At 48.5% G+C, this 144,179-nt stretch overlaps 1 protein-coding gene and 1 long non-coding RNA gene across 2 annotated transcripts; both read right to left on the reverse strand.

The window, feature by feature from the left end:
- Positions 1-25,640: 25,640 nt before the first annotated feature.
- On the reverse strand, positions 25,641-41,927 carry RPS26 (ribosomal protein S26). The gene is made up of 4 exons (XM_069653772.1): positions 41,620-41,927; positions 34,746-34,923; positions 27,842-27,990; positions 25,641-25,799 (listed from the first exon to the last, which is right to left on the reverse strand). Exons 1-4 carry the CDS (start codon positions 41,620-41,622, stop codon positions 25,692-25,694), a joined length of 438 nt encoding a protein of 145 aa, XP_069509873.1. The 5' UTR covers positions 41,623-41,927; the 3' UTR covers positions 25,641-25,691.
- Positions 41,928-49,200: 7,273 nt separating this feature from the next.
- On the reverse strand, positions 49,201-95,167 carry LOC138582465 (uncharacterized). Its single transcript, XR_011305028.1, has 3 exons — positions 95,085-95,167; positions 94,943-94,995; positions 49,201-49,332 (listed from the first exon to the last, which is right to left on the reverse strand). It is a non-coding gene; the product is annotated as an uncharacterized lncRNA (long non-coding RNA).
- Positions 95,168-144,179: the final 49,012 nt, after the last annotated feature.

Here is a 144,179-nt window from a genome sequence, read left to right on the forward strand (position 1 = left end):
ACTGGGCTTTGCCAGGAGGTGCCAACACAACTACAGCAAAATCAAGGAGTGCAATGCTACAAGAAGTAGGCAGTGGCTAAATCAGGCAGATTCTGAACAAATTTACATTTGCTCTGGTCGCCAAAATATAACACAGCCCACAGACAAAGTATGTTAGCCTTAGAAAACCTTGGTCATTGCCTGATTTATGTGAACAGAGGTCCCTCCATTTTGATATATGTATAGCTTAATACAGGAGTTTAACGAGTAAAAAATGGTGGGACTTTTAATTAGTGAACGGTATGTAACTAACTTTTGCAGATGTTAACTTTTTAAAGTGACTACATTTGTAGTGATGGTTCGACTTCCAGATGTTCTTAGTGTATTTATTCTTACTATATCTCTTTTATAATTGTGTCAATGTAATCTGCTTTTTAAAAAATGTATGAATTATGTGATGAATTGTGATGTGTTTGTTTTTTTAAGATTTGAGCAAAAGCTCATATAATTGAGCTGAACGCCTAATAAATATTAAAGCACTGCAGCAGAAAACCAGCCAGGTTGGCAATTGGGTGTCCATGGACTTTGGCAGGTCCCCAACGATGTGTACATTATTTATTTATTTATTTATTTCTATATGGCGTCAAAGCCCGCAGGCATCAGGGCGAATTACATAAAGACGAGGACAACAGGAAGTGATGGGACAGCAGAGCAGGCTTACTGGTCCCGAGTAGATTAACTTTACATGGTCTTTAGTATTTAAGCAGGTCCTTTATTTGAACAACAGTGTTTTAAGTTTCTTCCTAAAGGATCGGTAGTTAGATTCTAGCCTTAAGCTGTTTGGGAGTTCATTCCACTTTGTTGTCGCTTTGGTAGGGAAGGCTCGCCCAAGTCCATTGGCTTTTTTGGAGTGAGTTACTTTCATGAACCCTTGCGCCTTAGATTTTAAGGTGTGGCAAGGTTTGTGTGTGGTTATTTGTTTTTTAGGGTAGACAGGGGTGGATCCAAATATACAGTGATGGATAATGGTCATTGCTTTAAGGTAATGCGGTCTTCCAGGGCTAACCAACGAAGAGTTAGTAGAGAGCATACAGTTGCATGCTGTGGGTAAATGGGCATCAGCAGGAGAGCATACAGCCTTTTCCTCCATTAGGTTTGTTTCACTAATGAGTTGCTGATGGGTGAAGTAAGGTAGAGGCAGATGCAAGATAAGGGGTGGGGTCGAGATGGTTTCAAAATGGGGTGAGAGGCAGAATTGCACAAACAGGTATAATCTCACCGTATTTTACACTTAGGCAATTGTGGATGGCGCTGTGTGGTTGGAGTGCCGGAACATGTGTGGAAGTGTTTGGGTGAATGGAATATGGCAATCTGTGAGGATGTAGATGAGAGGAGCAATGTGTGCAACTGTATGGGGACAGATATACCTAAACAAAAAGGCTATTTGAAATTTGTCCTATTTTGAATTCTGGCTTGCTAACCAAACCAAATGTCGGTATTGCAAACACCCTGTCTGGAGCTTTTGAGTTTTACCTGCAAGCCAATACCGCTTGGTCATTCTTAAGTAATTCCTGGGAATCCTCCATGGAGTCAGTATTACTCTGAGAAGTAGAGTTGCGTGTCATATTGGCCAAGGCAGTGCTTGCAATACAATGTTTGACACTTCCGCAAAAACAAATAAACTCAAACTGCCCTGAAACGTTAAGCCTTGCTTAGTGAACCCGTACTTTGTCTTAGTGGGAAATAATTCCAGTGCCCAAAAAATTCATGAGAAATATTTAGTTTGGTGCAAGATTTTGTAGGGCTATATATATGGAGGACCTCTGCATCTAACCCCACATTCAACCAGCAGTTACACCTAAATGTAGTCTCTCCCTCACACCAACTGGACTGTTGGATTGTTAATGCCCACTACATGTAAGAGGCACACGGGATCCAAAAACCAGAGTCCAGTTCTGCAATACGGACCTTATATAGCTTGTGGTCTACCAGCAACACAATGTTTGAGTGTGCCAGTTTGGCACCACTCCGACACCACGCCCTATACCTAGTAGTCAACATATAGGCAATTAGCCATGTCAGCATTCATACAAACATTGGCCTTTCTTCAACTTAATGTTGAACCAATTGCCCATTCAGATAATACGGCGCGCTGTAAAGTCATACTAATGACAGCTCTGTTACAAAACAATGGGCATTGAATAATGTGGTAGTTATGAGTTTTGCGTGGTCATTTCCTAGAACCACTAGGTCACTACAGAGACTGGTATACCTTGAATCAAAGTGCACAGGGATATGACCAGTAAAACAAATTATACAACTGCGTTTTTAAGACATGAACATGTTCCAGGGAGAACAACGCTCAATGTGTTTGGATGATGCACTGGACCCAATTGACCCAAAACACAACTCAATCAATTACCTTACACGGGATTACAGAAGAATATTGTTGTGTCTTCCCTCTTCTGTATGTCTGTCTCAGTGATGTCCCCGTGAGAATGTTGACTGCATGCTGCCAATGTTTGGTTGTCAATGAAGGTTCCACGCCCTGGCAGCTAGAAATGTAAGACTGGTTGGTGGGGGCCAGAGGGCTCCTGAACCGATTACCATGTTATCCTATATATGTACCTATACTGTTCCTGACCTGATGTATCCTGATGTATCCATGGTCCACCTGATCTCTACCTTCTCCTCTTACATAGAGTGTTATGCGGATGACACTCAGCTTTCCGTCAGGCTCCTCTCCTCTCTCGCTCATTCCTTACTGTCTATCCACTATTCAGGATTGGTGCGCCTCAAATGATCTGTGCCTTAATGCCAATAAGATGGAGATCCTTCTCATTGGGTCCCCTGTCCCTGCTTTCCCTCTCTCACTCTGGCCAGCCACCTTGGGCTCTCTTCCTTTGCCTTCCTGCGAGGAAAAAACCTTGGTGTCATCTTCGACTCCACTATCTCTTTCTCTCCTCACATCTCAGACATCAGCAAGAAGTCCCACAACCAGCTGCGCCTCCTTAAAGGGACTCTTCCCTTTATCACTTTACCCCAGAAGCTCACTGTCTCCAGAGCCCTCGTTCTTTCTAGGCTGGACTACTGCAACAGCCTCTTTCTCAATCTGCCTTCGTCAACTCTCCGCCCTCCGCAACTAATCCAGAGCAGGACTGCGAGACTTATCCTTGGCCTCAAGCCCAGGGACCGTATCCCTCCAGCCCTGAAATCTCTCCACTGGCTCCCGATTGCTGCAAGGATCAAGTTCAAGACCCTTTCCATTGTCCACGTGGTTTACTGGGGTCGAGCCCTTCGCTCAACTATCTCCAACTCTCTAAGGGTTAGACGCTCCTCCAGGCAGTGAGTGGGGGTAGATCTTTCTACTCTGCAGGTGCCTCCCTCTAGAATGGCCTCCCTAACCCTTTCAAACTTGAGCCGGACCACCTGAAGTTCCAGAAGCAGCTCAAAACTTTACTATTCTCCTATGCTTTCTCTCTCTCCCTCCCTCCTTCCATCCCTCCCTCCCCTGCTGACCTACCTGTCTGCTGTACCGACTGGTTGCTTGGATACCCTCAGAGTCTGACTGGGTACCAGGCTCTTCTTTATCAGTGACCCTTGCACTGCCTCTGGGCCTACCACGCACTTAGGGGCTGTAACTGTAACCCTTGTTCTCCTTGCACTACCCAGAGCCGCACTGACCTAGCTGCACTTACTCAGAGCATTGCTGCCCTGTTTTCCCTTTCCCCTTGCACTTCTCGTTCTCGCACTTGCACAAACTGAATGACACAAGGCTAGTCAGATTGTTTGTCTTGTCCTCTCTCCTGTCTTCCCTGCCTTGTCTTGTCACGCCAAGAAACACTTGTGTACAGATGCCTTATAAATGACTTATCAGATCATGTAACCTAATAAAGGAGCTTCCTCAGAAAATACATGCTGCCTCCAAAGTTATTTCAGATGGCAACAAGCTGGTCTTTTTGCTGCAGGCCCAGGCATGAAAGCTCATGGAACAACAAACTTAGGGTACTGGGGTTACCTGCTGCAGGGGTGCAGGTAGGGTTGGACAGGAGCCCCAGCCCTCCAAAAGGTCATTTTGCCACCACCCAGGGCTGAACATTGGTGGAATTCATCAGGCCTGTTTGAGGCAACAACCAGTCAGCACTGAAGGTTTAAACCTAGGGGTGATCTTTCCCTCCCAACAGGCTAAAGATGCGCCTTTAACTGTTTCACAAAGGCACTGGCAGGCTGAGCATGTGCCGGTGACAATCTTGACATGATTCACCCAAGGCAGTGAGGGGCCCTTCCCCACTCATTGAATGCTCTCTGGGCTCACTCCCTCCCGACCTCTGCAACATGAAGTACTCCAGAGCTGCATCTGGGAAAGCGACTTGCTGTGCAGCCTCACCCCCACCACGAGACAACTTTCTTTTTCATAACAGCCACCACGGCATCTACAGGTAAGCCCACTTGGGCTGCCTCTTGTGTGTGTGTTTGCAGTCGGCGGTATCGTGGCAGTAATTGTGTTACTGCAGTAATTCCTGTCAACATGAGGCCACAATATACTGAGTGTTGCATCTGCTCTTTGGGCATATCTACACATATGCATTGCCCGTGCCTCGACAACCGCTCCAAGAGGGCACCCGAGTGCTTTGCTGGGTTAACTTCTTCAGGGACTGCGATAGGCTCAGCCCAAGACAACAGGGCCAATCAGGGTTGCAGGCAGGCGCACACCGGCCCCCTTCCAGAGGCCCACTCCTAAGGCCGTGTCTGTGCCTGTAAAGGCCTGGGAGGGCTAAGAGGACCCCCACCTACTTCTCCATCACAAACTGCGAATCAGCCTCCTGATGGTCGGCACCTGCATGAGCTTAAGCCACTACACCTCCATACTCCCTTTTGATCAACAAGTGAGTGATGGCTGACCTTTCTACTGCTTCCTCCAATAACATTCTCTGAACCTGGACCAAACTGTACTCATCTCACTCTGCCTTCCTTGACTCAACCATCCCATCCCATCCCATCCCATCCAACCTCTCCACCCACCCCAGACTCTACCTCTGATTCTGTTCTCAGCAACCTCCATCTGGTTATTACTAACACTCTGGACATTCTTACCCCAATCATGAGGATCCGCCTGAAACCTGCCTCTAAGCGTAACCTCTGGTATGACTCTGAACTTGCAGCCCGGAAGCGCAGCCGCAGAATGGAAGTGGCAGTCCTCTGGCTCAGTCTCTGACAAACTGGCCTGTTGCCTGCTCTGAAGACAATACAGACTTTCCATTCACACCAAGAAAACGTCCTACATTCAGGTGTGGGTTTCTGGTGCACCCAACAACTTCGCTGAACTCTTTAAAATCTTCATGTAACTAGCCAACCCATTTGCAGTCTCTTCCTCACCCCTCCCAAGCCTTCTGCAATGCATTGGCCACAAAATCCACTACTAAACCTCAAGACATCCCTTTCCCCCGACCCCTCATCCACTCCCTTGCCTTCTATGGCCTCCCACCATCCTTCCTCCTCTCTCTCCTCCTTCTCCATCATCACACCCAATGAGGTCACCAGAGTTGTCTGCGCCATGAATGTCTCCTCCAAACAGGTTTCTCCCTGCTCCTCCAGAACCATTAGGGACATTGGCTCTCTTGCCTCTGCACTTGCTGATTTCTGCAACCACTCCTTTGCCACTGGATCTTTCCCCTCCTCCCTCAAGCACTCCCTTTTGCGTCCTCGCCTGAAAAATCCTTTGGCAGACCCCACTGGACCAGCCAACTACCGCCCTATTTCGATCACCCCCCTCCTTGGCAAACTCTAGGAGAAACTGGCCTTCCCTCCAACTTCTCATACTGAACTTGTCAGCGGTCTCCATGACCATCAATCTGTATTCTGAGCATCCAGAGGCACAGAAACCGCTCTTCTGAACACCCGTGAAGAACTGCTTGCATCTCTGGACTCTAACTCTCCAGATGTCCTCATTCTACTTGATCTCTCCTCTGCTTTTGACAGTCAACATTCCATCCTCATAAAACAGCTGCACAATACCCTGGGTACCTCAGAGCAGCACTGGACTGGCTGACCTCCTGCGTAAGTGACCATCCATCCCAGGTTATTCTGGGCACCTTTTGCTCCCCTACCTCTTTCTCCACCTGTGGTGTCCCCCAGGGCTCCAACCTCTCCCCTTGGCTGAAAACAATTACCTTGCATCACTGGTATGCCTAATTTCCACCATCTCTCCTAACTTCCAGTGCTGTGCAGATGACAACTTTTCTTCAAACTCCTGCTAACCTGCTTACTTCCTCCATCACCCTGGACTGCCCATCTGCCATCCAGTCCTGGTGCACTTCCAATGATCTCTGCCTCAATGCCAGCAAGAGTGAGATCCTTCCTATTGAGACCCCTGCTCCTTCTTTCTTCCCCTCACTTTGGCCATCCTCTATTGACTCCGCCCTTCTTCTTCTGAAGATAGAAACCTTGGAGTCATCTTTTACTCCTCTCTCGCCTTCCTCCCTCACATTCAGGACATTGCCAAGAAGCCCCCCTTTCAACTCTTTCTTCTCAAAGGAATTCTGTTTTCTCACTTTCCCCCAGAAGCTCAAGGTTACCCAAGCCCTGTTTCTCTCTAGGCTGGACTACTGCAATAGCCTTCTGTTGAATCTACCTTCTTCCTCTCTACGACGCCTCCAGCTAATCCAGAATAGGGCAGCAAGACTTATCCTTGGCCTCAAGCCCAGGGTCTGCATCTCTCCTGCCCTAAAAAGTCTTTGCTGGCTCCCGGTTGCTGCATGGATTAAATTCAAATCCCTCTGCATCATCCATAAGGCTGTCTGGGGCCGGGGACCACGCTATCTGCAACTTGCTCTTACTAAATCCATTCCTACTAGACATCTACATTCCTCTATTACCAACTCTCTGTGTGTAAAGTGTTTCGCTCAACAGAGGGCCTGAGGCCGATCTCTTCCCTCTTATGAAACAGCCTCCCCCTTCCCCTTCATCTTAAGCCGGACCACCTCAAATTCCAGACGCTCCTCAAGACTTTCCTTTTCACCTCTTCCTTCCCTTCTTTGCTAACCTCACAGTCGCTGGATTGGTGACCAGGATCCTTATGCGTCCTTCGGGGCGCTGGCCTCCCACACCCAGTCGCCTCAACCTCTGCCCACACACAGCACTTGCCTTGGCACCCACTGGCCTACGCCACTGTAGGCCTGCACTTACCTATTTATTGCAGCTCATCATTCCATAGTACTTACTACACTGAACACTTATATCTGCTGCTCACCTGAATTGTAGTTAGGAAAACAGAGATAGGCTCGAGGGAAATCCCTGCACGCCCGGAAACAGAGGAGTTCGGAAATGTGACAAATTGCTGCTTTATTTAGTCCAAGCAGGATTACACACACAGATCCCACAGCTCCAAATGTACTCTCAGCTCAATACAGGCGGACAGTGAGTTTTTAAGCTGCCATGACCAAAAGATACATTTCTTGCTCTTAGGTGAAATGGGATTGGGTGAACAGCATAGGCATAATTAGAGTCTATAGGGGACAGGTCATTTGATTAGTCTGGATAGATCTGGTAGCTCCACCTGGCACCACCCCCCAGGTCAGTACAAGTCAAGTCAGTTTAGGTAGTTTACCAGCAAATGAACAAAAATGTTGGGTGGGGAAGGTGAGTTCAGAGAACCGCCTGCTTCCCACTATTGTTTCACCCCTCTGACTTCCCAGGCCTTGAGCAAGGACAATCCATTCTCCATCTTCATGTTGTGTTGCATCTTTTACATCTTCTGTCTTCAATTTGATGGGAACAACATTATCTCATCTGAATGGGCTTTGTTCCCCAGCTCCAGGTCGCGTGTTCAGGGACCGTAAAAAATATTTTCTCTGCTGGCATTTATGGAGGGAGTTCAGCCTTTTTGTCCTTGCAGGTGATGTATGTTTTCAGCTGACTCAAGTCCTCTTCCCCAGTGTCCTTGGCAGGGCTGGACATGCTGCCAGGCCTGATTCACATCTCTCAGAAAAGTCAGTGTATCAGGCCTCAGTCTTGAGATTGCAGTTCATGTGTGCCGTTTTGCACCTGGTTAATGTCTCTGCAGGTGTGTTCAGCCATGTTAACTTTTCATGATTACTTATGTGATGTCATCCGGGTATGGTCTGTGGGGCTGCTTGAGTGGGTGGCATCCATCATCTTGGGGGTATGCTGGGGGGGAGTTTGAGATCCCGTCAACAGTCCCCTCCCTCTGGTCCAGTCACCCAGCCTGGGCCACAATCACAAAGCCCCTGCCCATTGATGGGTGTCTTGCTTTCTCACACCTTCATCACCCTCCTCAGGTTGCTTCAGCGCCTTCTTGGTTGGTTTGTGTACCAGGTCATTTCCTCGTCTTCACCGTGCTCAGCTTCAGCATATTTTTCTTCCTCCGCTGGGTGTCCAGTTTGGGGCATCCAGTCACTTCTGTGTCTTCCTGGGGCACCACAAAGGCTGGTGTGCTCGATGGCATTACGGTACATTTTCTTTTTCATTTGGGTGGCACCAGCATGTGAGCTTCAGCCCCAGTGTTGGTCTTCGGATATTGTCTCTACTTCTCTTGCCATGTACTCTTGGGATGCGTCTGCGGCCTTTTCTCTCTCCACTCTTTACTTAATCTTCGTTCTGGCAACATGATGGTGTTATTCTTTATGGCATTCTGGACAGAGGTCTGCCTTCTTTTCTACCCGTGTAAGCAGCTCGAACTTCCTGCCACTTCTTGATGCATTCATCCTTTTCTCTGTGCGCAATCTCCAGTGGAACTGCCAGGAGCACTTGTGCTATGCATCCCTGCAGCCTTCCACCTATTCTTCTATTGCAAACTCCTGTCCATATATGGGTAGCTGGTGTTTCTTGCAACATGCAGGCAGTCCTCACATTTCTGTTCTTGCACCCTTGGGTTACTGCAGACTTGTGTTGTACTTCCTTTGTTTGGGGATCTCAGTATGTGTTGTCAAGTCATCTGCATTCCAGTAATCCTCTATCATTGTCCATGTTTTCATGTAATTGTCCTCATGGGGTAATTTCTCCTGTGTCTTTCATCGTCTGGAATCACCATAGAAACCGTGTATTTGCTCATGGCCTGGGAAGTGGAAGAGTATGCATGGCAGCCATCCCTGAAACCTCCCTCCACACATTGTTCACGTGCTGGTACTATATATTAGTGGTGTGTGCCAAATTGGTCATACAAGTACTGATATATGTTTTTTCTTTCTCCTCTTAAGAATCAACAATAATCTATTAAAGCTACTTAATTTCTTCATGTTGCTAGTAAGGGGTAAAGTCACTATTTGCCAAAAAATCAGTATGTTTATGTTTCCCTGTTAGTATCTTAAGAAGGCACAGAAGTAAAGACTGCAGAGTACAAAACAATCAGAGCCAGAATCTTTTCCAGCAGTGCAATTCCACAGGTTGCAAATGTGTATTCTTCCAGTCACCCAAAACTTTACTTATTTGATGTACAATGGGTGACCCTTGCCACCACGAGCAGGGGAGGCCACTTAGGCGACGCTCCAGCATTCCCAGTGAGACCCATCAATCCATGTGTATTAAAAGAAATCCCTCTTTTCCGGTTAACAGTTGCCACCCCAGGTTACCCTTCCCATAGTTCCTTGTCATTCTCCCATACACCTTGCCCTTTGCTTGGGCACCATGTTTACTACAAATTGCTCCATGTCTAAGAACCTTCAGTCCAACTATGATGCAATAAGACAGTCACTGCATGAGGAGAGTGTTAATGGTAGAGGAAACATCATGTTTGGGGAGCAAACAATCAGAGGGCTTCTCCTTTGTCCCAGTTTGTGTCATCTGGGCATTAGGCTGGGTCCCATAGGCCCTCCTGGCAATAGGCCTTACTTGTCTGCTCATGGGCTCAGTTGCCTGAGTCACCCATTGGACATCACCCTGGTATGCAGTTGAAAGTCCCTTCCCACCTAAAACACAGAGAAGACCTGTTTCTCAAAATGTATATACATTTTCTTTATTACATCCTATCATTGCTTAAATGCCAACTACTAATACCTTTTATCATTTCCTTTCATCTACTTCACATCTTCCATGCCTACAACCCACTCCATTTCTATTCCACATTTCATTTATAATGTTGGTGCTCTCCTAATTTCTCTGAAGCAGTAATGGTCCCATTTTATCTTCTTGACCACATGAAAGAGCCAAAACAATAAAATAGTCCTTTTCCAACACTTGGCACTTCTCTTCTTCTCATGGGTACATCCTTGAGTTTAATTAAGCTGTTCTATTAGAAACCAGATGGGAACAAAGGTCACAATACAGTAATGGACAGAACAGTACTCCCTTTTGATGAGCTCTACCGTGGTCTTGCTGCTGTACAATTTCTTCTTGTGATGAGCTTGCAATGTCTGTGCTTTGGGACAATATGATGTTGATTTCCTTTCTTTTTCTCCGAAATGTCCACAATGCTTTCCTTTTCTCCTTAACGCTGAACTTGTCTTTAGGGTTGTTGGCAGGCCTGCATGAGCTGCCTTTCCTTGGTATTTTCTCCTTGTCCATCTTTTTTGTGTTGTGGCGTTCCTGCAGATTAATGCTGCTGCATCCCTAACCTTGCTTGACGCTGAGACAAGCGCAGGTGATGTGTTAGTGCGTGAAAGTGTGTAATGTGTCCCCAGGTTTCTCTCGCATCACTTTCACATGCAAGTATGCTTGATTCAATGAAAGGTTAACCATCTCTATAAAAATTACATTTCCAATCGTTAAAAGAGTTACACATAAACATTACACTTCAAATAACCAGAGCCCTGGGTACATCTCATTGAAAAAGGACACCTTTCTTGCTGAGGGCCGTCTTCCCAGTGCCATGCTTCATCTGTGCCTCTTGTCCAGTACAAAAAGATACTCTTCCCTTACTTAAACCCTTTCTTCATCTCCCTCTCCTTCTACTTGTTACTTACCTGCTTCTCCTCTTCACCTATATATCCATATTTTACCTCACCCAGTACTTACCTGCCATCTCTATTCACCAAGTCTTCCCCTCTACAAGTACCTACCGCTTCAATGTTGCTCATTCTCTTTGCATTGCTAAATCCATCAGAACATTGAAACTTTCATTAATAATATGCAAAATGTGCTACTTTAATACGCTCATTCGTTACTTGCTGGTCATTTCTGTTTTGCACATTGTGCTTCCCTCTGTAGCTCTTCCTTCCTTGCCGTTATCTTATGTCCAGTTAAACGCCTTATTTATTTTACTTGGTCTGCTATTATTCTCTTGTTGCAATAATATCAGCTGCCATGGTTGCCCTTTTCCCTCAGAGCCAAAAAGAAAGCATTACAAAAAACAAATCCTGTTAAAACACAGCATTGGTCCCTTGAAGCAATATACTATGTGCTCTCCTACTATTCTCCCACCCTCGTTCCCTTCAATGTGGAACTATCGTGTCTGCTGCAAGCTTGCTGCATAATTCTTTTTAATGTCAAATTGTCCCTTCCCTTGAACAAAACTGCTGTTAGTATCGTGACAATATGCCTTTCATTTCTGCCGGTCATGCCTGCTGTGAGTGCGTTCACTGTGAAAAACCTTGCCATCCTACTGATCCGCCCCCCTTTTTCCTACATGTGTATCTATGGCCTTATTTGGCTGCGATGTGTGTTAAATTTGAGGCGCATGCGCATGGCACTGATCTGGTGCCTACCATTCATATGGTTATGCACTGTACTGTGAAGGGTTCCCCCCCCCCCCACAACCTCCCTGTCATTTCCCCTTGTCTTTTGTGGTCTCTTCATTCCACCTGTCGCTCCTGTGAGCAGCTAAACTATGTCCTTTTTATATGTGTGGCTTCGTAACTCCCTTAATGTTCCCTTTGTGTCATCGCAGTCCTGTCTTTACTATGGGGAAACACGCCTTTGCCAGCCCATGATCGTGAAATGCATTTGAACCTTCCCGTGCTATCTTTCTCCATAAATCAGAAAGCAGCACTCCCCTTTGCTTCGTAGGTCTGCCCTGTGTATACTTTAAAGTTTTCAACTCATTGCTAGTAACAAATAGTTGTGGAAAAGCCAAATGTTTTCTACGCAGTGCTCGAGAGAGAAATAAAAATGCTCTTTAAAACAGTCTGACACAGTGCAACCTTAAAACAGCAAAGCTGCTCTAGCAGCCCAAATAAATAGTTGGTTAACACAAACGAGGCCTACACATCAATTTACGCCATCACCCTTAAAACATTCTCCATTCTCCTTTCCCTTCCTCATTACAAAATGTCCTCATGTTAAAATTCCTTCTAATAAACCATCCACCCTCCTTCCAGCCAAACCATTCCAATTGATTCTTACCTATATATTGTATAAACTTTTGAATACAAGTAACCAACCAAATACAGCCTTACTCTAGGGTAGCATTAAAATGCCTTTAAGGCAACTCGGGGCCTACATTAATATCTATATTTTCCATAACATTTCCTTACCCTGTTCCATTGCCACTACCTACCAAATGTTACTTTACTCCTTATATAAAAAATGTTGGCTATCCACAAATCATTTGTATTCCCCCACCCATTCCTATACTGTCTTAAATACAAACAAAACTGATGTTCATCATTAAGCGGGCCAAAAAAAACAGTGCAGAAAAGCAAATGTTTAAACATTCAACACAAAAAGGTCACCCGACAGCCCACTTATTTTCTGCAACCCAAATCACACCTCAAAAACCCCCATGCTCTGTCCCAGCCATTTAAATCCCACATTTGGCAAAATTCCCCTGCGCTTTTCCACAATGCAGAACGTCACATTATTGTAGGTCGCCATGTAATGAAAGCTGACGCAATGTATTCCTATGTTGGAACTCCTACGTCTGCTGGTTTTCTCATGCTCCCATCAGCAAGAAAAGTTTATTTGTGTGCTTGTTCCATGCATTACAGTTGAATTTGCCTAGCACAGTTTAATACCATTTTCCATTTGCTTAATTTTATGTTATGCTGCCCAAAACATGTGTTGGGAACTCAGCTGCATGCACCATAAGTCTATGTGCTACATAAGTCAACTTCACCTACTTGAGTTTTCCTCCCCATCCCTTCACAGCTGGCCCCAGCGCCTGTGATCAAGAGTATAACCTTTGAAACTCTAAGAAAAAATGGTGTGGGTGTTATCTGCTTCCTCAAAGACAGCAGCAAGCAGAGCTGTCTTTCTAAACGTGGAGAACAGACATCTTAATTTTTCTTTGCACAGAACACACAATTTTACGCATTCCTCTAGACAAGCACCACAATTAAAATACACTCACTCACAAATACAATAAACACACACATATCACAAGTTACTTTCACTTTAACCTCCACCCTAGGCCAGTCCATCATTCTTTCACATGCTTCTCAAATACACTCCAATAATGTAACTTTCTCATTTCATTTTTGTTTGTCGTTTTGCAAAACCTAAACCCCTCAATATGTTCTATACTATGGATCACAATACATTTCTGAAATGCATAAATGTTAACCATTTCTCCCCACATAACAAAAGTCCTATTCAAAAACCTAATTTGTGACGTCACAAACCCTACAGCAAAGAGAAAAAGAAGTCAACAGCTTCCCCTTCAATACAAGTCCGCTTTAAACACTTCCCTAACACACTGAAGAACTTAATACATAAATAGCAATCCGTGGCCACCATCCTGTCTAACAGTGAACCCTAATAATTCTCCAATAATTCTTATGGTCCTCTTATCTACTGCATTGCCTTTAGAGGTCTACCTGCGCAAAGAAAAAAACAAGAAACTTACATTTCATGATAAGAGCTAGCTATTTCTGCCAACATTACTTACAGAAAACCTTCATCCATGAAGCAAGCTAAAACGTGTATCTCACAGGAAATCCAAAATGTACCAAATGGTCCCTGCCCATACAGAAAACACCAACACTCCGTATTAAAACGAAAACTTTAACAAACATCAAGCGGAACCTGTCCATACCCTCCTGTTTGCCATATTACATTCCATAATCTGCTGACAAAAGAACTAACAAATCCACAGCTTTTCCCTTCCCCTGTATTTGTAAGATTCCTGCGCTCATACTTGCATCTCTGCTGACCTGCTGCAGCTCTCGGACTCACGGTCATTCCCTAGCCTGCCAGCCCCACCTTCTGCTCTCCATAGCAGGCAGGAATTCAGTGGGTTAGGGGGTGGAAGACGCAATTTTCCTTCGAGAGCATGAACAACCATCTCCCTGCTACCACTTGAATTGCAGTTCGGAAAACAGAGATAGTATAGGCTTGAGGGAAATCCCCTCATGCCCAGAAACAGAGGAGTCCAGAAATGTGACAAATTGCTGCTTTATTTAGTCCAAGCAGGGATATGCAAACGGATTCCACAGCTCCAAATGTACTCAGCTCATTACAGGCGGGCAGTGAGTTTTTAAGCTGCTATGACTTCACAATCAAAAGATACATTCATTGCTCTTAGGCGAAATGGGATTGGGTGAACAGTATAGGCAAAATTAGTCTATAGTGACAGATCATTTGACTGGTCTGGATAGATATGGTAGCTCCACCTGGAACACCCCCCACCCCCGGTAGCTCCACCTGGCACCCCACCCCCCCCAGGTCAGTGCAAGCCTCATCAGTTTGGAAGTTTACCAGCATGTGAGCTAAAGTTGTGGGTGGGGAAGGTGAGCTCAGAGTACTGCCTGCTTCCCACTATTGTTTCACCCCACCGACTTCCCAGACCTTGAGCAAGGACACTCCATTCTCCATCTTCGTGTTATGCTGCATTTATTTCTTCTTTCAGTCTTCAATTTGATGGAAACAAGCTTATCTGTTTGCAGGGGCTTTGTCCCTCAGCTCCAGTTCACATGTTCAGGGACCGTAAAAATGAAGAGGGAGTTCAGCCTTTTGTGTCCTTGCAGGTGCTGTATCTTTTCAGCTGACTCAAGCCCTCTTCCCCAGAGCCCTTGGCAGGGCTGGACATGCTGCCAGGACTGTTTCACATCTCTCAGAAAAGTCAGTGGATCAGGCCTCAGCCATGTGTTTTGAGCTTTCCCCAAATCTGTTCAATGCAGCTGTGGCTTTGCCTTCCATTTTGCTGATATAAAAAAAAACAAAAAAAATAATAATAATCGCTTTTTCGGTGAGCAAGAAGTTCATGTTTGTTGCTTTGCACCTGGCTAATGTTTCTACGGGTGTGTTCCGCCATGTTGCCTTTTCATGATTATTTAGGTGATGTCATTCGGGTATGGTCTGCGGGGCAGCTTCAGTGGGTGGCATCCGTCATCTTGGGTGTATGCAGGAGGGGGGGGTTTGAGACCACCTCAACACACCCACAACACAGGCACTCCAGCACTTACCCTCCACTCCCTCTTCTCTCTGCACATGCGCGCTCTGAATGCTCACAAGGCCTAGTAGGTCCATCTTTATCCTCCAGTGTATAACTTGTTTTCTATCCCATGTTCCCTCCCCGTGGGCGCTTTGAAACACAATTCACTTGTTGTATGAGCGTCTAACAAATGCACAATAAATAAAACTAAAGCGTGTGGTGATTGTAACCCAAGGGTGCCCTTCACCTCCCTGCAGGAACTTCATAGCAGAAATTCCATGTTTGGAAGAACAGGAGGGCTTGAAATTATGAGTCTGCTGTAAGCCGCTCCCTACAAGAGGAGCTAGGGAGCTCGCATTGTGTTTTACTCCTTTTGCTGCAAGGAAATGTCGCTTTGGTAGGGCCTACATTTTCTTTCCGCAGCTTTGCCCATGGTCGCGGAGGCTGAGGAGACCGTTGGTAGCAGGGAGCTCCTTCTGCTTCTGGTGAACTCTGGCACTGGTGACGTGTCACAAGCAGCAGAGGGGTATGCCATCGGCAGAATGCTTGACTGGGATGCCTGAGCTGTCAGCAGGGATTGCTGCTCATGGCTACAGACGCTCTGTTGTGTAACTTTGAAGATCGGACTAGTGCTGCGCAACGTGTTTGGCACTCGTGACCCATAGGTCTCGTAGATGAACATTGCACAATTCCTGCCCGTCTCGGGAAAGATCAGCAAGAGGAAATCTGTGCGATAACGCACAGCGGCGGTTATTCTTTTTACATTTATTGTGCAATTTAGCTGCTGTTCTACCAGTTTGCACAGGCGAGACATTACAATGTGTTGCACCAGAGTTCGGCAAGCTTGGATTTCACTGCTTGGACCTGCAGCCTATAATAGTTTTGCTAACATAGTGTTAGTTCATATTGATACCAATCAGAGCCATACATAAGAATGTTTAAAAACATAAAATCACCATAACCTATGCTTACTGTTGAATGTGTAGGGATAATACCAATGTTAGAGAAATGGCAATATTTTATAACTTTAAGAACATTGAATGTTTGCAAATGTTTTAGGCACTCTGTAATTGTCTGGAATCTGGCTGAACACGGCAGCTCAAAAAAAGCGAAAACCAGCTTAACACTTACTTGATGAAAGGTGCAGGTTGTTGGGAACGTTCGCTTTGTGAATACCGTTATCATTTTGGCAAATTGAAAGGATTCTTTTTAAAATGCTAGCTGCAGTATGGACTTATGGTGCGATTTGAAATACACCCTTGCACGATGCTGCATGGGTTTCATGGGTACATGTTTATGTTAATTACACTGAGGATTTTCAGAGATTTAAGCTGCCAAGCACCGTGTTATATATAGGCTGTGTGCACTTCCTTTACTGCTAACGGCTTGAGAGGTTTGCGCCTATTGAACAGGTGCTGGATCTACAACCATACACTTTACATATATTTCATGTCACGTATGTTGTGCTTACCTGCATTTTCAAATGCTTGTCACTCTTACCAACACTGTTATAGGAATTTTAAGCGTTTAATATTTCCAGTACAGTTTGGTCTCTTAGGAAATCACTTAATTTTGCCTTAAACATTGGTTACAGCCTTTAACATTTGCAGGAACCACATAGCAAAATTACAATTTCTTACCCTGCTTTTCTCTGTATGTGGTTGGACCAAATCAATGTTTGCCGTTAAATACGAGGTCATGAATCTACAGGATTTAACCTCGACGTTTGCAGGGGTGATGCGCAACTTGTTTTTGAACTACTTTGGTTCAATGCAATTACACATGCACATTCGTTTTACATATGTAATATTCCTTAATTGCAACGTGAATGCATATATTAACATGGTCTTTCTCCATTATTATATGCCAGTGTGTATGTCACGTCGCCATGATTTACTGCTGTGGAAGCAAATCTTTTGACCTGAAAGTTCCACTGAGAGTTTCAAAGAATAACATGTGGTCCTTAGGTGGTTTATTGCCCCTTTGCGCCATGTTTGTGTTCTGAAGTTTGGCAGGGCTTCTTAATGTTTAAGGTTGGTCGAACTATATGTTCTCCACACGGCATCTCATTTTGTAAGTTGGGTCCTTTCTCATTTGAAAGTGTTTGCTTGGTTTAAATTTGTGGAGTTCGGCATCAACCCACATACGGTTTATACCTTTGTTGGTACGTTGGATTGATGTATCTACCTTTGACACCTCCCAGTGGCTTGTATCCATTAATTCATCAATACTTCCTCAGCTTCCCCTGGTTATAGGGAAGGGAGAGGGTTGTATGCATGTGGCCTGAACGTGATGCTTGTAGCTCCCCGTTTGTGGTTCAACTACGCTGGTTCTCTTTGGTAGTAAGTCAACGTCAGCAGTGAGTGGTATTGACCCGTTAGAAGTGGTACCCTCGGACATCCCATTGTCTGATGTAGGGGCGATGTGTGTGCAGTGTCTTCCCCTTGTATGATGATGGGAGGCATGTTGTTTTACCTCTTCGGTATAGCTATCTCTGTGATGTCACCGTGAGAATGTTGAGTGCATGCTGAGAATGTTTGGTTGTGAATGAAGGTTCCACACCCAGGCAGTTAGAAATGTAAGCCTCGGTGGTTGGAGCCAGCAGGATCCGGATCCCATCACCGTTACCCCATATATGTACCTATACTGTTCCTGACCCGATGTAACCTGATGAAAGCTAATAAAAGGAGCTTCCTGGGAAAATCCAACCCAGTGAGCCTATGAGCAGATGTTGAACACAGCATGAACTGACATTGAGGCCAACTTTAAATCTTTACAAGTCATGCACCGTCCATTGCTCTTCCAGTGGCTGTTACTGAGTGTCTGGCATGAGGGCAGCGCAGGCAATAGGCCATAACAAAACTAACCGGTGCTTCGGAAAAACTCATCTTGCCAGAGCCCTGGTCAGGGGATGTGCAGCATCCCAAGGGGGTGTTAGAGGGACAGCCTGCATAGCGAGCCGCCCCCATGGCCAACCCACCTTGCAGGGAACTCCCACCTTGCACCCTCCCAGAGTAAGGGGGCATCCCGGGGCAAGGACACCCAGTGCGTGCCGCTGCGGGACAGAATATAAGGAGGAGGGACTGGTAGCTCATTCTCTTTCCAGTGCCACGATCCTGAAGTGAACCCTTTGCTGGGGTAAGTATGGGATTGGAGGAAGGGATAATTAATTCTGTACATCATGGCCCAGGACGGTCTCCGCACCGCCGGCACCTGCATTTCTGTCTCACGTGTGTCTAGCTTGGCCACTCTGCCACGGGTTTACCTTCGAATCCAAGCTAGGGGTATCGCAATCGCAGTAGTATCAGCGGGGGTCCCCCCCCCCCATTTGTTGGGCGGGCAGTGCATTTGTTGCGATTCGGTTCCATTTGTAATAGGGGGCTGCGGCCGCCGGTTGTTTTTGGTGGAATGCACTGTACAGTCCGGCTTACCCCACCCGCACTGAGCTTGCAAGAAGAGGTGCTGGATCTAGGATTGGCAGAGAGGCGAGACAGCTCAGTGCCTAGAGCGCTTGCTCTGGCCAACTGTTCGTCCGGGCGTTTCGTTTGTTGGACTGGGTCATTTTTATTTGTATATTGTGCAGTTGTAAAGATCGTATACTGCTTGGTTTATAAATGTAGAATTGAATGGTTGATTTTGATGCGCCTCATTGCGTCCGCCATTCTACATCTGTTTTGGGATGCATATGTTGAGAATGGTTTATTAACGCACATATTGCGGCCGCCGGGACGCACAGTATTTAACTAGAGGTGCTTTTTTAAGATGTAACGCATACGACTGTCCATGTTTTCGATTGAATGCTAACCTCATGCAACATCTGATTGTATTGAATCACTCATTACTGGGTAGTGGGATAAATGCAGGCGCTCCGGGTAGATGAAACAAACACTGTAAGGGACAATTAGTTGCAAGAATCGCTTATTGAATTTCGGCGATTTTCGTTTTGGGCATTTGGCCAGTAAGGGCGATGTTGGTTCGCAATGCAGGGCTGGTACAGGCGGGTGAATTCGAAGTGTCGCATTGGGGGCAGAACATGTGTGCAAATGAACAGATGTGCAGGTAGGCACCTGCACACATTTAATTAAGCAGGATGCATCCGCTCAATATGGCAGACTGTTGTGTGGGATGGGGCGAGTGTTCTAGCTTTGGGGCAGCGCGCTCGATTTCGAAGCAGGACGACGCCGAGCGACAAAGGTTGTGTTTCCGCGCTTCCAGAATCAGATTCTCAGATTTTGTGTTAGGGCTGTGAATAGTAACCCCCCCCCCCCCCCGTCCTCCGACCCAGTTTTCCACTGTGCCGCGCAGGGTCGGGCAGTAGGGCCATTCTGTATTCCTTTGCCAAATGGCGGAAGATGGGCTACCCCTTAGTACTAGCCTTGCTTCAATAAGGTCATTGTGGCCAGTGGGGCTGCTTTTGTTGGGTTATGGGTGAACAATTGTTTTGTAAGTAGTGTCGTAGGACGTAATGGCCAGATACGATTATACCCGGCAAACAATTATCACCTTAAACAGACAGTTGGATACCGTCAAGCTGGCTGCTTAAACAAAGCTACAAGGCCTTACGGTAGTATAATGGGGCATCTGTGTGCGGCCGCCAGTGATTGGCAAGCTGTGCGCTTAAGTCAAAGACTACAATGGCTTTCGTTACTAGCAGAGGGGGCATCTGGGTGCATCATGCGCGTGCGCCAATTCTTGTCTGCAGTAGTGAAAGGGTGTAGGTCTATTTATAGTGTTACTTCCTTGTGGTCAGGGGACGTTAATTGTTGCTGAACTAGGGCCACAGTGATCATGTGCTTCTTCATGCCATGGGTTTCTTATATTAAGGGTCCCCAGCGAGCAGGAGTGGCACACAACTTATTTGGGGCCTTACACTAGTTCACTTTTCTGGAAAGTTTCTGTTCAATTTATTCAGTGTTTTTTCAGTTTCAGCTGTTGTGTGGGATGTTGACCTATAGGTGACAGAACATGGTCCGACCATCAAGCACTGTGCAAAAAAAACGACGTAAACGCTGAACTCCAAGCCAACATCATGAAGCAAGAACCAGACAACAGATCAAAATGTCAGGATGGTTGAATACTTGTTATTTCCTTAGTTTTGTTTGGGGAGAGGAGTCCCACCCTGGCACGGGGCAAGTGGAGTAAAAATTCAACAAGAGGGTCTATTAGGGACGGCTAGGCAAACAGTTAACACGGCCCAGGCTTTCTTCTAGGAGGTATGTTGCAGCAGGTCTGGCCACAGGAACCATAAGGTTAATGGCCAGGACCAACCGAGGATCCATCGTCCTCTATGGGGGCCAGCTGGGGGATCCTGTTTGGGATACTTGTGTGAATAAGACAATAAGACATATCTCCATGTTATCAGAAATGGAGATATATGATAATGGAGGAAGTCAAGGACAACCGCAGTCAGGCCCAGGAGTGTTTCCAGGAAAGCAGCATAACACCCCCCCCCCCTAAAGGTTTGTTAAGCTGAGGGACAGCCCACAAGGTGCATGCCCGCGGCAAGACTGGAGGATGGCATAAGTTCCTTGATCTGAAATTGTGTTTAGGTGGAATTTAGGGGCCTGGCCAGGAACACAGCATATGCGCCCCTTGAAAGGTTTGGCAAGTTCCCCACGACATACATACCTGCGGCAAGAATGGATGATGGCATAAGTGACCAATACATTTGAAATTGGTTGGAGGTTCTGGCCAGGAACATAAAGCTGGGGGGGAGAGGGAGGACAGGACACCACCACAGGGTGCATGCCCGTGTACAGTGGGAATAATTGTGTTATCATAAGAAATTGAGCTAATGGAGGGGGTCAATGACCGCCTCAGTCTGGTCCCAGGAGTATGGCCAAGAACGCAGCAACTACCCTGAAAGGTTTGGTAAACTGACATTCTCACGATGTACAGGCCTGTGGTAGGACTTCACAATGGTGTAAGTTCCTTGATCATGTGAAATTGTTATTTAAGTGAAATTTTAGGGTCTGGCCATGGACGTGTCATAACCCTGAAAGGTTTGCAAGGGGGTGGGACTGTTGTGTTTAAGGTTAGGGCTCAAATCCATACGTACACAGACCAGCTGTGGGGCCAAGGTTTTTCATCCAGGAAGGCTTTATTGCACATATGTGCAAGATCCAGTTAATGTACAACAACAGTTCAGGTAGTCACAATTGGACATTGCAGGTACAGACAGTAACAGACCCACTGGCCATCCTTTCACTCCCAGCTCAGGCCCCCAAATGACATCCATAGAACACTCCCCCACAACACAACATTCTCCTGAGCTGTCTATCATGCATACATCAACATTCCATCAGCATGCACTCCTGGCCAGTGATACAATACAAGTCTTACATCACAAAAGGGATACGCTCACAAGGTACACACCTACAGTTACGACCGGATGATGGCAATGTTCACTTATAATTTGAAATTGCAGTTTATGTACAATTTAGGGCTGGAGCGACAGGCCTGTACATGGTTACCAGGGTTTGGGGGAAAACGGCCTTCAATTGTACAATTAACTATGTGTACTGGGCCACCAGCAGGTTTTTGGGGCACTTATCGTGCCACTACTTATCTCCAAATGCAACTAAGTTGAATCATGGTACAGCCAAAGGAGACAGAGGCTCACTAGGAGGATTGTCATTGAATTAGAAGATGAATTCGTTTGGAATGGAGCATGAATTAATAGTTCACTCACCCTTTGCGCCTTACAACATAAGATGGGACTGTGATTTTAAGGGCAAGGGTAGTTTTGTATATATAGTCTATGTCCCGGGTCTGAGATCGTGGATTGGGAGGTGGGCTGTTAAATGGGGCAGGTTGGGGAGTTTTCCCTTACACAGTGATTCTAAGGGCAAAGGTAATCCTGCAAATATGGTCTTAGTCCTAGGTCACAGATAACGCCCAAGTATCCAGCCATGGTTTGATCAGCATTCCTCCGCTAGGATTAATCTTACACCTCAAACTGCACAACTGGTGAACTGGTTGGCCAGGGGAACACTGGTAGAGTATATCTTGGCCAAAATATGTGGGGCTGGCAGTTAAAAAACTAGGTGATGGCCATTTGCTGGAATTATAGGAGGGATGCATACAAAGTGTATGGGAGTGACTGTCCTGCCAGTCAGATACTTGTGTTACCACAGACAAAGATCTCCTTGGGGTGGTAACAGCACCTAAGCAGGCAGGCGGGCTAATCCAAGACTGGAGTATATACAAGGTCGGAAGTTAGTGGGTACAATGGGGTAGCAGGGGCCAACCACAAACCATGGCAGAGTTTGGGCAGTCCTAGCAAAGGAGAAGCGACAGCGGTTTCAACCACGGTCGGTTTCGCGATGGCTGCACTCGGAAATGAGTCCCTTAGGGGGAGTGGAGACTCCTAGTCCACAAGATTGTGGTCTAAGGGAAGAAGTACTGTGTGCAGTACAGTCTGAAGCATAGGTCCGCTGCCTTGTTAAGCTGTGTGCGGCAAGGGTACACCAGTACATTCAGAACTTGACATTTCCCTGCTTATGGGAGACCCTAGAAGTCTAATGTCATGAACTAGGACGTTGCTTAGGGCTGGGACTGCCCACATATTGCATTATGCCCCAATAATGTGACCTTTTGTTTCCAAATGTATAACAAGTGTCCGTTATTAGTAGGGTAGTAATGGTTATGGTCCATTTTATTACTCCCCCACAGAAAGGGGCCCAATGGGGGGGATGTCACTGCTATGTCCCCCACACGCAAGAGCCAGCACAGGACCCTCCCAGATCCCACACTTAAACGAGCAGAAACAGCACAGAACACTGGTGAAACTTCAGTCTGTTCGTTAGCTTGCAGCTGCATAACTCGGCTGAGAGCTGCTCCATCCCCAGGGGCTAGCCCAGAACACTCAGAAGACTATGCCCTGTAGAATGAATACATAAACTGTCAAAGTCTCACATGCAGTGTTGCAGCTGTCCAAACTGGTATAGATGTCCTGCACTTTGTTGGGGCGAGCATTGTGAGAAATCACAAAGTCCAATTTCCATTATTCTCTTTCACTATTAAGACCAGTTTCAAGTACACAATTGTGGGCATTCTTAGGTTCCCATAATGCCCTTTGCTTTTTTACAAATAGTCTGGATTGGGTTCCATGAAGAGATTGTTTTGCAAACTGGCTGGGTCCAATCCCCTTGTCCACCTACCCCCAACCCCTCACAGCCGCTTCACTCAAGGAGAGGGTTTCTCCAGTAATTGTTTTCCATTTCCAGCACTGCACGAGGGATATTTGTTTTAAAGTGCACCATTATGCAAGTCTATGCAAAAAGGACTAGCATAGTCATCCTTGGCACTTAAGGGGTTAAGATGCTCAGCAAATACATATAACTATAGAGCACTGTCCAGCTGTCATATCCACCACTCGATACATACCCAAACAGATCCTCAGATAAGCATTTCACTACTCAATCCCTGTGACCATACATGCACAAATCGGTGCCTCCTGCTCAGTCCAAACCCCAACAATCTGGAACTCACCCCGATATCTGCAACATAGAAGACCACCTCCTCTTCAGGAAAGTTCTCAAGACTTACCCCAGAGGCAAACATTTCCTCCACCAACTTGAATCCACACCTAGCCAATTAATATACATTAGCACCATTTCAATCCTACCTTCTCCACCTTCTCCAAAGCTCCTGTTGACGCCCAAGTGTATTGCTTAGCGCACACTTGCCCAGCCACCTTCTCACATCGTCACTCACTGCAAGAAGCCCAACAGACTTGTTCAAATGCCAGCATGCCTGCCCATTTCCAAGCCTACACCTCCACCTAAGGTCACATCGAACATTCTCAACCTTCACTGTTAACATGTTTGACTTGAAACTTACCTCAACCTGCTTCTCAGCAACTCAAACTACACACATGAAATACTTATTCCACTCACACGCCACCCAATGGAGCAGACCCATATTTAATTGTGAGCCACCAACACGCCCATTACTCTTTCCAAAGACAAATTACAGAAATGTCCTTCTCTGCACAAGCACGACCTGACTAGCTAACACTCAGTCAACACTCTTTGCCAGTATCCTTGTAATTTGAGAGACCAATATTTGACCACAACCATCTTAAAACTTCCCACTCAACTCTAGACATACAAGGCAGCAAGGGAAGAATACAACCACTCAGAACTGCAGGTAAAATGAGCCAAACTCAATTCATTGCAGTACACACTTCCTATAATTCGATGCCGCATTGCACGATCTCCCTTCTTTGTGACCCAGCAGCCATATGACCCACACATAGCAGAGAGAAAATAGATGCCCTTTGTCGCACCTTACAGATCTCTCCTGTTCTCTCCCTCCTGAGCTGTACCACATACAATGCAGCAGAGTCCCACAATAAATTCAGCACAATGTGTCCATAAAACACTATGTAGAACCATCAACGGACAAATGTAACTATCTCCCTCATACTCAGATTAACTCAGTACTCACACTAAGACTGTCAGCTATCCCCCCACGATAAAATTCGTTCTATCTGCACACCCAATAGCTCTCTTCAGACGACCTCTGCACCCACTCACATGCATGGTCAACATGGTTGACTAGCCAGGACTTGCCACCACTACCACCCTACCTTCGTACTGGCTGAAATGCACCCACATTGTAGAACTGATGAACTTCGGTCCCATAGGGCATTCAACCTACAGCACATTGAAACCATACCAATGTTGAAAAGCAGCTCCTGCTTATCCAGGATTAACCAGTGACAGGAGCTACCCCATTATATATGGGATTTGTCGTACAGCTTTGTTTGAATGTTTGTTTATAGATTGTCCCAGAAACAGTGTTAAATTCACATAGGTTTGTTCGGGATCAGTTGACTTGGGGATCCAAAGTAGGTCCTTGTAGCTGTAGGTGTTGCTAGCCAGGCTCTGTTAGACCGAATCCAGGAGCTAAAAAGATTCCATCTCCCCTCAATTTGGATCCCTGAACTATATAAATGTCCATTATAATACATCCTACAGTCACTTATGACTTCTTGGGCATACCCATTTATCCTCCCTCTCAGCCCAACTATGTACATCAATCACTTACATGCTCTTTATTCCTCGCTCTAACTTCTCAAGACAAGCACAGCGCTTTGACGCCATGAATTATGGCAGTAGGCGCTATACAAATGCAAGATAACTAGCAACCACAACTGTCGAGGCCCCATGAGCAAGTAAACCATTTTTTGGCATCACAAGTTACTGAATCAGTTACGAGCTCACTTTACTGGTTAAGTGAGCACATTAAAGGTCGATCTCTAGCTTCGGTTGATTAGCAGACAGTTTACTGATCAAAAGTAATTTCATCTAACAATTGAATGCTTTGGCAAAAGTACAACAAATGCCATCCAGAAGACCTGTAAAACAGTTACCACAGACAAGGCATACAATAGTTTGTCAATAAACTTTATTTCTGAAAACTTTCAGGGCCGTCAATCTTCTCACATGGGCTTCGGTGGACCACGGGGAGGTTGGCCTGGGCCGCCGCCGCCACCACCACCACCACCACCTCCTCCACCTCCACCACCACCTCCACCACCTCCACCACCCTGGTGTGGGAAAAAGAAATAAAGCATTAAGACTGGTTTATTAACAAACAATCCACACGACAAAGTTAATAGGCCCCCTCCACCTAGTCATTGAAATCTACCATACACTATGAAAACCTGAGGGAGGTTACATTCTGAATGTTTCATATTCTACTTTCTGCAAGGAAAGCAACCGGCACAACAATCTCCATTACAAGCTGGATAGGAGAATGTGACCCATCTAATGTTCAGCCAACAAGAGGTCTCGTTAAGCAAAAGTTCTGTTGTAAACCCTCTCGAATGTTCATCAAACAGCCTTCGCAAACCAGAAGGTATAGATCAAAGGAGGCAGATTGAGAAAACATTTGCAGTCATGAGACCCGTTTGTACACAACGGACTAGACAACTTCTAATGAACGAGCAAGCACCAAGACATGCACATTTTGTTTTAAACTGAACAGGGTATCATGCATATATAGCACCTCTATACAACTGCAGTACAATTTTACAATTACATTGCCCACATCACAATACCAACACGATGTTATATCCTTTCACAGTTTTACCAAGAGGGCCTAGAGATTCAAGCCAGTGAGAGCACTCACTGAAAATAGTAAAATTAAAAGAAACCCCAGGCGTTACTATATTTGAACCTCCCGTTGGCGCCACAGTCCTAGCATTAACCAATTAACCAAGATGTGGAAACAAACTGGTATCATGCGGCCGTTCCATGGGGACATCCCCCTTACTGCCCGACTACCCCCTCCCCCCCAGTTGACATTGCAACTGTGGGCCGCTGGGCGGCAGCCGGGTTGCATACTTACTATCTGGGATGTAAGTGAACAGGGTGCCTTAGTCAAGTGGAGTGACCTGCCGAAATCACTACGGGGTAGGCCCTCTCATTGGCTACAATATGCGGGCCTATGACGCACACTAAAGGTCAGACTCACTTCCCCACACTCCCACAACACGACCCAATTCTATCTGAAATAATGAAGGTCTCTAGACTATACACCACATTTCAGAGTAGGGCACCCCCACCGTTTACCAAACTCAGGGAGTCTTGGGCAAAGGACGTGAGTCGAGATCTCTGACCAGGGTTGGGAACACGTGTGCCTGCTCACAGACCGTCTCATTTAATTCTTGTTTCAAACTAATCCAATTTAAGATTCTACACAGGTTCCATCATACACCGATCAGGCTCCACCGTCCACCTACATGCCCAAGATGTAACCGATGACGCAGACTACATACACATGCTATGGTCATGCCTGCAACTCACCCAGTTCTGGACTGCAGTATGTACATCCCTCTTGGAAATGTTAAGAGTGCATCATCACCCCATCCCCACTGACTGCCGCTTTTACGAACTCCCCACATTAAACCGTGACTTCAAGAGATTGGCGAGCCTGGGCCTGCTGCTCCTTGCAACCCGTTGTATCCTACTGTGGCTCCAACCCAGATCCCCTACACGACCAATGGCTCTGTACTCTTACATGGGCTTCAGACACAGGAGTTTAGACCAAGGAACATTTGGGGCCCCTTCCGCCTATACATTGCCTCCTTGTCTGCCGACCCGCCCCCTCTTGCAATCTATGACATATTAAGACTGAATCCCTTCTGAATGCAGTTAATGATGTTCTACTGCTCTGGCTGTTCATGCCCTTATATGTACGCCATATGTGGACCCACTGTTCAACCAGGTACTGTCTGTTTGCTGCACTGACAAGCTTAATAACGTTTAAAAAAATTAAACAAAGAACACTGTCAATTTGAATGTGCAGATAGATTGACCAAGTTAGTTGCAACAATCCTCAAATCCACAAGGTATGAAGTGAAAATACACAAACAGCTTAAGAAAATGCCAAACAAAGGAGTACACGTTAGCAGTATAACATGGTAAACAGATGGTCAATAGCCTGTGAAATTCAAATCACTGGCTCTTTTGCTGTGCACATTCAGAAGAAATACAAGTTCTTAAAATGAGAACCAGGCAAATGTCACTTGACTCAAACATACACTGAATGCTTCATAAAATATAAAATAAGCCCTATCATATCGACCTGTGGGGGGAAACGTACCGCAGGCCTAAACCTGGGTGGTGGGGTACGATCCTTGCGGGCTTCACGGGAGCGGTTCCTGACCACTTTGCTGTGGATGGCGCAGCTGACGCAGTAGTGCAGCTTGACGTATAGTTTGGGCAGCACGTAAGCTACAAGGAAAATACAAATTATTCATTAGTCTGCTGCCTGCTGTGGAAGCACAACAACAAAAACTTGGAGATCTAGAATGCATCACTGCACATTGACAAGCTTTACATGTACTGTCAAACAAACATCTGCTGACCAAGATTACAACAAAGAAATCCAGCCCAAGATCTGTCTCGATGTGCATTAGCCAGCATCCACCCGACACTTAATGGTGATAAACGGTTGAAAATCTTACTGGTGGCGCTGTAGATGTTCCAGTGGTTGGAATAAAGTCTAGCATACATACATTTTACAAAAGCTATATAGAGGGTGCCTGGTGGAGTCCTGATATGCCCAGGAGGGTACCTGTATACAAAATGCTGGCAATAAGGGTGGGAGAACCATAGGCAGCTATCTGGTTTGGACACCATTTTATTTTGCCTCCAAACAATTTTTTGCACAGATAAAATTAAATGTTTACATGACTTGATAAGCACGAAAGTGGTACAGACAGATGTTTGAACACAGGAAATACAGGCGAGTATCGACCTCTAGTATCGAGGTACAATTTCCAAAGTGATGCATAAGTATAAAATACAGATAAGTGAGGACAAGATTTGACAAAGTGCTGCCCAGGACTGTAGTAGGTCCGGGGATGCTGAACAAGACGGTGTACACAACACTATCTACAAACACATACAATGGGGTTGTGTCACGGAACATCAATCTTTGACAAACTGCTCCTGCTATCTTGGAGGTGTATACATAAAGGAGTCCTCGGAGGAATCCCAGTACTTGGGGAGTGAGCACAAGCAGCTATGACTGAGATTAAGGCAGTCCCAGGAAAAGAATTTGTGGTGCAGATTAATAAGATTCCAATGGATATTTCAGTGCATGAGATTAGCATCCCTGACTTCATTAAATTGTATAGTTTGCATACTCTTTACTAGCTATAGCGTGATAGCAATACATAAACCAGTTAAGCTACAAGATGAATGGACAGCCTTACATTTTAACTAATTGGGTTCCCAACTAGAAGACGATTCTTAAGGTGGGGGTTCAATTCATTTACCAAGGGATGTCTCCTAACCAAAAGGTTGGACATTTGCTAGAGTTGACACTGCATGGTACTTGAAAATGTAGCAACGTCAACTTTCATATGGCTCCTTCAGTACCACACAAACCTGGTTACTGGAGGGCCAACAATCTGACTGCCAAAATAGTGGTTTCTTAGAAACACTAGTAAAATGTTGCTCTCAACTGGACAGCATGGTGGGAAAAAAGCACAGGGAGTTGCATTCATTACCATGCTGTTTTTATATGCCCCTACCCTCCACTAAGCTTAGTGAGGTGGAAATCCGCTCTAGGCTTGGTGAGGTGGAGATCAGATCCAAGCTTGGTGAGTGGGGGGATGCCCGAGTTTCTAGTGGACTTACAGCAAGGTGTGCCACGGTTGGTTCTCCCTGGGCCTGAAGAAAACGAGGCACAGGGATTGAGCAATGGAACAAGTTAACAGCACCAGTGGTCACTGGAGAACAGGCATTTACCTTGACAGAGCACTGCATGGGGATGTTTGGATCATGGATGCCCATCCTGGGAGTCTGGAGGTGTCCGAGTAAGGGAGAATCAAGTTTATTTTCCATAGCTCAGGTAAATTGCTTTTTTGTATTGGGGCCTGGTGGTCCCTGTTAAAACAGCAAGGTTGAAACATGTTGCAGAGCTTCCAGATCCAAGTAGAGGTCTGGAAACTGCCCTCGTATTGCAGTAGTGGCACCTTGACTAGACCATGATGCATGGTGAAACACGCACTGCACATTCCACCACAGTACATAAGAGATGCTGCCTGGGTGCATTCCCCTGGTGTTCCTCAAGTCCCTCACTGGGCTTTGGGAATTATGGCCAGAGAGTGCCCATCAAGTAAGGATTGCAAGGATGAGATCCCCACAAGGCCACTGCCCTGGTGGGTAGGAAACCTGCGGCTTTGGCTTTAGCTAAACATTTCAGTATTTCCCTGGGAAGAGAAAAAAAAAAGCTAGATTACAGGTGGTCCGACTGATGGCAGACCATCAAGGTGGTGTCTGCTCGGGCCTCTTGCTCTCCTGGGGTGGCGGGTCACAGAACTTTGATTGGTTGAGGGCTGCCGTACACCTAGGCGTGTGGCTCTAGGTTCCTAAGCATGCGTTGTCAAATGCCTCCTGTGTAGTAACGGATATATGTTGGTGTGGGTAAACACGGTCAGCACACCATGCAATTAATAGCTTGCACTTCAAGCCCTGGTGCAGTGCTCAAGGCACGTAGTAGACTTGTACAGGCCGTCATCAGGAACCAGCGGTACCCACTCAGGTCTGCCGTGGCATCCCAGGCAGATTACGTCACCAGACATCAATGTGAGTTTCAGCAAAGGTCAGGACTCAGCACTACTGTTAGTTTTGGGGATTAGGCCCATCCCAAAACAGGCGTTTATTGCCTGGTTTCTGGATTTTCCTTATGTCGCATTCTGGTTTCAACAGTCCTGCTAGTGTGCTGCATTAGGTTTCACTCTTCAGCTAGATGGTTGAGTCTTGTGTTCGGCGAACTGGGTTTCTCTTCTTAGTTAACCTATGAACTCCCAACTGCCGCCAAACCGTGGATCATTTAGGTACTATTGCAGCAAGTATCTGCTTGGGCAACATGCTTGAGATTTTGGATGTTTTGTATGGGTTATTTCAGCAACCCGTTCTTCCCTGCTGAAACCGCTTCTTCGGCCCATATGTAATGGTGACACAAAAGGTGGGGTTGGCTGGAAGGCAGGTTTATTTTTTTTAGGCAAGGGGCTCTCGGTAGGGTTCAGTGCAGCCTCCTCGTTGGTGCCCTTTATGGGGAAAAAAAGGCACTTAGTGGCCTAGGTCTAATTTCGTAGCCTCAGTCCTGGTGCCTAGGCGCAAAGGGACCACCATATCCAACTACTGCAGGCCACTAGTTTGTTGGGGTGCTCTCAGATAGGGTTATTGTGGGTCATTTTCTAATCGTTTGGTTCTAGGAACAGAATAGCAGTTGACTTGACTTTGGAAATGAAGGACAACTGGGCCACAATCTTGCTCTTGCGTTTTCTTGACGCTCGTTGAGAAGGACATTCCCCACTAGAGTTTCGTTATCAGGCAGACGCCTTTTTTTCCTGGGACAGATTCCATTGGCAGGTTCCCTCTCCATCCCTCTCCCAGTGTTGGATGGTTCAGAGGCCACCTCCTTAGAGTAGTAAGGATTTTCTGACTGGATAAGTGTAGCCCAGTGCCTAGTTTATGCACCAACCCAGTTGGTCTCTGCCAGGGACGTCCTTCGCACCACCTTACTCTCCACGTTGCAGGGGTGGCGGGAGGGGGTGTGGGGCAATATTTAAGCTGCTCTCGCTATATCATCCGATTCTGGTTTATGTGCTGGTACGACTTTTGGGTTTTTGGTATAGTTCAAAAGCAAGTATTGTGACAAGAGGTGAGGTATTGCTCAAATTACTTACTGGCAGTTGTCACATACAATACCTCTCCATTGTTAAGATTGTCCCTGTGATTTGTTCACCGGTTGTGAGGCGGAGGGCAATAAAGAAAACAAAGATGTTTGGACAAGTTATGTTGTAAGGCAGATTTCCATCACGAGGTATTCAACTAAAAGGAGTAATGAGTATATGATCGAGTCATTTGTATAGCACACCTAATGGAAACCAAAGCTTATCTTGGCGCAAATTGAATCTAAGACAGACGCAAGCTAACAATGCGAAAAAGTTCTCCAAGTGGTGGATATGGGTAGGTGGGATGCCTGCCAGCAGCTCATTGCAGTAATCAAGGCACGAGTTTAGCAGGGCTCCCACCACCACTGCATGATCCTTGGCTGGAATAAGCATGATACCCTGTCTCAGGATGAGCAAGGTGCCAAAAACGGACTGCACCTTAGCACTTTCCTGAGCTTTTCGCCCCAGATCTTGCTGCCAAATGCATCCTAGATTTTTTTATTTTAGGATTAAATGATAAGTCTAAGCCCACAAAAGGTGAACCTGGGCGCCTGCTGCTCTCCAGGTGGTGTTTAGGCTCAAATACTACTTCCTTTTTACTGGCATTAAGAAAAAGCCAGTTGGAGGACATTCGCCCCTTAACTTCATGCATCGTTTGACTGTCTCCAAGATTACCAAAACTATAAGAATTAGGGCTGCATTCTTCATACTACCAATTACTTCCTGCTTTACACAGTCACTCAATTTCTTTGGAGGGACCTCCACCAATGACTGCCCTTTTAGTAAGCCACAGATAACCGTTTCTTGTTACTACCGAAGTTGGATGAGCGAAGCAACTTTCAAATAATATTTTTGCACGGTTAATCCAAGCAACATTTTCAACACTGCTAATATATGACTGGATACCATGTAATTACTGGCTGTGCGAATACAGTGCAAGGACACTGAAGAGATCTAGCTGGCACACTTCAAAGGTTTAGTGCCAGTTTCAAATGAGAACTAAATGCACGATCAGTTTCATCATTTAATACACAGAATCCAAATGCATGAGGAATGCTAGATTGTCACCCTAACCTTATGCCACGCAATAAAACCATAGTACAAAAACGACATGTGCTAGGTAACATCGGTCATTTTTTTGGGAAACAGCTGTAGGCATTTGAGGCTTTGATCTCAGGGAAGCTATAGTAGACAATGGTCACCCTACATGAGAAATCAATGAAGCAGGGTCCAAAAACGGCTGTGAGCCATCAGCTCCCACTTGCAGACGAGGAGCCAGGTTAGCTTGACAGAAGCTACTTCTGATGCCCTAGGCCACCTGAAGCAATACAAACTTAAGGGGAATAAAAGCTGATGCACACGCTTAGTAGAATAGGAATATATAGTGGACAATAAGTTTGCTTCTCATAGGGAACCAACAACCCGCTTTGAATCTCCTTGTTACCAGTAGGTGACTCCTGCTCACTGAGTGATAACCAATAACCAAGGGCTGCTTTCAGCTCCTGCCCATATCCGTGTATGCCTGCAAGGAGCTCTAAAGCAAGGCTGCCCTTTTACCATTTGTGTACACCCATCACTGTTTAAGTGTCATGTCTCACGCTATGCCAGCTCCATTCTTCAGATTGTCAGTCCCCTTCAAGGCATCTGTTTGAAACCCTATGAAGTGGCAAAGTCAGTGACACCAAGCCTGTGCTATGTCTGAACATGCCAAGTCTTGCTAGGAAGGTAACACTACACATTAGTGTTTGATTTAATTTGTTCAAAGAAAATGTGGGCACTTTAGCCTGACACCAAGGTCTTAAAAATAATATAAAGATATCTATAAATTGGCCAGGTGAGCACCATTAAAGATAACCTACTAAGATATGTCTTCATTCTGTAAAGACCGGCAAGGCAGAAAGTACAGCACCAAATGAGGGGCCGTCCCTTCTAGATTTACAACCATATGGATAGGTTTATATGATCAGAAATGTGCAATTTGTTTTTTTAGAAGGGGGTGCAATACGGATACCTTACATTTATAGGAATCGTATTACACCATTGATATCAGTAATATGGTCCTTTGCCATTGATGTGGCAATTGAAGAGAACAGTGCAGCATTAAAGGAAACTTCCCCATCGCTCCATTCTCTACAGCTGTTCTCTACAAATGTCAGCATGTGTTATTTGTGCATGTCGCCCATTTCTATGTGCCCCTGGTCATGTCCCACTATGCACAAAACAGATACCCTTCCACCACCTGTAAATGTGTGACCAATTTTGAGCAAAATGTACACTAAATTGTACAACTTTTCATTAGACTTGTGGTGGCTCCAATGGACTGATCTGTATGGACTAACAAAAATAGAGCAAAATCTTCAGCATCTTTCATTAATTGGTATATACGTGGATACCCAGGTTAGTGTAAACAGCCCTTGGAAAAATGTGGGCCATACGTGCAGAGGCTTCTGGTCTATTGTGCCCATCACATGTTACACTAGGCGGGACAAAATATATACATAAGCACATTCACTGAATCACAGTCGTGTCAGTTTAGGCTTGATATCCCATGCCTTATTGAATCTGGCACCTAGTTGAACCTATATGTTAATCAAGAGAATGGTTACTGCATTGGTTTCATTGCCAAACAAAAGCAACCACCTAAAAAGATCCAAGGGCCCAAACATACCCCCAAAAATCTGTCTAAAACCTTGGAGCAGCATTGAATTACACAAGTATTGAAGATGTGACGCAATTTCATCGCGCTACATCACACATCCCCAAAAGTGGCAAGCAATACAAAAAGTTCAAAAACGTATTGACGAACCTCAACATTTTTTGAAAAAAAGGTTACATTCTAGAACAATTTAAAATATGGCATTTGTAACGCGCCTATACATAAGTCAAAACGGTGAATATTTCCCGTACAAAAATGTATATTTAGATTCTTAAGCGAAAAAATCCCTCCGAAGCACGGAGGAAAAGACAAATGTAGGTTTGATTGTCAAGGAACAGATTGCATTAGAGTAAGAATGCGTCTAACCTGACAAAATGACTAAGGCAGAAAGGAAAATCCCATTAATGGCTGTTTTACTTGCTTTTGAGACATAAGTAACTGCATGGCTAACAATTAAGGGGAGAATAGCATTTGCGTGCGATAGAGATTCACATACTTAAATCCGTTCAGACGGCAGAAGCAAAATTAATGACAGGACATTAAGGCCAAATGACAGCTAAAAAAAATACTATGCTAACATGGAGCCAATCTAGCAAAAAGGGTGATATTCCAGTTGAATTGTGGATCCTTGCTACACTTACATTCGAAGACGCTGGCTTCAGAGATGTCCCTCACAGCGGCTGCTTCAACTATATTCCTGATGACAAACTTCTTGATAGCCTTGTCCTTCGGCACACACCGGGCGCAGTTGGTGCAGCGGATGGGCTGCACATGCCCACGGCCTTTTTTGGCTCGCCCGTTGTTCCTTCTCTTCTTAGTCTGTTCAGAAACAAAAACGCGTCAGAAACAATTCCTTAAAGGAAATTAGTTAAGCGAAAAAAGTCTTCAATCACAACAATGTAAGCCGAACATCTGTAGAATGGGCATCGGTTATCGTGGGTGAAATCTCCACCCACCTTTGATTCTCCAGTGTGAACGCAGGTACAAACGTAATATAGTTAAATCCAAAAAAGAATCCGGTTACGGGTAGGCACACAACTGAAAACACTGCTTCTGTTTTAGTAACGCTAAAGTGTTTGCAAAGCAAACGTTTAACGCGTTAGCTTTGTGTAGAAGTCCCTAATGTGAGGTAATTAAAGTGCTTAGCTCCCGCTGCCTTCAACTAGCAGTTACCTTAAGGCAGTGGTATTCAAACTGGGACAGGTGCGCCAAGCGCCACACCCCCAGGAAGCTGCAGCCTCGTTCCCAGGGGGAACACGGGACCGCAGCCTCAAACATGTAAAGGGAGGATTAAAAAGCTGGCATGGGGCATGCACATTTCTACACATCCCATCCTAGCATGAGCCCCACAACACATGCTTACTATGACTGGGCCAGGCTTGGGTTCAGTGGTAGTCGCTGAACTAAGGAAATTATTTTTTATTTATTTATTTATTTTTTTATTTTAACATATAGTTTAACTAAACTTTTATTACAATTTACACTAAGGAAATTGAGGCACACTCGCTATGCCTTTCCAGAGCTTGAACCCAGTCTCGGGAACAAAACAGACACGGATACGAGTAAAAGGGGTTGGGGTTATTTTTAGAGCAGGTGGGGGGAGACCTGGGTAGTTTTTAGGACCTAGGGTGGGGGGCTATTTTTGGAGCGGGTGGAGAGTGCCCTGGGGCTCTTTTTGGATATTAGTGTTTCAGAGCGCGACTTGGCAAAGGGAGGGGAACAAGGGAGAACAAAAAAACAGCGATCTTACTAGACCCAGTGACATTAAGAAAGCGAAAGTGCATGGAAAGGGAAAGGGGGGATGTGCATGGAAAGGGGGAGAAGTGGAAAGTGCGGAACAGAGGAGAGAACAGAATAAAATAAAGACAATAAACCGAGGAAAATGCAACCAGCAAGTGGCATGGCAATTAGTGCAGAAGAAAAGTGGGAGTGGGACTGTATGGGTACAGAAATGCAGTGCAGGAGGGTGAGAAGGTACCTGGGCCCGAATGACAGGGTGACCAGGTGCACGATGCCAAAAGAGAAACAGAACAGGGGCAGGGGAGAAAGGGGGCTGAGGCAAAGAGAAGGTCTTGAGGTCCTTCCGGAACCAGAGAAGGTTCTCCTCAAGAATCAAGGTGGACAGGAGATTGTTCCAAAGGGAGGCCCCAGCCAAGGACAGATCTACCCCCAGCTCGTTTCTTTGCAGAACAAGCAACTCTGATGGAGTTAGAAGTAGAGGAGCGAAGGGCTCATCAGTGGAGGTATTTTGGACCCAGGCCGCAGAAAGCCTTGTTGACAATGCAGAGGGTTTTAAAATTTAATCCTTGCATCCACTGCGAGCAAATGAAGGTATTTCAGAGCAGGAGAAATGCGATCCCAGGGCTTGAGGCCAAGGACAAGTCTTGCAAGTCCTGTTCTGGATTAGTTGTAATTACAGACCTTCCAGGATTTTGCAGCATGAAATGGCAAATTTTGCAGCTCAAACCTTCATTGCGGGATTGTTGCAGGACATTTTTTTATTAACTGGAGGGTCCAAGATTGCCACATTAAAGGAACGAGGCAGAGTGCAAGGCTACAAGAGAGCCAGGGTATCATGTATCTTTTGGATTAATTTAACAGAAGAGTCCCAGATGTCTCTGGCTTGGCAGAACAGTGTTTGAGTTGGCTTCATTTTTGGTTTAATGTGCATGCCTATTTAATAGTATTAACTAAATTGATCATTCAGTTGTAATGCTGAAAATATTCCCCTTCTATGTTCTCCAATCCCCCAAACACCTCTCACCAACACATCTCACCCACTCCCCATCACAACTTGCATTCCTGAACCTGTCATACAAATGCTCAGGTGCTGTCACTGTCGGTCACAATTTGCACTCCCCAGCCCCTGCCACACTCCAAACCATACTCCCAACTCGCACCTTACACTCAATTCCTCCCGCAATATACAGTCCCTCATTCTTTTGTGCTGCTTCTTGCATCCTTTCTCCCATTCTATCGCACTGCTCATCCTTCTTCCCAATCTGCAGCTCACTGTCTTTCCGGCTAACCGCTTTGTCTCCTCTTTCTGGCACACTGATCACACGCTCCCTCTACTTTCTGTACCTCTGCTCGCTCTCAGAATTCTGGCCCACTGCATCACTGCTTCCTCTGCTCTCCTGTGCAACGCTTCCTCTGACCCACTGCTCTCCCTCTGCTTTCTTGCCTATCACTTCACATCTCACCCATCACTCTCTCCCTTCCCTCTCATAGTGTGACCATTTTTTTTAAATGTAGATTTTGACTCAGATCCTCAAAAAATGGGGCATTTAAAAATAGAGCCCAGTATATGCTATTTTTAGACAACCCATTTTTGGAAATTAGCAGATCACCTTATTCTCAAAGGTGACCGGCACATTTCCACTGGCTTGAGCTGTAGCGCAAATTTTTAATTTCAAGGCCAGCTGCCTTGAATAGGGTTCTGGGTTGTTTGACCGAAGTGTTAATTTTTGCAGCTGAATTGACCCTAGTCAATTTCAGCTCAAGTTGTACCTTGCTTCCCCCGTCCCCCCACTGCTTGGTCACTGCGGCTTCCCCTGCAGTGTCAGATCTGTCTCTCTAACGCGGGTCGGATCCGACTATGCAGGGTCCCTTTTTAGTCATGTTCTTTTTTTCCGGTCCCCTGCATCCAATTTTGAGGATGCAGGGGACACCCGTGCAATCTCCAAACCCAAAAATACTGTACATGGGGAGCAGGTGACACCCCCGCAACACATGTTCGGTATTTATAAAAATCGATTGAGTGGTCCTGGCCGAAATAGGTACATTTGTACCATTCCACCCAATTGATTTTGGGGGGTCAAAATGGGTAGTACCTTGAATAGAAGCGCTTTCCCGACAGTGTTCTGCATGCTCCCAGCACCTTTCACAGGGACAGGTCCCTCAGGGGGCTGCCACTGTAAAATGCGACCCAAAAAAATGCATCATGTTTGAGGAACAGAAATGCAAGAGACAGCAGCGGCTCATACCTTTAAAAGAAATGCATGACAGGGTCAGGAAAGACCCTGTCATGCAGTGGCACCCCCACATCCCATGCACGTAGGGTTGCCTACAATTTCTGCACATTTAAAAGTGCACCTTGCTTGGAAATGCGCTTTTAAATTGGCAGAAACACCCCTGATTTGCTCAAGGAGGTAAAAAAAGGCCATCTGAATGGGCGCGCATATAAAATTGACCCATTCAGGTTTCCCTTGTGGATTGGGCTGCTCTTTTTTTGGGCGCTAGTGATGAGATGTGTTAGCCCATTTCATTTTTTGCATGAAAAAAAGTTCTGGGAGCCTGGCACCCAGAGTATTTTTTTTTTAAACAGTCTTTGCAAATGAAATGTTTCGAATTTTTTTTTTTTTTAAAAATCTGTTTTTGAACAAAACTGCGGTTTTCACAGCATTTTGCGGGATCACAAAATCGCTATAAACTGGAGGGTTTGTAGTGGAGGCAGGTAGATTTAGAAAGAGGCCGTTACAGTAATCCAGCCTAGAGAACCAGAGCTTGGGAGACAGAGCTTTGAGAGGAAAGGCACAGTACCTCTATGGAGGTGCAATACGAAGTGTGACTTTTTGGAGACATCAGATGTGTGCGGAGAAGGAAAGTGTCAAAGATAACCCCGAGTTTTTTTAGCCTCGCAGCTGGGAGAGGAGGGCCAATGGAGGCAGGCCAGAGAGGGGGAAATTATGGCGAAGGTGTACCAATGAGGAGGATCTCGGTCTTGTTGGCATTTAGACAAAGATCGTTGGTGGTACACCAATTATGAATGGAAATTAGACAATCAGATGAGGGAAGGAGGGGGAAGAGGCTGAAGGAAGCCTGAAAATGAGTTGTGTGTCATCAGCATAGCACTGGAAAGGGAGAGCAGAAATGCACTAGGCAAGAGTTGCCAGGTATTGGTTGAAAAGCCTCTGCAAGAGGTTAGACCCCTGGGGACACCACAGGTGGAGAGGGAAGTAGAAGATAGGACCCAAGTTGTACCTGGGAGGGTCGATCAGAAAAGTAAGGTCAGCCAGAGCCTGATCAGCGATACCCAGGTGTTCACAGACTATTGAGCAGGGTGGTATGGTTGACCGTGTCAGACGCAGAAGAGAGATCAAGTAGAACAGAATGGATGAGAGGCCCTGGGACTATGCAGGGAGTGGGAGCAGGGTAGGTGAGCCCTGGGCAGGGGCAGCTCACCGTTAATGGGTGAGGGGGCATCAACCCAGAAGCGCAGAGGATAAACCCGAACTTATGTTCATTTATTTTTTTATTGTGTATGGATGCCCATTTTATTTGTTGTGCATTTGTAAGGAGCTTAAACAGCAAGAAACTGTTTCAAAGCGCCCACAGGGCAAACGGGGAGGCAAGAGAAGGCAAACTTGATGAACAGGAAAGAGGCAGTCCTATTAAGCCTTGTGAGCAATCGGAATGTGCTAGTGCAGAGAGCAGGGACAAGTGAATGGGGTAAGTGATTGTGCCAGATAGTCTATTGCAAGCAACAGTAAGTACCTGGCCGAGAAGACGAGGTAGTGATCACCTTCCAATACAATAAGTGCAGGACGTGAGATAAAACAGGACAGTCGATGCCAAAGGCAAAGTGCTGGGAGAGGGTGGAAGGCCAGGAGCCAGAACAAAGGCCCAGGCCACCAATCTCAGCTACTGGGAGGGGGAAGGAAGTAAAGAGGAAAGTCTTGAGGAGCTCCCGGGAAGTTGAGGGGATCCGGCTCAAGGCAGAGTAAGGGGGAGGCTGTTCCATAGGAGGGAGCCAACTGAGCAGAGAGATCGTCCACCAGCTTGCTGCTTAGAGAAACGCAGGAGCCGGAGGAACGTAAAGCTCTGGCGAGAGGACTATGCATGTGATGAGTGTATAAAGGGTGCTCGTGTGAATGAGCAGAGTGCATGATGTGTGAATGCTAAGTGTGTTGGTCCGTGGAGCTGATTTTGACGAGGGGGTTGTACAACAGATGTGTAAAATTCCTTTCTTGCACAATCCACCCTACCCCTCTGCCAAAATCAGCTCATTCCGAGGCTCTCTGGAACCCAGGGTACAGGGATATTTGTATTGACATGAAACAGATGTCCAGTAAAAAAAATAACATGCATGCCCCCTGTACCCCACCAGCACCTCACATACACACAAACATGTAGTGTTAGGCGCTCTGGGGCCCAGGGAAAAGGGATGTTATCTTTCTACTGGACATCCATCAGATGCCCAGTAAAAATAGTATACCCAAAATATACAAAAAGTTGTGAAACCATGTTCCCTACTGACCTGTCCCCACTCCCCATAAACCCCATTGCTACACACAATACAAACCCCCAAACACATGCACCTGCTGCTTAAGGGAACATTCAGTGCAGTGAACTGAAAGTGCAAGTTTGAACTTCTTCGTATACTTATTTGACAAACCCATTGCAGAACGATTTATTTGTAAAATAAAAAGTATAAGAACCTTAAAACGTAATAAAAAGTAGAGGAGCAGCGTGCCCAAAGGTTGATTATACTAAAAAAGGTCCCAGGTGGAGAAGACCCCACCCCTATTCATTGGTTATGGCTCCCTCGCTACGCTCGTCACAATGGGATATTTGGATTTATGCCCCAAACACCACTTTTTAAAAAAAGCCACCACTTGCCCTGGGACGTGTTGGGAGCTGGGTGGGGAGAGCCATGGGAGCAGGGTGGGGAGAGCCCAGGGTCTGAGTTAGGAGTGGGATGAGGGTATGCCAGAGACTATCCTGGCATCAGGGTGCGGAGACGCGCACAGTAGTTCATAGCCATTTGGCATATTGGAGGGTGGGGGCTGGCCTGCCCAAAATATGCCCAGGGGCGAGGGGACAGGCCAAAATAGTTGACGAACATTACTTGGGTGGACGGCCAACCCCTGCTGAAAAGAAACTGCCTCAATCAATGCTTCCGTCTACAGGGTCTACGGAATTCGTGACAGTTCATTTTGTTCGTCACATAAGTCTTCGGACGTGGCAGCAATGGGATCATAAAAGGACAGTTTTACCACGTTCTACACTGCTCCTAAAAGAATGCAATAAAAGCAGAAAATTGCACCGATGACGGGAATGCACGTCTAAACAGTGACAAAAGTATTTCATAAATGCCTACAAAGGGAAAGTCGGGAATTGGTACCATCTGGCAGGGATTATCCAGGCGAATATTTTTCCGCAATGTGATAGAAAACGAAAAACCTTAAAACGTATGTACCACTGCTTCAGAAACATTCCTGGAATGCAAAAGTGAAACGCCGTCACTGCAAAGCAGCTGTATAGTCCTACTGTGCATAGGAAAAACACAGGCGACTAAGACAATCCACTTTCCGGGGGCACGGGAAAAGGGCCAACGGCTCCAATGGAAACCGGGGTGCAAACCCTCGTCCCTCTCTAGCCCCCAAAAATAAGCCAGGTTGGGGGATAGGCGAGGGTCTCACGCGTCTCTCACGACACCTTAAACTTCAGAACCCCCGCCGATTCACAACTATACATCCAGCCGTTCCTCGCGTGCTTCCTCGGAACACTCACCATCTTGGATCCGAGGCTGAAAGAGGGCCGGAAGTAAGCTCGGAATTCTTATATATTCTAGCTACCCCTGGCGGAAATGACGACTCTAAACTCTGCGACAACTGGCTCGGTTTATTTTTTGACTCGTACGCCGGTTTTCTAATCTTTATTGCTGAATTCCCGCACTCTTTTGGATCACCTGGAATCGACCGCCAGAGATGGAAAACGCTGTGAAACTGTGTGGTGGCAATTTAGTTATACGCATGGGTACTCGCCATTTTAAATTGGGAACTTGGGCTTTAGCGCAGCTTGACGCCGTAAAACGGTCTGCTCGGGTTGATTATGTAGAACGCGGCGGCCATCTTTAGACGTTCGAATTTGTGCTCTAAGTGGTAACAAGAAGTGTCAAAATGGCCAAAACGTTGGTTTATAAAAAAGGAAGAAGTAGGGGGCGCATAAGAAATGAAATATTTACTGTAAGTATTTACAGGAGTTACAAATTAACCCTGAGTGTAATATTTTAAGAACGCTGCTTTTTTGGGCTCCTCTGTGTCGCCGTAGAGCACTGAAACATTTGCAAGTGGTCAGAAATCCACCACGTATAATTTGCAGAAAACGAGGTCCTGGAGCAATTCAATATGGCTCTGACGTTGTTCCTGCTTTTTTCTTCACCCCTCCACTATTCGCGATTACAGTAAAGGAAACGGAAAGTTCCCGACTGTAGGGAAGGAAGGGGTCTGCACCATTGTTGCCAGGTCACAATGAAAAAACAAGCATTGGCAAGGCCAACAGTTTGGGCTTTAAGGCATGGCAAATGCACTTGCCAGGCACATTATACTTGCCAACCCTACAGATTTAGGCAGCAGGCTACTGCTTTTGAAGCAGGCCTACAGATTTCAGTGACAGATCCTACTGCTTTTTACAGTGGCAAGTAATTTATGTGATTCTAAGGCAGTCTCCAGGACAGAGCATGCAACACATTAATTAGTCTGTCTATACAGTGGACTGGTAGGTGATTACTTTGATTGCACTCAGACCAATCCACTGTCCTGACAGCTGCGTGACTCTGTCCTGCACCTTTGCCGGGACAACCCTTAGGTGAAGCACCAGTGAAAGCAAGTGGCAGAGTGTAACACCATCACACAGCATCTGCCGACAATTTTGTGTTAGCATTCAGAATTATACATTTTTAACATTTCAACATCTTTCCATGCTGTGCTGTTTGTATGTTTTGTATTTTCCTGTGGCGTCATTGTTATGGGAATAATACATTTTCAAACTTGAAAAATTCTACATCTTTTTGGTGACAGAATGTTGGAAAGTATGGCACAGCTGCAGTAGTATTAACTGCCCATTGATGGTAGCAGGTGAAAAATGGTGTGAATACCTGGGCATCTAATGGCAGTGCCAGGCAAATGCCTAATGCTTGTACACAAGTCAAAACTTGGCATTGCCAATGCTTGCTTTTAACAGGGCTTCAGTGAAGGACACGTAGAGTGCTTATACATCAAATAAGACTGAAATAAATTATTTTCAGTGGGTTTACATCCGGTTATCAAGCAACGCAACCGCTGCACTCTTCCATAAGTCCAAACTCCCTCCACCACCAACCAGCCTTCTTCCTCCCCAACCCGAACAAAAAAAAACAGTCAGCATGCGCCTTACGTCAGTACGCTGCACGAACCGAAAGTCTTCATTAAAGCGAGCTCGCAAGCTCAAAGAGTTCCAATGAGGAGACGTTTTGGGTGGGGAGAGGCAGAAATGGCCATAGGGCTTAGCATGGCAATGAGCAGGCAATGTGTGGGTTAATAACCAAACAACACCTATATTTTTTATTATTTCTTAAGTATTGTTTGTTACAAACCTTCCATGAATTTATATCCAAAACAATCACTAAAAACATAATCTGATACTTAGATGCAGAAAATGTTCATTCCACAGGACCAGTTCACCTACATATTTCATCCTATACGAAAGGTGCTCAAAGGTCAGTCTTAGTTTGATAAGATGTCAAATAATTTATGTCTCAACTCTTCCCTCTATGCACATAGATCATGCAATCATAGTTCATTACAAGCTTAACACCTCAATTAAAAATTTGTTACCAGCAAGATCATACAGCATTTTTCGCCTATCACTAGTAATTTCCACCATTCATCTATAGTTAACGATCTGTGATTAAATCCGAATTTAATGAGATGTCTTTGCCTTACTGAAACTAAATTCTCACATCCAATTATCAAATGTTTTACAGTTTCCGTTTTCCCATTGATTTTACAAAATCTACAATTCGAGCTCTTATCAGGGGTCATCCCTCTAATAGAAAGAATCTCCACTGTGGGTAGGATGTTTAGTCTTAATCTCATAAAGAACTCTCGATGTTTGAGGCTTGGGAATTTCTCTATATATCTCAGAAATTGATTCAGAGCTCTTCCTTCCTGGGCAAAATCTAGTGGAGTTTTTGTTCGAAGCTCTCTTAGCCTGTGTATCAATCCAATCCTGTCTTATGACATGGAGTTTCACTTTATCAGGGTTCAGTGTCAGAGTATCTTTGGATTGATTTAGAGCTATCAAACATTAATGACACTCCTTCTCATAGCAGATTATCAGACATGCATTGTGAAAGTATTTAAAAATTGTATTACAAAATCTAGGCCCTTTTCCCCCCTTATGGGACTCTCAGACTTGGGTGTGTTTTTCTAGGTGTGTTCAAACAGAGTTGCATTGTGAAAGTAATTGAGATTGCATTGTGAAAGTATTTAGAATTGCTTTGGGAAAGTGTTTAGAATTGCATTGTTGAGCCTAGGCCTCACCCCCCCCCTTTGCAGGATTCTCAGACTTAGGTGTGTTTTTCCTAGGTTTGTTCAAACAAAGTTGCATTGTGAAGGTATTTAAAAATGCATTGTGAATGTATTAAAATTGCATTGTGAAACCCAGGCCTCTCCCCCCCCTTACAGGGCTCTCAACTTTACCGCCCCTTTCATCTCTCCTATACCCATCTACTCTATGGTGCTCTCTGTCTCGCATATCTTTTCTAACTGCTTCTCTGTTGACTATCTTGCTCTCCTCACTAAATCTGGTAGGAAGAAGTTTAAAAATGATATCCTGGTCTCCAACCCAGGCCTCCCTATCGCTGACACCTATACCACTGCCGCCTCTAGGCAAACCTTCACCGACATTTTCTTTGTCGTTCCCTCGCCAGACCTATTGACTCTTAATATGATCGCTGTATTTTCTCCTTTCTCTTGTTCTCCCATCAATGGTGGCACCGGGTGGGAGGCCCTCCTGGTCTCCTTCCACTCCTCTAAGGTCATCATTAATATTTACTTGAATGGTACCGTCTTGGTCCAAGGTCCTCAGGCCAGTCTTCTCCTCTTTGATAGACGCTTCCTGCGGCTCATCAATTTCCTTCCTTCTCCTGCTGTCCCATCTCTTCCCTTCATGGCTTCCTCGCCGTCCCCTGCTGTCTCCTCCTTGGCTACCTTGCCCCCTCCTCCTTCCTCTTCTACACCTCTGTAGGGCATACCTCTGATTTGTACCCCTCCACGGAAGTCTTTCAAGGACGGCAACCTTCTCCATATTGCCACTTTTAACTCTCACTCAGCTGTCAAACACTGTTCTGACATCGGCCGCCTCCTGGAGGAACTTGACCTCTATGTCCTTGGTCTCACCGAGACATGGTTCACGACCAGCTCTGTCACAAGCTTTGACACTCTCCTTCCTGACGGCTACAAGATCCTCTCTGCGCCCAGGTCCGACTGCTCCAGAGGGGGTGTAGCCCTGATCTTCCCCGAGTGGATTCCTGCCTCTTTCATTCCTATGCAGGCCTACTCCTCTTTCAAATGCCTCGTCTGCAGGCTCTCTCTCTCTCTCCTAGCCATTCCCTTACTGTGGCTACTATCTATCGGCCACCTGGTCAGATCTCTTCCTTCCTCTCTGAATGGGCGGACCTTTCCGCTTCCCTCCTGGTCTCGACCACTCAACTCCTCCTTCTTAGAGACTTTAACATCCACCTGGATGCTTCCTGTCCTTCCTCTGGACTCTTTTGTGACCTCTGCGACTCTCTCTCAATCTCTATTCTCCCCTCTGGCACGACTCACTCTGGAGGGCACACTCTGGATGTTCTGATCTCCTCTGACCTTCCCCTTTCTATCCCTCTCACCACTCCTCTCTCCTGGAATGATCACTTTCTCCTTTCCTCCCAGCTCATCCTCTCTTCACCCCAGGCTAAGCCAACTCCAGCACTGCCACCCACGTTCTTCGTTATCCGACCCATGAAGAGTGTGTCAGTTGAGGCTTTCCCTGCCACTTTCTCACCCCTCTGTCCCATTGGTTGACACCCTGACACAGCCCTTTTTATGCTCCACTCTGCTATATCTGGCACTCTCGATGATCTTGCCCCTGTCATGAGGATCCACTTGAAGCCCAAAGCCAAGTGCAAGGTATGACTCAGACCATGTCACCCTCAAACGCAAGTGCAGTTTGGCTGAGGGGAAATAGCGTGCTTCTGGTACATCCTCCGACAAACTAGCCTGCCGCCTGCTCCAAAGGCAATACTGGCTCTCTGTCCGCACCAAGAAGAGAGCTCACATCCAAGCCCGTGTCTCTGCTGCATCTAACAACTCGGCCGAACTCTTTAAAATCTGCAAGGAACTGGCCAATCCTGATGAAGTCTCTACCTCTCCTGTCACCTGCCAGGCCCTCTGCACGGCTCTGGCTTCTCATTAAATCTCTAAAACTCAGGACATCCTGTCCTCTCTCTCTTCCTCTCCCCCTATCCCCCTACTCCCTGCTCTTCCTCTGGCTCTTCTTTGGCCACCTCTCCTCCCTCCTTCGCTGCCTTTCCGCTGTTCTCCCCTGACAAGGTTTCTAGACAAGTCCGATCTATGAAAGTCTCATCAAAACAGGTTCATCCCCGTTCCCCCAAAACCATCAAGGACCACATTGACTCCCTGGCTCCTGCTCTGGCCGACTTCTGCAACCACTCCTTCACCACTGGAGTCTTCCCATCCCCCCTGAAGCACTCCCTTGTGCACCCTCTTCTTAGGAAACCCTCTGCCGGCCCGTCCTGCCCGGCTAACTATCGAACTCATGAGCACAAACATACGGGTGTGAATGCCAGGCACAGGCAGGCACATCACAGCCCGAACTGGGAGCGCAGCAAAGAGGCCCAGTGGCATCCGAAGAACTGGCGTGACAGACAAGGGGCCGGCATAGGTCCAAGATTCCCAAAGAGTGGAAGTGGTGACAAGGCCCAAAGAGGGATGGTCTACAAAGGCATCAGCAGCACCAGCAGTTGGGAGACGTAGGAGAGCACAACCCTTTCGTAGGAGAACACAAACAGCACAAGTGGACCCAACCAAGTCTCCCCCACGAACCACAGCTAACCACACAACAAACCTGAAGAGCCGGGGATCACACTTCCGACAACCTGGATTGAGGTAGATAACCGTTCTGAGGTGGCGAGCAGACAAAGACAAAAGGGAAACAACCCACGCTGGAGGAATACACAAGAACACCGCAGCTGGCAGAAGGGATAAGGAGCAAGGAGAGAACGCCACACAGGAGCGCAAGGATCAGCAGATCCTGGAAGCGTTTGCGGGCCTGAAACTAAAGTGGGAAACTAAACTGGAGTCAGACATGGTTGAACTTAAGGCAGCACTGGAACTCAGAGTCGGCGCAGTCCAGGAGGAAGTCAATCTACTCAGACAAGATGTGAGAGCGCTAGCAGAACGCACAGGTGAACTGGAAAAAGAAGTGACCCCAAACACTGCTGCATGTGCGTCCCATACATCAGAGATCCATATCCTGAAACAACAAGTGAGCAACCTGGAAAATAGAGCGGAGGAAGCGGAAGGACGCACTCGGAAATAACATATGTATTGTGGGACTACCAGAAGGCGCAGAGGGACCTAATCCAATGGACTATGTGGAGACGATGCTGCTGCAAGAAATAGGGGGAGGGGTGCTCACCCAAGGATTTGCGGTGGAAAGAGCGCACAGAGCTTTAAAAAGGAAGCCACCGCCAGGAGCCCCCCCCCCCCCAAGACCAATAATAGCCAAAATCTTGAATTATCGAGATAGGAAGAAGATCCTAGAACACTTCTGGAAAGGTGGTACGATACAGAGGGCTTCTGCGAATATTACAGCGTACCCGGACTACACACTCCTGGTGCAGGGACGACGAATGAACTATGGGTCAGTGAAGAAAAGATTACGAGAGGCGGGATACAAATATATGTTGATGTATCCGGCAAAACTGAAGGTGTATCACAGGAGCAGAGCTCTATTCTTTGATACCCCGGAGGACGCAATGGAGTGGCTGGACGCCCAGAAATGCCTGTCGGAAACAGACAACTAGAAAGAAGATTAACCAAATAAGTAAGACGGCGACTGCAGAAACCGAGGTGCTGTAAAATCAAACATTGGGAATTGAATATAAGCTAGGGCGAGGCCAGCTGTGATAGACTAAAGGTGGGTTAAATAAAAGGATATGACCGAGTATGGCGCAAATTACAAAGTGCAGGAACCTTGATACACTTGCTCTTACACCCACACAGATAGCTTACTTAGGCGGCCAATAGATTGGCAGCCTCCTGCTGGCTTCCTCCTAAAATTGGCAACACCGAGAAAGGACCAAATGCGGGATAACCTGAGATCCAGGGATGGAGCTGGGCAACAGTTGGGTACGGGACGGGTGAGGGGAGTGAGGGAAGTTGGGAGGTGTGCAGTGTATTTAGTTGGGAAGACTGGTGGGTGGGGGGTAGTTGGGGGTTCTATGTTGAAATTAGATAGGGAACGAGCACACAACCACGCCAAACTGTGGAGGGAAGGACAAGGAGGGAGGGAGAAGGGACAGGATATGTATGACAATGGGAGACCTTAGAATAGTAACCTGGAATGTCAGGGGCCTCAACAGCTACCTGAAGAGAAACAAGGTGATGATGTACCTGAGAAAGCAAAAAGTGGATATAGCACTATTGCAAGAAACCCACCTCACTGAAGAGAAACAAGAGGTGGTAAAGAAAAAGTGCAGAGGAGCAACGTACTCGGCATACGCTAGAGGGCTAATAATTTGGGTGGCGCCACAGGTGCACTTCCAGTTGCTACAGGCCATGGAGGAACCGGACGGGAGGATGGTAGTGATCTGAGGGCTGTTACAGAACAGAAAGCTGTGTATTATAAATACCTATGCCCCTAACCAAGACACAGCGGCCTACTTTAAGACACTACATAGCATAATCGGCCCCCACATGGAAGTGCGGTTCTATGGGGTGGGGACTTCAATTACCCGCTGAACCCCAAAATGGACAGGTCAGATACCAAACTGGACAAGCCCACTCCCGCAGTGAAAATGCTACAGGCTCTGCTGAGAGACTTCGGGCTGGAAGATATATGGAGGCAAAAAAAGAGAAAGAAGATTCAACCTAGGAATCCTCCCGTCCCCTGCACACTTTCAAATGTTTGGACAAAAGTCCACTACTTTGGTTAGTAAAGCTGTATGACAATATGTTAAGTACATTTAAATGTAGATGAGTAAAGAACACAATCTTGCAAAAGGATTGTTTTTATAAACAAAGTACATAATTCAAAGAGGTTATTAGTTTACAAAAAAGAAGACAATGTAGCATCATAATTTACATAAAAAAATAGACAAAAATGCACATAGAGTCTGTTGTATTCGGCGACGCTTTCGAGGTAAGGTTCCCCTTCTTCAAATGGCCAACATGGACTCTTTAAAAAGAAGAATGAAAAACACAATGATGTATAATAGTGTACTCAAAATGACATAAAAATGATTCACTTAGTTCATACAGTTTAACATAATCTAAATACCAGTACATTCTGGCAATTTCACCTTCTTATAATGGTAACTCATCTAATGAATTAAAGGTATTTAGCTGAATCAAGGTAAAAGTCATCAATCCAACATCAAATTCAGGTTAAATGGTGGAATTTTATGTGTATCAATCGTCCCACGTTACTGTTGGATCAGTGCATGGGCAGGTTTGGAGGCTAGTATGCTAATATGGAAGAAGTCAATAAATAGTTAATCGACGGAAAAAGTTACAGGCAAAAGATTCTAATCGTGTCTGCAGCCAGACGAGTCCCAAATTAATAATCTAAAGTCTACCTTGTAAAAGTAAAAGTGTAGGACAGAAAAAATACCATATTTACCATAGGAGGTGCATAAAAGAAGTCACGGTCTGTGCCTTCATAAAGTAGAATGTCTAAATCAGACAGTTAGCTCCAGGAAAAAGGATAACAGAATCCAAAAATAGTCTCGGAAATGAATCCATACATCAACTCCAAGCTAAAGAAGTAAGAATGTGGCAGTTAGGAAAATCAATTAACGGATAATAAAAATAGGTTGATGCATAATTCTGTGCTAGAAACCAAGCTAAACAACATCAGAAGAAAGGTGTGGAACGTCCAGGCGGGGAGCCGTGAAGACTTTAAGATGGGGGATCAAAATCAGCATAAGCAGTCGATAAATCACCATAGATTTAAGAAATCAATGCCATCTGGGGGAAAATGAAATAAGAAATCACTGATCGGCAATAGAGCCTCAAGAAATGATAGTAAAAAATAGCTGCAAGGTACAAACATACCCTAATTGGAAGCGCTTAGCGCGCTCCGTGAAGCTGAGAAAGGTGACTTCCCAAGTGTAACATCAACTGTGCCTGTAACTAACGTGATGTAACCGTAGGTCCGTGTCCACAGACCAACTTTTCAGTCTTGATGTATTCAGTCTATACACGTCAATTCCTCACAATAAGGGGATAGAGTCAGTTGAGTGGTTATTGCTGAACAGTCCAAGTCTGAAAGGGAATGCACAATTTGTTTTGGAGTTGTTAAATCTTATTCTCTATAACAGTTACTTTAGTTTTCAGGAAAAATATTATTTACAAACCTCAGGCCCCTCAATGGGCTCATCAATGGCCCCCGTGTATGCAAACACATTTATGTTTCAATTTGAAAGCAAACACGTTCTAGATCACCCCGTATGGTCCTCATATATTCTCACATGGAAAAGATTCATTGATGATATCTTTGGTATCTGGTGTGGCACAAAGGATGACCTATGCTTGTTTTTTGAATACTTGAACTTGATACACCCACATATTAAGTTCACCATAGAAATTGGTGACCCTGCATTACACTTCTTAGATGTTACTCTTAAAATCATTGATAACAGAATTAATACATCGGTTTACCACAAACCAACTGATGCTAACAACTTACTGCACTACTCAAGCTTCCATCCGAGAGCAATGCTACAGAGTCTACCCTATAGTCAGATTCTAAGACTTAAAAGAATGACTTCTGACCCACAAGAACTTGATACGGAATGTGCAGACCTGGTGAGTAAATTTCAGAAGAGAGGGTATACCCCTGAGATCTTAGAAGAAGCTAAAAACAGAGCACGGAGATAACACACACTGATTTACTTAAAACAAAGTTAAGTCCAAAGAAACATCGCTGCTCTTTATATCTAAGTTCTCTAGACAAAGTTTCCAAATTTCCAAAAGTATCAAGAAACATTGGAATATTTTGCATAATGATCCAACTCTGTTAAAACTTTTCACTACAACTCCTATGATGTGTTTTAAAAGGGGAAAGAGCATTAGGGATGAACTGGTTAAAGCAGAAAGGATTCCAACAGATAAACAACAATTCCTATCCTCCAGAAAATTGGGAACTTTCCCATGTCTAGCATGTACACATTGTAACAATGTAATTAAAGGGAACGCTGTAACTCACCCAAGGATGGGCAGAAAAATCAAACAGAGAGATTATTCAACTTGTATGTCCTCAGGTGTAATTTACCTTATAAAATGCCCTTTTGGCAAAGTGTATGTCGGACAAACTAAAAGACAAGTCAAATTAAGATTAACTGAACACAAGTCTAATATAAGGTGTAACAATCAGCATTCACCAGTGGCCCGACATTTCAATTCACAAAAACATTCAGTTGCACAATTGAAGTTCCAGATCCTTGAAGTTGTCAAGCACCCTCCAAGAGGTGGTGACCTACAAGCTTTACTATTACAAAGGGAAGCTTATTGGATCGACACAATGGACTCTCTACACCCATGGGGTCTAAATGAAGATTTCTTGCTAAATTGTTACTTGTAAATCTGGTCATTTGCCAAAAGAGATTTTAACAATGTAAAGGGCCAATTGGATCATACCTAATGGTGAACCTCAGACAAGACTAGCAGTTCACACATTTCTATTGTTCTCTCTTTAATTAATAGCGGAACTAAGAACTTTTTAGAATTGTATGCAGTCCAAGTGAATTATCTGTCTCATATCTTTTTCCTCTGCTCTGAATATTGTTAATAGTATGTAACCTATTGACGGTTAACTTACTCACTCATGAATATGTTTTTTTCCATTATGTATATCACGTGATGAAAGCTCTAATTGAATGTTGATGAATACTTTCCAAAACAATTTGTTTCTTTATGTTGAAAACATTGCTTCTAACTTTGTAAATAATGGCTCACTGATTGTGTATGAATTTTTAGGTATAGCACTGAATCAAATCTAAACAAACCTGCTAGTTTGGACTTTGACGGAATACACACACTTTTTTACCCATCACTGAGCAACTTGATTAGAGAGTCATTTACTCTCCATTCAACTATTTCATACTTCACAGACACAATTGTTCTTGACATTATTCCTTTGGTTTTTATTCATCTTCCCAGAGGATTTTTTGAAACTTTTATTTTCCTTTTGGCCTTATTTGCAATGCGGTCGCACGTTCTAGCCTTCTGCTATCCGTACAATCTTACACAATCTCTACATCTAAACTTCCAACATGGCCGAAATCATGCACCGACATCAGTCCCTCTTTTATTTTTAGTACCCCACTACTATATATTGTTTTGAAAATGGCGCTGGCCGTCTCCATGGCAACCAGCGCGGACGTGGCCAGATAACATAGAGACCCTGGTCGACGCTCTTCCTATCCGAAGGTACGAATTTGCGAACAATTTGATGAATCCTCTTTGGGATCCTGTACAAACTATTAGGCGCCCACTTATCGTCTACATATTCTCTTTAGGTCTATAGACATGGACCTACGGTTACATCACGTCAGTTACAGCCACAGTTAATGTTACACTTGGGATGTCGCCTTTTTCAGCTTCACGGAGCGCACTATGCGCTTGCAATTTGGGTATGTTTGCACCTTCCAGCTATTTTTTACTATCATTTCTTGAGGCTCTATTGCTGATCAGTGATTTGTTATTTCATTTTTCCCCCAGATGGCATTGATTTCTTAAATCTATGGTGATTTATCGACTACTTATGCTGATTTTGATCCCCCCCATCTTAAAGTCTTCACTGCTCCCCGCCTGGACGCTCCACACTTTTCTTCTGATATTGTTTAGGTTGGTTTCTAGCACAGAATTATGCATCAAGCTATTTTTATTATCCGTTAATTGATTTTCCTAACTGGCTCATTCTTACTTCTTCAGCTTGGAGTTGATGTATCGATTCATTTCCAAGACTGTTTTTGGATTCTGTTATCCTTTTTCCTGGAGCTAACTGTCTTATTTAGACATTCTATTTTATGGAGGCACAGACCGTGACTTCTATTATAAACCTCCTATGGTAAATATGGTATTTTTTCTGTCCTACACTTTTACTTTTACAAGGTAGACTTTAGATTATTAATTTGGGACTCGCCGGACAGTAGACACGATTAGAATCGTTCGTCTGTAACTTTTTCCGTCGATTAACTATTTATTGACTTCTTCCATATTAGCATACTAGCCTCCAAACCTGCCCATGCACTGATCCAACAGTAACATGGGACGATTGATACACATGAAATTCCACCATTTACCCTGAATTTGACGTTGGATTGATGACTTTTACCTTGATTCAGCTAAATACCTTTAATTCATTAGATGAGTTACCATTATCAGAAGGTGAAATTGCCAGAATGTACTGGTATTTAGATTATGTTAAACTGTATGAACTAAGTGAATCATTTTTATATCACTTTGAGTACACTATTATAAATCATTGTGTTTTTCATTCTTCTTTTTAAAGAGTCCTTGTTGGCCATTTGAAGAAGAGGAGCCTTACCTCGAAACGCGTCGCCAAATACAACGGACTCTATTTGCATTTTTGTCTATTTTTTTATGTAAATTATGATGCTACATTGTCTTCTTTTTTGTAAACTAATAACCTCTTTGAATTATATACTTTGTTTATAAAAACAATCCTTTTGCAAGATTGTGTTCTTTACTCATCTACATTTGAATGTACTTAACATATTGTCATACAGCTTTACTAACCAAAGTAGTGGACTTTTGAAATTGAAAGTGTGCAGGGGATGGAAGGATTCCTAGGTTGAATCTTCTATCTCTTTTTTTTTGTCTCTTGTAGGGATTTTGTGCCAAGATCCCAGTTCCTCCCCCGCACCTAAAATATTCATAAGTGTTATACTCCACATCACTTAAAAATTCCCTTGACGCATAGGTGTGCACTATTGTCCAAACTCTAGATATATGGAGGCAGCAACACCAGAATGATCAGCATTACTCACATTATGCCGCCCCACACGGCCTGTACACGAGACTGGATTACATATTCGCCACTCCGGAACTTGCTGGAGAAATGACGGGCACAGTGTATAAGGCGAGAATATTATCAGATCACTCCCCTATGGTCCTGGAGTGGCGACATCAGCCCCTTAGAGCCAGGATCCCCACATGGAAGCTTAGAGCAGAGGCTCTGAAGGATACCGCATTCCGAGAGAACTTAAGGGAGGAGAAAATCGGGTACTTTGAGAATAACACAGGAAGTGTGGAGTGAGAGGGAACCCTGTGGGAGGCCTTTAAAGTGATAGTGAGCTGGGCGGCTATATCCAAATCTAGAGGGCTCCAAGGGGGTATAGAGCACGAGCTACAGGAGACAGAAAAGAAGCTAGAAGCAAATATGAAAAGAGGGGGCACCTCACTGGCAGATGCCGAACAGGTGATCCTATTACAACAGGCTTGTAGTGGGCTCTGGGAGAGGCTATGCAACCTGAATTACAAAAAATACATTGAAAGACAACATGCCGGGGGAGACAAACCGGGGAGGCTGCTAGCATGGCTATACAAGAACGAGACGCCAAGGCCAGCGATTAGGGCAATAACGGGAGAAGCGGGCCAAGTCTGGAACACCCAGGAGAGTGTGAAGGAGGGATTCCTTAGATTTTATAAGCGCCTCTATGAAGATGCAGGGGAGTCCGCAGAGCAGGAAACTCAGGAGACGCTAGAAAACATAGGATTACCTAAATTGAATGAGGAAGACAGAGAAAACCTGATGCTCTGATCACAATAGAGGAACTAGAGACAGTGGTAATACACCTGCACACGAGCAAAGCCCCTGGGACAGATGGGCTCCCCAGTGAATTCTATAAAATGTATAGACAAGAAGTGCTCCCCGTGTTACTGGCAATGCTAAACAAGGCCTTCGAGAAAGGGAGACTGCCTGAATCCCTGAAGGAGGCAATGATAATACCACTTCTCAAACCTGACAAGCCAAGCACAGACTGTGGGTCGTACAGACCCCTTCCCATGCTAAACCAGGATAGTCAAATACTTACTGCCGAACTGGCGAATAGACTGAAGAGGGTAATAAACAAGCTTATACACCCCGACCAAACCGGATATGTCTCAGGCAGAAGTATATCCAATAACCACAGGAGGCTCCACCACATTATAGAACAGGCGAAGGACGACCCAAGAGAAATAGCAATAGTCTCGCTGGATGCGGTAAAGGCCTTTGACTCTGTAAGGTGGACATGGCTGATGGCCATCATGAAAGAATACGGGATGGGTCCAGGGTACCTGGGGTGGGTGAAAATGACGTACAGCTCCCGACAGCTAGGGTAAAAACGGGAGCGATCATTTGAGACAAATGGCAACTGAGCAGAGGCACGAGACAGGGATGCCAATGGTCTCCAATGTTGTACATCCTTGCGTTAGAACCATTAGCGATCAGTCTAAGACAGCAGTACCAAGAAATAGGGGTCTACACTAAGGGGGGACCGCACTTGATATCATTGTATGCGGACAACGTGCTGCTGTACCTGCGTTACCCAGAGGAAAACTTACAATACATCTTGGAGGTGATGGAGGGCTACGCGACTCTGTCGGGCATAGCAGTGAACCCCCAAAAATCGTGAATGTTCCCCATTGGGAAGGTACATGGGAGTCCCACGAGAGAACTTGCCTATTTTGCAGATAGCCTGAGGGACCACGACATTCAGATACCTGGGGATAAACATATACAACATGATTGAAGATGAGCATAAATATAATACAGAGAGAGCAGTGGAAGGAATCAATAAGAGCATGGGGTTCTGGACAAAACCCCCCTGGCCATGGTGGGAAGGGCGGCTTTGCTGAAGATGGTGGTCCTACCCAGGCTACTACACTTCTTCGTAAACATCCCATACATGCTGCCCAGACGTTTTTTTAGCAAACTCAAGAGTTTATGCAGAGGTTTTTTGTGGCACAATTCTAGAAACAGAGTGCCCCTATGGAAGTTACAGAACACATATGACAGAGAGGGCATAAACCTGCCGAACTGAAATATACCACCTGGCAGCGCAGCTACAATATGTTGCTAGGTGGCTGTCGGAAGATGAGACAGCAGAATCTAGATTGCTGAAGGGTGAATGTGGCCCCTATTTCCTAAAAGAAATGATATGGCTACCCAAACCAGGGATGCAGGGGCGATCGAGACTGCTGGAACTGGGGTGGAAGACATGGCACAAAGCATGCCAAGTAATGGAAAACCCGACCCCAAGCTCTCCGCAGGCACCACTCGTGGCGCTACGCGCGGTGGATGAGCAACTGCGGAAAGTGATCCGCAAACAATTGGAACCAGTAGCCTAGCAACCCTGGGAGATATATTGCAAGAAGGGAAGGCATTGGACTTCCAAACGATAGTAGACGAGAAAGGGGTACATGTGGGGCAATATATCACATATATTAGAATAATCAGACGGGTGAAAGAAACGTGGTCCGAAATAACGTTAGCAGAACAACCTGATACTGCCATAGAAACGATGTATGATATCTCAGAGGGAGGGCATGAAACATCCCGGATTTATGAACTGGTTATGTCAAGAGTGGGTAAGGAGCTGCTCCAACTGAGACGTGATTGGGAGGAGGAGGCGGATGAACCTATGCTAGACGGGAAGTGGGAAAGAGCTCAGAGATACCACAAAAAGGTGTCTAGGAATGCCAGGCTGCAGCAGATACAGCTGTACGTCACTCATAGGGCATACATGACCCCCAAAAAGGTTGCCAGATTTGGAAGTAAAGAAGAACAAAAATGTCCCAAGTGCGGGGAGGTGGATGCCGGGATGATCCATATGTTCTGGGCATGCCCGGAGGTGGGAAACTTCTGGGAGGAAGTTAAGCTTCGACTATTGGAAAAGGGGATCACGCTAGATGTGGAATCTATATGAGCATGCATGATAGGGGGTTTTACCAGACCACGCAACTTAAAACATGTATCTAAACTCAAGGACCTGGCTATATCCCGGCCAAAAGGAGAATAGCCATGAGCTGGAAAGCAGCCCACAGACCCAGATTAGAAGTATGGTGGAATGACCTCCTGAAATGGGCAGAAGCTGAGACAGTAGTATGGTACGAAACAGCCAGCAGAGGGGAGGATGGCAAAGTGGGACCTCTGATAGCATGGAGACAACTGGTAGCCACATTGTCGAGATCCTCCCATGCCAATTTTAGTGAACATGACACGTCCGAGAACGATGAAGGGGATTAACCCCAGAAGGAGTGCAAGCTGATGAACCGAGGTGGAGGCTCGAGTTGGAATGGGGGGTAGGGCGGAAGACAGTAATAAATACATGCAAATGTACACTGAAGAAGCTTAAAACCGAATATGTCAGGCGTGATGGTTATGTTTTGTTTGTTAAAAATCAATAACATTATTTAAAGAAAAATAATAAATATTGCCCAATCTCCATCACTCACTTCCTGGGCAAACTCCTAGATAAACTGGCCATCTCCCAGCTTAATCTCCACACTGAATCCTTTGGTTGTCTTCATGACCACCAGTCTGGCTTCAGAGCTGCCAGAAGCATGGAAACTGCTCTCCTGAACAATCCGTGAAGACCTGCGCCTGTTCTCCAACCTTGATTCCAACAACCCCTGTGCCTTCATCTTACTTGATCTCTCTTCTGCCTTTGACACGGTCAACCATGCCATCCTGCTCAGCCGTCTCCGTGATAATCTGGGTATCACCGGTCAGGCCTTGGTGTGGCTGACTTCTTTCCTCTCTGATCGACCCTCCCAGGTCTAACTTGGGTCCTTCCTCTCCTCTATCTCTACCTATTGTATCCCCTGTTAGGAAAGATTTCCATTTCATGTGTGATTTTCCCTCCAGTTGTGTACCCCCCGAATTTCTGCTTTGTTTAAACACAGTACTCTGACTTTACCAGAGGAGCACAGCCTTCTGCTGTACTCCCCTGGGCTTTTCGCTCACTTTGTTATGGGGAAACTGACATGCCCTTAAAGACAGTCAGTACTGGGAGACTTTGTTTCCCTTAGTCCTTGTCAATGTTGCAACATTTCTGCAACATGTTGCAAGTGCACAATGTACCTTACAGTACAGTGCACTTGGGTCTTCTTGTCATTTCTAAAGGCCCTAGATACTCTTGAAGGATTTTTTAGGAGAAGTGCATATGTGCCTTGGACGGAGCTGGTGGCAGCTTATCTTTTCATGTATTTTTAACCCTTTGCTGCCAGGTAAACCGCCGTTACTGCGTTTGGCACAAATAGTTGGCCTGGCTCCAAAATGGCCATGCCTGAGGTTCTTTGTCCTGTCCTTTGGCCATCTTGCCCCTTCACCTTTGCCAGGTTGAGCCAAACCGGGTCAGTCCTTATTTGGGCATGCATTCTCCTGTGAAACGCCAAGCTTTCGCGGGCTTCTGCATCCCTTGTTTGTGTGCTTCCAGGATGTGGCTGGACTGTCTGGTTCCAATTCACGTCCTGGGTGCCAGAGAGTCTGGTGTGCTGTGAATGCCTGGGACCACCGTGGTCCATAATTGGTCCACATATGGTATGCCTGTATGTGGGCAGATCTCCCATTGTGTCCTCTTCATTTTGGTGCAAAGGAGATTTTGGATAAGAGAAGTCTCCACCCATACCATGTTGATCTCTGGAGTTCTCACTGAACGAAGGATAGGATCCAAGTACCCTGAAACTAAGAAGCCTAGTCGAGGAACCGCTGGTGACCCGCTGGAAGGTTTGGCACCCTGAGCCCGCTGTCGACCCGCTGGACCCCTCTGAACCTGGTCTTCCTAGAAGGTCTGCGAAGACGCGTCGACCCATTGGAATAGTGGGACCAACTTTTCTTGGCACCTTCAACAAACCCTGCAAGTAAGCCTTCTCAGGAAGTGTCCCTGGACCAACCAGTGGGCTGACCGGCTTGCACAGTACCTTTGCTCTGATACCGCCACCGTTTCGAGGAGGCCCTTGAAACTTGGTACATCGCAAGCGCCGTGTTCACAACACTCTCACACCGAACGTCATACACTTGGCGTTCCCAGGTCTGGAGTAAAGAGAGAGCGCTTGAACCGGAGAACACCCGGTTACCGTGTCGCCCAGCTGTGGTGACAAACTTTGCAAACTCATTGCAGCTATGCCCCTCTGTGCCCTGAAGCCTGCTACTGCGGAACCTGCCTGATCCATCCACCAGGAATGGAGAAATCGCCACTGTCCCGTTTGGGAATCAATGCTGTAACTTTGTCGCTGAAAGCTGCAGAGATTGCTGCATTTAAACCTACAACCGAAGTGGACACGACTGTTGAAGTTTGGTCTGGAGTGTGCCAGGGGTCGGTGAGTAATTGCAACCTTAATGGGTGGCCCCTAGGGCATCTATCCATTTTTATGCATGAGTGGCCCCTGAGGGCCCCTCTCCTTTCTACTGCTAGTGCAAACTAGCGAACTATTCCCAACTCTTGGAACCTGCTCTGCCCGCAAGGGGAGACCCTCCTTGAATAGTGGTAACCTATTCTGCATCACCTCACCTGCCTTCCTGAGCTGCTATAGCCCCTACAATAGACCGTTTCGCCCATCTGCACTACCGTGTGCATCAGCTTCGCAAGTACATTTAAGCACTAGGCTCCCCTCATCTTAGGGATTGGACTGCCTTTCAGTTAGGATTGTGTTTGATGCAGAAGGGCCTAAGGTCTATTTGCACTACCTGCTTCCTTCCGTGTTTAGGTTGTGCACCCATTTCGTGCATTAACCCTTTAGACCTCATTGTTCTTGTATATATGTATATTGATAGGATTGTGTTGGCTTAGAAGTATTACTGTGATTTTATTTGTGTGTTGAATCTCAAAGGCCTTGAAATAAATGTATTTGTATTTTTTATATATCTACACCTGACAGGGAGTGATTTGTAAGTGTCCTTTACTCTGTGTGCTCATTGAGGTCTTTCAGTCACCCTCATCCCTCCTGAGACCTAGTCTTGACCGCCGCCAATGCTACCTTGATTGGTCTGACTTGTCCAGAAGGTTACCCTGTTCCAAGAAACTAGGCTGGCCTTCTGAACCTCTGGCCACCAGGTCAGAGTTCAGAAATCTGTCTCAACATCCCCCAGGGTTCTAACCTCTCTCCCTGGCTGTTCAACCAATACCTGGCACTTCTTGCCCACCGCATTGCCGCTCTCTGCCCCAACATTCAGTGCTATGCGGATGACACTCGGCTCATTTTCAGGCTACCTTCAGCCACCTCTTCTCCGTCTCTCATCTCTGATTGTCTGTCTGCTATCCAGGAGTGGTGTGCCGCCAATGATCTCTGCTTTATGCCAGTAAGACTGAGATTCTCCTCATCGGCACACCTGCTCCCTCCTTTCCTGTCACTCTCTGGCCGGCCTCTCTTGCCCCTCTTCCTGCTCCCACCTGCGAGGCTAAAAACCTTGGGGTCCTCTTTGACTCCACACTCCCCTTCTCTCCTCACATCTCTGACGTCCCTAAGAAGTCACAATACCAGCTGCACCTCCTCAGAGATATTCTTCCTTTCCTCTCCTTCCCCCAGAAGCTCACTGTCTCCAGAGCTCTGGTTCTCTCTAGGCTGGACTATTGCAACAGCCTCTTTCAAAATCTGCCGGCCTCAACTCTCCGCCCTCTGAAACTCATCCAGAACAGGACTGCAAGACTTGTCCTTAGCCTCAAGCCCAGAGATCCTATCTCTCCAGGACTGAAATCTCTGCACAGGCTCCCAGTGGCTGTGAGGATTAAGTCGAAAACCCTTTGCATTGTCCACAAGGCCTTCTGGGGCTTGGGGCCTCAATACCTTCAACTCTCTCTTCCTAAATATCATCCTTCTTGAGCTCTTCGCTCATCCACCTCCAACTCCCTCAGGGTCAGTCGCTTCTCCAAGCTACGAGTTGGTGGTAGATCTCTTTCTTCGGCTGGGGCCTCCCTCGGGAGCAGCCTCCCTGAAACTTGAGGAGAACCATCTCTGGTTCCGGAAGCACCTCAAAACCTTCCTCTTTGCTTCTGCTTTCTCTCCACCTCTCCCCTGCTGAATTCCTGGCTGAAACTGTACTTGTTACCTGGCCACCCTGTGATCTTGCGCCCAGGTCCCCTCCCCAGCCAGTTACACACCTGCACTGCCTCTCTGGCAATCCCTGCACTTGGGACTGTTTTCTGTACACCTACAGCCCCCCCACCAGCACTTGACACCTGATGTCTGCACTTGCACTTGCCACCAGCTGGCCCTACCTCTCGTATTGTTTTTATTTATTCTATTATCCCATGTACTGCACTGTCGCCACCCCCCCCCACTCTTCCCCTTTCCCCTTCACCTGCTTGCGCGATCTGAATGACACTTGGCCTAGTAGGATCTGTGTCTTCCCTCTGTTCCCCGTCCCTTTCCACGTTGCGCCTTGAAACACTTGTGTATAAGCGCATTATAAATGCCACATCATATCTTTCATCCAACACCCTTTCATTCTTTGTCTCTCCTCTATTTTTTAGTATCTCAAAGGGATGCAACAGATCGTCATCGATACATTTCTTATAGAGATCAAGCGTTTTCCATTTAATCATGGACTTTAAGGATTGTAGTCCCAATTCATATCTGATCTGAGCTATGGAGAGCGCTTTCGGTAGATGAAGACATTTTTTCCAAAACTGTCCTTAGAGCACATCCCAATACTCTGTTGGGATCATCGGGCAGTTTCCGCTCTATATATCAGAATTGGTACAACCTTTTGTTTGTAGAAATTCACTACCGGTTTCAGTGTGAATTTCCCAAATTTTCTGAGAATGCAGCCTGATTGGATAGACGGTGGCATTTGGATCTGATCCCATCAGTCCAAATCTTTTCTTTGGCACTACAATTGAAATGTGCACCCAAATATACAATTGAGTCTTCTATCTCAACAGTTTCTTTGTCGATCGTCCAAGAAAAGTCAGCCGTCTTCTTACCATATCTATAAGCTAAGATCATTATTTTTGATTTCTTAATGTTTATTCTCAGATTATTCTCTTTTACATAAAGGTTTAGTTGGAACAATTGCCTTTGAGGACCAACGGGTGTTAAGTCCGTCATGACCAGGTTATCTGCGTAAAGTATCTGTGGGATGACTTGGTTGTATATCTTTGGCGGGAAGACTCTAACATCTGATTGAGTTGTCTCCAAGTCAGATAAGCACAAGACAAGGTAGCAGCTAGAGGAAACCCCTGCTTTACTACTCTGCTTGTCTTAATTGCTTGGGTCATTAACTCCCCTCTCGACATTCTGACTTGAATTGTAGTTTTTGAATAGAGTGCTGTTATTTCTTCTAAAAGATCGGCAGGGCACTCCTATTTTCTTAATTTTGCCCAGAGTTTTTCTCTATTGATGGTATTGAGTGCTTGTGCAAAATCAATGAATGCTAAATAAAGTTTTTGCTCAGTTCTTATAGCCTTCAATTTTAAGATGTTGAGCAGCAATGGGTTCAGGTTTATACACGTATCAAGAGGATCGTTGCAAATATTTTGCCAAGTAAATTGAGAATGGCAATGGGTCTGTAATTTTTGCAGTCTTCCCTTTCTTCCTAGAGGGCGAGATCTTACGAAGTCGAATGACTTGGTTCAATAACATGAAGCAGAAATCCACCCATTCTTCTGGATTTTGCTTAATTACGAAGTTGTTTAGGCCATCAGGACCAGCTGCCCTAGATGGATTTAGCTTCCTGATTAAATTGACTATGTTGTCTCTATCGAAGAAGATTGACCAAGTGCACAAGATCTTACTTCCATGGATTTTAGTTTCCTGCAGTATTTTCGCCAAAAGTACCATGAAGTGTTTCACCCAAGTTGCTTCTTTAACCGCAGGTACTGAAGTCATTAGTTGGTGCATTGCCTGTTTGCCAAAAGGGAGGATACATTTGTGTTGATTTTTTTTAACATCTTTTGGAAGGATTTTTATTCGATTGCCTCCCTGATTTATTGACAATGGGCCTCATTATGAGTTTGGAGGCAGCCATGGTGCTATTAGCACCATGGCTGCCTCCAAACCGGGCTCCATTACCGGGTTCCTGTAATGGGTACTTGCCGGGTCATTCCGACATAGGAGGACCCGGTAAGTCCTCCTTGCAGGAACCATTCCCCATTCCCATTTGAGCCCCCATACGGCTCAATGGGGAGGGGGATTACAACGGGCACATTACAAGTGTCCCGTTGTTACCTCCCTCTTCCCATCGCGGGACCCGGAAAAGACGTGTGGTTTTACCAGACGTCTGATCCTGGTCCCACAAAGGGAAGCTCGTAATCAGCCCTGACGGAATGAAGGGGGCCGGTCCCATATCAGCCCCCTTCATTCCGTCATCGCCAGGGTCGTAATGAGGCCCAATGTCTTGAATCTCTGGTGATAGCTGCTTGATCTCAGATCATTTAAGGTTAGTTTCATGAGATAATGGTCACAATGTTTCATTGGGATAATACTCAAAGTGTCTATCCATTTTTGTAAATCGCTTGACGCAAAGTAATAATCCAAGCTTGCCGTTGAAGAGCCTCGTCACCATGTCATGCCGCCAGGTATATCACTGCATATCTGGCCGTAGACCATAGACACATCTCGTTTGTATAGTTCTATCATTAACCGCTCCGTCTTTTCTGACAGGGTGGAGCGTGGAAGAATTAGACCGCTGACTGGCTGCCTCGACTTGGCAGTTTCTGTTATATTGTTTGAATCTTGACCGGTTCAATAGCTCCAAAATAGAAGCCATTAGCATTGTGTTCTCGGCTTCTTCTCCTCTGGCTAGGTCATATAGTCTTGATTGCCACCGAGCTGTTAATTCAGCTTCCTTATCCAAACGGGCTTGTACAAGATTCGTGAAGGTCTCAGAAGTGTCGTTGTAAAGAGGGATGCTTGGTCGCGTATGGATTTCTTTAGGCATTCATAATGTTTTATTAGTGGGTTTAAGCCCACTCCCAAGGATGCAGCAATCATATTTTGCAGTTGCAGTTGCATGAGATCTTTAAAGTTTATTTGAGACCTTGTAGTAGCCAACGGCGTGTGTCAGTGCGGCGCGAGGGGTAAAGAATCTTCAGAAGATAGCGATGAAACTGAAGAGATAGATAGGTTAGGAGGTAATTGTCCATCTGTCTGTCTCAACACTCTTTGGACCTCATTCTGAGTTTGGAGGTAATCATGGCGCTATTAGCGCCATGATATGATATGATATGATATATGATATGATATGGCATTTATAATGCGCCTATACACAAGTACACAAGACTACCTCCAATACCGGTACCGAGTCCGCCCTCGTTCAATGGGGACTTAACGGTTTATTCCAACCTTTGCAGGACCGTTAAGTCCCCATTGAAAAAGCAATTCCCCATTCCCATTTCAGCCCCCATAGGGCTCAATCGGAAGGGTGAAGGCGCTAATAACGGTACCGCTAATTTCAATACCGTTATTAGCTCTGAAGTCCCTTTACGGGCCCCGTCATTAAGCCTGGTAAAACCAGGCATTAAGGACGGGACCCACTAAGGGACCTCGGAATAGGGCGCAAAGGGATTACCGGCACCGGTGTCCTTAACGGTGCCCGGTATCCCTTTGCGCCCTACTCGGAATGAGGCCCTTTGTGTTTTAGAGATGTTTAAAGAGACACCTCTGCAGCAGCTCAGCGGCGCGCTCGGCGCTGTGGAGTGGATTATGTAGGAAAGCTCCTCCTCCATTAGGTAACAGCCGGCAAGGACAGACTTTCTAAAACCAAAGACCAACAAAGACCGCAGATACCTCTGCAGCAGCTCCACTGCACGCTCTGCGCTGGGAAGTGGATTATGTAGGAAAGTTCCTCCTCCGTTAGGTAACAGCCAGCAAGGACAGACTTTCCAGCAGCGAAGACCAGCAAAAACTGCAGACACCTATACACTGTGTGCCTCCTCATACATACATGCCACCAATAGGAGGTAGCTGGGAGGGAGATTGCATCAGAGAAATCGGGAGACATAAAGTTTCCCATATGAATTAATTGGGGCTAGAATTATTTTAGGCGGGAGAACGTGAAAAATAGCTAAATCTTTCACTGAAAAATCAGGAGTCTTCTGTCTCAATCGGGAGGGTTGGCATCTATGCCTATATGTCATTCCCCTGTGTCCCTTGTCATATGCATTTGCTTCTTTATATATACTTGTATCAGTACTCAAATGCAATAGGTTTGGCTTTATAGGTGTCACAACCGACACCTACTAGCCCAAATTAATAAGCTGAAGGCCCCTTCAAAATACACTGATTCCCATCCAAATAAGCGGAAAAAACAAGCGCATGTATAAAACATAGTGGATGGGTCCCAAAACTAAGAAGGATAACAATAGTAAACATACATAGAGAGAACACAATTGCATTTTCTGATTGTCGCATCTTTTCATTTCTTATATGTATGCAATTTATAAAAGCGTATCCTTGGCTTTGCTGGTTTGTCACCCAACTTATCCCTGGCTCCTTGATGACACACTCCACTGGTACTTGGCTCCTCGAGTCTGTTACCCCTCTGGTCTTTGGCTATCTTGCGTAGCTGCCAGGTGGCCCCATGTCATGTATGACAATGTGAACCAGTCAGGGCATTTCTCGTTAAAGGCTTCCTTCGCCTGGTATTTTTGTTCACAGTGTGCAACTGCAAATGGCGTGTCCAGATCTTGTGAAGTGCAATGACAATCCAAAAAACATCACGTGTGTGGAGCTGCCCTATTTGATGGTGAATAGGCATAAACATGTCAATAACAAATGGCAGGATACCACCCTACCTTGCCTGGCAGAAGGACTGGTAACATATGACAAGGAAGTGATAGTACGAGTGATATGATATGGCATTTGTAACGCGCCTATACACAAATGGACAATTTCTGTGCACAAATATGGACAGGTCATATCACAAAGTAACGTGGATGGCAACAATGGAAAATCTGGTACGAGTGCACAGGCAAGAAGTATATGGACTCTGTTTCCCACCAAGGTTACAGTCTTTATCTGCTCAAACTAATGTTGCAATAAGACTCTCCTAATTCTGGACATGAAGAAGGGAACGGCAGCTGTGATGGATTACTACTGGGTCTGTGGCCAACAAGCTTACTTGCAACTACCACCATTAGGGAGGGGCTGTTGTTTGCTAGCCATGCTGCACTCCGTGCTACTAGTAATCCCAGAAGAACACCTGAAGGGGGGAGCACTGCCTGCCATAGAGCCAACTGGCCTCCCGTATTCGAAAAAGAAGAAAATAACCTGTTGTCCACACTAGAGCTCCACATCCTGCCAGGGAAAGGACAGACAACTAAAGAGGAAGAAAAGATCGAATTACTATCCAAAGACGACTGCATTGGTTGCTGAAATACTACCAATACTCTTCAGCTCGGCAGAATCCTTTTTCGCATCTCTACTGTTGCCGGGAGTGCAGGCAACAGCAAATGCCAAATGGCTGCAGATCGTGCGCTGGGAGCTGGGACAGCTCACAAATGACACGGAGAATGGTTTCAACGTGATCAAGGTTGAGTGGCATGCAAAACCGCTATGTGCTGAACATGTTAACAGCAATGCAAGGCAGGGTTTGCAAAAAGTTTGGCGATTCCGGCTGCACATTTGTGCCTTCAGAAGATGCAGAGAATGCGTCATTATCCCACATCATTACATCCGTCCATTACGTGAGTGTTCGCATGAAGGAGGGAGGAGTACAGGAGAGTCACTGGTTCACCTTAACATTTAATTGGGCCCCGTCTTGGCTCAGAGCGATCATAAAGCTGTTGATGCCCATTATCGTGTTCACCCTAGTTATCTTCTGCACCTGGCAACTGCGCCTCCGATGTGTCAATGCGGCACCCAATAGCGCAAGAATTATGCTATCATTTGAGGTTTCAAAAGCACCTTGCAATACAAAAGATAGTGAAGTACAGACTGATATCCCACAAAGTGGCCCTAAGTATGAAATGCTCCCCATCCTGCATGTAAATGAAGTTGACCACCTATACCACACTATCATTACTCCACCCTGGATTGAGAGAACTACACAGAGGTTTGGGTGGACCTGGCGGGGGCTCGAGGATGCATCTACATGACTTGCTCACCTGAGGAATACGCACATAGGGGGGAGAGTTTGCGGTCAATATGCAGAGCTTGGAGGCCAATACAAGGAACACAGCCATATGTGGAATCAGAGAGCAGACAGCAAGAACAAAGGGGTATTAGGAGTTTGTTACTGTAGAAGTAACGAAAAGGGGGAATGTTGGGAAGGGGGCAACCCCATCCCACCGCTAAGTGCTTTAGAGTAAGGCGAGTTGCATTCGAAGCACTATGATGGGCCAGGGGGTACAGTGGTAGGACCCCACACCCCGATATAATGAACCCACATAGTGTAGCCCAGGACATGAACAAGACTGCCATTCTGTGTAGATGTTAGTGCATTTTGCAAAGATGTTAGTAATCCCAGTTAGGAGGCAAGGCCTCCGCGGCGAATGCAGCATTTCATGTACTAGGCCCTAATTGCGAGACAGAAACTTCCAGCCATGCCCGAGCTCCCATGAGGACAACCCACACCCCCAACCATCATAAAGCTTATTCATTGTTCTAATAGTGTTGCAAAGATGTTTTTGTACCCGAAAGGAATGTGCCCTACAAGGCCACGATCATAGACCGGCACCTGGTGGGCATGTTATCTCGCACTGCCCAAAGCCTGACCCGGCCCACTCCCAGGCGACCATGAGTTATAGCCCATATAACTGACTAAGCCCTAAGATCCCTGAATTTCATGGCACCAGGTGACCTTCGACCATCATCCCTAAAGTAACATGTCTTAAATGTTCATAGAGAACGGACATTGCACGTCTGTGAGCTACAATCATATGATTTGTGTTGCAAGGTGCTGCGAGGGATAAATTATAGCTCAAGATGAGGGTGGAGGTCTTGGAGCCGGATGGCGTGAAGGGGAGTGAGTGAAATATGTGTGTGTGACATGATATGATATGACATCTATAACGAGGTCAGAATACCCCAGAACCTCCTTTGTGCCAGTCTTAAAGCCTGCCAGGTGCACAGTATAATGATGAAGTACCATTGTGTTAGGAGTGTGGTCAATTTGTTCTTTGACCTTCGTCAGTGAGAAGAAGATGATCTCTGCAGCACCGACGTGATGGAAGACAGACGGACTGGGCTGGAACTAATGACCTGGCATCCCTTATGGAGCAGGCGGATCCTGTATAGGCGCACACCAACCGGTCTCACAGGTTTTTACTGTATAGTATTGCGTCACAATGATGATGTGTCTCCTCTTAAGCCTCTGCTTGTACCCTTTTTCAGCAGAACATTCTTGGCAACAGAGTTATTTGCTGTTGCTCTCATCTTTGTGTGAGATTAAAGCTTGTTATCCTTACAAGATCGACTTGGGCCTTTCTTCCCTAGCGGGTTGTATTCTCTCTGATGTGAACATTCAGGGGTGTGCCTTCAATAGCTTACAACCTTTGGTGTTGAGGAGGTGGGTGAAAACACAGATTTTGCTTTTTGCGGGTGAGGGCCCATTGAAGTGTATGGCTGTTCAGGGGACTTGGCGGATGAATCGGCTGATTGCAAGGCACGTGACACACCGGCCGAAACCATGCGAGTTCAGAGGTATGCCATTATAAGTATCGGTCTAAAATTACCAGCATGCAAAGTGACAATCCAGGTCTGTGTCACACCCGAGATGGGCGCTCTTGGCAGCCGTGCCCTTGTGAGTTACTCCTCTAGTCAGTCACCCTTCTGATCCTTGGCAGTTCACTGTCCTCTGGTCCTTGGCTCATCTGGTTCATTAACCCCCATTGTCATTGGCTCCTTTGTAGGTTGCTCCTCTGGTCCATCGTTTCTCTGGTGCTTGGCATGTGGTGTGTCATTGGCTTTGTCAGTTGATGGTACAAGTTCATATGCATTGTACCATAATCCCATGTAAGAGTGTGCAGTGCCATAGACGCCAACATGCCCATTCCATTCAGGAGATGCTAGTTCAGTCCTGGTTTTAACTTTGTATTCTGGGACGTCTAGCCCCAGATTTCCCCATTATAAATCGGGGACTGCAAGTACCAGAATGCACAGTTAAAATGGGGACTAGCACCTCCTGACTGGAATGGGGCATGTTGGTATGTATGCAGTGTTATAATTGGGCAAAAACTAGCCCAAAGTTGCTTATAATAAGCACACGTTGGAACACTGGTCTGCACTAGCGCTCCAGATGTTTTGAACTACAACCTGTGGAAAGCCAAATGTTGCATACCCCTATTGTAAGACTTCCAAAACCATGAGAATTGTTTTGACTAAATATCAGAATTTAACTTAACTCCCTCTAGTGTAGGGGTTTGCAACGGTTGGCTCTCAAGTAGATCCTGCCCGTAATAAGCGGACTTGGCAACGCTGGTCTGCACTAGCGCTCCAGATGTTTTGGACTACAACTCCCATGATCCTTGATCATTATGCTGCGTAGAGCTGATAGGAGTTGTCGTCTGGAAAACCAAACGTTGCGGACAACCTGCTATAAGGCTTCCAAAACCATGAGAGCTGTTTTTGCTAAATATCAGAATTTACTTGTACTCCCTCTAGTGTAGGGGTTTGCAACGGTTAGGCCCTACTTGCAGTCCCCTCGTTGCATCCCCTTTGAACAGCACTCTGTTTATTTCCAGCTGGCAACATGCTCATATTGCTTGCCGGTAATCCTCATTACTCCTAATCCTACTGTTCTTCGTCAAAGTACTTGTTATGGAGGTACAACCCTTCATGACTAGAACCTTCCCATTCAATTAAAGTGTTACACTCCTCCTTTCCGGAGTAAATAATACTTCTCTCCAGTTGACCTTTTCCAACATAAGATCATGGGCCCCAACATCCCCCTCTGGGAGGGTGCGGCGGGTCGCAAACGAGGAAGAGGAAGTCTGGGAGTAATGAGGATTATTGGTAAACTCTGTACAATCAAATCTGTGCACATGTGTACTTGCACAGCTTCCTTCTCAATGCACTCAGAAGAGCTTCATCCACACACACACAGACAATTACCACTTCTTTGTTTATTAATTATGCACAAGGCACAGCGAGTAATTACCATTTGCTTTCTCTATTAAGAAAGGTAATTATACTGTCAAGGTGTAACTTCCTGATCTTGCTCTGTTTACGGTGTCATCACTATGTGAGAGTGACCAAACAAACCTTTTAAATTTGCCCTGAGGATTTTGGCTAGCCTCCCCACTTGCAGTGCTAGCATTACCCTTTAGGGGTACAGCAACATTGCAATATCATTTACTTGCCTTGCAAAGAATTATGGGTATGGAAATAATCCTGGCACTATTCATACCTACCAATAGGGCAAAAGATATTCAGAAATCTACAATGCTTTTCAGACAATCTGCATAGTTTCCAAGTTTTCAGAGTTCCATTGGACATAGAGATTGAATGCTATGGTAACTCAGAAGATTCTTCCTGTAAATCAAAGGTTTCACAGAACGCTTGTATAATCCTAGCAACCAAAATTAGTGGGAGAGGATATTGCAAACAACCTTGTCTGTCCTGCAAATAATAATGTATATGCAGATTCATGACATTTTCTGGCTGTTATTAAAGTGTGCTCTGACAAATCTTTGGATGTCGTCACGTCTCCCAGAGAGGGAGCCCCTCCCCATGAGGGTAGGGAGGTGAGGCCGCTACCCGATACTCGCCCTGGCTGTGGTACTAAGTGGGAGGATCTCATGGGAAGGGATCCCCCTGTGGGAGCTGGGACGACTATCCAAGGAGAACACAGTATACTTCAATCCCCCTCACATAACCCCATGTGCATGCGTCATGTAACCAAATTCATATGTACTGTGATGAGGGAGAATCTAGTCGACCCAAGGGTGAAGTACGATACAAATATTGAGACGAGGAATAGTCTAGTCTATCCGAAGGAGGAATATAGTACAGGTACTGAGACGAGGAGGCAATACGGAAGCATGAAGAGCATTCCTGGAACCACTAGGAAACATTTTAGTGGTTCCCGAATGCCTATTAGTCGAATCACATTAAAAACAGAAGAGGAAAAACAAAAGAGAGAGAGAGCAGCCCTCCTGATAGAAACCGCGAGCTTTGAGAATGCTTGCACCACCGCTGAACCGAAGAACTTGCAAACCAGGCGGAGGTGTCCTCGAATGGTCCAGCGTGGAAGGACAATCCGACCAAGCAGAACAGCAGAGGTCCAGACAGGAGAAATGCGGAACCTTGCAGGCAGGTAGAGATACACATGCTGTTGGCCAACAAATGCTGCAGTGCTGCTGAAGCATCCGAAAAGGCAAAGGAAGCTACGGGAAGCCCGAAAAAGAACACAGACCAGCACAAGACCAACCGGACAGCGTCTGCAAGCCCCAGACAGGTACCAGGGTTGCCGGGACGATCGGTGGGGATATAAACAGGGGTGAAAGCAACAAAGCTCAGGTCTGGGACCCACACCCACAAGAAAGTTTATCAGTCATCTTCATAGTCGCAGTACCTGACAGGTTAGTGAACTAGGTCTGCCATACTACCAGCAGAGAATCCTACGTGTCTTGGACCCACACCCACAAGAATGGGAGACAATTCTACCTTGGGGAGAAGTGTACAATCATAGAAAGAGGCAAGGGGAACTTAGTCATTCCCCCTGGTATTGTGAACTGTGCCAAATCTGTAAAAAGGCCAGGGGAAGGGATTCATTCCCCCTGGTGTTGTGAACTGTGAAGTAAGCTTGAGAAAAGGCCAATGGATGGGAGGCATTCCACCTGGTGTTGGGAACTGTGAATGTAAAAGCTGAGAGAGTGTGAGAACAAAGCCAAGGAAGGTCAGGGGAAGGGAGTCATTCCCCTATGTGAAGAATCCAGAGATGTCGTCACTTCTCCCCGAGGGGGAGCCCTTCCTGTGAGGCCGCTACCCGACAGTCCCCCGGGGGTGGTACTCAGCGGGAGGATCTCATGGTGAGAGACTCCCCCTCTAGGGACAAGGATGACCATCTAGGGAGAACGCGGTACAACATCTCTCACATTCCACCCATTTCCTTTATCTCCCTCAGTCCATGAGACCCACCTTCTCATCCCTCAGTTTCATACCACAGACATCCATGTGTCTATGCAAAACCCAGTACTTCTCTTCCACCAAAATGAGGAAAAGCAGGGACTACCCAAGAGAAACATCCTTGGCTCATACTGGGACAAAGAAGAGCAAAGACTGCCAAGAACGAGTACAATGGGCACAAACTGGAACGAGGAGGAGGTGTGGAACCCTACTGACTATTCCTAGAACCTATAGTGAGCCTTCTAGTGGTTCTGTAACTCCCATTTGGAGGAGCACACAGAAATAGGGGAAGGACTGAAGAGAAAGAGAAGTCCTCCCTGGAAGAGCCGTGAGATTCGAAGCTGACGAGTGAGGACAAGCAGGAAAAACCAAAGTCAAGGCGCTTGTCTGCTGGCAGTGGCGGCCCTGGCAAGTCTGCCGTGGAGGGACAGACTAAGCAGGAGGAAGAACGGGCGTCCAGCCAGCCGAGGGAGCTGGAACGCACAATCAACTGGAGAAGCACGGCCCGAGAAGAAGAAGACAATGCAGAGCTACCGCAGCCACTGGAGAAGCAGCCCAAAGCCCAAGAGGCAACGCAGAGAATCGCACAACCAACTGGAAAGCACCAGCAAGTACCCTACAGGTATCTGGGTTGGTGGGATACCCGAAGGGCTGACGAGTGATGAAAGATGGGTCTGGGATCTGCACCCAATAGCGTATAACTTCCTGGGCCATCTTTTTCGTGGCAGTAGCTGGCAGGGTAGTGAACCAGGTCTACCAAAGCAGGGAGAAGAGGAAAGCCGGGTTTGGGAGCCACACACAAGAATGAAGAAAGCCTTAAACTGTGCTGTTCATGGCAGTACCTGGCACGGTATTGAAACAGGTCCACCAGAACAGGAAAGCTTGAGAAAGGCCTGGGGAAGGGAGTCATTCCCCCTGGTGTTATGAACTGTGAAAGTAGAAGCCATGAGATTTGATTTGATCTTGATTTTGAAATATTTGTAACTCGCAACTGAAAAACAAAATCGTATCTGGGTGCAAAGTGAAACAAACAACAGGCTGCCACCACATAACAGGCTACCCCAACAAAAGACTAAACCAGCTAAAAACCTGAGTTCATTAAACATTTTTTATTTATACTGTGACCCACCTAAGCCAACTATTTAAATAGTGAATTTTCAGTGCCCTGTGAAACTGATATAGTGATTTATGGGCCTGAATTTCCAGCACATGATTTGACCCAGGAATTTCCAATAGCAACTTGACGCTTGAGCGCAGCCGCCGGGCCGGATGGTACCACCAGATTTTCTTAGATAGACATGAAGGAGCCAGATAGTTTACACACTTAAACATAAGGCAAGACACAACATTTTAAAATCTATCCGGTCCTTCACTGTGAGCCAATGCAAGGATCAGCAGAGCTTAGAGATTGGGGAAGACTCACTTTAAAAATCTTCCTTACTGCAGCATTTTGGGCTTTTTGCATACAATGTATTTGAGTGAGTGGTATCCCTACTGTTAAGAAAGATTTAATCATTGCGTAATTTTCACTTTATTTGTGGAACCCCCCCCCCAAACGTTTGGCTTTTGTTTGGCTATCCTATCCTGACTTTTTGCCAGTGGAGCACAGCCTTCAGCTGCACCCCCTGGGCTTTTGCTCACTTGTTATGGAGAAAATGACACGTCCTTCAGACTGTCAGTACTGGGAAACTATTTTGCCCTTAGTCTTTAACTATGTTGCCATTCCTTGGTAACTTTTTAACAGTGCACAATGTACCTTCCAGTACCATGCCTTGGTGTCCTTTTTGTTTAATGGCCCTAGAACCCTCAAAGGATTTTTTGGTGATTGTACGAGTGTGCCTGGGACGAACTGGTGGCAGCAGTTACTTTTTACAGAATCATATCGTGTTTACCACATTTTGTTTCAAGATTGTGGCCAGGTCCGAATGTGGCCAAGCCACTAAGTCGTTTGTTCTGTCCCATGGCCATTTTGTCCCTTGCCTTCACCCAGGTTGAGTAACCCGGGTTTTCCGTATTTGGGCATGCAGCCTCCTGCGAAACCCGATCTCTTTTGCGGGCTTCTGCCTATCACATGTGTGTGTCCAGGAAGCAAGTTGGGACTGTCCGGTCCAAATCCACCCTACTGGTGCCAGGATGTCTGGACTGCCTGAATCACTGGGACCACTGTGGACCTTGATTGGTCCACGACTGAGATGCCTGCATGAGAGCAGATCTTCGATTGGAAGTCCTTGATTTTGGTGTGAAGCTAATCTTGGCCAGGAGAAGGGGCTCTGCATCCATTCCAGGTCAATCACCTGAGTTCTACCCAAACTACAGAAGGAGCCAAGTATCCTGCTTGAATAAATGGTCCCATGAAACTGCCCGGAATGCGTTGGAAGGTTTTGGCACCCTTCCCCCTCTGCTGTCCCATTGGACCCCTGTTTTCTTAATCGATCAAGAAGGCCTGCCAATGCGCTTCTCCGCTTTGGAGTAGTGGGATCAACTACTCTCGGCACACCCTGCTTACCTGCTGAACGAGCCTCTTGGGAAGTGTTCCTGGGCCATCCAGTGAACTGTCCAGTTCTACCTCAGGGTATCCTGCAGAACCGCTGCCATCTCGAGTTGAAACCTGAGACTTGGGACATCGCTTGCTTGTGGTCCCGTTCCCTATCCCGCCAAATTTCACAGACCTAGCTCTTCGGGGTCCCGAATTAGGAGAGTGCGTAACTGTCAGTATCCAGTTAGTTGAACTCGAAGTGTAGCCGTAGAGTTCTTCCAACCAATGTACCCCTCTACATGGAAAAAACATGTAGAGGTATCTATTAATCGGAAGACGGACACCGCCTGAAAACCCAGTAACTGCAACAAAAATGGAACACTTTATTCAGCAAAGATGAGAACATTCAGTGACTGGAATACGGACAATATTCGTATTTCTAATCTTAATGAAGGAAGCGGTAATCCAATTTGAAGAAAGTAAACCGTCTATCTTCTGAGTTGTTAGTACAATGGAAAGTACCTGGATACTGTCTAAGAACACAGATAAGGTGTCACGACCCTCGCCCAAAACCCCCTCTGGCAAACCCATTGGCCAGGTGGAGTCAGGACTTGGGCCTCTAGAGCCTGGCATCCTCTTCCAAAACCCTCTTGGGGCCAGTTCTGGTGCTTATGGCACCAGGCTCATACACCATGAAAACAATGTGCTTGGGAACTACTTTATTGTGTTGTCAGCCAACATGGAGGCATCCACATAGCTTGGTTCCTCAGAACCAAGCTATGCGGTCTAGTGTTTTGGGTGTGGTAGCCTAGGGACTAATTTACCTGGATTATTTTGTTGGGGCTATTTAAACCACACCCGAGCAAGACAACACGCTTTGTGTTACTTTGCAGCTTGCAACGTGACGCTCACCGTGTCCAGCTATACCCCCGAACCTTGGAGAAGCAGAACCTGCATGGAGACAAAAGGAACATCATTAGCAGCAGCATCTTACCTGCAGTCTTCATCTTTAGTTACTCGCAGCTCCTGAGAACAGCTTTCCTTGGATTTGCACGCCTCCCGGACTGCACGACCTGAAGGAGGAAGATAGAAGCAACATTAAGAAAGCAGAAGAGACATTGCAAATTACAAAAGGCTTACCTGGCTGGTCGCCTTTCGGCTGGCACCACTCCGGAACTTCCATACGCGCTGAAGAACATTGCGACCTGCAAGGAAAGAAGACGAAACAGGTTAGCAAAGGCAAGCCATCGCAGCGTTGCACATATCGCTTACTTACCGCATCACAGCGCTCTTAAAGCGCGATCATTTACCAGCAGGGCTCAACCAAGCCAGTTCGCTGCGCTGAAGCTCCGCATACCCCAGGGAGAAAAAGAGACATTATCAAACAAAGAAAGGCATGCAGGATAGCACCAATACTAAAGAACAACAATAAGACCTACCTGAACGATATCAAACGGGCCGGTGTCAGTGAAGTAACTGGACTGCACACGCCCACGAAAGACAACGCGCCCCTGCAAAGAAGGCAGGAGGGAGAGCACGCCTAACTCTACCACAAGGCAGAACCTTCCCCGCAGACCACAACTGGGCAAAACTGAGAAGCATACCAGCGAGTAACCTGGCTGGGTGGCGTCCCCGTGGATACCAGGTGAGCGTAACAGAACGCAAAGCCTACCGTAACAAATCCACCTGGGCGTCATGGAGACATCGGAAATGGACCAATTGGCCCTGTTACTAGGAGAGCTTTGTGCTGAGGTTCATTCTGCCCGACAAGAGACTAATGCTCTCCGGAGGGACTTGCTAGTGACCAAAGATCGTGCGGAGGAGATCAGTAGGCAGATCCTGCAATCACAGTCAGGGCAGAATCCTCTGCCTGGGAGCAACCCACTGATGCAAAACCCCACCTTATCTACTACCCCCACTCCAGTACAGATCACATTACCTGGAACAGTTCCCCTGGCACCACCAGAAAGGTTCTCAGGCGACCCACTGAAGTATGCGGCATTCATCAATCAGTGTGCCTTCATTTTCTTTGTAGGCCTGGAACATTTCCAAACGACCAAGCTTGGGTAGCTTTTGTCTTATCATACCTGAGTGGTAGTGCAGCAGGGTGGTCGGTGCCGTTGGTGACCCATGACAATCCTCTATTACATGACTTTGGGGGGTTCCAGAGAGAAATGGAAAAACCTTTTGCTCGCCATACCCAGGAACAAGCAGTAGACAATGAACTCTTGTCCCTCCGACAGGGGAACCAGGACTTGTTAACGTACATTGCTACCTTCAACAGACTGGTTGCCGAAGCTAGGTGGCCAGAAAACAAAAGAACCACGTTATTCCATCGAGGCTTACGAGGCGAGTTAAAGGACGTCTTAGCTCAGGTGGTTGATCAACCCAGAGACTGTGCCGAATTCATAAATCTGGTTGTGCAGCTAGACCACCGGTTGCAGGACCGAAAAGCAGACCGGTCTAAGACGGACCCTCGGACCGTGTATGTTCGACCAAGGGAAAACACACCCCATGTACCTGAAAATACTGTAGAACCCATGCAGATTGGAGGGATACGGCCTCCATTAACAAAACAAGAGCGGGACAAAAGAAGACAACAACAACTTTGTTTGTATTGTGAGAAACCAGGACATTTCCTGAAGGACTGTCCAGTAAAACCCGCAAGAAGAACAGTCGGGGCCACAGAGAACGATGAAGCTAAGGAATCGGAAAACTACCAAGCTCGACAAGCATAGAGGTCAGTTTGTCGAGTGAGAAGAAAGAGTTGCTGACCTTGCACTTTGCAATACCAGTGATCTTAATTAACCACCAACAGTCGTCAAGAATGCATGCCGTTGAAGCATACATCGATAGCGGAGCAGTTGGAAATTATATTGATCAAGAACTGGCAGCAGAGATGGGGCTTCCTTTGTGTTCTAAGCCAACTATGGACAAGGTGACCACCGTGGATGGGACAGAAATCACTTCCGGACCAGTAACCCAGTGCACAGCCAGGGTAACCTTGCTGTGCCAGGACGGACATCGGGGTCTATTTCATTTGATCTCATCAGGGCACCTCAGTTCAGGCTAATACTAGGGATGTCATGGTTGGTTGCTCACAACCCTTTGATAGACTGGCGGGCACGAAAATTAACCTTCCCCGATGACTGCTCCCCTGCCTGCTACTACCAAGAGGAGAAACCCGACGTCTGCATCCCCATGACTCCCAGAGCGACAGTATCAACCCTGGGAGCAACTAATACCTTGCCAAGTGAATACCATGATTTCCAGGATGTATTCCAAAAGAACCAAGCCAATACATTGCCGCCGCACAGGCCCTATGACTGTCAGATCGACCTTGTTCCTGGTGCACAAATCCCTTGCGGCAGGATCTACACTCTCACAGATCCGGAAAACCTTAATTTGAAATCCTATTTAGACCAGTACCTTGCAAACGGATTTATCCGTCCGTCGAAGTCCCCCGCAGCCAATCCTTTGTTCTTCGTACTGAAAAAGGAAGGGGACTTGAGAACCTGCATTGACTACCGCGCATTGAACCAGATCACCGTGAAGAACCGCTACCCCTTGCCACTTATCCCTGAGATGCTAGACCAAGTTAAAGATGCCCAGATTTATACCAAATTGGACCTTCGAGGAGCGTACCACCTGGTCCGAGTCAGAAAAGGAGATGAATGGAAAACCACCTTCCGTACTAAGTACGGCTTGTTTGAATATCAAGTCATGCCCTTCGGGTTATGGAACGCTCCTGCGGCATTCCAATATTTCATGAATGACGTCTTAAGGGAGTTAATTGATGTGTGTACCTTAGTGTACATAGACGACATCTTTCAGCCTCAAAACAAGATCACGTCAGGCACGTTTGTTCAGTCCTCACTGAGCTCCGTCAACATCGCTTGTTTGCAAAGCTTGAAAAATGCTTTTTTCACGTCACCGAAGTAGAGTTTCTTGGTTTTATCCTTAGTCCAGGAGGCGGTCACGCTCACCTGGTCTGCACGGGGGCGTAGCACGTGGCTGCACGAATGATGTCTGCGCTGGCGTGGTGCTGCGTGATTGGTGATGTCGCTGCGACTTCTCCATTGTTTTCACTCTCCCGAGGCTTTGGTCTGCAAGGTCAAAATAAGGTATTAGCGACTGGGGATGGAGTTGAGTTGGACCCACCTCCGCCACCACCTGATGCCCTTCTCCGCTTGCTCTCACCTTGAAGTTTTGTAAGGTAGGCTCTCCGTCCTGCAATCTAGCAGGGGTGCGAATAACACAGTCTTTGCAGGATCGAGTTACTTCACTGATCCAATGAGCGATTGCCGAGTCTTGGAGAGCTTGGTCAAACAGTTAAGTCTCTATGCCAATGACTGCTTGGTATAAAGTCTTTGAGTCTTTATTTTGCCCCAACTCCTTTTAATCAGTGTCTTTATCTATCTTTACTTTCAGGCGCGACTTCGAATGGATTTTGCATGAGGGTTCAAAAGGACTTAGAACGCTGAGCAGATGTCCTACAGGTGAGTGGAACCGCAAGAATGAAGCGCTGTAAATCTGAAGTACTGCTTTTCCTTTCCGTGCGTGACTAACCTGTCACTCTTCTTCTTTTGCAGAGGCGGCACGGTGCTGGAATGAAGAATGGAGGAACCGCTCCGAAGATGCTCTGGAAGGATGCTGAAACCGAGATGACTCTTACAGCCAGAAGGAAGACCGTCCCCTTCAGCCGGTGCAAAGACCCGGGAGCGGCTGAAGAAGCTGAAGAAGCAACCGATGGAAGGATGCTGCAGGTAAGCCGTTGTACTGACTTGTTTTTCCTCTGTCTTTTTCCCTTCCAGGTACCGATGGATGAAGTCCTGGACGGGCGTGGCTGTAGAAGTTCAGGAACAGAACAGACACGGTGAGCGTTATGCTGCAGGAGCGCAGAATAACGCAGAGCGTGTTCTGTATGCAGGGCATGGCTTAAATAGTCTTGCAAGTAGTCCCAGGTAAAGTAGTCCCTTTACCACACCCTGTTCTTTGAATAAAATAGTCGCTCAACCACACCCTGAGGAAACAGAAAGGCTCAGCCTGGCTAGACTGGGCAAGTAGTTCCACATGATTTATCCCATATCATGAGCCTGGCGCCAACGGCACCAGGACTGAGTCCAAGAGGCTCTGGGGGATTGAAAAGCCCTTATGGGAGTCGCTGACTGGGGGGGGGCATCAGATCCATGGAGCCTTTAGTGCGAACCATGACAGCACTCCCCCCAAAGCCCCCTTAACGCTGGGTTCTCCCAATGGGCCCGGTTTGTTCGGGTGGTTATGGTGGAACTTCTTCAAAAACCGAGGGGCATGAATGTGCTGGCTGGGTTCCCACGATCTTTCATGTGGTCCGTATCCTTTCCAGACTATTAGATAAAATAGTTTTGATTTGACAATTTTTGAGTCCAGCATATCCTTAACTTCAAATTCAGGTTCCCCGTCAACTATGATTGGTTTTGGTGGTTTCAGTATTCGGGTTCTGGGTTGCACTGGCTTCAAAAGTGAGACATGGAATACGGGATGAATTTTCACGTGTGAAGGTAAGTCTAGCTTTACAGCTACTGGATTGATGATGGCCTTAATGGTGTATGGGCCTATGTATCTGGGAGTGAAGGTGCGAGTTCCTTTCATGGGAATATGCTTTGACGCCAGCCAGACTTCATCCCCCACTCGGTATTTGGGAGCTTCACTCCTATGCATATCTGCTGATTTCTTGTATCTTTCTTTTGCTCGTCTCAGATGATCATTTGCTTGTCTGAAGGCTTGAGTGATAGTCGTGTGCAAACTTCTTACTGCTGGCATTTCCAGGGGTTGAAGTGGGTCAAGATTAGAGGTCCGTGGATGCAGCCCGTAGATAGTATAGAAAGGACTTTGTCCAATGCTGGAGTGTAGGGAGTTGTTGTAGGTGTATTCCGTTATCCATAAAATGTCTTTCCAATTGTCTTCTGTTTGGTGTAACATACACCTGAGGTATTGTTCTAAGGTCTGATTGGTTCTTTCAGTCTGCCCATCAATCTGGGGGTGGCGACTGGTGGAAAGTCTTACATCGATGTGAGCTAACTCGCAGCATTTTCTCCAGAAACGTGATACAAATTGACTGCCACGGTCAGAAATCAGGATAGAAGGAAATCCATGTATCCGGACTATTTGTTCTAGGAATTCCCTTGCCAGGATCGAAGCCGAGGGTAATCCCTTCAGTGGGATAAAATGAGCCATCTTGGAAAACAAGTCCACTACCACCAAAATTGTGTTGTAGCCATTACAAGGAGGAAGATGAGTTATAAAATCAAGTGACAATGTATGCCAAGGTGTAGGTGGAATATCCAGAGGTTGCAATTGGCCTGGTGATTTCTTTTTTAGGGCCTTGTTTTGTGCGCAGACCCCGCAGGATAACACAAACTGTTTGATGTCTTTACGCCAAGTTGGCCACCAAAAGTGTTGTTTTATTTTGGCTGCAGTCTTAGTGATTCCAGGGTGACCTTCGATCATTGACTCGTGATAATTTGAAATTACCTTTTCTTGAAGTTCCTTGCTGGGCAGATAAAGGTGACCCTGAAAGTATGGTAATTGGTCTGAAATTGAATGGTGAGCACTTTTGGTAGGCCAAGCTTTCAGAGTATTGGTATCTATGAGATGAGTGATTTCCTTATGGATGTCATCTAAGGTGAGAGACGTTGTAATTCCCAAGATTTTTGCTCCAGGGATGATTGGCACTGGATCTGGATTGACGGTCTCCTCGTCTACTCCTATACGAGATAAGGCATCCGCTTTACCATTTCGACAACCAGGGCGATAAGTAATCACAAAGTCAAATTCAGCAAAAAATAGTGCCCATCGAAGTTGGCGAGATGATTGAGCTTTTGCCACCTTTAGGTACTGTAGATTGCGGTGATCAGTGATTACCATGATCCTGTGCCTTGCTCCTAAGAGATAATGCCTCCAAGCCTTAAAGGCTGCCTTGATTGCCAAGAGTTCTTTGTCCGTAATGGCATAATTCAATTCTGAGGCCGTGAATTTCCGCAACCAAAAGGCCACAGGGTGAAGCTGACCGGATTCAGGGTCCTTTTGCGAGAGTACCACTCCCATTGCCAAACTGGAAGCGTCGGTATCCACCACGTACGGGAGATCTGGGCGGGGATGTTTCAGGATTGGGGCTGAGATGAATTTTTGTTTTAAGTCCTGGAACGCCTTCTCTGCTTCCTCTGACCATTGAAAACGCCTGTTCTTTCTCAGTAACGAGGTAATAGGGTGCACCAACTGTGAAAAACCTGGAATGAACCGACGATAGAAGTTTGCGAGTCCAAGCATACTCTGAACTCCCTTAATTGAGGTCGGGGAGAGCCAATTGAGAATGGCGTCCACCTTCCGCGTATCCATTCGTACACCTTGAGGGGTTAGGACAAATCCAAGAAACTCAACCTCTGTGACATGGAAGAAGCATTTCTCCAGTTTTGCAAATAGTTTGTGTTGGCAGAGTTTGTCCAGAACAGCACGGACGTGTTTCACATGTTCTTGTTCAGATGGAGAGTACGCCAAAATGTTGTCGATGTACACTACGACACACACATCGATTAGTTCTCGCAGGACGTCATTCATGAAATACTGAAACGCCGCTGGGGCGTTGCAAAGGCCAACGGGCATCACCTGGTATTCGAACAGCCCGTATTTGGTGCGTAAGGCAGTCTTCCATTCGTCCCCTTTCCTTATTCGTACTAGGTGGTATGCCCCACAGAGATCTAACTTGGTATAAATTTGTACATCTTTAACCTGGTCCAAAAGTTCAGGAATTAGAGGCAAGGGATAACGTTTTTTTTACTGTGATCTGGTTCAATGCGCGGTAATCAATACAAGTTCTAAGGTCACCTTCCTTTTTAGGCACGAAGAATAAGGGGGAGGCTGCCGAGGACTTGGACGGGCGAATAAAACCGTTAGCCAGGTACTGGTCTAGGTATTTCCTTAGATGCAAGTTTTCGGGTTTGGTGAGTGCATAGATTCGACTGTATGGAATCTGTGTGCCAGGTATGAGATCGATTTGACTGTCATATGATCTATGAGGAGGCAGAGTGTTGGCTTGATCCTTCTGGAAAACATCCTGGTAATCTTGATACTCCGGGGGCAGTGGATTAACTAGGCTCATGATCGTTGTCGCTTCCTTGACCAGGGATTCTTTTACCTGATAGCAGGTACGAGCACATTCACCTGAGAAGATCAGACTCTTAGCACGCCAGTCGATGCAAGGATTGTGTAATACTAACCAAGGCATTCCCAGAATAACTTGGAATTGTGGGGCCTTAATTATATCGAACACAATGGCTTCCCGATTTCTGTCTTGGCACAGAAGTGTCATCTCAGTCGTTGAGTGCGTTACAGGACCCGAAGCGATCTCTGTTCCGTCGACAGTGGTGACTAGATCTGTTGTTGCCTTTTCACAGAGAGGAAGATTCATCCTTGTAGCCAATTCTTGGTCCATATAATTTCCAATGGCTCCGCTGTCAATATAAGCTTGAACTGCATGCATTCGAGACGACTGTTGGTGATTTATAAGGATCATTGGCAAGGCTAGGTGCGAGGTCTGGAAGTCCTTCTTTTCGCTCGACAAGCGGACCTCTACGCTTGTCAGGCAGGGTCATTTTCCGACTCTGGCTCTGCTTCCATTTTGCAGGCAACCCCAACTGCTTTCTTCGGAGGCTTCACGGGGCACTCTCGGAGAAAATGGCCGGTTGGCCCACAATATAAACACAGCTGTTGCTGCCATCTCCGATCTCTCTCAGCCTTGGATAGTGGCCCGCGTACCCCTCCAATCTGCATAGGTTCGGCCAAGTTGGTGGTTCTAGACGTACTTTCCTTTGGGAGTACAAATACCTGAGTGTCCATTCTAGCTCGGTCCGCCTTACGGTTCTGTAGTCTATGATCAAGCTGAACCACCAAGTCTATATATTCAGCATAGTCGCTAGGAGGGTTATCCACTTGTGCCAAAACATCCTTTAATTCACCTCTTAACCCTCGGTGAAACAGTGTTGTTCTTTTGTTGTCTGGCCAGTCAGTTTCCACTACCAGCTGATTAAAAGTGGCGATGTAATTTAACAGATCTTGATTGCCTTAGCTTAGAGACAAGAGTTCGTTATCCAATGCCTGGCCTTGGGAATGGCGGGCAAAAAGCTTCTCCATGTTCAATTGGAACCTCTGAAAGTCCTGCAAAATAGGATCATCCCGACTTACTAGTGGCACTGACCAGTCCGCCGCGTTGCCACTGAGATATGACAACACAAAGGCCACCTTAGCTTGGTCGTTCGGAAAGGCTCCTGGCCTACAAAGGAAATGCAGTCGGCACTGATTGATAAAGACTGCATACCTTTTTGGGTCTCCCGCAAAGCGTTCCAGAGGTGCCAAAGGTACGGCCCCTGGAAGGACCACTTGGACTGGATTACTTGGCGTTGTTGGAACCGTTGACCCCAATCCAGGTAACAGTGTTTGCCCTGCCTGTGACTGAAGCAATTGTCTAGCAAGGTCATCAGTACGATCCTTGGCCACGATCAGTTCTCTCCTCAAGGCATTGGTTTCCTGCTGAGCTGAATGTACCTCAGCCCTGAGTTCCCCCAAAAGCTGAGCTAATTGATCTGTCGCAGAAGTTTCCATTACGCCCGGGTAGAGGATTTTGTAAAAGGCTTTGCGTTCTGTCACGCTCACCTGGTATCCACGGGGGCGTAGCACGTGGCTGCATGAATGATGTCTGCGCTGGCGTGGTGCTGCGTGATTGGTGATGTCGCTGCGACTTCTCCCTTGTTTTCACCCTCCCGAGGCTTTGGTCTGCAAGGTCAAAAGAAGGTATTAGCGACTGGGGAGGGAGTTGAGTTGGACCCACCTCCGCCACCACCTGATGCCCTTCTCCACTTGCTCTCACCTTGAAGTTTTGTAAGGTAGGCTCTCCGTCCTGCAATCTAGCAGGGGCGTGAATAACACGGTCTTTGCAGGATCGAGTTACTTCACTGATCCGATGAGCGATTGGAGAGCTTGGTCAAACAGGTAAGTCTCTTTGCCAATGACTGCTTCGTATAAAGTCTTTGAATCTTTATTTTGCCCCAACTCCTTTTAATCGGTGTCTGTGGGCCTCATCAAGAGTTGGGCTGTAGCCCTTAAATGCGGCGGTAATGGTATTACAGCCGCATTAAAGGGCTGGCCCTATCACGAGTTGGGCGCTAAATGGGCTGTTTTACCTGCAGCCTTTCTCTGGAGGTGAAAATCCCCTGTTTTCAGCTGTATTACCGCCGTCTGTATTAGCCCACATAATTAGCGCTGAAAATACCCAATTGAATCCAATTGACCCAATGGGGAATGGGGATTTACCGTTAACACCTAACTCGTGATCCGGCGGTAATACAGCCGGACCGGTCGGTGCTAGGGCTATTACAGTCGGCGGTATTACAGCCGGGAATACAGCCCAACTCGTGATGAGGCCCTTTGTCTTTACTTTCAGGCGCGACTTCGAATGGATTTTGCATGAGGGGTCAAATGGACTTAGAACGCTGAGCAGATGTCCTACAGGTGAGTGGAAGCGCAAGAATGAAGCGCGGTAAATCTGAAGTACTGTTTTTCCTTTCCGTGCGTGTCTAACCTGTCACTCTTCTTCTTTTGCAGAGGCAGCGCGGGGCTGGAATGAAGAATGGAGGAACCACTCCGAAGATTCTCCGGAAGGATGCTGAACCCGAGATGACTCTTACAGCCAGAATGAAGACCGTCCCCTTCAGCCGGTGCGAAGACCCGGGAGCGGCTGAAGAAGCTGAAGAAGCAACCGATGGAAGGATGCTGCAGGTAAGCCGTTGTACTGACTTGTTTTTCCTCTGTCTTTTTCCCTTCCAGGTACCGATGGATGAAGTCCTGGACGGGCGTGGCTTTAGAAGTTCAGGAACAGAACAGACACTGTGAGCGTTACGCTGCAGGAGCGCAGAATAACGCGAAGCGTGTTCTGTATGCAGGGCGTGGCTTAAATAGCCTTGCAAGTAGTCCCAGGTAAAGTAGTCCCTTTACCACACCCTGTTCGTTGAATAACATAGTCCCTCACCCACACCCTGAGGAAACAGAAAGGCTCAGCCTGGCTAGACTGGGCAAGTAGTTCCACATGATTTATCCCATATCATGAGCCTGGCGCCAACGGTGCCAGGACTGAGTCCAAGAGGCTCTGGGGGCTTGAAAAGCCCTTATGGGAGTCGCTGACTGGGGGGGGTGGGCATCAGCTCCATGGAGCCTTTAGTGCGAACCATGACAGAGGCATCAGAATGGACGTGCACAAGGTAGATGCCATCCTGAAATGGACTTCACCGACGTCTCTTAAAGGGGTACAAAGCTTTCTGGGCTTTGCGAACTTCTACCGCCGGTTCATCCCACACTTCTCTCAGGTTGTGCACCCAATCACAGTATTATTACGAAAAAACAATAAAAAGTTTGCTTGGACCGAAGAAGCAGAAGAAGCCTTTCAGGAACTTAAACAAAAGTTTACCTCCACTCCAATCCTGCGACATCCTCGTCCAGACCTCCCTTATGTCGTTGAGACTGATGCGTCCAGTCTCGCAATGGGGGCTGGCCTTTCACAGAGAGACCCGGGAACCGGCCAGCTACATGCTGTGGCCTTCTGGTCGAAAAAGTTCTCACCTCCAGAGATTAATTATGCCATCACGGAAAAGGAACTCCTGGCTATCAAATCCGCCTTTAAAGCATGGAGGCACTACCTCCTCGGGGCCAGACACACCATTACAGTCATCACAGACCACCGAAACCTGCAATATCTCAAAACAGCCAAGGCCTAGTCCTCGCGCCAATTACGGTGGGCCCTTTTCTTCGCCGAATATGATTATGTAATTACATTTCGACCAGGAGTCAGAAACGGAAAGGCGGATGCCTTATCTCGCATGGGCATAGATGAAATGGTATATACAACTCCAGACCCAGTTCCTATTATACCTGAAGACAAACTCTTGGGTATCACGACAGCCTTAACACAAGCAGAACTACGAAAAGAAATCCAATGGACAATGAATCCTGATGCCTTCCTCGCATGGCAAACTCAAGGAGAACAATATACCATCAAGGACCATCTACCCTTTTGTAGGGATCGCCTATATGTACCCAAGAAGTAATTACAACAGCATATTATTTCAAACTATCACGATTCACTAATCGAAGGGCATCCTGGGATCGCCAAAACCCTAGCTAAGGTGAAAGAGAACTTTTGGAGGCCTACCTGGCCTAAGGACATCATTCAGTATATTCCCTCCTGCAGTGTCTGGGCACAAAATAAATCACAGAAACAAAAACCATCTGGTCTCCTACAACCATTGGACATTCCTCCAGTTCGATGGCACACTCTTTCCCTTGACTTCATCACTGATCTACTTCCAAGCCAAGGGTTCAACACCATCCTTGTAGTTGTGGACTTATTCTCGAAGATGGCCCATTTTATTCCTCTCAAAGACCTCCCAGCCAGACGCAGCCACTTTAGCAAAAGTGTTCCTGGAGGGCGTGGTTAAGCTACATGGCTTCCCTGCGGTTCTGGACTCTGATCGAGGCAGCCAGTTAGTTTCTAACTTCTGGAAAAAATGTTGTGCAATGGCGCAGATTGACGTTCGGCTATCTAGCAGTCACCATCCCCAAACGTACGGCCAAACCGAGAGAACCAATCAGACACTCGAGCAATATTTACGGTGCATGCTGCACCACGAACAAAGGAATTGGAAAGACCTACTATGGATAGCCGAATATGCATATAACAATTCTTTGCATTCAAGCACGGGACAAACGCCCTTCTATACCCTTTATGGCAGACATCCACGTACCTCTGAACTAGACCTTCCAGCCAGCTTGGAAATGCCAGCGGTAAAGACTCTACACACAACCATTACTCAGGCTTTCAGAAGGGCAAAGGAACATCTTATTCATGCCAAAGAAAAACAAAAGAGATTCGCCGACCAACACCGGAAAAAGGCCTCTGATTATCAAGTAGGAGACAAAGTTTGGTTAGCCGCTAAATTGGTACCCATCAAGGGAACCCGGACCTTTCATCCCAGATTCTTAGGACCCTATACCATTAAGGCAATTATCAACCCAGTAGCCGTGAAACTGGATTTACCATCTAATCTACAAATCCACTCGGTATTTCATGTGTCCCTCCTGAAACCAATGCAACCCAGCACACTGATTGGGGCACCACCTAAGCCCATACCTGGTGACGGAGAACCAGAATTCGAAGTCAAAGATATCTTGGACTCTAAATACTCTAGGACCAAGCAATATTATCTTGTCGATTGGAAAGGATTTGGACCACAAGATAGATCCTGGGAGCCCTGTGAGAATATCCACTCACCACGTCTAATCAGGAAATTCCATCGGAACTTCCCAATCAAACCTGGGCCAGACAGAAGGAACACCATGGGAGGGGCCTTAGCGGGGAGTGCTGTCACGACCCTCGCCCAAAACCCCCTCTGGCAAACCCATTGGCCAGGTGGAGTCAGGACTTGGGCCTCTAGAGCCTGGCATCCTCTTCCAAAACCCTCTTGGGGCCAGTCCTGGCGCCTACGGCACCAGGCACATACACCATGATAACAATGTGCTTGGGAACTACTTTATTGTGTTGTCAGCCAACATGGAGGCATCCACATAGCTTGGTTCCTCGGAACCAAGCTATGCGGTCTAGTGTTTTGGGTGTGGTAGCCTAAGAGACTACTTTATCTGGACTATTTTGTTGGGGCTATTTAAACCACACCCGAGCAAGACAACATGCTTCACGTTACCTTGCAGCTTGCAACTTTACGCTCACCATGTCCAGCTATACCCCCGAACCTTGGAGAAGCAGACCCTACATGGAGACAAAAGGAACATCATTAGCAGCAGCATCTTACCTGCAGTCTTCATATTTAGTTACTTGCAGCTCCTGAGAACAGCTTTCCTTGGATTTGTATGCCTCCCGGACTGCACAACCTGAAAGAGGAAGATAGAAGCAACATTAAGAAAGCAGAAAAGACATTGCAAATTACAAACTGCTCAAAAGGCTTACCTGGCTGGTCGCCTCTCGGCTGGCACCACTCCGGAAATTCCATACGCCCTGAAGAACACTGCGACCTGCAAGGAAAGAAGACAAAACAAGTTAGCAAAGGCACGCCATTGCAGCGCTGCGCATAGCGCTTACTTACCGCATCACAGCGTTCTTAAAGTGCCATCATTTACCAGCGGGGCTCAACCAGGCCAGTTTGCCGCACTGAAGCTCTGCATACCTAAGGGAGAAAAAGAGACATTATCAAACAAAGAAAGGCATGCAGGATAGCAACAATACTAAAGAACATCAATAAGACCTACCTAAACGATATGAAACGGGCCGGTGTCAGTGAAGTAACTGGACCGCACACGCCCACGAAAGACAACGCGCCCCTGCAAAGAAGGCAGGACGGAGAGCACACCTAACTCTACCACAAGGCAGAACCTTCCCCACATACCACATCTGGGCAAAACTGAGAAGCATACCAGCGAGTAACCCGGCTAGGTGGTGTCCCTGTGGATACCAGGTGAGCGTAACATAAGGGAAGTATCAGTACAAGAAGATTTGCGGAATAGAGAGGCAAGGTTAGATACAATGAGATTCAAATTACCGTCTAGACTAGGACAATGACGATGAGTAGTTGGCATGAAGATCTGGAGAAAGCAAACAGTGTACACCACCAAAACTATTCTAACCACAACGGCACAAGGACGCCTAAAACGGTGAGAGTAGAGTCTCCAGTTTGTTCTGTTCCACCTGTCACGATGGCACGAGGATGCCTAACGACTTGCGCCACTTGTGGAAGTCTCTAGTCTTGGCGCAGGGTTTGGTGGAGGTACACTAGAGTGCCAGTTGACAATTGTGGCAGGGATCAGATATCCGAATTCAGTCATCATCCTTTCCAGGTCGGGGTTGTGCAAGATCAATCCAATGCCCAAAGGTGTAGCGGGAAGAATGGTCGAGGGACGGTCCGGGTCAGTGGTGAGCGGGTCAGCAGTGGAAACAAAATCAGTAACAAGGTGCGTAATCTGTAAGAATGCTGAGGTCCGTAATTAGTTCAAGATTGGTCGAAGTACAAGAGGGCAGGCAAAGGCAAATCCAAGAGACGTGAAACAAGGGGTGTCATTACAAGGTAGGAGGTAACCATGCCGCTTTTAGCGGCATGGCTACCCCCTTACCGGGTCCGGGTTCCTTGAATGAGGAATTACCAGGCCATTCCGACCTTGGAGGGCCCAGTAATTCCTCATTCAAGGAATTCAGTCCAAGAAAAGTCAGCTTTCTTCTTACCACGTCTATAAACTAAGATCATTATTTTTGATTTCTTAATGTTTATTCTCAGATTATTCTTTTTTACATAAAGGTTTAGTTGGAACAATTGCCCTTGGAGACCAATGGGTGTTAAGTCCATCAGGACCAAGTTATTTGCATCAATACATTTCATACAAATCACAACCTTTATACTAAAAACTTGTCATAAGTGACGTCATACTATGTGGCTAAATAAGAAAATCTAAGCTGGATTGTGGTAGGCTTAAAAGGAACATCTAAGTATACTTTCTATGGGGGACTAGCCTGGGATTGGGTCTCTAAGGTCAGGTGGACAGCAATGCCCACCCCTAGTGCAAGTCATGTTCTTCATAAAAAAACACAACGTTTCATTGGCTTTCAGACTATAGGGCTTCTTGCTACGTGGCCCTCTACAATTGGTTGGCATGCTTCTATCCTTCTGGAATATTCCACTTGCTAGCAGCACGCAAGCTGGTACCCCAGGTGCTGGAGGGTTGACTTGATCATGCCTCCCCACCTAATTTGCCCATCATCCATCATCACTCCTACTGTCTGCCATTCAATTAGTCTTTTGAACTCGGCCTTGCAAGTATTACTGCGCCTGAGAATAGAAGGGAGTGTGAGCATGGCCTTATCTTCTGGTCTCGGTGCAGCTCGCCCCAAAGTCTATTCTCATCTTGACCACATGACAGGAGTCCGTGTTTTGAGCACCTTCTTCTCATTTAATAGTATTAAATGAATAAAACTTGGCTAGTGTTTTTCCATTACACCTCGACAGAAGCTGGTCTCGCTTCTCACATTCATTGTATCTTCTCGAATAGATAACCAGGTTCTTGGTGGCCCCAACTCTTGACACCAGGCCAGACAACCCTTCTTGAATCTTCGTTCGGGAGCAGCTGTTTACCTGTAATGCGCCACACTTTCAGCCCTTCTGTTCTTGGGGTCCTAACTTGCTAAAATACGTTGTGGAACATCCAGATTCTATACACACTTATACATACATTGGTGGCACCGCCTGCAGTCTATTCACTACGTATAGCCAGCCTCATGATTACTTAGTCTACTTGCATTTCAGCATCTGTACAGTTATAAAACGGTTTGCATTTTCTTCAGTGCTCTTCATTCGTGTAATCTTCATTCTGTACATGAAATGTCACTCAATGCTTTATTTCGTCATCAGAATCTATAGGTTCTATATACTTTCTTCTTCAGCATCGCTTCTTGGTGTGCCATTTCTGCTTCACATGATGACACCAGTCTTCTCTTTCATTCATCTTCACACTTCTTCCAGAACTTCCTTTAGAGGACGGTCATTTCTCAGCATGTGCATCATATAGGGCTTTCTTAGGGAAACCTTGTTTTGAGAACCCCCCCCGTGGAATAGACACTAATACTGGAGTTGTGCATGTCGCAATTTCCGGCTTCCAACATATGGGCAGAATAGGGGTGGGACTTCCGGTAGAGGCATTTGGCTTCTCCTCTACAACTCAAGTTACGAGGAAAGCAAAGCGGTTCATCACAGCCGGGGAATCAACGGGAGAGCCGATAAGAGCCGGGCTGTGGTGAATGAAAGATGAAAAGTGGCAAGTTGAACCAAGTTCAAAGAACTGTAAAAGTGTTAAGGGGGGAGGCCAGCTGCAGAGGGAACCGGCACCAAGTGGGTGCTAACTCGAGAGACTCTGGTTGATCCCGCTTTGAATTAAACTACAGGTACCAGAAGGCCGTAGGAGAGCCGCCAAATTGGGTCAAAGTGGTCCTACCGGAGGTCAAGCAAAATCCCCATACAGTCGAAAGCTTTTGACCTAAGAACTGTGAGAAAGCAAGGGAAGTGACTCCTGCAAACATTTGTGAATGTGAAGCTGGCAAGAGTGAACCCAAATGAGGGATGCTGACGAGGAGGGGAAACGTCTAAAGTCCCAAGAAACAGTGTGTTGACAAGAGTAAACCCGGCCGGGGAAGTCCACTGGAACTGTTCAAAAAGACATTAAGATTTTGAAGGAAGGAAAATCCATAGTGAACCCGGTGGATGGAGGCTGAGAATAAAGAGGGCTCAGTGCCCGGAATAGGGGTAGACGGGTGAAGAATCAACTTTCATTTGTTGAAGAAACATTTGTTTGGTTGCACGAATATGTCATTCCCTCGAAGGCAAGAGACTTTCAAGAGAAACGAGACTTGGCCATCGAGGCTCCTGATAAACTGGAACAGAACTGTTGACTCGTGCTGGGGAAGCTCGAGTGTGTACTGTGCTCCAAGATCCCACCTTACCCCGTGCTCAAAACGTGGGGAAGGTAGAACCAAGCTACCGCATCCTGACATATTATTCTTTCTTTTCTTGAAAATCACCTCACTCCCATTTTTGTATTAGTTGTATGGTTTGGCAATAGGTTTCTTAATATAGGCCCTTTTTATTTGACATGACGCCACTAGGACTGCCTTATTTTTATTTGATGGTTGATGCTTGCTCCCATCTTAGATTTAGGATTAGATTAGGCATTTTTCCAACCTGATACAGTTTAGTTAACACCCATGAACTGTGATAACTTGTGTCTGTCCTTACTGTTGCCACCATGAGTTCCTTACACTTATGAGGAGTTGGTTCCTAGCAATGAATGCTACTCCTCCTCCTTTGGAGACCTGTCTGTCTGACCTGAAGATAGTGTAGCTTTCAGGGATGGCAAGGGAGAGTGAGGGGCCGGCTGCTGCGTGGAGCCATGTTTCGGTGATGGCTATGAAGTCTAGGTTGTTTGTGGTGATAAGGTCAGCAATATCTAGAGCATGTGCCAGGAGTGACCTTGTGTTAATGAGTGCCCCCTTGAGCGTGGATGCTTCCAAGTTGGCGTTGTTTATGGGGGCTGGATTGAGTTCAATGCTTAAAGAGTGCGCCAACACTGGTGGGCAAATAGTGGGTTTCAGTGAAAATGTGGTGTGGGCATTGGAGTAAGGGAAATCCAAAGCGGGGGTGTTTAGATCATTGGTTGCATCGGTAGAGTCATGTGTGGAATCGTTCGGGTTACGCCTAGTAGCAGTTAAGTCATGGGTGGAGACCTTCAAGTTGTGACGGGTGACTGGCAAGGGTGGTTGGTGTGATCTCCTAGGGCAGAGGGCTTGGCTCTTGATTTGAGGTGTGCATTTCTCCAGGTGATTGATGGGGTTGTATGTTGCGGAGGTTGGCAGCCTTTAACTAGTTGAGACATAAGTTTAAAGTTCTGTGTGACCAGTGGGCAGGGTTGATTAGGGAAAGGCGTGAATTTGAATGTGGTGATCTGAAGGACCAGGGGCAAAGGTTAGCTGGGGCAAGGAGTGAGCTTAAGTTCCCAGTCCAATGTGGAAGCGGAGGTTGGTGAGTATAAGGCAGGAAGGCAGGTATCAAAGGGAACAAGGGGATGTATGCATCAGGGAAGATTGTGGATATGGAACAGGAGGCAGGCATCAGTGAAGTGTGTGGATATGGAAGAGGGGGCAAACATCAGGGAAGTGTGTGGATATGGCAGCAGCAGCAGAAATCTGGGAAGATGATGGGTGTGGAAGGGGGTCTGTACCAAGGAAGTGTGAAGATATGGAAGGGGTGTATGCGCCAGCGAATCGTGCGGATAAAGACGGGGTTTGTGACAGAATGGCCATCTGGCAAGGGTGGGATAGCCCAACCCTTTTTGATTTTTAGTAAATAAAACGATGCAGGTAATTTGGCTGCTGAAAGGGAGGTCAGTCTGCTAATCAGACCACCTCCCCCGTTTTATAAATGCTGCATGCCGAAATTATAGTGCAAGCATTTGCCTTTGTTGTGTCTACAGACAACCTCTGCACAGCCCTGCGGTGGCAGAGGGCAGGTTCAATGGTCAAATGTGCAATAGCATATGGAACACAAAGTGACAGCAGGCAGAGGTGGCTTTTAAATCTTCTGCACCTCGGATTCAAAACTCAATATTTGTATACCTTAGTCAGCCTTTAAATATAATCCAGGCCTAGTTTGGCATGGTGGGTACTAAGAGCTAACACTTATTTTAGCCACAACCATTGGATATCACAAGTAGTGTCAGCTTTCTGAGCAGGGCCTTGCTATGGTAAGGCTTGTGCTTAAGAGCATCTAGCCTGGATATCTCCTCTACAGCAATGTTGGGTGATGGACAGGAAGCTGCCTTCTTTTATCCTCCAGAGGAAGGGCAACACCTTCCTCCACGGTATTGGAAACCCTCCCAGATCAACTCCTGGAGAATGTGGCAAGCCAGAAGAAGGAACCGGACTAGAGATTAACATTTCAAGGGTGTTATTTTGAAATAAATAGAAAATGCCTACCTGTCCCTATTGGTCTGTGGGATTTTCCCTGCCTAAAAATTATACTTATGGTGCTCATCAATTGTTCAATTCAAAATAGTTCTCAGTCCAAATCCTAACCTCTATCTGACCCTACAACCTTTAGAAAAATGTAACATACCAACTAGCGAGAGTAGTAGCCCTTCCACTCAGGCTTCTTCTGGACAAAACTACCGGGGTTGCTCCGAGATACTGTCCATCGTCTAATGTGGGTTTTTCATAGTTTATCTATGTAATTAAAGTAAATAAATATCTTAATTATGCCAATAGTATTAAAAAAGGAAAGAAAATATTTTTGCAGACATAATGTATCTGATTAAACCCACAAACACAGGGTGAGCGTTGTGAATTCATATGGATAGATTTAAGAATTACTTAGGAACTGTGATAACATTCGCATATCACCGTAGTTAAAAAGTCAGCCGTGTGGAAAAATAGTGCACATTATGTTAGTCCACATGTATCCATTGACAAGATGCAAGAAGTCTATATATGTAACAAAGTATTGGAAAATTTCAACCAGACAAGTTTCATCAACAGTAAATTGCCAAATATAGTAACGAACAACACCAGGTGTCAAGCTGGAGGCAATATGTATAAATAGATTCAAATATCTTCACCGCATACACAGAAAGTAAAGTTTAGAGGCCAAAGTGAACACACAGGAATTACCTGAGCAGTCTGGGTCACCGAGTTTAGTACATATTCCATGTTTAAAAGAACCGCTGTAAATCGAAGTATGCCAACAAGTGAAAAAACAAATAAAGTGTACGCTAAAATAAAGGAAAAGGAACCTCCATGAATTATATAGTACCTTTTAAACCTGATGCCATCCAAAACAGTTACAGAGAAAACAGTAAGACATTTGTCACCCAGTGAAAAAAGCTTATAAATATCCAAAGATGGCTGCTGCGTAACACAACGACGTCCCGTGTGAGCGCGTTGACGTCATGTGACCGGCCTAGTAAAACTACAGTACTGCTGGGAATTGTAGTAGATAGCATGCAGAGTGAAAGACCAGTTTAAACTACAGTGCTGCTGGGAAATGTAGTAGAGTGCCAAGCAAAAGAAAATTGTGAAATTGAATTCATATTTCACGAGCCTTGCATGTTTTGAATGTATCTAGAGAACATATCTCACTGAGTAATAGCTGATTAAATCTGTTAACAATTCAAGAATACAATTTTAAATACGATGTAATAGCAAATCAAAACAAGTTTGTACATTAATGTGAATCGAGCTTCTTGGAACATAAACAGAAATGCATGTATCCAACTAGTGGATGATTACGAACTCTTCGTCACAGGAGCCAGTGCTTCAAAGCCAGCACTGAAATAACAAAGCCACACTCACATGGGGTACCAACCACGAGATTCCCTTTGGAAGCAGATGACATAGGAAACTGTCACAGTTATTGTAGACAGAGGAAAAGGGAGGCTAAAAAAGGGTTCCACCATCGTGGTTTCTGCTAGGACTCTCTACAACTTCTTTTGCCTGATTCATGGAATTATTTGCGTGAAAAACGCAGATTTGCGCACCTTTCTGCCCGAAAATCCCCATACTTCAAACAGGGATTTTCGGGCAGAAAGGCGCGCAAATCTGCGTTTTTCATGCAAATAATTCCATGAATCAGGCTGCTTGTCTCCACCATTTCCTGCAGGACAAGGCACTGTGGGAATGTTAGTGGAAAAATTCCACCAATAGGTTTCCCTTCTCAAAGCAACACAGCAGAGTCTGCAGGTCAGAGCCACACCTGACTGTGGATACCAAAAGTGGACAGGCAACCTTTACTTTACTTTATTACATTTACATTGCGCACCAAGTGGCCCGTCAGCATACAGGCGCAAAACAAAAAGACAAGGGGCCTCATTACGACCCAGGCGGTAAGTTACCGCCTGGGCCGTGACTTTACCACCATGGCGTAAACTACGTTTACGCCATGGTGGTTGGCGGATTTACCGCCCCATTCCAACCTTGGCGGGGAGGTAAATCCCCATTTTCCCATTTACCCTTCCCCATTCCCATTTTGCCCCATAGGGCATAATGGGAGTGGGGAAGGCGTTAATTACGCCACCGTAAATTACGGTGGCGTAATTAACTCCATGGTCCCTTAGCGCCATGGATTTTAACACCTGCTAAAAGCAGGTGTTAAAACCTCCATGGCGCTAAGGGACCTCGTACTCAGGCGGTAAGGGTCGGCGCTGTTTACGCCGCCGTAAAACCCTTACCGCCTGAGTCGTAATGAGGCCCAAGGACAATAAACAGGTAGTGCAATAACGTCACAACTGAAAAATATCAAGCAAGCAGCGTCAACTGATTAGAAGCAGACAGCTATCTAGAGAATTGGCCCACGGGCACAAGGGCGCTAACATGAATAACAAACACACCTCTGTTTAATAGTTTCACCATTGCTAATCATAAAATAGAAGTACAGAAAAAAGTCTAAACATTAGGCATAACACTAGACCGAACTTTAAACAAGAAAGCACAAATGAGCAGTCTAGTCTCCGCCTCAACTTATTATATAAAACTGCTCACACACCTCTGCCCGTTTAACACACAAGAAAATGCGGAAATTATAGCTAGAGACATAATAGGCTCTTAAATCGACTACTGCAGTAGTCTCCTGACCGGTATTGCCCAATCTGAGATCAACCGCTTTCAGGTTATTCTCAATGGGGCAGTTAGGGTGATTAAGAATCTGAAATCGAGAGACCATGGGCCTCATTACACGGACGGCGGTAAGGGTTAACGGTCACCGTTAATGGCAACGGTGACCGTTAACCCTTACCGCCGTACTACGAGGTCCCTTTGCGGGTTGGAGGAATTAACGCCTGCTTCTTGCAGGCGTTAAGTACCAACCCGCTAAGGGACCTCGGAGCTAATTACGGCACCGCAAAATTGCGGTGCCGTAATTAGCGCCTTCCCCATTCCCATAGAGCCCTATGGGGCAGAAATGGGAATGGGGAAGGGCAATGGCGGAAAGGGGATTTACCGCCCCTCCAACCTTGGAATGGGGCGGTAAATCCCCTTTCCGCCAAGGCGGTGCCGGTAATTTACCGGCATGGTCCAGGGTGCTAATAGCACCCTGGATTACCGCCTTCCGTGTAATGAGGCCCCATGTCTGGGAGGCCAGGAGGAGTCTACACTGGTTGCCAGTAAATGGCAGAGTCCAATTCAGAATTCGGCTGATTGTGCATAAATGCACATTAGGGATAATGCCAGTATATTTAAATGAATGCATTATTGAGAAGAAAAACTTGAGACATCTGAAATCAAATAATACATCCCAATTAAAAACTTGCCATTGTAAAACCAGCAAAGCTCTCAATGGTGCATTTAGCATAACTGCCCCATTAGCATGGAACAGGCTACCTTTAGATATAAGAGAAGCCAAATCAACTAACGTGTTCAAGAAAAAACTGAAAACGTTTTTATTCTGCTAAACTGGCCCAACTAAACTTGCCACCTGCATAAAAAATCTCCCCCTGTAATGGATCTGCATATGTTTTGTCCTGTTACATGTGCGCCCTTAAGCCTACGGGTAACTGGATGCGCGGTATGAATGCGAACGAAAGTAAAGTAAAGCATGAATGCATAACAGACATAAAACAAACAAAAAAACACACATATGTGTAGGCTAGAAAACACAGATGAGCCTTCAATACAAATCAATGGGGGACATTACGAGGTTGGAGGTAAGTAACCGTCCTTACGGAGCAAATACTGTGTCCTTGTAGTAAAGAGCCCGCTAATAGAGGGCTATTACGAGTTCGCGTACACAAGCTTACCGGCATGCCGCTCAAGTCCAAAAAATTGACCTTAGCGGCATCATGGAAAGCGCAGACAGCACAACCTCCGGCATCCTCCCCTTAATAATGTGACCGGCATCAGTGGATACAGCATTAGCGGCCACCGCTATCAGCGGTGACCGCTAATAGCAGTGCCCGTAAATAAGCGGAACCGGAAGAGCGCTTCAATGAGGACAAACTGACTATGCTGGCAGAGACACTGGTAGACAATGCAGAGGTTGTTTTTGCAAACAGCCTCAAGAGGGAGGCACAGATAAAGAAGAAAGAGATCTGGCAACTTGTTGCCCAAAATGTCAGTGCTGTAGGCAACACCCCCCGCACAATCAAGGATGTCCGCAAGCGATGGGACGACCTGCGCCTGAGAGTCAGGAACATTCAGTCCGCAAACCGGAGCCAGGCCATGGCTACTGGCGGTGGTCCTAGCTCACCCATCAAGCTAAGCCCGTGGGAGGAGATCTGCGCCAGCACGATTGGCAACACGGCCATAGAAGGTGTGGGTGAGATGGAACATGGCGCCACCTCATTGGTGGATGGAGGTGAGTGTCGTAAGAAAACAGTGTAATGCTAAGTATGATGATAGCCCACCAATTTGTCTGTCCAAAGAGGCAATGCATGGCCGAATACATACACATTGACACATCCCTGCCTAGGTGCCGTCCGCAGCACAGACACATGCATGCAGCATGGCAATGCCATACCTGACACACACCACACAAATATGAAAATGGCATAAGTCACACTGCACGCAGTCCACAACAGAAATGCATGTCACATAGCATACGCCAGCTCCAACATGAGTGACCCTGACGGATGCCTGCATGCTCCAACCATATAGCAAGCAACGTGATCATCAAAACTCCACTGCCTAATCCCCTCTAATGTGTAGAAGAGCAATAATACCAATGTATGCATGATGCTTGTAAAACCATCACTTATGCCGTCTCTCTCTTGGTCCCCCACAGGCTCAGATCTGGACATCGAGGCCCGGGACTCACCCCCACAGGCAACAACTCCCCGGAAGAGGACCAGGGATGAAGGCAACGGGCCTTCCACTTTGAAAGGCCCAGCCAAGCCACGACAGGCACTGAAGTTGCAAACAGCACAGGATGCCACGGCACTGGTGCCGCTAAGGCCCATTGCTACATTCCCCACGACATCTGTGCCACCTGCACAGGAGACAGTGGGCGATGGGGCACATTCAGCAGAGAACAGCTCTGTTGGGGAGGCGGCAGCTACGGCACCCCAGACAGACAACGATGCGCAGGTCCAGGTGTGTGTTCCTGTCGAGGACGACTCCTCGGACCTTCCTGGTCACACCTGTGTACTCCTACCATGACACCACACCGGAGCAATCTGGAGGGGAGGCCGTACAAGGGAGCATGAGTCCCACAGAGGAGCCACATGGATTTGGGGATGTCACACATGCACCCTCCACCTCCACTGGTGTACAGACGGGGGTGCAGCAGATAGGAAATGCAGTGCAGCACCAGGAGGAGCTCACAGCCCTAGTGAGGCAGTTTGTTGCAGACGGTACCCAGGCAAGGCAGGAGGGGCGCGACAACACTGCTTCCCTGAGGCAGGCCATTGAGGCAAGCACTACAAGAATATGCAAGGAGGTGTCTGCACTGAGGCAGGTCCTCTCCTGCATAGCGGATTCTTTGGAGGCTGAGTGTCCGGCCCCCAGACTGAAGCAAACGGCCACCCCTTCTTCATCCAGTTCCACCCAAACCAGCCCCCTACGCAGGTCAGCGCTCACCTTGCGCCGATCGGACATGCTGCCACCAGGTGCAGGAAGTGAAAGGATGTAGATGGGACAGCCTGATTAAGGCAATAGACGCAGACACATGAAGCATTTGCCTGGACACCATGTGTGGGGAGTTGTGGGGGGAGGCTGAGGGCGGAGAGGGTATGTGGGGAGTTGTGGGGGGAGAGGGAGGGGAAGAGGGTGTGTGGGGGAGTTGGGGGAGGGGGGAGAGGGTGTGTGGGGGAGTTGTGGTGGGAGGGGGAGGGGGAGTGGGTGTGTGAGGTGGAGGGTTTGAGCACTTAATTCTACTGGACAGTTGAATACACCCGTTGTGTAAAAAAATATCTTGAGTGGGCATTCTTTATTGCATATGTGTCATTTATTGATATACAGTGCATGGTGTACATGTACTCCCACACCCAGTGCCCTCTGTCCCACTTTCATGTCACCCTCTGCACCCATGTGTGTTAGAAATATTGTGCAATCACTGACTGACGCACAGCACGTCCCTCCTGTGCATCGGCACCGCGATGATGTGCGCCCACATCTTCTTCATCCCCTTCATCATCACCAGGTGGTTGCAGTTCAATGTCAGGGGGCAGCGGCACGTTCCGTCGGATACACATGTTGTGCAGCATGACACATGCCATGATGATCTTGGCCACCTTCTCATGCCTGTAGAGGAGTGCCCCACCCGACCGGCTAAGGCAGCGAAACCATGCCTTCAACAGGCCAAAGGTCTGCTCGATGACCACACAGGTACGGGTATGGGAACGATTGTAGTCCTCCTCATGCCTGTTCTGCGGGTTTCGGACAGGGGTGAGGAGCCACGGCTTCAAGGGATAGCCACTATCACCTGCATGAGAGGAAATTAAAGGTATATGTTAGTCGATTCATGATGTACAGCTGTACTAGTCACACATGCCTGCAGATAATTGTTGGTCACATGCACATGTCCCTGGTTGTATGCACACATGTTTCATGCCCTCTATGTGTTCTGTGCCATGGACTTATGCTGTGGGTTGCATCTTCAAGATTATACACGGTGTACACTGCCTTGATGTGGCTCATGCATTGTGGCTGCATACCGCTGTGTTTGTGTTGATTATGTGATGTGTAGTTTTCTGTATGATTTTCTAACTGGCAGCATTGGCAGTAGTCTCTGCATTATTTGCCATTCAGCGCAGATTATTCCCATGGTGACATGCTGCACTTCTGTGGTGGTGGCGGCCCTGTGACAAGCAGTGGATTCCCTTGGTGGTTTTGTTCAGTGCACTCCCATGGATGCTTGTCCTGTGTGGTGATTTGCTGCAGACATTTACATAGTGAATATTCACAGCATGTTGCTGGATTGTGTCACGGAGGGTGAGGTAAGATGATGGGTGTTGCACGTGTTGTGGGATGGGGGGTGGTTTTAAGTTTGGCATGTTGTGATAGGTGTGCAGCCTACTTCATTGCTATGGGATTTGGTTGTCATGTTCAGTTTGGGATGCTTTGGGGCACAGTGCTTTGGGATGTGCACATCGTGCTGTCACAACAACAATAACACCATAGTGGTGTGTGCATCTATCTCCCCATTTCACTGCCATGTGCCTGTAATGCAACCAGGCACGTCGTCCTGCATGCCGCTGCATGTAGCGTGGTAGCGTGGAGTTCTGCAGGACCATTGAGTCATGAGTTGATCCGGGATATCGGGCACAACAATGTGTGATGATCTTGCTGGCATCACATACCATCTGCACATTGATGGACTGGTATTGCTTGCGATTGCGGTACACCACCTCCATGGCATGCGGGACCTCCAACTCCACGTGGGTGCAGTCGAGGGCACCTATACAATTTGGCATGCCTGCCAGTGCATGGAAGCCAACTTTTGTATCAAAAATCTCCTGGGGAGTCCGTGGTAGGGATATGTATTCGCTTGTGTGCTTCAGGAGGGCATCCAGCACTTGGTTCAGCATGCGAGAAAATAAGGGTTGTGATATGCCATGCATGTGCCCCACTGTGTGCTGGTAGGTGCCTGTGGCAAGGAAGTGGAGCATTGACACTACCTTCAGAAGAGGGGGGATGGTGGTGCGTATTTCAATGAGGCTGACAATGTCATCGTGTATCATGTCCACAATGGTGGTGATGGTGTCCTGGTCCAGACGGTACAGGGTGGGGATCTGCTCAGGGTTTAGGTTGAATGGACTGGCTCTGATGCGAAGGATTGGGGGCTGCCTGCGTGGTACCACTGGCTGCACTGGTGGTGCATGCTGGGCCTGTCTCACCCTCCTTCTCCTCCTGTGTCTCTATGGTGCCTGCTGTTGTTGTTGTTGCTGGTGTAGCAATGCAAGCATGTTCTCCAGCCCCAGTATTGCTACTACTAGTGGAATCATTTTGGTGTGGGAAGGGGTGTGGTGTGTGGGTGTGCTCCTTTTGTGCTGGCCCAGGCTCCATTGCCTCCAACTGTGCTGATTGTTTGCACCTGTGGCAGTTTGGAACACTGCACATAGCAGTTTATGGGTGCTTCGTGATGCCGGTATGGCCGGCATGCCGGTATCCTGTTTTAGCGCCTTCATGATGCCGGTATTTGCATGTCCGCCTGACTTGTGATGTCCTCCTGTTAGCGGCATCCCGCTATTAGCGGCAATGTTATTAGCGGCTCCTTTAATACTGGGTTCTTGGGTCGGACTAGCCCGGAGCGGTATGCGGTGCCGGTTTTCCATTACCTCCAACCTCGTAATGACCCCCAATGTCTGCCCTGAAAACAGAAAAAATACACTTGTCCATGCAAAGAAATAATGTGGACTAAAACCAAGACAGATACAATCCATACTTCCAATAAGATCCTTATGTAGTGGAGTTTACAATCAACTTCAACTTAGATGGCACATTAGTGAAGTTGTTTCAGTTAGCTAAAAACAATGGAAGGTTACTACGACCGCAACCGACCAATATACAGGCCCTCATTACGACCCAGGCGGTAAGTTACCGCCTGGGCCGTGACTTTACCACCATGGCGTAAACTACGTTTACGCCATGGTGGTTGGCGGACTTACCGCCCCATTCCGACCTTGGCGGGGCGGTAAGTCCCCAATCCCCATTTACCCTTCCCCATTCCCATTTTTGCCCCATAGGGCATAATGGGAGTGGGGAAGGCGTTAATTACGCCACCGTAATTTACGGTGGCGTAATTAACTCCATGGTCCCTTAGCGCCATGGATTTTAACACCTGCTAAAAGCAGGTGTTAAATCCGCCATGGCGCTAAGGGACCTCGTACTCAGGCGGTAAGGGTCGGCGCTGTTTACGGCGCCGTAAACCCCTTACCGCCTGAGTTGTAATGAGGGCCACAGTCTCTGTCCACGTGTGAGCACCATTGGTTAATCTTAATTCTCTGTAAAACTTTAAAGTCCAAGGTTCTTATAATCCCAGGGCCAATCCTTTGACTGGGCCAGGCCATAACCTTATTCCTGAGGGCTTCCTAGGGTTCAAACCCTACTGATGTCTTAGCATTGAAAATAATATGATTTCTCTGGTCTAAAACAAATTCCCTTAGGGAATCATCTGGAATAAGGGGCATCTGTGTCTTGGCAATTCGAATACTCATAGTGGGCAAAGGTCCTCATCTGTGGTATGGCACCCACTGTAGATGAATGAGTTTGCCCTTCCGCTACAGCCATTGCGGATGGGGCCTTAAAGTGGAGGTACTTCTGTTTATCATTTGCCACTTTTAAAGGTTCAGCATTGTGCACGGCATGCCACTCTGTCTGACAGGTTTTTCCCTCAACCCTTGTACATTGCTAATTGGGTCGACTCCTTGGACTTCCGTGTTAGATGTACATGCCGGTTCACAACGGGTCATCAACAAGGTTTGGCAGCTCTTATTAACCATTTTAACATTCAAATAGAAATCAGATTGACATGAATTGTCTCTCTTAACAGGGATAAAATAGTGTGCCGATTTACTAGAAAATCCAGCCACATACTGAAGTTATGGAAGCTACCATATTTCTGAAGGTCGACAATTACTCTATTTTTTTACGATGTGCCACACTGGCTCAATATTATCATCTTGTACTTTATGTATCCCAGCTGAATCCATTAAGGACTGAGAGGAGGAGTTCAAAAGGGTTCCCTTTTCTTTTTCTCCACAAGACTGCAGAGGCAAGTCGGAATATAGTGATGGCGGGCCAGATAATCCAGGCTGTCCGTTATCAGGTCCCAATCCCCCTGTTTATCTTGGCCCTTAAACACAGCACTAAGACTTTTGGTTTGGTTTTTTGACTTTTACATTTCATGCACTGTTTTTGACGGGATAGAGGGGCCCCTGAAAAGCATACTTGAGAGACTGACTCCTCACAATAGATGGGGAAAGAAAGACGGGGAGAGAGATGTGAGGGCCTGGCTGTTAGAGTCTTACAACAAAAGTAGTCAACCCGGGAGTTGGAGATTTTCCGAGAGTTACGTTGGTTTAAATGCCCTATATTTATCACTTTGTCCCATCTTGTATAAGGCACCTAATTAAAAGTATTTTTGTTTTGAGTTCCTTGTCTTGGATGCTTCTTATCCAATTGCCACTATGTGATAGTAATTTAAAAATATGGTCCTTGCCCTATAGCTTGAAATAGGGCAGTCATAGTCACCATATTTAAGAAATGGGATACAAGGATTCCTATTTGCTTCCACCCTATTGATTTTCCTGGACGCTAGCACCACATATGTTGATAAAATTCTATTGTCTCAGCTGAAATCGTACTGCAACAACTGCACAGCGCATCAAGCTCGATTCCATTGGCTGCGCTGCAGGATTTACCCAGCCCTGCTCGACTGGAAGGCGAAGCCGGCCATATCCGTTCAAGGCCATCCTTTAAGGATAACACCCCTGTCTGTGCCCATATCCAGCTACGTTCGTCCAGAGGAAGGGCCAGAGCCCTCTCCCTCACAGCCGACTGCAGCATCAGTGCAGGAGCGCGCCCGTGGCCCGTGCTGAAAGAGCCTTTCGCCAGCAGCAGAACTTCCTGTGACTGCAATCCCTACTCTCAACGCCTGCCTGTGATACAGGTATACCCTGATCCTACTGCCCGACATCGAGATAATGAAGAAAAGTATCCATTTTATCTTGGTATTGCACGTGGGCCTATCCAAAATGGGCGTGCAAGTTTAGCGTTATTCGTTTGCTAAGCAACCACTGCAGAGCGCATCCAGCTCGATCCCATTGGCTGCGCTTGAGGGATTTACCCGGCCCTGCTCGACCGGAAGGCGAAGCCGGCCATATCCGTTCAAGGCCATCCTTTAAGGCTAACACCTGCCTGTGCCCATATCCAGCTACGTTTGTCCAGAGGAAGGGCAGGAGCCCTCTCCCTCAACGCCACCTGCAGCATCAGCGCAGGATCACGCCCGCGGCCCGTGGTGAAAGAGCCCTTCACCAGCAGCAGCACTTCCGGTGACTGCGATCCCTACCCTCCAGGCCTGCCTGTGATGCAGGTATACCCTGATCCTACTGCCCGACATCGAGATAATGAAGAAAAGTATCCATTTTATCTTGGTATTGCACGTGGGCCTATCCAAAATGGGCGTGCAAGTTTAGCGTTATTCGTTTGCTAAGCAACCACTGCAGAGCGCATCCAGCTCGATCCCATTGCTTGCGCTGCAGGATTTACCTGGCCCTGCTCGACCGGAAGGCGAAGGCGGACGTATCCGTTCAAGGCCATCCTTTAAGGCCAACACCCCAGTCTATGCCCATATCCAGCTACATTCGTCCAGAGGAAGGGCAGGAGCCCTCTCCCTCAACGCCGCCTGCAGCATCAGCGCAGGAGCGCGCCCGTGGCTCGTGCTGAAAGAGCCCTTTGCCAGCAGCAGCACTTCCTGTGACTGCGATCCCTACTCTCAACGCCTGCCTCTGATGCAGGTATACCCTGATCCTGCTGCCCGACATCGAGATAATGAAAAGAAGTATCCATTTTATATTGGTTTTGCACGTGGGCCTATCCAAAATGGCCGTGCAAGTTTAGCGTTATTCGGATGGTAAGCAGCCACTGCAGAGCACATTCCGTTCGATCCCATTGGCTGCGCTGCATGATTTACCCGGCCCTGCTCGACCAGAAGGCGAAGCCGGCCATATCTGTTCAAGGCCATCCTTTAAGGGTAACACACCTTTCTGTGCCCATATCCAACTACGTTCGTCCAGAGGAAGGGCAGGAGCCCTCTCGCTCACCGCCGCCTGCAGCATTAGCGCAGGAGCGTGCCCATGGCCCGTGCTGAAAGAGCCCTTCACCAGCAGCAGCACTTCGGGTGACTGCGATCCCTACTCTCCAGGCCTGCCTGTGATGCAGGTATACCCTGATCCTACTGCCCGACATCGAGATAACAAAGAAAAGTATCCATTTTATCTTGGTATTGCACGTGGGGCTATCCAAAATGGCTGTGCAAGTTTAGCGTTATTCGTTTGCTAAGCAACCACTGCAGAGCGCATCCAGCTCGATCCCATTGGCTGCGCTGCAGGATTTACCTGGCCCTGCTCGACCGGAAAGCGAAGCCGGCCGTATCCGTTCAAGGCCATCCTTTTAAGGCCAACACCCCAGTCTATGCCCATATTCAGCTACATTCGTCCAGAGGAAGGGCAGGAGCCCTCTCCCTCAACGCCGCCTGCAGCATCAGCGCAGGATCGCGCCCGTGGCCCATGCTGAAAGAGCCCTTCGCCAGCAGCAGCACTTCCTGTGACTGCGATCCCTACTCTCAACGCCTGCCTGAGATGCAGGTATACCCTGATCCTGCTGCCTCACATCGAGATAATGAAGAAAAGTATCAATTTTATCTTGATATCGCACGTGGGCCTATCCAAAATGGCCATGCAAGTTTAACATTATTCGGTTGCTAAGCAACTACTGCAGAGCGCATCCAGCTCGATCCCATTGGCTGCGCTGCAGGATTTACCCGGCCCTGCTTGACTGGAATGCGAAGCCGGCCATATCCGTTCAAGGCCATCCTTTAAGGCCAGCACACCTGTCTGTGCCCATATCCAGCTACGTTCGTCCAGAGAAAGGGCAGGAGCCCTCGCCCTCACCGCCGACTGCAGCATCAGCGCAGGAGCGTGCCCGTGGCCCGTGCTGAAAGAGCCCTTCACCAGCAGCAGCACTTCCTGTCACTGTGATCCCTACTCTCAACGCCTGCCTTGATGCAGGTATACCCTGATCCTACTGCCCGACATCGAGATAATGAAGAAAAGTATCCATTTTATATTGGTACGGCACGTGGGCCTATCCAAAATGGCTGTGCAAGTTTAGCGTTATTCGGTTGCTAAGCAACCACTGCAGAGCGCATCCAGCTCGATCCAATTGGCTGCGCTGCAGGATTTACCCGGCCTTCTTTGACTGGAAGGCGAAGCCGGCCTTATCCGTTCAAGGCCATCCATTAAGGCCAACACTCCTGTCTGTGCCCATATCCAGCTACGTTCGTCCAGAGGAAGGGCAGGAGCCCTCTCCCTTACCGCCGACTGCAAGATCAGCGCAGGAGCGCGCCTGTGGCCCCTGCTGAAAGAGCCCTTTGCCAGCAGCAGCCCTTCCTGTGACTGCGATCCCTACTCTCAATGCCTGCCTGTGATGCAGGTATACCTGATCCTACTGCCCGACATCGAGATAATGAAGAAAAATATCCATTTTATCTTAGTATTGCACGTGGGCCTATCCAAAATGGCCATGCAAGTTTAACATTATTCGCTTGCTAAGCAACTACTGAAGAGCGCATCCAGCTCGATTCCATTGGCTGCGCTGCAGGATTTACCCGGCCCTGCTCGACTGGAATGCGAAGCTGGCCGTATCCGTTCAAGGCCATCCTTTAAGGCCAACACCCCAGTCTATGCCCATATCCAGCTACATTTGTCCAGAGGAAGGGCAGGAGCCCTCTCCCTCAACGCCGCCTGCAGCATCAGTGCAGGAGCGCGCCCATGGCCCTTGCTGAAAGAGCCCTTTGCCAGCAGCTGCACTTCCCGTGATTGCGACCCCTACTCTGAATGCCTGCCTGTGATGCAGGTATACGCTGATCCTGCTGCCCCACATTGAGATAATGAAGAAAAGTATCCATTTTATCTTGGTATCGCACGTGGGCCTATCCAAAATGGCCATGCAAGTTTAACATTATTCGGTTGCTAAGCAACAACTGCAGAGCGCATTCAGCTCGATCCCATTGGCTGCGCTGCAGGATTTACCGGGCCCTGCTCGACTGGAATGCGGAGCCAGCCATATCCGTTCAAGGCCATCCTTTAAGGCCAGCACCCCTGTCTGTGCCCATATCCAGCTTCGTTCGTCCAGAGAAAGGGCAGGAGCCCTCGCCCTCACCGCCGACTGCAGCATCAGCGCAGCAGCGTGCCTGTGGCACATGCTGAAAGAGCCCTTCACCAGCAGCAGCACTTCCTGTCACTGTGATCGCTACTCTCAACGCTTGCCTTGATGCAGGTATACCCTGATCCTACTGCCCGACATCGAGATAATGAAGAAAATTATCCATTTTATATTGGTATGGCACGTGGGCCTATCCAAAATGGCTGTGCAAATTTAGTGTTATTCGGTTGCTAAGCAACAACTGCAGAGCGCATCCAGCTCGATCCCATTGGCTGCGCTGCAGGATTTACCCAGCCATGTTTGACCGGAAGGCGAAGCCGGCCTTATCCGTTCAAGGCCATCCTTTAAGGCCAACACCCCTGTCTGTGCCCATATCCAGCTACATTCGTCCAGAGAAAGGGCAGGAGCCCTCGCCCTCACCGCCGACTGCAGCATCAGCGCAGGAGCGTGCCCGTGGCACGTGCTGAAAGAGCCCTTGTCTGTGCCCATATCCAGCTACATTCGTCGAGAGGAAGGGCAGGAGCCCTCTCCCTCACCACTGCCGACGACTGCAGCATCAGCGCAGGAGCGCGCCCATGGCCCTTGCTGAAAGAGCCCTTCGCCAGCAGCTGCACTTCCCGTGATTGCGACCCCTACTCTTAACGCCTGGCTGTGATGCAGGTATACCCTGATCCTACTGCCCGACATCGAGATAATGAAGAAAAGTATCCATTTTATCTTGGTATTGCACGTGGGCCTATCCAAAATGGCCGTGCAAGTTTAGCGTTATTCGGATGGTAAGCAGCCACTGCAGAGCACATTCCGTTCGATCCCATTGGCTGCGCTGCATGATTTACGCGGCCCTGCTCGACCAGAAGGCGAAGCCGGCCATATCTGTTCAAGGCCATCCTTTAAGGGTAACACCCCTTTCTGTGCCCATATCCAACTACGTTCGTCCAGAGGAAGGGCAGGAGCCCTCTCGCTCACCGCCGCCTGCAGCATCAGTGCAGGAGCACGCCCGTGGCCCGTGCTGAAAGAGCCCTTCACCAGCAGCAGCACTTCGGGTGACTGCGTTCCCTACTCTCCAGGCCTGCCTGTGATGCAGGTATACACTGATCCTACTGCCCGACATCGAGATAATGAAGAAAAGTATCCATGTTATCTTGGTATTGCACGTGGGGCTATCCAAAATGGCTGTGCAAGTTTAGCGTTATACGTTTGCTAAGCAACCACTGCAGAGCGCATCCAGCTCGATCCCATTTGCTGCGCTGCAGGATTTACCTGGCCCTGCTCGACCGGAAAGCGAAGCCGGCTGTATCCGTTCAAGGCCATCCTTTAAGGCCAACACCCCAGTCTATGCCCATATTCAGCTACATTCGTCCAGAGGAAGGGCAGGAGCCCTCTCCCTCAACGCCGCCTGCAGCATCAGCGCAGGATCGTGCCCGTGGCCCATGCTGAAACAGCCCTTCACCAGCAGCAGCACTTCCTGTCACTGTGATCGCTACTCTCAACGCTTGCCTTGATGCAGGTATACCCTGATCCTACTGCTCGACATCGAGATAATGAAGAAAAGTATCCATTTTATATTGGTATGGCACGTGGGCCTATCCAAAATGGCTGTGCAAATTTAGTGTTATTCTGTTGCTAAGCAACAACTGCAGAGCGCATCCAGCTCGATCCCATTGGCTGCGCTGCAGGATTTACCCAGCCATGTTTGACTGGAAGGCGAAGCCGGCCTTATCCGTTCAAGGCCATCCTTTAAGGCCAACACCCCTGTCTGTGCCCATATCCAGCTACGTTCGTCCAGAGAAAGGGCAGGAGCCCTCGCCCTCACTGCCGACTGCAGCATCAGCGCAGGAGCGTGCCCGTGGCACGTGCTGAAAGAGCCCTTCACCAGCAGCAGCACTTCCTGTCACTGTGATCGCTACTCTCAACGCCTGCCTTGATGCAGGTATACCCTGATCCTACTGCCCGACATCGAGATAATGAAGAAAAGTATCCATTTTATCTTGGTATTGCACGTGGGCCTATCCAAAATGGCTGTGCAAGTTTAGCGTTATTCGGTTGCTAAGCAACCACTGCAGAGCGCATCCAGCTCGATCCCATTGGCTGCGCTGCAGGATTTACCTGGCCCTGCTCGACCGGAAGGGGAAGCCCGCCATATCTGTTCAAGGACATACTTTAAGGCCAACACCCTTGTCTGTGCCCATATCCAGCTACATTCGTCGAGAGGAAGGGCAGGAGCCCTCTCCCTCACCACTGCCGACGACTGCAGCATCAGCGCAGGAGCGCGCCCATGGCCCTTGCTGAAAGAGCCCTTCGCCAGCAGCTGCACTTCCCGTGATTGCGACCCCTACTCTTAACGTCTGGCTGTGATGCAGGTATACCCTGATGCTACTGGCCGACATTGAGATAATGAAGAAAAGTATCCATTTTATCTTGGTATTGCATGTGGGCCTATCCAAAATGGCTGTGCAAGTTAAGCATTATTCGGATGGTAAGCAGCCACTGCAGAGCACATTCTGCTCGATCCCATTGGCTCCGCTGCATGATTTACCCGGCCCTGCTCGACCAGAAGGCGAAGCCGGTCATATCTGTTCAAGGCCATCCTTTAAGGGTAACACCCCTTTCTGTGCCCATATCCAACTACGTTCGTCCAGAGGAAGGGCAGGAGCCCTCTCGCTCACCGCCGCCTGCAGCATCAGTGCAGGAGCACGCCCGTGGCCCGTGCTGAAAGAGCCCTTCACCAGCAGCAGCACTTCGGGTGACTGCGTTCCCTACTCTCCAGGCCTGCCTGTGATTCAGGTATACCCTGATCCTACTGCCCGACATCGAGATAATGAAGAAAAGTATCCATTTTATCTTGGTATTGCACGTGGGGCTATCCAAAATGGCTGTGCAAGTTTAGCGTTATTTGTTTGCTAAGCAACCACTGCAGAGCGCATCCAGCTCGATCCCCTTGGCTGCGCTGCAGGATTTACCTGGCCCTGCTCGATCTGAAAGCGAAGCCGGCTGTATCCGGTCAAGGCCATCCTTTAAGGCCAACACCCCAGTCTATGCCCATATTCAGCTACATTCGTCCAGAGGAAGGGCAGGAGCCCTCTCCCTCAACGCCGCCTGCAGCATCAGCGCAGGATCGCGCCCGTGGCCCATGCTGAAAGAGCCCTTCGCCAGCAGCAGCACTTCCTGTGACTGCGATCCCTACTCTTAACGCCTGCCTGTGATGCAGGTATACCCTGATCCTGCTGCCCCACATCGAGATAATGAAGAAAAGTATCAGTTTTATCTTGGTATTGCACGTGGGCCTATCCAAAATGGCCATGCAAGTTTAACATTATTTGGTTGCTAAGCAACTACTGCAGAGCGCATCCAGCTCGATCCCACTGGCTGCGCTGCAGGATTTACCCGGCTCTGCTCGACTGGAATGCGAAGCCGGCCATATCCGTTCAAGGCCATCCTTTAAGGCCAGCACACCTGTCTGTGCCCATATCCAGCTACGCTTGTCCAGAGAAAGGGCAGGAGCCCTCGCCCTCACTGCTGACTGCAGCATCAGCGCAGGAGCGTGCCCGTGGCCCGTGCTGAAAGAGCCCTTCACCAGCAGCAGCACTTCCTGTCACTGTGATCCCTACTCTCAATGCCTGCCTTGATGCAGGTATACCCTGATCCTACTGCCCGACATCGAGATAATGAAGAAAAGTATCCATTTTATATTGGTATTGCACGTGGGCCTATCCAAAATGGCCATGCAAGTTTAACATTATTTGGTTGCTAAGCAACTACTGCAGAGCGCATCCAGCTCGATCCCACTGGCTGCGCTGCAGGAGTTACCCGGCCCTGCTCGACTGGAATGCGAAGCCGGCCATATCCGTTCAAGGCCATCCTTTAAGGCCAGCACACCTGTCTGTGCCCATATCCAGCTACGTTCGTCCAGAGAAAGGGCAGGAGCCCTCGCCCTCACCGCCGACTGCAGCATCAGCGCAGGAGCGTGCCCGTGGCCGTGCTGAAAGAGCCGTTCACCAGCAGCAGCACTTCCTGTCACTGTGATCCCTACTCTCAACGCCTGCCTTGATGCAGGAATACCCTGATCCTACTGCCCGACATCGAGATAATGAAGAAAAGTATCCATTTTATATTGGTATGGCACGTGGGCCTATCCAAAATGGCTGTGCAAGTTTAGCGTTATTCGGTTGCTAAGCAACCACTGCAGAGCGCATCCAGCTCGATCCCATTGGCTGCGCTGCAGGATTTACCCGGCCTTGTTTGACCGGAAGGCGAAGCAGGCCTTATCCGTTCAAGGCCATCCATTAAGGCCAACACCCCTGTCTGTGCCCATATCCAGCTACGTTCGTCCAGAGGAAGGGCAGGAGCCCTCTCCCTTACCGCCGACTGCAAGATCAGCGCAGGAGCGCGCCTGTGGCCCCTGCTGAAAGAGCCCTTTGCCAGCAGCAGCCCTTCCTGTGACTGCGATCCCTACTCTCAATGCCTGCCTGTGATGCAGGAATACCTGATCCTACTGCCCGACATCGAGATAATGAAGAAAAGTATCCATTTTATCTTTGTATTGCACGTGGGCCTATCCAAAATGGCCATGCAAGTTTAACATTATTCGCTTGCTAAGCAACTACTGCAGAGCGCATCCAGCTCGATCCCATTGGCTGCGCTGCAGGATTTACCTGGCCCTGCTCGACTGGAATGCGAAGGCGGCCGTATCCGTTCAAGGGCATCCTTTAAGGCCAACACCCCAGTCTATGCCCATATCCAGCTACATTCATCCAGAGGAAGGGCAGGAGCCCTCTCCCTCAACGCCGCCTGCAGCATCAGTGCAGGAGCGCGCCCATGGCCCTTGCTGAAAGAGCCCTTTGCCAGCAGCTGCACTTCCCGTGATTGCGACCCCTACTCTGAATGCCTGCCTGTGATGCAGGCATACCCTGATCCTGCTGCCCCACATTGAGATAATGAAGAAAAGTATCCATTTTATCTTGGTATCGCACGTGGGCCTATCCAAAATGGCCATGCAAGTTTAACATTATTCGGTTGCTAAGCAACCACTGCAGAGCGCATCCAGCTCGATCCCATTGGCTGCGCTGCAGGATTTACCGGGCCCTGCTCGACTGGAATGCGAAGCCAGCCATATCCTTTCAAGGCCATCCTTTAAGGCCAGCACCCCTGTCTGTGCCCATATCCAGCTCCGTTCGTCCAGAGAAAGGGCAGGAGCCCTCGCCCTCACCGCCGACTGCAGCATCAGCGCAGCAGCGTGCCCGTGGCACGTGCTGAAAGAGCCCTTCACCAGCAGCAGCACTTCCTGTCACTGTGATCGCTACTCTCAACGCTTGCCTTGATGCAGGTATACCCTGATCCTACTGCCCGAAGTCGAGATAATGAAGAAAAGTATCCATTTTATATTGGTATGGCACGTGGGCCTATCCAAAATGGCCATGCAAGTTTAACATTATTTGGTTGCTAAGCAACTACTGCAGAGCACATCCAGCTCGATCCCATTGGCTGCGCTGCAGGATTTACCCGGCCATGTTTGACCGGAAGGCGAAGCAGGCCTTATCCGTTCAAGGCCATCCTTTAAGGCCAACACCCCTGTCTGTGCCCATAACCAGCTACGTTCGTCCAGAGAAAGGGCAGGAGCCCTCGCCCTCACCGCCGACTGCAGCATCAGCGCAGGAGCGTGCCCATGGCACGTGCTGAAAGAGCCCTTCACCAGCAGCAGCACTTCCTGTCACTGTGATCGCTACTCTCAACGCCTGCCTTGATGCAGGTATACCCTGATCCTACTGCCCGACATCAAGATAATAAAGAAAAGTATCCATTTTATATTGGTTTTGCACGTGGGCCTATCCAAAATGGCTGTGCAAGTTTAGCGTTATTCGGTTGCTAAGCAACCACTGCAGAACGCATCCAGCTCGATCCCATTGGTTGCGCTGCAGGATTTCCCCAGCCCTGCTTGACCAGACGGCGAAGCCGGCCTTATCCGTTCAAGGCCATCCTTTAAGGCCAACACCCCTGTCTGTGCCCATATCCAGCTACGTTCGTCCAGAGGAAGGGCAGGAGCTCTCTCCCTCACCGCCGAATGCACGATCAGCACAGGAGCGCGCCCGTGCTGAAAGAGCCCTTTGCCAGCAGCAGCACTTCCTGTGACTGCGATCCCTACACTCAACGCCTGTCTGTGATGCAGGTATACCTGATCCTACTGCCCGACATCGAGATAATGAAGTGAAGTATCCATTTTATCTTGGTATTGCACGTGGGCCTATCCAAAATGGCTGTGCAAGTTTAGCGTTATTCGGTTGCTAAGCAACCACTGCAGAGCGCATCCAGCTCGATCAAATTGGCTGCGCAGCAGGATTTACCTGGCCCTGCTCGACCAGAAGGCGAAGCCGGCCGTATCCGTTCAAGGCCATCCTTTAAGGCCAACACCCCAGTCTATGCCCATATCCAGCCACATTCGTCCAGAGGAAGGGCAAGAGTCCTCTCCCTCAACGCCGCCTTCAGCATCAGCGCAGGAGCGCGCCTGTGGCCCGTGCTGAAAGAGCCCTTCGCCAGCAGCAGCACTTCCTGTGACTGCGATCCCTACTCTCAACGCCTGCCTGTGATGCAGGTATACCCTGATCCTGCTGCCCCACATCGAGATAATGAAGAAAAGTATCCATTTTATCTTGGTATTGCACGTGGGCCTATCCAAAATGGCCATGAAAAATTTAGCATTATTCGGTTGCTAAGCAACCATTGCAGAGCGCATCCAGCTCGACCCCATTGGCTGCGCTGTAGGATTTACCCTGCCCTGCACGACTGGAATGCGAAGCCGGCCATATCCGTTCAAGGCCATCCTTTAAGGCCAACACCCCTGTCTATGCCCATATCCAGCTACGTTCGTCCAGAAAAAGGGCAGGAGCCCTCTCCCTCACCGCCGCAGCCGCCGACTGCAGTATCAGCGCAGGAGCGCGCCTGTGGCCCGTGCTGAAAGAGTCCTTCGCCAGCAGCAGCACTTCCTGTGACTGCGATCCCTACTCTCAACGCCTGCCTGTGATGCAGGTATACCCTGATCCTGCTGCCCCACATCGAGATAATGAAGAAAAGTATCCATTTTATCTTGGTATTGCACGTGGGCCTATCCGAAATGGCCATGAAAAATTTAGCATTATTCGGTTGCTAAGCAACCATTGCAGAGCGCATCCAGCTCGACCCCATTGGCTGCGCTGCAGGATTTACCCTGCCCTGCACGACTGGAATACGAAGCCGGCCATATCCGTTCAAGGCCATCCTTTAAGGCCAACACCCCTGTCTATGCCCATATCCAGCTACGTTTGTCCAGAGGAAGGGCAGGAGCCCTCTCCCTCAACGCCGCCTGCAGAATCAGCGCAGGAGCGCGCCCGTGCCTCGTGCTGAAAGAGCCCTTTGCCAGCAGCAGCACTTCCTATGACTGCGATCCCTACTCTCAACTCCTGCCTCTGATGCAGGTATACCCTGATCCTGCTGCCCAACATCGAGATAATGAAGAAAAGTATCCATTTTATCTTGGTATTGCACATGGGCCTATCCAAAAGGGCCATGCAAGTTTAGCATTATTCGGTTGCTAAGCAAGCACTGCAGAGCGCATCCAGCTCGATCCCATTGGCTGCGCTGCAGGATTTAACCGGACCTGCTCGACTGCAATGCGAAGCCGGCCAAATCCGTTCAAGGCCATCCTTTAAGGCCAGCACCCCTGTCTGTGCCCATATCCAGCTACGTTCATCCAGAGAAAGGGCAGGAGCCCTCGCCCTCACCGCCGCCGCTGACTGCAGCATTAGCGCAGGAGCGTGCCCATGGCCCGTGCTGAAAGAGCCCTTCACCAGCAGCAGCACTTCGGGTGACTGCGATCCCTACTCTCCAGGCCTGCCTGTGATGCAGGTATACCCTGATCCTACTGTCGACATCGAGATAACGAAGAAAAGTATCCATTTTATCTTGGTATTGCACGTGGGGCTATCCAAAATGGCTGTGCAAGTTTAGCGTTATTCGTTTGCTAAGCAACCACTGCAGAGCGCATCCAGCTCGATCCCATTGGCTGCGCTGCAGGATTTACCTGGCCCTGCCGGACCGGAAAGCGAAGCCGGCCGTATCCAATCAAGGCAATCCTTTAAGGCCAACACCCCAGTCTATGCCCATATCCAGCTACATTCGTCCAGAGGAAGGGCAGGAGCCCTCTCCCTCAACGCCGCCTGCAGCATCAGCGCAGGATCGCGCCCGTGGCCCATGCTGAAAGAGCCCTTCGCCAGCAGCAGCACTTCCTGTGACTGCGATCCCTACTCTCAACGCCTGCCTGTGATGCAGGTATACCCTGATCCTGCTGCCTCACATCGAGATAATGAAGAAAAGTATCAATTTTATCTTGATATCGCACGTGGGCCTATCCAAAATGGCCATGCAAGTTTAACATTATTCGGTTGCTAAGCAACTACTGCAGAGCGCATCCAGCTCGATCCCATTGGCTGCGCTGCAGGATTTACCCGGCCCTGCTCGACTGGAATGCGAAGCCGGCCATATCCGTTCAAGGCCATCCTTTAAGGCCAGCACACCTGTCTGTGCCCATATCCAGCTACGTTCGTCCAGAGAAAGGGCAGGAGCCCTCGCCCTCACCGCCGACTGCAGCATCAGTGCAGGAGCGTGCCCGTGGCCCGTGCTGAAAGAGCCCTTCACCAGCAGCAGCACCTCCTGTCACTGTGATCCCTACTCTCAACGCCTGCCTTGATGCAGGTATACCCTGATCCTACTGCCCGACATCGAGATAATGAAGAAAAGTATCCATTTTATATTGGTATGGCACGTGGGCCTATCCAAAATGTCTGTGCAAGTTTAGCGTTATTCGGTTGCTAAGCAACCACTGCAGAGCGCATCCAGCTCGATCCAATTGGCTGCGCTGCAGGATTTACCCGGCCTTCTTTGACCGGAAGGCGAAGCCGGCCTTATCCGTTCAAGGCCATCCATTAAGGCCAACACTCCTGTCTGTGCCCATATCCAGCTACGTTCGTCCAGAGGAAGGGCAGGAGCCCTCTCCCTTACCGCCGACTGCAAGATCAGCGCAGGAGCGCGCCTGTGGCCCCTGCTGAAAGAGCCCTTTGCCAGCAGCAGCCCTTCCTGTGACTGCGATCCCTACCCTCAATGCCTGCCTGTGATGCAGGTATACCTGATCCTACTGCCCGACATCGAGATAATGAAGAAAAGTATCCATTTTATCTTTGTATTGCACGTGGGCCTATCCAAAATGGCCATGCAAGTTTAACATTATTCGCTTGCTAAGCAACTACTGAAGAGCGCATCCAGCTCGATTCCATTGGCTGCGCTGCAGGATTTACCCGGCCCTGCTCGACTGGAATGCGAAGCTGGCCGTATCCGTTCAAGGCCATCCTTTAAGGCCAACACCCCAGTCTATGCCCATATCCAGCTACATTTGTCCAGAGGAAGGGCAGGAGCCCTCTCCCTCGACGCCGTCTGCAGCATCAGTGCAGGAGCGCGCCCATGGCCCTTGCTGAAAGAGCCCTTTGCCAGCAGCTGCACTTCCCGTGATTGCGACCCCTACTCTGAATGCCTGCCTGTGATGCAGGTATACCCTGATCCTGCTGCCCCACATTGAGATAATGAAGAAAAGTATCCATTTTATCTTGGTATCGCATGTGGGCCTATCCAAAATGGCCATGCAAGTTTAACATTATTCGGTTGCTAAGCAACCACTGCAGAGCGCATCCAGCTCGATCCCATTGGCTGCGCTGCAGGATTTACCGGGCCCTGCTCGACTGGAATGCGAAGCCAGCCATATCTTTTCAAGGCCATCCTTTAAGGCCAGCACCCCTGTCTGTGCCCATATCCAGCTACGTTCGTCCAGAGAAAGGGCAGGAGCCCTCGCCCTCACCGCCGACTGCAGCATCAGCGCAGCAGCGTGCCTGTGGCACATGCTGAAAGAGCCCTTCACCAGCAGCAGCACTTCCTGTCACTGTGATCGCTACTCTCAACGCTTGCCTTGATGCAGGTATACCCTGATCCTACTGCCCGACATCGAGATAATGAAGAAAAGTATCCATTTTATATTGGTATGGCACGTGGGCCTATCCAAAATGGCTGTGCAAATTTAGTGTTATTCGGTTGCTAAGCAACAACTGCAGAGCGCATCCAGCTCGATCCCATTGGCTGCGCTGCAGGATTTACCCAGCCATGTTTGACCGGAAGGCGAAGCCGGCCTTATCCGTTCAAGGCCATCCTTTAAGGCCAACACCCCTGTCTGTGCCCATATCCAGCTACGTTCATCCAGAGAAAGGGCAGGAGCCCTCGCCCTCACCGCCGACTGCAGCATCAGCGCAGGAGCGTGCCCGTGGCACGTGCTGAAAGAGCCCTTCACCAGCAGCAGCACTTCCTGTCACTGTGATCGCTACTCTCAACGCTTGCCTTGATGCAGGTATACCCTGATCCTACTGCCCGACATCGAGATAATGAAGAAAAGTATCCATTTTATATTGGTATGGCACGTGGGCCTATCCAAAATGGCTGTGCAAATTTAGTGTTATTCGGTTGCTAAGCAACAACTGCAGAGCGCATCCAGCTCGATCCCATTGGCTGCGCTGCAGGATTTACCCAGCCATGTTTGACCGGAAGGCGAAGCCGGCCTTATCCGTTCAAGGCCATCCTTTAAGGCCAACACCCCTGTCTGTGCCCATATCCAGCTACGTTCGTCCAGAGAAAGGGCAGGAGCCCTCGCCCTCACCGCCGACTGCAGCATCAGCGCAGGAGCGTGCCCGTGGCATGTGCTGAAAGAGCCCTTCACCAGCAGCAGCACTTCCTGTCACTGTGATCGCTACTCTCAACGCCTGCCTTGATGCAGGTATACCCTGATCCTACTGCCCGACATCGAGATAATGAAGAAAAGTATCCATTTTATCTTGGTATTGCACGTGGGCCTATCCAAAATGGCCGTGCAAGTTTAGCGTTATTCGGTTGCTAAGCAACCACTGCAGAGCGCATCCAGCTCGATCCCATTGGCTGCGCTGCAGGATTTACCTGGCCCTGCTCGACCGGAAGGGGAAGCCCGCCATATCTGTTCAAGGACATACTTTAAGGCCAACACCCTTGTCTGTGCCCATATCCAGCTACATTCGTCGAGAGGAAGGGCAGGAGCCCTCTCCCTCACCACTGCCGACGACTGCAGCATCAGCGCAGGAGCGCGCCCATGGCCCTTGCTGAAAGAGCCCTTCGCCAGCAGCTGCACTTCCCGTGATTGCGACCCCTACTCTTAACGCCTGGCTGTGATGCAGGTATACCCTGATGCTACTGGCCGACATCGAGATAATGAAGAAAAGTATCCATTTTATCTTGGTATTGCATGTGGGCCTATCCAAAATGGCTGTGCAAGTTAAGCATTATTCGGATGGTAAGCAGCTACTGCAGAGCACATTCCGCTCGATCCCATTGGCTGCGCTGCATGATTTACCCGGCCCTGCTCGACCAGAAGGCGAAGCCGGCCATATCTGTTCAAGGCCATCCTTTAAGGGTAACACCCCTTTCTGTGCCTATATCCAACTACGTTCGTCCAGAGGAAGGGCAGGAGCCCTCTCGTTCACTGCCGCCTGCAGCATCAGTGCAGGAGCACGCCCGTGGCCCGTGCTGAAAGAGCCCTTCACCAGCAGCAGCACTTCGGGTGACTGCGTTCCCTACTCTCCAGGCCTGCCTGTGATGCAGGTATACCCTGATCCCACTGCCCGACATCGAGATAATGAAGAAAAGTATCCATTTTATCTTGGTATTGCACGTGGGGCTATCCAAAATGGCTGTGCAAGTTTAGCGTTATTCGTTTGCTAAGCAACCACTGCAGAGCGCATCCAGCTCGATCCCATTGGCTGCACTGCAGGATTTACCTGGCCCTGCTCGACCGGAAAGCGAAGCCGGCTGTATCCGTTCAAGGCCATCCTTTAAGGCCAACACCCCAGTCTATGCCCATATTCAGCTACATTCGTCCAGAGGAAGGGCAGGAGCCCTCTCCCTCAACGCCGCCTGCAGCATCAGCGCAGGATCGCGCCCGTGGCCCATGCTGAAACAGCCCTTCACCAGCAGCAGCACTTCCTGTCACTGTGATCGCTACTCTCAACACTTGCCTTGATGCAGGTATACCCTGATCCTACTGCCCGACATCGAGATAATGAAGAAAAGTATCCATTTTATATTGGTATGGCACGTGGGCCTATCCAAAATGGCTGTGCAAATTTAGTGTTATTCGGTTGCTAAGCAACAACTGCAGAGCGCATCCAGCTCGATCCCATTGGCTGCGCTGCAGGATTTACCCAGCCATGTTTGACCGGAAGGCGAAGCCGGCCTTATCCGTTCAAGGCCATCCTTTAAGGCCAACACCCCTGTCTGTGCCCATATCCAGCTACGTTCGTCCAGAGAAAGGGCAGGAGCCCTCGCCCTCACTGCCGACTGCAGCATCAGCGCAGGAGCGTGCCCGTGGCACGTGCTGAAAGAGCCCTTCACCAGCAGTAGCACTTCCTGTCACTGTGATCGCTACTCTCAACGCCTGCCTTGATGCAGGTATACCCTGATCCTACTGCCCGACATCGAGATAATGAAGAAAAGTATCCATTTTATCTTGGTATTGCACGTGGGCCTATCCAAAATGGCCGTGCAAGTTTAGCGTTATTCGGTTGCTAAGCAACCACTGCAGAGCGCATCCAGCTCGATCCCATTGGCTGCGCTGCAGGATTTACCTGGCCCTGCTCGACCGGAAGGGGAAGCCCGCCATATCTGTTCAAGGACATACTTTAAGGCCAACACCCTTGTCTGTGCCCATATCCAGCTACATTCGTCGAGAGGTAGGGCAGGAGCCCTCTCCCTCACCACTGCCGACGACTGCAGCATCAGCGCAGGAGCGCGCCCATGGCCCTTGCTGAAAGAGCCCTTCGCCAGCAGCTGCACTTCCCGTGATTGCGACCCCTACTCTTAACGTCTGGCTGTGATGCAGGTATACCCTGATGCTACTGGCCGACATCGAGATAATGAAGAAAAGTATCCATTTTATCTTGGTATTGCATGTGGGCCTATCCAAAATGGCTGTGCAAGTTAAGCATTATTCGGATGGTAAGCAGCCACTGCAGAGCACATTCCGCTCGATCCCATTGGCTGCGCTGCATGATTTACCCGGCCCTGCTCGACCAGAAGGCGAAGCCGGTCATATCTGTTCAAGGCCATCCTTTAAGGGTAACACCCCTTTCTGTGCCCATATCCAACTACGTTCGTCCAGAGGAAGGGCAGGAGCCCTCTCGCTCACCGCCGCCTGCAGCATCAGTGCAGGAGCACGCCCGTGGCCCGTGCTGAAAGAGCCCTTCACCAGCAGCAGCACTTCGGGTGACTGCGTTCCCTACTCTCCAGGCCTGCCTGTGATGCAGGTATACCCTGATCCTACTGCCCGACATCGAGATAATGAAGAAAAGTATCCATTTTATCTTGGTATTGCACGTGGGGCTATCCAAAATGGCTGTGCAAGTTTAGCGTTATTCGTTTGCTAAGCAACCACTGCAGAGCGCATCCAGCTCGATCCCATTGGCTGCGCTGCAGGATTTACCTGGCCCTGCTCGACCTGAAAGCGAAGCCGGCTGTATCCGTTCAAGGCCATCCTTTAAGGCCAACACCCCAGTCTATGCCAATATTCAGCTACATTCGTCCAGAGAAAGGGCAGGAGCCCTCTCCCTCAACGCCGCCTGCAGCATCAGCGCAGGATCGCGCCCGTGGCCCATGCTGAAAGAGCCCTTCGCCAGCAGCAGCACTTCCTGTGACTGCGATCCCTACTCTTAACGCCTGCCTCTGATGCAGGTATACCCTGATCCTGCTGCCCCACATCGAGATAATGAAGAAAAGTATCAATTTTATCTTGGTATTGCACATGGGCCTATCCAAAATGGCCATGCAAGTTTAACATTATTTGGTTGCTAAGCAACTACTGCAGAGCGCATCCAGCTCGATCCCACTGGCTGCGCTGCAGGATTTACCCGGCCCTGCTCGACTGGAATGCGAAGCCGGCCATATCCGTTCAAGGCCATCCTTTAAGGCCAGCACACCTGTCTGTGCCCATATCCAGCTACGTTTGTCCAGAGAAAGAGCAGGAGCCCTCGCCCTCACTGCCGACTGCAGCATCAGCGCAGGAGCGTGCCCGTGGCCCGTGCTGAAAGAGCCCTTCACCAGCAGCAGCACTTCCTGTCACTGTGATCCCTACTCTCAATGCCTGCCTTGATGCAGGTATACTCTGATCCTACTGCCCGACATCGAGATAATGAAGAAAAGTATCCATTTTATATTGGTATTGCACGTGGGCCTATCCAAAATGGCCATGCAAGTTTAACATTATTTGGTTGCTAAGCAACTACTGCAGAGCGCATCCAGCTCGATCCCACTGGCTGCGCTGCAGGATTTACCCGGCCCTGCTCGACTGGAATGCGAAGCCGGCCATATCCGTTCAAGGCCATCCTTTAAGGCCAGCACACCTGTCTGTGCCCATATCCAGCTACGTTCGTCCAGAGAAAGGGCAGGAGCCCTCGCCCTCACCGCCGACTGCAGCATCAGCGCAGGAGCGTGCCCGTGGCCCGTGCTGAAAGAGCCGTTCACCAGCAGCAGCACTTGCTGTCACTGTGATCCCTACTCTCAACGCCTGCCTTGATGCAGGAATACCCTGATCGTACTGCCCGACATCGAGATAATGAAGAAAAGTATCCATTTTATATTGGTATGGCACGTGGGCCTATCCAAAATGGCTGTGCAAGTTTAGCGTTATTCGGTTGCTAAGCAACCACTGCAGAGTGCATCCAGCTCGATCCCATTGGCTGCGCTGCAGGATTTACCCGGCCTTGTTTGACCGGAAGGCAAAGCCGGCCTTATCCATTCAAGGCCATCCATTAAGGCCAACACCCCTGTCTGTGCCCATATCCAGCTACGTTCGTCCAGAGGAAGGGCAGGAGCCCTCTCCCTTACCGCCGACTGCAAGATCAGCGCAGGAGCGCGCCTGTGGCCCCTGCTGAAAGAGCCCTTCACCAGCAGCAGCACCTCCTGTCACTGTGATCCCTACTCTCAACGCCTGCCTTGATGCAGGTATACCTGATCCTACTGCCCGACATCGAGATAATGAAGAAAAGTATCCATTTTATCTTTGTATTGCACGTGGGCCTATCCAAAATGGCCATGCAAGTTTAACATTATTCGCTTGCTAAGCAACTACTGCAGAGCGCATCCAGCTCGATCCCATTGGCTGCGCTGCAGGATTTACCTGGCCCTGCTCGACTGGAATGCGAAGCCGGCCGTATCCGTTCAAAGGCATCCTTTAAGGCCAACAGCCCAGTCTATGCCCATATCCAGCTACATTCATCCAGAGGAAGGGCAGGAGCCCTCTCCCTCAACGCCGCCTGCAGCATCAGTGCAGGAGCGCGCCCATGGCCCTTGCTGAAAGAGCCCTTTGCCAGCAGCTGCACTTCCCGTGATTGCGACCCCTACTCTGAATGCCTGCCTGTGATGCAGGCATACCCTGATCCTGCTGCCCCACATTGAGATAATGAAGAAAAGTATCCATTTTATCTTGGTATCGCACGTGGGCCTATCCAAAATGGCCATGCAAGTTTAACATTATTCGGTTGCTAAGCAACCACTGCAGAGCGCATCCAGCTCGATCCCATTGGCTGCGCTGCAGGATTTACCTGGCCCTGCTCGACCGGAAGGGGAAGCCCGCCATATCTGTTCAAGGACATACTTTAAGGCCAACACCCTTGTCTGTGCCCATATCCAGCTACATTCGTCGAGAGGAAGGGCAGGAGCCCTCTCCCTCACCACTGCCGACGACTGCAGCATCAGCGCAGGAGCGCGCCCATGGCCCTTGCTGAAAGAGCCCTTCGCCAGCAGCTGCACTTCCCGTGATTGCGACCCCTACTCTTAACGTCTGGCTGTGATGCAGGTATACCCTGATGCTACTGGCCGACATCGAGATAATGAAGAAAAGTATCCATTTTATCTTGGTATTGCATGTGGGCCTATCCAAAATGGCTGTGCAAGTTAAGCATTATTCGGATGGTAAGCAGCCACTGCAGAGCACATTCCGCTCGATCCCATTGGCTGCGCTGCATGATTTACCCGGCCCTGCTCGACCAGAAGGCGAAGCCGGTCATATCTGTTCAAGGCCATCCTTTAAGGCCAACACCCCAGTCTATGCCCATATTCAGCTACATTCGTCCAGAGGAAGGGCAGGAGCCCTCTCCCTCAACGCCGCCTGCAGCATCAGCGCAGGATCGCGCCCGTGGCCCATGCTGAAAGAGCCCTTCGCCAGCAGCAGCACTTCCTGTGACTGCGATCCCTACTCTTAACGCCTGCCTGTGATGCAGGTATACCCTGATCCTGCTGCCCCACATCGAGATAATGAAGAAAAGTATCAATTTTATCTTGGTATTGCACGTGGGCCTATCCAAAATGGCCATGCAAGTTTAACATTATTTGGTTGCTAAGCAACTACTGCAGAACGCATCCAGCTCGATCCCACTGGCTGCGCTGCAGGATTTACCCGGCCCTGCTCGACTGGAATGCGAAGCCGGCCATATCCGTTCAAGGCCATCCTTTAAGGCCAGCACACCTGTCTGTGCCCATATCCAGCTACGTTTGTCCAGAGAAAGGGCAGGAGCCCTCGCCCTCACTGCCGACTGCAGCATCAGCGCAGGAGCGTGCCCGTGGCCCGTGCTGAAAGAGCCCTTCACCAGCAGCAGCACTTCCTGTCACTGTGATCCCTACTCTCAATGCCTGCCTTGATGCAGGTATACCCTGATCCTACTGCCCGACATCGAGATAATGAAGAAAAGTATCCATTTTATATTGGTATTGCACGTGGGCCTATCCAAAATGGCCATGCAAGTTTAACATTATTTGGTTGCTAAGCAACTACTGCAGAGCGCATCCAGCTCGATCCCACTGGCTGCGCTGCAGGATTTACCCGGCCCTGCTCGACTGGAATGCGAAGCCGGCCATATCCGTTCAAGGCCATCCTTTAAGGCCAGCACACCTGTCTGTGCCCATATCCAGCTACGTTCGTCCAGAGAAAGGGCAGGAGCCCTCGCCCTCACCGCCGACTGCAGCATCAGCGCAGGAGCGTGCCCGTGGCCCGTGCTGAAAGAGCCGTTCACCAGCAGCAGCACTTCCTGTCACTGTGATCCCTACTCTCAACGCCTGCCTTGATGCAGGAATACCCTGATCCTACTGCCCGACATCGAGATAATGAAGAAAAGTATCCATTTTATATTGGTATGGCACGTGGGCCTATCCAAAATGGCTGTGCAAGTTTAGCGTTATTCGGTTGCTAAGCAACCACTGCAGAGCGCATCCAGCTCGATCCCATTGGCTGCGCTGCAGGATTTACCCGGCCTTGTTTGACCGGAAGGCGAAGCCGGCCTTATCCATTCAAGGCCATCCATTAAGGCCAACACCCCTGTCTGTGCCCATATCCAGCTACGTTCGTCCAGAGGAAGGGCAGGAGCCCTCTCCCTTACCGCCGACTGCAAGATTAGCGCAGGAGCGCGCCTGTGGCCCCTGCTGAAAGAGCCCTTTGCCAGCAGCAGCCCTTCCTGTGACTGCGATCCCTACTCTCAATGCCTGCCTGTGAAGCAGGTATACCTGATCCTACTGCCTGACATCGAGATAATGAAAAGTATCCATTTTATCTTTGTATTGCACGTGGGCCTATCCAAAATGGCCATGCAAGTTTAACATTATTCGCTTGCTAAGCAACTACTGCAGAGCGCATCCAGCTCGATCCCATTGGCTGCGCTGCAGGATTTACCTGGCCCTGCTCGACTGGAATGCGAAGCCGGCCATATCCGTTCAAGGGCATCCTTTAAGGCCAACACCCCAGTCTATGCCCATATCCAGCTACATTCATCCAGAGGAAGGGCAGGAGCCCTCTCCCTCAACGCCGCCTGCAGCATCAGTGCAGGAGCGCGCCCATGGCCCTTGCTGAAAGAGCCCTTTGCCAGCAGCTGCACTTCCCGTGATTGCGACCCCTACTCTGAATGCCTGCCTGTGATGCAGGCATACCCTGATCCTGCTGCCCCACATTGAGATAATGAAGAAAAGTATCCATTTTATCTTGGTATCGCACGTGGGCCTATCCAAAATGGCCATGCAAGTTTAACATTATTCGGTTGCTAAGCAACCACTGCAGAGCGCATCCAGCTCGATCCCATTGGCTGCGCTGCAGGATTTACCGGGCCCTGCTCGACTGGAATGCGAAGCCAGCCATATCCGTTCAAGGCCATCCTTTAAGGCCAGCACCCCTGTCTGTGCCCATATCCAGCTCCGTTCGTCCAGAGAAAGGGCAGGAGCCCTCGCCCTCACCGCCGACTGCAGCATCAGCGCAGCAGCGTGCCCGTGGCACGTGCTGAAAGAGCCCTTCACCAGCAGCAGCACTTCCTGTCACTGTGATCGCTACTCTCAACGCCTGCCTTGATGCAGGAATACCCTGATCGTACTGCCCGACATCGAGATAATGAAGAAAAGTATCCATTTTATATTGGTATGGCACGTGGGCCTATCCAAAATGGCTGTGCAAGTTTAGCGTTATTCGGTTGCTAAGCAACCACTGCAGAGTGCATCCAGCTCGATCCCATTGGCTGCGCTGCAGGATTTACCCGGCCTTGTTTGACCGGAAGGCAAAGCCGGCCTTATCCATTCAAGGCCATCCATTAAGGCCAACACCCCTGTCTGTGCCCATATCCAGCTACGTTCGTCCAGAGGAAGGGCAGGAGCCCTCTCCCTTACCGCCGACTGCAAGATCAGCGCAGGAGCGCGCCTGTGGCCCCTGCTGAAAGAGCCCTTCACCAGCAGCAGCACCTCCTGTCACTGTGATCCCTACTCTCAACGCCTGCCTTGATGCAGGTATACCTGATCCTACTGCCCGACATCGAGATAATGAAGAAAAGTATCCATTTTATCTTTGTATTGCACGTGGGCCTATCCAAAATGGCCATGCAAGTTTAACATTATTCGCTTGCTAAGCAACTACTGCAGAGCGCATCCAGCTCGATCCCATTGGCTGCGCTGCAGGATTTACCTGGCCCTGCTCGACTGGAATGCAAAGCCGGCCGTATCCGTTCAAAGGCATCCTTTAAGGCCAACAGCCCAGTCTATGCCCATATCCAGCTACATTCATCCAGAGGAAGGGCAGGAGCCCTCTCCCTCAACGCCGCCTGCAGCATCAGTGCAGGAGCGCGCCCATGGCCCTTGCTGAAAGAGCCCTTTGCCAGCAGCTGCACTTCCCGTGATTGCGACCCCTACTCTGAATGCCTGCCTGTGATGCAGGCATACCCTGATCCTGCTGCCCCACATTGAGATAATGAAGAAAAGTATCCATTTTATCTTGGTATCGCACGTGGGCCTATCCAAAATGGCCATGCAAGTTTAACATTATTCGGTTGCTAAGCAACCACTGCAGAGCGCATCCAGCTCGATCCCATTGGCTGCGCTGCAGGATTTACCTGGCCCTGCTCGACCGGAAGGGGAAGCCCGCCATATCTGTTCAAGGACATACTTTAAGGCCAACACCCTTGTCTGTGCCCATATCCAGCTACATTCGTCGAGAGGAAGGGCAGGAGCCCTCTCCCTCACCACTGCCGACGACTGCAGCATCAGCGCAGGAGCGCGCCCATGGCCCTTGCTGAAAGAGCCCTTCGCCAGCAGCTGCACTTCCCGTGATTGCGACCCCTACTCTTAACGTCTGGCTGTGATGCAGGTATACCCTGATGCTACTGGCCGACATCGAGATAATGAAGAAAAGTATCCATTTTATCTTGGTATTGCATGTGGGCCTATCCAAAATGGCTGTGCAAGTTAAGCATTATTCGGATGGTAAGCAGCCACTGCAGAGCACATTCCGCTCGATCCCATTGGCTGCGCTGCATGATTTACCCGGCCCTGCTCGACCAGAAGGCGAAGCCGGTCATATCTGTTCAAGGCCATCCTTTAAGGCCAACACCCCAGTCTATCCCCATATTCAGCTACATTCGTCCAGAGGAAGGGCAGGAGCCCTCTCCCTCAACGCCGCCTGCAGCATCAGCGCAGGATCGCGCCCGTGGCCCATGCTGAAAGAGCCCTTCGCCAGCAGCAGCACTTCCTGTGACTCCGATCCCTACTCTTAACGCCTGCCTGTGATGCAGGTATACCCTGATCCTGCTGCCCCACATCGAGATAATGAAGAAAAGTATCAATTTTATCTTGGTATTGTACGTGGGCCTATCCAAAATGGCCATGCAAGTTTAACATTATTTGGTTGCTAAGCAACTACTGCAGAACGCATCCAGCTCGATCCCACTGGCTGCGCTGCAGGATTTACCCGGCCCTGCTCGACTGGAATGCGAAGCCGGCCATATCCGTTCAAGGCCATCCTTTAAGGCCAGCACACCTGTCTGTGCCCATATCCAGCTACGTTTGTCCAGAGAAAGGGCAGGAGCCCTCGCCCTCACTGCCGACTGCAGCATCAGCGCAGGAGCGTGCCCGTGGCCCGTGCTAAAAGAGCCCTTCACCAGCAGCAGCACTTCCTGTCACTGTGATCCCTACTCTCAATGCCTGCCTTGATGCAGGTATACCCTGATCCTACTGCCCGACATCGAGATAATGAAGAAAAGTATCCATTTTATATTGGTATTGCACGTGGGCCTATCCAAAATGGCCATGCAAGTTTAACATTATTTGGTTGCTAAGCAACTACTGCAGAGCGCATCCAGCTCGATCCCACTGGCTGCGCTGCAGGATTTACCCGGCCCTGCTCGACTGGAATGCGAAGCCGGCCATATCCGTTCAAGGCCATCCTTTAAGACCAGCACACCTGTCTGTGCCCATATCCAGCTACGTTCGTCCAGAGAAAGGGCAGGAGCCCTCGCCCTCACCGCCGACTGCAGCATCAGCGCAGGAGCGTGCCCGTGGCCCGTGCTGAAAGAGCCGTTCACCAGCAGCAGCACTTCCTGTCACTGTGATCCCTACTCTCAACGCCTGCCTTGATGCAGGAATACCCTGATCCTACTGCCCGACATCGAGATAATGAAGAAAAGTATCCATTTTATATTGGTATGGCACGTGGGCCTATCCAAAATGGCTGTGCAAGTTTAGCGTTATTCGGTTGCTAAGCAACCACTGCAGAGCGCATCCAGCTCGATCCCATTGGCTGCGCTGCAGGATTTACCCGGCCTTGTTTGACCGGAAGGCGAAGCCGGCCTTATCCATTCAAGGCCATCCATTAAGGCCAACACCCCTGTCTGTGCCCATATCCAGCTACGTTCGTCCAGAGGAAGGGCAGGAGCCCTCTCCCTTACCGCCGACTGCAAGATTAGCGCAGGAGCGCGCCTGTGGCCCCTGCTGAAAGAGCCCTTTGCCAGCAGCAGCCCTTCCTGTGACTGCGATCCCTACTCTCAATGCCTGCCTGTGATGCAGGTATACCTGATCCTACTGCCTGACATCGAGATAATGAAAAGTATCCATTTTATCTTTGTATTGCACGTGGGCCTATCCAAAATGGCCATGCAAGTTTAACATTATTCGCTTGCTAAGCAACTACTGCAGAGCGCATCCAGCTCGATCCCATTGGCTGCGCTGCAGGATTTACCTGGCCCTGCTCGACTGGAATGCGAAGCCGGCCATATCCGTTCAAGGGCATCCTTTAAGGCCAACACCCCAGTCTATGCCCATATCCAGCTACATTCATCCAGAGGAAGGGCAGGAGCCCTCTCCCTCAACGCCGCCTGCAGCATCAGTGCAGGAGCGCGCCCATGGCCCTTGCTGAAAGAGCCCTTTGCCAGCAGCTGCACTTCCCGTGATTGCGACCCCTACTCTGAATGCCTGCCTGTGATGCAGGCATACCCTGATCCTGCTGCCCCACATTGAGATAATGAAGAAAAGTATCCATTTTATCTTGGTATCGCACGTGGGCCTATCCAAAATGGCCATGCAAGTTTAACATTATTCGGTTGCTAAGCAACCACTGCAGAGCGCATCCAGCTCGATCCCATTGGCTGCGCTGCAGGATTTACCGGGCCCTGCTCGACTGGAATGCGAAGCCAGCCATATCCGTTCAAGGCCATCCTTTAAGGCCAGCACCCCTGTCTGTGCCCATATCCAGCTCCGTTCGTCCAGAGAAAGGGCAGGAGCCCTCGCCCTCACCGCCGACTGCAGCATCAGCGCAGCAGCGTGCCCGTGGCACGTGCTGAAAGAGCCCTTCACCAGCAGCAGCACTTCCTGTCACTGTGATCGCTACTCTCAACGCCTGCCTTGATGCAGGTATACCCTGATCCTACTGCCCGACATCGAGATAATGAAGAAAAGTATCCATTTTATCTTGGTATTGCACGTGGGCCTATCCAAAATGGCCGTGCAAGTTTAGCGTTATTCGGTTGCTAAGCAACCACTGCAGAACGCATCCAGCTCGATCCCATTGGTTGCGCTGCAGGATTTACCTGGCCCTGCTCGACCGGAAGGGGAAGCCCGCCATATCTGTTCGGGACATACTTTAAGGCCAACACCCTTGTCTGTGCCCATATCCAGCTACATTCGTCCAGAGGAAGGGCAGGAGCCCTCTCCCTCACCACTGCCGCCGACTGCAGTATCAGCACAGGAGCGCGCCCATGGCCCTTGCTGAAAGAGCCCTTCGCCAGCAGCTGCACTTCCCGTGATTGCGACCCCTACTCTTAACGCCTGGCTGTGATGCAGGTATACCCTGATCCTACTGGCCGACATCGAGATAATGAAGAAAAGTATCCATTTTATCTTGGTATTGCATGTGGGCCTATCCAAAATGGCTGTGCAAGTTAAGCATTATTCGGATGGTAAGCAGCCACTGCAGAGCACATTCAGCTCGATCCCAATGGCTGTGCTGCATGATTTACCCGGCCCTGCTCGACCAGAAGGCGAAGCCTGCCATATCTGTTCAAGGCCATCCTTTAAGGCTAACACCCCTTTCTGTGCCCATATCCAACTACGTTCGTCCAGAGAAAGGGCAGGAGCCCTCTGGCTCACCGCCGCCTGCAGCATCAGCGCAGGAGCACACCCGTGCTGAAAGAGCCCTTCACCAGCAGCAGCACTTCCTGTCACTGTGATCGCTACTCTCAACGCCTGCCTTGATGCAGGTATACCCTGATTCTACTGCCCGACATCGAGATAATGAAGAAAAGTATCCATTTTATCTTGTTATTGCACGTGGGCCTATCCAAAATGGCCGTGCAAGTTTAGCGTTATTCGGTTGCTAAGCAACCACTGCAGAACGCATCCAGCTCGATCCCATTGGTTGCGCTGCAGGATTTACCTGGCCCTGCTCGACCGGAAGGGGAAGCCCACCATATCTGTTCGGGACATACTTTAAGGCCAACACCCTTGTCTGTGCCCATATCCAGCTACATTCGTCCAGAGGAAGGGCAGGAGCCCTCTCCCTCACCACTGCCGCCGACTGCAGCATCAGCGCAGGAGCGCGCCCATGGCCCTTGCTGAAAGAGCCCTTCGCCAGCAGCTGCACTTCCCGTGATTGCGACCCCTACTCTTAACGCCTGGCTGTGATGCAGGTATACCCTGATCCTACTGGCCGACATCGAGATAATGAAGAAAAGTATCCATTTTATCTTGGTATTGCATGTGGGCCTATCCAAAATGGCTGTGCAAGTTAAGCATTATTCGGATGGTAAGCAGCCACTGCAGAGCACATTCAGCTCGATCCCATTGGCTGCGCTGCATGATTTACCTGGCCCTGCTCGACCGGAAGGGGAATCCCGCCATATCTGTTCGGGACATACTTTAAGGCCAACACCCTTGTCTGTGCCCATATCCAGCTACATTCGTCCAGAGGAAGGGCAGGAGCCCTCTCCCTCACCACTGCCGCCGACTGCAGCATCAGCGCAGGAGCGCGCCCATGGCCCTTGCTGAAAGAGCCCTTCACCAGCAGCAGCACTTCGGGTGACTGCGATCCCTACTCTTCAGGCCTGCCTGTGATGCAGGTATACCCTGATCCTACTGCCCGACATCGAGATAATGAAGAAAAGTATCCATTTTATGTTGGTATTGCACGTGGGGCTATCCAAAATGGCTGTGCAAGTTTAGCGTTATTCGTTTGCTAAGCAACTACTGCAGAGCGCATCCAGCTCGATCCCATTGGCTGCGCTGCAGGATTTACCTGGTCCTGCGCGACGGGAAAGCGAAGCCGGCCGTATCCGTTCAAGGCCATCCTTTAAGGCCAACACCCCAGTCTATGCCCATATCCAGCTACATTCATCCAGAGGAAGGGCAGGAGCCCTCTCCCTCAACGCCGCCTGCAGCATCAGCGCAGGATCGCGCCCGTGGCCCATGCTGAAAGAGCCCTTCGCCAGCAGCAGCATTTCCTGTGACTGCGATCCCTACTCTCAACACCTACCTGTGAGGCAGGTATACCCTGATCCTGCTGCCCCACATCGAGATAATGAAGAAAAGTATCCATTTTATCTTGGTATCGCACGTGGGCCTATCCAAAATGGCCATGCAAGTTTAACATTATTCGCTTGCTAAGCAACTACTGCAGAGCGCATCCAGCTCGATCCCATTGGCTGCGCTGCAGGATTTACCTGGCCCTGCTCGACTGGAATGCGAAGCCGGCCGTATCCGTTCAAAGGCATCCTTTAAGGCCAACAGCCCAGTCTATGCCCATATCCAGCTACATTCATCCAGAGGAAGGGCAGGAGCCCTCTCCCTCAACGCCGCCTGCAGCATCAGTGCAGGAGCGCGCCCATGGCCCTTGCTGAAAGAGCCCTTTGCCAGCAGCTGCACTTCCCGTGATTGCGACCCCTACTCTGAATGCCTGCCTGTGATGCAGGCATACCCTGATCCTGCTGCCCCACATTGAGATAATGAAGAAAAGTATCCATTTTATCTTGGTATCGCACGTGGGCCTATCCAAAATGGCCATGCAAGTTTAACATTATTCGGTTGCTAAGCAACCACTGCAGAGCGCATCCAGCTCGATCCCATTGGCTGCGCTGCAGGATTTACCTGGCCCTGCTCGACCGGAAGGGGAAGCCCGCCATATCTGTTCAAGGACATACTTTAAGGCCAACACCCTTGTCTGTGCCCATATCCAGCTACATTCGTCGAGAGGAAGGGCAGGAGCCCTCTCCCTCACCACTGCCGACGACTGCAGCATCAGCGCAGGAGCGCGCCCATGGCCCTTGCTGAAAGAGCCCTTCGCCAGCAGCTGCACTTCCCGTGATTGCGACCCCTACTCTTAACGTCTGGCTGTGATGCAGGTATACCCTGATGCTACTGGCCGACATCGAGATAATGAAGAAAAGTATCCATTTTATCTTGGTATTGCATGTGGGCCTATCCAAAATGGCTGTGCAAGTTAAGCATTATTCGGATGGTAAGCAGCCACTGCAGAGCACATTCCGCTCGATCCCATTGGCTGCGCTGCATGATTTACCCGGCCCTGCTCGACCAGAAGGCGAAGCCGGTCATATCTGTTCAAGGGCATCCTTTAAGGCCAACACCCCAGTCTATGCCCATATTCAGCTACATTCGTCCAGAGGAAGGGCAGGAGCCCTCTCCCTCAACGCCGCCTGCAGCATCAGCGCAGGATCGCGCCCGTGGCCCATGCTGAAAGAGCCCTTCGCAGCAGCAGCACTTCCTGTGACTGCGATCCCTACTCTTAACGCCTGCCTGTGATGCAGGTATACCCTGATCCTGCTGCCCCACATCGAGATAATGAAGAAAAGTATCAATTTTATCTTGGTATTGCACGTGGGCCTATCCAAAATGGCCATGCAAGTTTAACATTATTTGGTTGCTAAGCAACTACTGCAGAACGCATCCAGCTCGATCCCACTGGCTGCGCTGCAGGATTTACCCGGCCCTGCTCGACTGGAATGCGAAGCCGGCCATATCCGTTCAAGGCCATCCTTTAAGGCCAGCACACCTGTCTGTGCCCATATCCAGCTACGTTTGTCCAGAGAAAGGGCAGGAGCCCTCGCCCTCACTGCCGACTGCAGCATCAGCGCAGGAGCGTGCCCGTGGCCCGTGCTGAAAGAGCCCTTCACCAGCAGCAGCACTTCCTGTCACTGTGATCCCTACTCTCAATGCCTGCCTTGATGCAGGTATACCCTGATCCTACTGCCCGACATCGAGATAATGAAGAAAAGTATCCATTTTATATTGGTATTGCACGTGGGCCTATCCAAAATGGCCATGCAAGTTTAACATTATTTGGTTGCTAAGCAACTACTGCAGAGCGCATCCAGCTCGATCCCACTGGCTGCGCTGCAGGATTTACCCGGCCCTGCTCGACTGGAATGCGAAGCCGGCCATATCCGTTCAAGGCCATCCTTTAAGGCCAGCACACCTGTCTGTGCCCATATCCAGCTACGTTCGTCCAGAGAAAGGGCAGGAGCCCTCGCCCTCACCGCCGACTGCAGCATCAGCGCAGGAGTGTGCCCGTGGCCCGTGCTGAAAGAGCCGTTCACCAGCAGCAGCACTTCCTGTCACTGTGATCCCTACTCTCAACGCCTGCCTTGATGCAGGAATACCCTGATCCTACTGCCCGACATCGAGATAATGAAGAAAAGTATCCATTTTATATTGGTATGGCACGTGGGCCTATCCAAAATGGCTGTGCAAGTTTAGCGTTATTCGGTTGCTAAGCAACCACTGCAGAGCGCATCCAGCTCGATCCCATTGGCTGCGCTGCAGGATTTACCCGGCCTTGTTTGACCGGAAGGCGAAGCCGGCCTTATCCATTCAAGGCCATCCATTAAGGCCAACACCCCTGTCTGTGCCCATATCCAGCTACGTTCGTCCAGAGGAAGGGCAGGAGCCCTCTCCCTTACCGCCGACTGCAAGATTAGCGCAGGAGCGCGCCTGTGGCCCCTGCTGAAAGAGCCCTTTGCCAGCAGCAGCCCTTCCTGTGACTGCGATCCCTACTCTCAATGCCTGCCTGTGAAGCAGGTATACCTGATCCTACTGCCTGACATCGAGATAATGAAAAGTATCCATTTTATCTTTGTATTGCACGTGGGCCTATCCAAAATGGCCATGCAAGTTTAACATTATTCGCTTGCTAAGCAACTACTGCAGAGCGCATCCAGCTCGATCCCATTGGCTGCGCTGCAGGATTTACCTGGCCCTGCTCGACTGGAATGCGAAGCCGGCCATATCCGTTCAAGGGCATCCTTTAAGGCCAACACCCCAGTCTATGCCCATATCCAGCTACATTCATCCAGAGGAAGGGCAGGAGCCCTCTCCCTCAACGCCGCCTGCAGCATCAGTGCAGGAGCGCGCCCATGGCCCTTGCTGAAAGAGCCCTTTGCCAGCAGCTGCACTTCCCGTGATTGCGACCCCTACTCTGAATGCCTGCCTGTGATGCAGGCATACCCTGATCCTGCTGCCCCACATTGAGATAATGAAGAAAAGTATCCATTTTATCTTGGTATCGCACGTGGGCCTATCCAAAATGGCCATGCAAGTTTAACATTATTCGGTTGCTAAGCAACCACTGCAGAGCGCATCCAGCTCGATCCCATTGGCTGCGCTGCAGGATTTACCGGGCCCTGCTCGACTGGAATGCGAAGCCAGCCATATCCGTTCAAGGCCATCCTTTAAGGCCAGCACCCCTGTCTGTGCCCATATCCAGCTCCGTTCGTCCAGAGAAAGGGCAGGAGCCCTCGCCCTCACCGCCGACTGCAGCATCAGCGCAGCAGCGTGCCCGTGGCACGTGCTGAAAGAGCCCTTCACCAGCAGCAGCACTTCCTGTCACTGTGATCGCTACTCTCAACGCCTGCCTTGATGCAGGTATACCCTGATCCTACTGCCCGACATCGAGATAATGAAGAAAAGTATCCATTTTATCTTGGTATTGCACGTGGGCCTATCCAAAATGGCCGTGCAAGTTTAGCGTTATTCGGTTGCTAAGCAACCACTGCAGAACGCATCCAGCTCGATCCCATTGGTTGCGCTGCAGGATTTACCTGGCCCTGCTCGACCGGAAGGGGAAGCCCGCCATATCTGTTCGGGACATACTTTAAGGCCAACACCCTTGTCTGTGCCCATATCCAGCTACATTCGTCCAGAGGAAGGGCAGGAGCCCTCTCCCTCACCACTGCCGCCGACTGCAGTATCAGCACAGGAGCGCGCCCATGGCCCTTGCTGAAAGAGCCCTTCGCCAGCAGCTGCACTTCCCGTGATTGCGACCCCTACTCTTAACGCCTGGCTGTGATGCAGGTATACCCTGATCCTACTGGCCGACATCGAGATAATGAAGAAAAGTATCCATTTTATCTTGGTATTGCATGTGGGCCTATCCAAAATGGCTGTGCAAGTTAAGCATTATTCGGATGGTAAGCAGCCACTGCAGAGCACATTCAGCTCGATCCCATTGGCTGCGCTGCATGATTTACCCGGCCCTGCTCGACCAGAAGGCGAAGCCTGCCATATCTGTTCAAGGCCATCCTTTAAGGCTAACACCCCTTTCTGTGCCCATTTCCAACTACGTTCGTCCAGAGAAAGGGCAGGAGCCCTCTGGCTCACCGCCGCCTGCAGCATCAGCGCAGGAGCACACCCGTGCTGAAAGAGCCCTTCACCAGCAGCAGCACTTCCTGTCACTGTGATCGCTACTCTCAACGCCTGCCTTGATGCAGGTATACCCTGATCCTACTGCCCGACATCGAGATAATGAAGAAAAGTATCCATTTTATCTTGTTATTGCACGTGGGCCTATCCAAAATGGCCGTGCAAGTTTAGCGTTATTCGGTTGCTAAGCAACCACTGCAGAACGCATCCAGCTCGATCCCATTGGTTGCGCTGCAGGATTTACCTGGCCCTGCTCGACCGGAAGGGGAAGCCCACCATATCTGTTCGGGACATACTTTAAGGCCAACACCCTTGTCTGTGCCCATATCCAGCTACATTCGTCCAGAGGAAGGGCAGGAGCCCTCTCCCTCACCACTGCCGCCGACTGCAGCATCAGCGCAGGAGCGCGCCCATGGCCCTTGCTGAAAGAGCCCTTCGCCAGCAGCTGCACTTCCCGTGATTGCGACCCCTACTCTTAACGCCTGGCTGTGATGCAGGTATACCCTGATCCTACTGGCCGACATCGAGATAATGAAGAAAAGTATCCATTTTATCTTGGTATTGCATGTGGGCCTATCCAAAATGGCTGTGCAAGTTAAGCATTATTCGGATGGTAAGCAGCCACTGCAGAGCACATTCAGCTCGATCCCATTGGCTGCGCTGCATGATTTACCTGGCCCTGCTCGACCGGAAGGGGAATCCCGCCATATCTGTTCGGGACATACTTTAAGGCCAACACCCTTGTCTGTGCCCATATCCAGCTACATTCGTCCAGAGGAAGGGCAGGAGCCCTCTCCCTCACCACTGCCGCCGACTGCAGCATCAGCGCAGGAGCGCGCCAATGGCCCTTGCTGAAAGAGCCCTTCACCAGCAGCAGCACTTCGGGTGACTGCGATCCCTACTCTCCAGGCCTGCCTGTGATGCAGGTATACCCTGATCCTACTGCCCGACATCGAGATAATGAAGAAAAGTATCCATTTTATGTTGGTATTGCACGTGGGGCTATCCAAAATGGCTGTGCAAGTTTAGCGTTATTCGTTTGCTAAGCAACTACTGCAGAGCGCATCCAGCTCGATCCCATTGGCTGCGCTGCAGGATTTACCTGGTCCTGCGCGACGGGAAAGCGAAGCCGGCCGTATCCGTTCAAGGCCATCCTTTAAGGCCAACACCCCAGTCTATGCCCATATCCAGCTACATTCATCCAGAGGAAGGGCAGGAGCCCTCTCCCTCAACGCCGCCTGCAGCATCAGCGCAGGATCGCGCCCGTGGCCCATGCTGAAAGAGCCCTTCGCCAGCAGCAGCACTTCCTGTGACTGCGATCCCTACTCTCAACGCCTACCTGTGAGGCAGGTATACCCTGATCCTGCTGCCCCACATCGAGATAATGAAGAAAAGTATCCATTTTATCTTGGTATCGCACGTGGGCCTATCCAAAAGGGCCATGCAAGTTTAACATTATTCGGTTGCTAAGCAGCTACTGCAGAGCGCATCCAGCTCGATCCCATTGGCTGCGCTGCAGGATTTACCAGGCCCTGCTCGACTGGAATGCGAAGCGGGCCATATCCGTTCAAGGCCATCCTTTAAGGCCAGCACACCTGTCTGTGCCCATATCCAGCTACGTTCGTCCAGAGAAAGGGCAGGAGCCCTCGCCCTCACTGCCGACTGCAGCATCAGCGCAGGAGCGTGCCCGTGGCCCGTGCTGAAAGAGCCCTTCACCAGAAGCAGCACTTCCTGTCACTGTGATCCCTACTCTCAACGCCTGCCTTGATGCAAGTATACCCTGATTCTACTTGCCGACATCGAGATAATGAAGAAAAGTATCCATTTTATATTGGTATGGCACGTGGGCCTATCCAAAATGGCTGTGCAAGTTTAGCGTTATTCGGTTGCTAAGCAACCACTGCAGAGCGCATCCAGCTCGATCCCATTGGCTGTGCTGCAGGATTTACCCGGCCTTGTTTGACCGGAAGGCGAAGCCGGCCTTATCCGTTCAAGGCCATCCATTAAGGCCAACACCCCTGTCTGTGCCCATATCCAGCTACGTTCGCCCAGAGGAAGGGCAGGAGCCCTCTCCCTTACCGCCGACTGCAAGATCAGCGCAGGAGCGCGCCTGTGGCCCCTGCTGAAAAAGCCCTTTGCCAGCAGCAGCCCTTCCTGTGACTGCGATCCCTACTCTCAATGCCTGCCTGTGAGGCAGGTATACCTGATCCTACTGCCCGACATCGAGATAATGAAGAAAAATATCCATTTTATCTTTGTATTGCACGTGGGCCTATCCAAAATGGCCATGCAAGTTTAACATTATTCGCTTGCTAAGCAACTACTGCAGAGTGCATCCAGCTCGATCCCATTGGCTGCGCTGCAGGATTTACCGGGCCCTGCTCGACTGGAATGCGAAGCCAGCCATATCCGTTCAAGGCCATCCTTTAAGGCCAGCACCCCTGTCTGTGCCCATATCCAGCTACGTTCGTCCAGAGAAAGGGCAGGAGCCCTCGCCCTCACCCCCGACTGCAGCATCAGCGCAGCAGCGTGCCTGTGGCACGTGCTGAAAGAGCCCTTCACCAGCAGCAGCACTTCCTGTCACTGTGATCGCTACTCTGAATGCCTGCCTGTGATGCAGGTATACCCTGATCCTGCTGCCCCACATTGAGATAATGAAGAAAAGTATCAATTTTATCTTGGTATCGCACGTGGGCCTATCCAAAATGGCCATGCAAGTTTAACATTATTCGGTTGCTAAACACCCACTGCAGAGCGCATCCAGCTCGATCCCATTGGCTGCGCTGCAGGATTTACCGGGCCCTGCTCGACTGGAATGCGAAGCCAGCCATATCCGTTCAAGGCCATCCTTTAAGGCCAGCACCCCTGTCTGTGCCCATATCCAGCTACGTTCGTCCAGAGAAAGGGCAGGGGCCCTCGCCCTCACCCCCGACTGCAGCATCAGCGCAGCAGCGTGCCTGTGGCACGTGCTGAAAGAGCCCTTCACCAGCAGCAGCACTTCCTGTCACTGTGATCGCTACTCTCAATGCTTGCCTTGATGCAGGTATACCCTGATCCTACTGCCCGACATCGAGATAATGAAGAAAAGTATCCATTTTATATTGGTATGGCACGTGGGCCTATCCAAAATGGCTGTGCAAGTTCAGTGTTATTCGGTTGCTAAGCAACAACTGCAGAGCGCATCCAGTTCGATCCCATTGGCTGCGCTGCAGGATTTACCCGGCCATGTTTGACCGGAAGGCGAAGCCGGCCTTATCCGTTCAAGGCCATCCTTTAAGGCCAACACCCCTGTCTGTGCCCACATCCAGCTACGTTCATCCAGAGAAAGGGCAGGATCCCTCGCCCTCACCGCCGACTGCAGCATCAACGCAGGAGCGTGCCCGTGCCCCATGCTGAAAGAGCCCTTCGCCAGCAGCAGCACTTACTGTGACTGCGATCCCTACTCTCAACGCCTGCCTGTGATGCATGCATACCCTGATCCTACTGCCCGACATCGAGATAATGAAGAAAAGTATCAATTTTATCTTGGTATTGCACGTGGGCCTATCCAAAATGGCCATGCAAGTTTAGCGTTATTCGATTGCTAAGCAACCACTGCAGAGCGCATCTAGCTCGATCCCATTGGCTGCGCTGCAGGATTTACCTGGCCCTGCCCGACCAGAATGCGAAGCCGGCCATATCCGTTCAAGGCCATCCTTTAAGGCCAACACCCCTGTCTGCGCCCATATCCAGCTACGTTTGTCCAGAGGAAGGGCAGGAGCTCTCTCCCTCACCGCCAACTGCCGCATCAATGCAGGAGCGCGCCCGTGGCCTGTGCTGAAAGAGCCCTTTGCCAGCAGCAGCCCTTCCTATGACTGCGATCCCTACTCAACACCAGCCTGTGATGCAGGTATACCCTGATCCTACTCCCCGACACCGAGATAATGAAGAAAAGTATCCATTTTATCTTGGCCCTGTTTGACCGGAAAGCGAAGCCAGCCATATCTGTTCAAGGCCATCCTTTAAGGCCAACTCCCCTGTCTGTGCCTGTCGTTGCCGGAGGCCAAACATGCTGCCCAACGGTCTCACCTCACGTTAAGAAACCTGAACATAATTACTAACTGCTACCCCCTTGAAACCAGGATCAACTTCTACTACTTATCAAAAATCCACTGCTTACAGTGGAACGCGTCCCGCCTCTACTGTGCATAGCGTATGCTAGCAGGCCAAACCTTTGCTGACACTGCTCCAATCACCTGCGTTGGCTGTTCACCTCCAGTCATCTAAATGATAAACAAAGGTTATCTATCGTAACTACAACGCAAACCGATCCCACATCTTGCGAACACCCACGACAGTCATGCATCACGTACGCATCTACCCCACGCTGTACCTCCATAACTTGTAAACTCTGCTCGCGCACACATGTATGATATGGTCTGAATATTATACTACTGCGCTAACGGCACGCGTATGTATGTGACTATGCAGCTTTATATTCTGTACCCTTTACACAGCTCGATAGGCCACCTTGCCTTCACCAATTATGTCTATAACCTATCACCTTGTGTAAACATGCTTCCTGATGCAATCAAAATTAGCCCAGTCTACACTGTGCATTTAACTTGCCTAGCCTCGCACTACTGCATGTTTGCTTACTAGCCTTTTCTGTGAACTTAAGTTGCCCTGCATATATTAAACTAGCCTTCTCTGTGAATCTAAATTGCCCTGCATATATTGAACTAGGCTACTCTGTGATTTTAAGTTGCCCTGCATAAATTGAACTAGCCTTCTCTGTGAATTTAAATTGCCCTGCATATATTGAACTAGCCTACTTCGTGAATTTAAGTTGCCCTGCATATACTGAACTAGGCTGCTCTGTGAATTTAAGTTGCCCTGCATATATTGAACTAGGCTACTCTGTGGATATTTACTCGCCTAAAACCCTCACCACTAACTGTACCTACCTGTTAATTTTGGACTCTCCTACTCTGTGGAATAGAATTAACGATATGTATACAGGAAAGAACTGGCCATACCTACTACAACTAATCGCACTTTACATAATAATGTCCTTAATCAAATCCACCCCATGCCCCTTATCAGACAGAAACAATAGACTCAGAGCCAGTCTAGCCAGACACTATGAACCCTGAACAAACAACTCTACCAATCTAAATCCTCACCATACCTATGGCCCCAAGCATGATTCACCAGTAGGATCTGATCGTGAGGCCCTGCCCAAGACACCAAACCTCACATATTGCCATCCTCTAACAGCCCACACCATAACTAACCTACCCAGCCCTAAACCAAGTGGTATCCAAGAACCCAAAAATACGACTACCATCTCTGGAGCCCTGATCAACACAAGATCTCTAGTGGCACATACCACTGAAATAGCCGACCTCCTATCCTCTGATAACCTGGACTTCCTGGCAGACACTGAATCATGGTTACATGACGCAGCTGGCCCTGCCCTTATTCTAGCCATCCCAGACAACTATCAGATACTCAGAGTGGAAAGACCCAATGCCAGAGGGGGCGGTTTAGCTATTATAGCCAAAACTAGCCTTGCCCTAAAACTTGGCACCCCATTATCACTTAAATCCTGTGAACTGCTTACGGCCAAACTACCTGTATCCAGTAAAAGGATATTAACTATTTACGTGCTATATAGACCCCCCTGGACCTATCGGTACCTTCGAGGACGACCTATCGAGCCTGCTGACCAATAATACCAAAGAGTCATCACAGATATTAATGCTGGGTGACTTCAACTTAGGCTTTAACGACCCTGAGGATAAACAGGCACAATCCATAGCAACCATCCTATCAGAGCATGGACGTTCGCAAAAAGTCCACGCCTCTATCCACGATAAAGGAAGAACCCTTGACTGGGTAGCTGACCTGAATTGCATCACTACCATTACGAATATAACCCTGCAACCATGGACAGATCATCATCTGATAGACTTTTCACTAATAATTGATAAACAAATGCAAAAATCCATTGCTATAGCACCACCACTGACCACTAGATGCAAAACAAATATTACATCAGACAAGCTATTACCTCTCCTCATTCCATCTCTCAACTCGCTACCAAGCAACTCCGACCTGAACTTCCTAGTAGAGGTCTTCAACAACACTATGACAAATGCCTTAGATATCATTGCGCCATCCAAACTCCGCAAAAGTAAACAGAAGGCCCATCTCAACGCCTGGTTCACACCCCATCTTAAAGAGTTAAGACTCCAGAAAAGAAAATTACAATCCCTTTGGCGTCACTCCCCCTCAGAGGAAAATAAACTACAACTAACCCAGCTGGCTAATAAATACAAGAAAGAAATAATCCGTACCAAAAAAGACATATTCAACAAGAGAATTTCTAAAGCTAGCTCTAATACTAAGGAGCTCTTTGTGATCCTCCAGGAACTAGAATCCCCCATGTCCCCTCTAGACAACGCACCCAAGGATAAACAATGGTGTACTAGCATCCAGAATGCCGTATCTAGCAAAATAACATCCCCCAAACAAAACATGCTAACAAAAAAGCCTCATTGCCTCTTACGGAGCCTCAGGAGCCCACTCCCACCGAAAGACTGAACATGCCAGCACCTTTCAGCTTCACCAAAGTCTCCATATGATATGATATGGCATTTGTAATGCGCTTATACACAAGTGTTTCAAGGCGTGACGAGGCAGGGAGGGGGGACATAGGGAAGACAGACAGCGATCTTACTAGGCCAGGTGTCATTCAGATCGCGCAAGTGCATTGGAAGAGGGGAGGAAAAAGTGCAAGGGGGAAGGGAGAGGGGAAAGTGCAGTACAGGGGTAGTAGAATAACAAGATAAATAATAAGGGCCAGCTGGTGGCAAGTGCTGGGAAGGGGGCTGTAGGGATACAGAGACAGTCCCGCAGTGCAGGGGTTGCCAGGGAGGCAGTGCAGGGGGCAAGTGGCTGGGCCAGGGACAGAGATCAGTGAGAGTGGTCCAGTGCAGATTCAGTCAGGAATTTTGCAGGGGAGAAGGGGAGAGAAAGTAGAAGCAAAGAGGAAGGTTTTGAGGTGCTTCCAGAACCAGAGATGGTTCTCCTCAAGTTTCAGGGAGGCAGGAAGGCTGTTCCAGAGGGAGGCCCCTGCCGCGGCGAGAGATCTACCCCCAACTCATTGCTTGGAGAAGCGGCTGACCCTGAGGGAGTTGGAGGCGGATGAGCGAAGAGCTCGAGGAGGAAGATATTTAGGAAGAGAGAGTTGAAGGTATTTTGGCCCCAGGCCCCAGAAAGCCTTGTGGACAATGCAGAGGGTTTTGAACTTAATCCTCGCAGCCACTGGGAGCCAGTGCAGAGATTTCAGTCCTGGAGAGATACGGTCCCTGGGCTTGAGGCCAAGGACAAGTCTTGCAGTCCTGTTCTGGATGAGTTGCAGAGGGCGGAGAGTGGAGGCAGGCAGATTTAGATAGAGGCTGTTACA

The sequence above is a fragment of the Ambystoma mexicanum genome, chromosome 3q (genome assembly GCF_040938575.1).
Source record: "Ambystoma mexicanum isolate Mex_15411 chromosome 3q, UKY_AmexF1_1, whole genome shotgun sequence".
Lineage (NCBI taxonomy): Eukaryota > Metazoa > Chordata > Amphibia > Caudata > Ambystomatidae > Ambystoma > Ambystoma mexicanum.

Bases quoted from the DNA above. Each gene is read 5' to 3' on its own strand.
- RPS26 (XM_069653772.1), bottom strand. The intron at 27,991-34,745 runs GTAAGTGTAGCA...TTTTCCTTGTAG, and splicing joins TGAAGCCAGCGTCTTCGAAT to CTTACGTGCTGCCCAAACTA. The intron at 25,800-27,841 runs GTCGATATGATA...TTCCCACACCAG, and splicing joins CGGTACGTTTCCCCCCACAG to GGTGGTGGAGGTGGTGGAGG.